At 38.2% G+C, this 144179-nt stretch overlaps 1 protein-coding gene and 1 long non-coding RNA gene across 4 annotated transcripts in view; one reads left to right on the top strand and one right to left on the bottom strand.

The window, feature by feature from the left end:
* Positions 1-9878, top strand: part of LOC134532920 (uncharacterized) — a 12506-nt gene extending 2628 nt beyond the window's left edge. Inside the window, exons 1-3 of one of the 3 annotated variants that reach the window (XR_010075210.1) lie at positions 471-485; positions 5419-5803; positions 9702-9878. This is a non-coding gene — a long non-coding RNA (uncharacterized LOC134532920). Of the gene's footprint in view, positions 1-470; positions 486-3940; positions 5804-9701 lie in introns of those variants that run through there. The other 2 variants (XR_010075211.1, XR_010075209.1) reach the window with 2 other exon arrangements.
* A 27190-nt stretch (positions 9879-37068) lies between these two features.
* On the bottom strand, positions 37069-122762 carry LOC134533409 (uncharacterized). The gene is made up of 8 exons (XM_063370930.1): positions 122528-122762; positions 82591-82727; positions 66870-67070; positions 64380-64723; positions 58042-58261; positions 46433-46732; positions 38376-39685; positions 37069-37429 (listed from the first exon to the last, which is right to left on the bottom strand). The coding sequence occupies exons 1-8, from the start codon at positions 122760-122762 to the stop codon at positions 37069-37071; spliced, it is 3108 nt and encodes a 1035-aa protein (XP_063227000.1).
* Positions 122763-144179: the final 21417 nt, after the last annotated feature.

The raw sequence follows: 144179 nt of genomic DNA, 5'->3' as shown, positions 1-144179 counted from the left end.
CCTCTGGGTGGCCGGCCATCTTGCCGTTGATGCCGCGAGAGGTCACCGCGCGCTACGCCCAGCTGTCCCGGCGAACTGCATTGATGCCGTGTCCCACGTCGCTGTCTCCTGCCAAGGAGATACCTCCCTTCTCGGCTGGCTCCTGCTGCACGATTGTGCTCTGTGGTAAACCAAGCGGTCACTACTTTGAGGAAAAAAAAAATCATTGCAAAGGCATGGGCTGTTACGACAGTACTACACATTTTATCATCACCAATAAACCCTGACTTCCTATAGCAATCTCGACTAAGGTTGACCTTCACCCATCTGTTTACCAATTTTTTTCTGTAATCATAATATAAGAACAAACATATCGTGACAAGGTTGCCTGATTAAATTATGTCAAGGATTTTCTTAACCTATTCACTTATTTGTCAACGAAACATAAGGAACAACAAAATGTTGGGTTGTACATCTTTATCTGGTACCTAATACAGAGTTGTCAGGTTAGTTGATGCTATGTATTTACATTCATTTGTTTTATTATTGAAGTATATATCGAAATAAATATTTTTTTTTTACTCCGAACACGATGTAATAGGTTGTTTAGTTAAAATGGATCAAGACTCGCGGTTGTCGCAATTTAAAACAGTGTGCGACAGAGAAACATTGCACGTTCTATTCAGTGCGATAGACAAGGACATGCCAGCTGCGTAAAATATTAAAATATTTCAATCTTGTCTCAATAATTAAGAATAATAATCACTGTCCGATTGATAAATTATCTTAAAATTTTTGATGCAAAAATAAAAGATACTATCACTCGCAATTTTGTGGCAAGATATAAGTAGCAACACACTTTGGTGACTTTCGTAAGCCAATGCAGTAGTTACAATCTCATAGAGTATTAGAATTATATTACGAATCATACAAGTCTGGAGTTAAATTTAACAGTTTCAAACTTACCGTAACTGACATGTGGCAATGAAGGTGGTTCATCAGTACGAATCTAAAAAAAAAAAAAAAAACTGCAGTTTCTAAAAATAATTATGCATCTTAAAACTATTTTTACTTTGGCTTCTGTAGCCTACAAATATCATGCAATAATTAAACTGTTTAATCTTTTCCATTATTTTCTGTTTCCTGTTGAAAGTCTATTATTGGCTTTGGTTTTCAAAAGTATAGTAATTGCCACTGTTGACTTCACTTTTTATTTTGTATTTTTTAAATATTCGTATTGTTTACTAACGACCCATTCTCCCGACAGCTTTGATTAATGGCGCACCCGCGGGGGGTAAGTGATAAAGCGAAATTTTCCGCGCGCGCACGTTTGTTCGGTCTGATGGGAAGGTTGTGTGTGTGTGTCGGAAAGGGCTTGACGAGAAGAGGGGTGGGGGTGACTCAATGCTGGGAACAGGCCGGGGCGACCAATTTCCGCGTCGTGAATAAACAGCATGAAAGGCGAGGGGGGTGGGAGGGTTGTAGCGCGCGAAATCCGCTGATTGAGGAAGTCAGCGGTGGTTCGCCCGCTCGCCGCGGTGGTGCGCTGCGGGCGCATCGAATATTCGGAACGCGACATCGACGGTCGAAGCTCGTAACCGCAGTGGTAAATCGAAACGTTGTGCCTCACGTACGCACCTGGCGAAAACACACTAATCTGCAGTTATTTGTTTTTTAGTCGGGGTGACGTTAAAATTTTAGTGAACAACGTAAAATGCGTTGAACTGCGCACGCACCGTTTGTGATGGGGAACTTTACCATGATGAATTCTAATGCGTATGCGCTGAAACATCGGGAAGACTGGTTTGATCAGGTTTCAGATTCTCCGTCTGTAAACTATAAACATCGCCGTGTGGATGCGCGGTAGCCATCTTGTTTCGTGCAAAGAACGCCTGGATTTTTTAAATTTTTTTTTCTTTAAGTAATATTTCTTAAGGCGCATTATGGAAAAATGATGAGAAATATTTTTTACGATACGCGCGTACCATGCAACAACATTTTTACAGGAAGATTGCGGAACTACGCGTATGAACATAAACCCATATATAGCCACTTTCATTCAAATTTGGGGACAGATCAAACACATTGGTGTGCCAAATGAAACTTTAGGATAGTGAAACTACCGTGGAATATGTTTGGTAAACTAAAATAGTCATAGTAAAAAGAAATTTTAGGTTAAAAAAAAACTTAAAATACTGGTATTACAACCACTAGAATACATATTCTTTTTACAGAATACTGTCAGGTTTCGTAGCGCAGTGGAGGTGGTCTCCGTAACCTAGTCGGCAACGCTCTGGGTTCAAATCCCCGGTAAGATATGATTTAATTTTTGTTGTCCTAAAGTCTCCTTGGCGCTTTTCCATACACCAACAACAACAACCACCACCACAATTACACAACGATTCGAGATCACAAGAACAAAATAATAAACAAAAATAAAGCAGGGGAGGGGGTAGACTCATGACTTGTCAGTGTGCCACTAATGTTTAAAAACATATATATTAAATTATAAAAAATAAATAAACAATATTTAAAAAGTAGCTAAGGGAACGTGGTTTAAAGTGAAAAAAAAATAATATAGATCTCTTCTTATGATCTAAAACAACTGGACGCAACATTGTCGTGACAAAAGACCACCGCGGCGTCCCAGAGCAGTTAGCATTCACGTCACGCGCTGACGTCACGCCAAGACGCAGATCGGCGCGACCTTCACCCCTTGGTCAGGCGCGCATGAGTTATTGAGTCACGAGGCCGCGGCGGAGGTCATGTAATCATTTGAAACATTTACATGCGATATAATTCCCACTAACCACTTGCAATAAGAAATTAATTTTTAAAAGGGAAACAATACTGCTAGCCAAAAAAATGGGGTTGTCTGTAAAGTTGGTTTACGGACGATAGTTTAACGTGACAACGTCATAACAAAACGTTGATGAAATGATTGCATACTTTTATGAATAAAATTGATTCATTTTTATTTTAATAATAAAAGAATAAATACTTGAAATTATACTAGTAATCAGATTTTTTTGAATGCAAGAATAATTAACCTTTATTGCCGAAATTGTTGTTGTAATAAGAAATGAAAACCACATTAACTTTTCACTTCACTTTATAAACAGTCGAGTGGAAGAGATAGAGATGCGGCGCAAGCGTACAATGAGCGTAACGGGACGCAGCGTAACGTAACAATGTGCGTAACGGGACACAGCGTAACGGAACAATGTGCGTAACGGGACACTTTTTCGGGCATGCAGCCGGCGTTCATCGTTTTGTTAGACGTTATAACGTCAAAAATATTGTTCAGTATAAATAAATTTTATTCATACTATTTGACAGTGAATTTTAAATACAATGACTTTACGACCATTTCAACTAGCTTCCATTACTAAAGTAAAACCTATGTTTCCAGGAATGGTTTATCATGCAAGAACTCGCTGGACATCATTAATGATTTCATTTCTTTTCAACTGAAGAATGAGAAATGACTGTAAGCGTTAAATGGTTTATGGTTCGAGGAAGCACGACGTTTCTCCGGTCAGAGTTCGCGACCTTCAGTTCAAGTATTTACAGACGCGTAGTTTCTGAGTAAACAGTTGCAGCTAACTGCGTCTGAAGAACATTTCTTTAGTTAACTGCAAACGAGTTCCCGAGTAAAAATAAATAAAGTTTCTCATGGGTGAAGTATGCTGAACTACTATCCGCGGATGTTCTGCTCTAACAAATTACCGGCTTGATGCCCTCTTAGCTGTATGTTATAAGTATAGTCCAAATTTTACGTTCGAATAAACGTTATTTGGTATTTATAAATTTATAAATTTTGTTAACAGGTAATTAAAAATATATTTAATGCATTTTGAATAGTTTTCCAATTAAGACGTGTTTAAATTGTTGCATAACGTACACATTTTTAGCTATTGCTCATTTATAAATGTATACACAAAGGATATTTGTTATTGTTTAATCCTTTCTATATAATTACATTTTTTAATCACTGTGTAATTTATGTTACTCCTCATTTTACTCTTATCTTGGATATCTCATTTAAAAAAGTTACCCTTTCATTAAAATTATTGCTGCAATTGTTTTAAGTCACTTGTTGCTTATTAATTACGTGGCTTTTGAAATTTCACCTTAAATGCCCAAAATAGTCATTAATACACTGATGATTGCCTAAAGATACAAAATTACTATCAAAAAAATCAGAGGACGTTAACAATGCCACGTTAGTTTACAAATTTTATTTAAATGGTACGCGTTCTTTTGTCGTAATTATTAGTTCAAAAACGTCAGTCGTGGCAGAAGATGTCGAATTCACTTGCTGCATTTTAAATTCGGGTCTGTAAAGTGCTGTGAGATTTCGTTGCACGAACAATTGATCGACTGCGTTTGCCGTGAATTTTCCGCTGGCGGTTTCGACGGCATGGCGCGGAACTCGTCTCCGCAGTGCAGTGTTGCCAGGTTTCGACACTCCGGGTCCCGCGTCGGAAGGCGACGTCGTATGCCAGCCTCCCGGGTGAGAATGGTCACTGAGCCACGGGGGAGGAACTCTTGGCCGGGGAGACTGAAACCTAGTTTCTGAGGTAGTTCCGGGCCCACCCGCTAGATGGTAGCTTTCGCGATACATTACTAACACAGCTGTATTGATCGCGAGAAGTAATGCATCAGCCATTACCGGCCAAACAAAACCAGTAAGATTTAATTCACTTTGTTTTGGTAGCCGCAAGTTTTGTGGTATGGCATACCAGGAATGCTGCATCTCCTTTCATTTACATCGAAAATGACATTTTTTTACAAAACAGTATTACGTGTTTTTTTTTGACGTGACAACGTCTAATAAATCGATGAACTCCAGCTGCACGCACGAAAAAGGATGACTCATTGTCCCGTTACGTTTTGTCCCGTTACGCTCATTGTACGCTTGCGCCGCATCTATCTCTCTTACACTCGATTGGAACAACCATCGATTTGACTTTGTCGAGGCACATTAAACTTGAAACACTCCCATTCGTTTCCTACTTTTCCTATCATCGTCCTATCCTTAACAGAATAACACAGATTGGAAGAAGTTAAATAGCAAACAAGTATAAAAGTTATAGTTAAAATAATCTCTTCGTTAAAGTAATAAACATATTTGAATCAATGAGTGCAACATAAAAGTAAATTTATCAATTAAATTGTAGATTTCATTTCACTCCTTCTTTGTATCCATACAAAATAGTGATAATTCAATAAAAAATGATTCGATTTTAATTCATAAAAGTATGCAATCATTTCATCAATGTTTTTTTTTATGACGTCACGTTAAAGTATCGTCCGTAAACCGACTTTACAGACAACCAATTTTTTTTTCCTTGACAGTTTTGATCTCTTTTATTAAGCAGTTAGTCGCCTAGAAGTTCAGGTTTGAACCTTCCACCCGTGTGTTTTTCTCAGTAGTGGTCATGGGCCCAGACGACAGATAGCGTGACATGTGGAGACTTGCGCACGCGGCGAGGGCAGAGGCTATCGGCAGGTCGCGCCGACGAGCTGGGAAGAGGCGGATAAAGGGGCGAGGGCCCGCCGTCCAGGCGACAGACAGACGACGGACGGACGGAAGATGAACCGTAAGGCGCTGCTGGCGTGCTGCTGCGCGCTGCTGCTGGTGCTGGCGCTGGCGGACGCCTCGTCGGACAGCACGCACTCGTCGGACGGCACCGGCTCCACCGAGTCGCGCGACAGCTCGGACACGGATTCGCACTCGCGCCGCGGCCGCGGCAGGCGGTACAGGGACCTGCGGGCGGAGCTCAGCGGCAGCTGAGGACATCCCCTCACGCACACCCAGGTCGGTACCACCCGGCCCTCCACACAACCCTTATATCACTTCACAGAGCTAAAAAAAAAAAAAAAAAATACCTATTTGAAGTTATTCTTCTAATGCGACTTCAAACAAGGTTGCGTCAAACCTTTGAATATATATATACTGTATAGAAGTCGCCAGCCCAGGTTAAAATTTCTAATACGGTTTTGAGGTAGTTGGTTAATTCACCGCCGCAATCGCCACCATCTCTAGGGCATCGACTTGTGGTGGTCCCTAGCGGACAAGTGTCGAACTCTTCAAACACCCCTTCCCTCTCCTGTTGAACGACCTTGAGCTGCAGTGAATGATGGGTGGGGGGTGCGGGGAATGACAGCGGGCGACAGTGCTGCGCTCTAACGTGTAAATATTAACTAAGACGATGCAGGGCGTTACGGCAGCGCCCTGCAGTGGTGAAGTTCCCAAGCTGCTCATCATACGCTTCTGAAAAACGTAGAGTAAATCCTATCCACTCGCGACTTCTATACAGTATATATATTCAAAGGTCAAACGTTAACGCTCCTGGGGAGGGGGAATACAAAGAGAGAGAGAGCGAGAGTGAATGCTATTGTAAGGAACTAAGTAGAGAGTAAGAAAAAAAATAAAGATCCTGACAGTTTGTAGTGTCGCCATATTTGTTTCAATTTTCAATGCCCCTTTTTGTAAATTACAATTTTAAATTGCAGAAAAAAAATCATGTTTCATAAGACACATAAATAGTGAGTGTGTGACATTTCTCTATGTCCACGAGGTCTCGCTGCGTCAATTTTCTCCTTGGGGCGAACCCGTCCGCTTAGTTAAATAAACAGCTTTTATCGTTGAATGATTTCATGATTTATTTCATGAAAATCTGCTCTCATAAAAAAATTAGTTTTATAGACATTCAATAGGTCTCTCTCTCTCTCTCTCTCTCTCTCTCTCTCTCTCTCTCTCTGAAAATCAATCTATTAATCGTTACAAATTCATTTCCTTTATTTTTTTTTAGTTTGATTTGATACAATATGATTTCACTAAAAATCAATTTCTACCCCTTCCTATTTTCATTTCCACATTACGAAGTTTCACTTCTTCCGCGCGGAGAGACTCCACGCACTATTTTTGCATGCAATTAAAAACTATTTTTTAATGATGCCAAAGAAGTATGCCAAATAAGTATAACTTCTCACGCGCGTACCTAAGTACACGCACCCATTTTTTTTACTGGTCAACGCAAACCATCTGGTAGCTCACACTTTTTTAATTATTTTTTTTTAGCCTCAGTGGCTGGGATGCGAGATTATTAGAGTGCGACTAACAACTCGACCTAAATCATAGATATTGGGTAAATAAATTTTTGTCGATGGCCTTCACGCTTGAGTTATTGCAAGCATGGTATATTCGAGTCAGGCCTGCAAAAAAAAAAAACCTGTATATACAAACAGCACAGGGTATGTTGAGAAATGACTTCAACACAGTGTAGTGGTAGTAAGTGTAAGGAAACGGAGGTAACAGTTAATGCTCGATAGTACGAGGTGGTAAAAAAAAAAAAGTGAGATGGGAGTAATAACGAATAATTTTATTTTTATTTTTAGAATGAATATAAACATTTGATTCTTGTAGAAGTTTGGACTCGTTTTTTTTTTCTGGCCTTAAGTAAAACCGGCTTCTGAAATTCAGACAATGGCGGGGTGAAAATTGAAGCCACGAGTCAACGTAATAAATCAAGCTCAAGTTTTCTTGACAGCTGTATTCTACTTGAGGGTCCAGCCTGGTCAGGGCTGTATCTGTGTCAGTGAAGCGGGATGATGAGTGCGACGCTCGCTGGTGCTTCTAGCGCATTGTCACCCCTAAGCGCAAAGCTGTGAGCAGGCGCGCAGTCTTCTCGTCGTGCATGATGTTTGAGCGTAATCTCAGAAATTTTCACTCTTCTAAAAATACATCTCAAAAAGAACTACTTTCCCGCCCTCAGCGTAGCCTTAAGTGCTTTTCGTAAACAAGCACCACTCTAACATCTTGAACAGTTTTTTAATTCTCGTGGTTTTTTTTCCTGAATTTCTGCGCACCGATTATGTGCCCATTTAAGCTGGGTCAGTAACGTTTACTGCCCTCATTAAAAGGTACTTACCGTTGACCTATTTATAACGAGAAAATTATTTACTAACGAACTAACGCTTGCGTTAGAGGTTACATGCTCGAAGACCAGATTTTCCAGTATTAAAAGAAACGGAAGACTTTTTTTTTTATTCACCGCATTACCCATACCAAAATTCTATGCTCTCAAAGCTTCATTGTTCTAAAGTGTTCGACTGGCCTATTCTCGGCACAATGCCTTGTTCTTTTATCCACGATTACCCACAGGGAATCACTTCGGCAGCTCTCAAAAGATCTCGCAATCTGCACCCGCATGGTTCGTAATCGCGAGGAAAGTTCTCTTTCCACCGTCTTCGTGGTACCAGCATGCCCGCCAATTACAGTTCACCCATGGCTACCACGTTTTTAGGGATTCCTAAGTGCTAACTATTAGCGTCATTGTCATTGGAAAATTAAAACTGTATCTAGCCTATCAAATAAAATTAGTTGCAGAAGTTAGTTATGCTGCCGTGTGCGTGTATAAATCAAAATTAAAAAAAATCTTAACAAGTGAAATAAACTCTTGCTCTAAAGGTAGTATAAAAGTTAGTTTTTTTTTACTTTTGTCAATAAGAACTAGCGTCATTTAATTACCATGTGTATAAAAAAGTTATAGTTAGTTGTCAATCATAAACCATTACACTCTTATGTACACATTTATATCTTAAGGACAGGACACATTATTTGCTGTTCATTCTTAAGTGCTCAACCGTAAACAAGGCTGTAGTGCACACCAAATCCTATTTTTTTTTAAATAATCGATAAAAAATTCTATATACTTCTCAAGCATATAAAAAGTACTTTTTCCGCTACACCTTACAGATTGAATTAAAGAAGTTATTTTCTTAAAATTGAAACGCAGTAATTAAGGACAATATAAAGAAATGTGTACTATATAGATATTTAAGTTTTGAAACTAACACATCAATAGATACTAATGTAAACAATACTTTTTGTTGTTTTTGTTAAGTGCCACTACCACAAATCATTAACCAACTACAAACAGTTTTACATATATTTTTTTGTTTAAAATAATCTATAATTTATTCTTTTGCAGTTGCAATAAGTGTTTAATTTCATATAAATATATATTTTTTCAAATAGATATAAATATATATTTTATAAAAAGTTTTTTATAACAAAAAACAGTAAACAGAACAACGCCTTTGGAATAGCTTTACTCATTCGTCACGTCATGATGTACTTACTTGCATAGTAACTCTACTAGTTTTTTTTGTCTGCGAGTTAAAATATACTCCCGGAAGCCGTGATAAGCATCTAATATGTTATCTTAAAGTTCATTACGATTTTTTATATTTTCACTTTATATAAATGTCATAAAATACTTTATATTTGCTTGCGTTATCATTGGGCAACAATTTAAGTATAAGCTTAATAAATATTTTGTTCATATGTTACCTAATGATAAAAATGTGCCATGGTATTAACTAACATTAATTCTGTGCGATTTTGCTACGACTAAGTCCTAATCTGTTTTGCAAAAAACATATGTTTATAAAATAATAAGGTAACTTAAGTGTGGAATTAACGTCAAGTTTAAGATAATGATTTTGGAATACGATCATTATATATTACATAAACTAAGTATATGTTGTTAATCAATTAAGATCATAAATGTGTCGATTTTCTTGAAGGAAACAGACAAAGTACATACTACAGCCAGTGTTGCCTATTATTTAATACACATGTGTAAAATGCTTTATGAAGTTTCAGTTTGTTTGGAAAAGAGTCTAAAATTCTGTTTATTTCGTTACAGGATTGAAGCCTTGGCCTCTTGGATATAATGTCGTGTGGAGCTTGTGAGTGTGTACCCCATGAAGTTAATACTCTGGACTAAGACGTTTGTTCATGTGTACGATCAAGTCGTGGACGTATGTGATTTCTGATGTAAATGTCTCTGGTTGAAATACATTCCGTTCCCTAAACAATGAAATATATATATATTTTTTCCTGCACCAATCTCGTTCGAGAAGTGTATTAAGGCTCTGTAATTCTTCAAGGCCAGGAAGTTCTTGGAGTGCGTACGAGGCATTTTCCTTGCTCATCACTGGGTGAGTGATGGCCACAAGTCTGTGAGGTAGTTTTTGGTCGTGTGGCCACACTGAAAACAAACATAGGCTCGTACCATTATTCTGCTTCCGTGACAATCGGGCATTTTGTCTTCGCACGTAGCTGCTGCTGCTGAGTTTAAAGTTGACTCAGCTATTTATTTTCCTAGAAACTATTTCGGAATTACAACAATGAAGATTTAAAAAAAACTTTAACTCCAGTATGCTTTATTTCCAATAAATAAATCCTTACAAATTTACACTTGGGTATGACAGATTTTTTTAATATATGTTTTTAGACTACAAAATCAATATTACATTGAAATTAAACGAACATTTTTTTATTTAATAAATAAGTATTTATTGCCGTAGAAAAGAGATATTTCTCATACAATTTAAAACATATTGAATAGAGGAAACAAATTAAAAAAATTTACAGAAAAGAAGTAAAAAAAATGCATGCTTTGAAATATACGTTTATTTTCTGTAAAATTTGAGTACAAAAAAAAAAGGAAATTCTGATGTTACGTTTTACTGAAAAAATAAAATTCATTAAGGCTTCGTCTCACACTTCACGTGGCTTATTTTTTTTTCATTTTTATTATTTGATAGCTTTTCTTGTAAATGTATCACAATAATATCTATCTTGCATTTAATGTTTTCAATAAAAAAAAATTCTCAACATAGTTTTGAAAGTCACGCTTCGGTTCATGATTATGATCATTCACAGCTCGAAAATAACGAGTAGTAAATTTATGGTTAGGTACTATATTTATCACCCATCATTAATTGCAATATAGTCGGAGTAAAGTCCCTCAGTTGAAAGTAATTTCAAGAGATTGAAACTACCAACTCGGCGCGTGATAATGAGCCTTAAGATCATGGTGTTCCTAAATTATTTTGCTTCAAGTATTTAGTGTGTTTGCACATGAATTTAAATAAATTAATAATTTTACTATATTTAATAGTTATATAACAATTTTATCTACTAAAGTCAAATTTTAAAGATTTTTATGGACTAATAGGTAAATTTCAGTTATTTTGTAGCTTTCATTTTGAAACAATTTATTTTAAGTATTTCATCCATTATGCAATAATTTTTTTTATAAAAACCTTGAAAAACTATTAGGTTTATTATTGAATTAATGAATAAAATAATTCAAGTCGAAGACTACATTCGAACGGTCAATCAAAAAATGTAAACCACACGATTTTATGGATTCAGTACATGATAGGGCTCACATGAATATTTGCCTTTAAGTTCGTAAAAAAAAAAAAAAAAACTAGAATTTTTTTAGTAAAAAAAAATAACCTTTTTTGGTTACAGGTTTTTGTGAGTTTATTTAAAATCATGTGCAAAAAACAGGAGATATTGGAAGCAAAAATTCCAGGATGATAGCCCGTTGACGGAGCCGTGACGCAGCCTGCCAAGGTGGTCACGCCCGGCCGTGTGGTGTTCCTGGGCACGCACGGGCCCTCGGGTGGTGACTCCGCGGGTCGCGGGAAGAGCCCCGTGGGAGCAGGAAGGACGACCCCGTGCCCGCGTATCGGCGCTAAACCGCCCGTGGTTTCGATATTCCAGCCCCGGGACTCAGGGGAGATGCCGCAAGGGGCTCCCTCGACGCGGGTGTCTTCTGCCGCCTCATTCCTTGCAGGGCTACACCCCCTCTCCCTTCCCCTAGCACGGCGCGACGTGGGTCGCCCCCCCCGCGGGGGCTGGGTGTACTCCTCCGGCAGGTCGTGACCTGCATCGCTCCCTAGTCCCCGACACCCGGAGCGGCGCGCGACAAACACGACACATGCCGTCGCCTTTACAATCCGCGTTCCTGCTCCTCGTTCGGGTTTGTTCTGACGTGACTACGTCTTTAAAATCGCTTCCATATTGGGAGGCAATTAAAAAAAAAAAAAAAAAAAAAAACGGGGGATACATTTTAGTGTTACAGCTACATATCTATCAACTCCATCCAAAATTTAATCACACCACTGGTTAGCTAAAGGATCAAAGAATTCGTTACGCTAAGTGAGGACTTTGACGCATCGCGCGCGGTGGAGGGGGAAGCACCGTAATTTTGAGGTCATTTTGCTGCGTTTCGAGATTTCCATTTAGTATAACTTTTGACTTGGAGAAGCTACGACGTTCGTTTGAGTTTCAATCGTCAGGTCTCGTCAAAATATATCGATTGCATGCATAAAACATTAGTGTAAAATCGTTACAGTGAATATACATGCTGTTAAAAAAAAAAATAATAATCAAAAAAATATATAATGTCGGCCTATACGCGTCGAAAAGCGTATTCACGTACAACACACGGCCGTGTCCATGACACAGTCACACCCCATTTTTATTTAAGATAAACTTATATACAAGCAGGTAAGGCGTGGGATTTAGGAACCGTCAGGAGACGGCATGCAGTGACGTAGTTGAAGGCACCCTTGTTTTATTTTCTTTGCCTCGCCATCATCGCCATGTTGTCACGCGCACGTCATTGCGGAAACGGTTCCCGACCACGTCTGATGATGGCTAGCAATCATAAACTAAGATCTCCGTGGTTATTGGGGATTAGGCCTCGCCACGCCGTTTCTCACTTTCACACATTTCAATACCGCTTGCAATTTTTTTTTTTGCTTGACACGGCATAGGACTTAGTTTTGGCTGCTTTTTAGAAGTCAACAATTGTGAAAAGGTGTAATTATCTGACAGTTGTAGGAGCCCGCGTGGAATAATAAGTTATTACATCGCGTCGCTTCATGTTAGTAAATATTGTGGTTGCAACAAGATGTAGAAGGTTTGGGAGATATATTACAGATATACTTGTAGACTTTTTGAATTGTTTAACTTTCACTTAATAAAAAATATATATATACAGCGCATACTTTTTGCATAATTAGCTGCCAAACTTACATTTTTAACGTTTAATGTTAAAAATGTAACTTTGACAGCTAATTATGCAAAACGTATGCTCTGTATTTTTTTCATTTCGTGACAGTTAAACAATTAAAAAAGTCTAAAAGTTGATCAGTGATTAATATAAATATACAATTATGACCTGAAATGGGAGGCACCCCCTTACGGTCAGTACTATCATTACCTAAAATTCCGGTGATGTCAGTATGAAATATCTTTTAGTTTGAAATCTCCAACACTATCATTGATTTAGTACTTAATTTAAGATTTTTAAAATGCCTTTTTGCAAACAATTGTTTGAATATCTTTCCAGTACCTATTAGCTGCGCATATTAAGTACGGTAAAAAAAGCCAAACATGATATAACAAGGTTAACTTTTCTGTGGCATGCTTGTAAGCACACACATTTTTTTTAACCAAACACACTCTTTTAATATCTAACATTTATTTAAAAATAACTTTACCATCATTCTACTAGTCTATAGTTCTATATAATTATTGTATAGCGGGACTGTAAGTTTGTTTGCAGAAAATCAAATAAAAAATTGCCAGACTAGTTATACAAACTATATTTCACTGTTATGAAATTACATAATTCATGCTGAACGAAGAACATAAAAACACATAAATTTGTTCGTTACCGAGGTTAGATGTTACTGCACTTACTGCACGTGTTAATGACACACGAAACTACAATAAACTCGTGGAATAACATCATGTCAGTGTTAAGAAGAATGCAAGTATCCGCTCTACCACTTGCAAAAAGTATATAAGCACCATTTTTTATTAATATTTACGAATAGTAAATAATATTAATCAAAATATTCAATTTAAATCAGTACTGAATATAATTTACAAGCACATGTGTAGAAACTAGAAACATATGGATAAATATTATAAATATGAAAACAGTGATCAGAGGTGACGAGCGTGCCAACATGCGCGACTAATAGAGGTTCTATTTCTATTTTATTGGTAGCTTTATTTCGAGAATTAATGAGCAGTTTAGCGGGCAGCTTGAACCTGTTAATTTTGTGTTACAGTGATGCGCGCGCATCTTAAAATTTCACTCTCATCTTTTTTTCATAACGGGCCTAAAAAAGTATAACTTAAAAAAAAAGTAATAAAAAAAATACCTACTACCGAGTTTTGAACCACGGCTCTTCAGCATATTGACCGCGCAGTATAACCACTGCTATGACAGAAGGTTTCGAGTAACATCTGTATTATATTTGATGTAATACCAAAATAATGTTTTTTTTAAACCTTAGAATTTACTCTTTACTATGACTATTTTAGTTTACCAAAATAAATTCCATGGTAATTTCACTATCATAAAGTTTCATTTGGCACACCAATACGTTTGGTATGTCCCCTAATGTAGGTTTATGTTCATACACGTGGGTCCGCCATCTTCCTTTGAAAATGTCTTAAAATTTCACTCTCATCATTCTTTCATAACGCGCCTAAAGAAGTATAACTTCAAAAAGTTAATTTTCTGTGGCTTTAAAACCAAATAAATAAAATGTTTATACAATAAATTCATGCTTGTAAGCACATGCATATTTTAACTAAACACACTCTTTTAATATCTAAAATTTATTTCAAAATAACTTTACCATCGACAGTGCAAGCTCTTTACATATCTTTTTTTACTAGTCTATAGTTGTATATAATTGTACTGCGGGACTGTAAGTTTGTTTGCAGAAAATCAACTAAAAAATTGCCAGACTAGTTATACAAATTATATTTCACTGTTAGGAACTTACACAATTCATGCTGAACGAAGAACATAAGAATCTATAAATTTGTTCGTTACCGAGGTTAGATATTACTGCACGTGTTAATGACACACGAAACTACAGTAAACTCGTAGAATAACATCATGTCAGTGTTAAGAAGACCGCAAGTATCCGCTCTACCACTCTGGTTCTGGGGTAGAGCGCCTGCCTTGTGACTTGTAGGACCCGGGTTCGCGCCCCGGCTCCTCCAAGGCGGATTGCCCAGACAAAATGGTGGCATTTTCTCTGGTAGGAATACAATCCCTTGTAACAAGTCAGGCTACTAAAGAAACGGTGGGTGGAACAGAAAAAAACCTTCCAGGTGGCTTCCAAATGGGGAGCCCGTTTCTTTTCTTGGGCTCCCCATGCGGTGGCCATTCCGGGGGTTTCTCCGGGGGAACGGAGTTTTGCAAAAAAATTTTTTTAGTTTTGTATCGTTTTAGTTTTAAGTAACTGTAGCATTATCATTCCAACATGTCAACCATTTAAAGCAATTTGCTTTTGTACATTCAACCATTTATCGGTATATATTTTCTTGAAGTATTATTGACATTTAAATTTTAGTCACAAACCATTGTTATGTAGTATTTTAAACGTTTTATAGGCACATGAATTTTATTCCTAAAAATATTATTTCTGAAAAACCACTTAGTTTTCAATCAGGAAGACACACAGTATAACATCCGGATATAAATTAAATATTCTATTTATTTAAACATGAGCAAAGCCTTAGATACTTTCCAACCCAATCTTATTATTAATAAATTATCATTTTTAGGCCTCGTCAAGCAATGCGTGGTATATATTTGTTTTTATTATCTTACAAATAGACGCTTTGCAGTCTAATTTGCAAATGTAATTTTATGGTATTAGGTGTTCCGCAAATTAGTATTTTATCTCAACTACTCTTTAATATTTAATAAATTATATTTCAACCGTAATCAGAATTGATCAAGAAAAGATGGTGATGAAAAAATAAAGGTAATAGTTTGTGAAACTATTCAGCAAGATATTTCAGCTGTCCAGATCTGGTTTTCAAGTTAACAAATGTCTCTGAATTACGATAACATTTACTAAAAAAACTAATTCATTTAATTAGAATTATCACATAAGACATGACATTAAACGTGGAGTCCACTTTTAATACCTTCGAGTAATATTGGATGCCAAGTTTTTATTTTTCACCAACATGTAGATAATACCTTTAGTTGCACTTGAAGATCTTAGGTTTTATTAAATTTATAACTTTCTCTGCCTCAATACCTGATTGTATATACTTTGTTCTTCAAATTTATTAGCTATGAAGTAAAATATTGTGTCGTAATTTGGAATTAAATAACTAAATTTGATTGTAATAGAATTGAAAGTATGTATAAAAAGATTTTTAAATAATATTTGAAAATTTTAGTTTTTAATTTCCTTTTAAATATGCTACATTCCTATAGAAATTTAATTTGCATTTTCTATTTACTAGACGTTCAATAAGTGATACACGTTTTATTACCATTTTTGATGCTTCAGACATAATATCTCGGTTTTGATTAAGAATTTCAACTTGCAATTATAGAATTTTTTTAATTACGTCAATGAATGACGTAGATAACAGAGTTAGAGAAAATGGTTCTGTTGAAAAACTCTATTCTCAGATACTTAACGGTTTGCCCAAGTTTTCCTTTTTAGCTATTGGCTCTAGTGTTATTTTCAGCTGAAACACCATCTCTTGTAGTAACGTTTAATTCCCTAGCTTATTAAGCACTGCATTGTAAAACTTACAGGTATTTAAGGTGGAATTGAAAGCATCCAGTTGGTAGTAATCTCATTCAGTAGATTAAAATCTGAAGAGAGCCAGTGCAATTTATATAACCATTGCGTAGTATTCCTTAAATCGCAAAATTACTGATTTCACAAGTGTAATATCACTTCATTCGTCCAACTAGTGAATACATGTGTATACGCTCAATTATATGTTTTTCAAACAAAGATTAAATAGTGACACTTTTAAAACCATTAGTAACTATAAAATTTGTAAAAAATTAAAACTCTCTTTAAATAATCTAGAAACATTCATTGGTAAAAAAACTTCAGCAAAAATTTATTTAAAAATTTTATAATCTACATATTTATTTTGTAAATAGCATTTTAGTTTCTGTTTAAGAGTTTTGTGAAACCAATTAGTCATTGTCATAAAGTTATTTATATGCATCATTGTATGTCTTATGTTAATGTTGTTATTCTGTGTGCTTATATGGTACTTTTTTAATGTATGAGTCATATTTCGTTTATAAGTGTCGTAAGGCACAAAAAACCGAATTTCAATTTGATCTGACAGTTTTAAAGAAACAGAATAATATGCTACGCATAGTAATATTTTTTATTTCGTAACAGAAAAAAATACTTTTTATTTTATTTTGAAAGACTGCAAACCTGTGTAAAGCCCATCAACATTCGATGTACGAGCTTATGTCTCCCCTAGAGCGCCTGTGCTGCTTGACCTGTGCCAACAAACTACACTACAGAAAAATATTTCCCTCGAATTTCAGCATCTAAAATATACATTTTGTAGACTTTAATTTAATATGGACATTAAAAACCTTAATATCTGAGATTTTTGTGTTCTATCACCCTAATAATGAAAACATTACATAAGAAAACCTTTGAATATTTGCGTTGGATTTGCACTCATTAAAAGATTATCTACAATACTGAAATTATTCCAGTATGCAAAAATGTAAATTCTATGAAGCTAGTTACATTATGATTTTATGAGTAAGGCCGTTTTACTCATTGCGTGGAATGTATAAGAAATGTTGGCAGAATTCCCCTTCGTCAATATTTATTATGGCAGTCTTCCATTATGGTACTTTTCCATCGCCTTCGTCAAAACAGAAGGAAAAGTACCATAATCGTCAAAACAGAAGGAAAAGTACCATAATGGAAAACTACCATTTGTATTTTTTTTTAAATTGTCGTAATAAGAATACATTTCTTTCTTCTCGTCCGCGATCAGGAAATTATTTGTTATTGCAACTATCACCGTCAGAAGCGCTATCTGTAAGCTTTAAAGTTAACCTGAGAAACAGCTACAGGGTTTTTTTTTGACGAAGGTGATGGAAAAGTACCATAATGGAAAACTACCATTTGTATTTTTTTAAATTGTCGTAATAAGAATACATTTCTTTCTTCTCGTCCGCGATCAGGAAATGATTTGTTATTGCAACTATCACCGTCTGAAGCGCTATCTGTAAGCTTTAAGGTTAACCTGAGAAACAGCTACAGGGTTGACAGCGCTATCTACCGAGTATTCTATACACTATTTTTCCGTGGAGTGTATAAGAAAGTATGGCAGAATTCCGCCTCATCCTTTTAAATTATGGCAGTTTTTCGTTGTGGTACTTTTCCGCCATTTTCGAAGAGGCCAGGTGGAATACTGTCATTATGGTATTCTTCCAGTATTTAAAGTGGCGTAGCCTAATCTCCATTAAACATTCGCTTCTATAAAAAAAGTGATGTAAAATTTTTACACAATGCAAACACCACATTCAAGCCAATGTGTTTGGAATCCAACAAACATGGCGTAGACATGCCTCACCCGATAACCATGTAAACATGTAGACGTGGCCACTCCCTGTGGTAAACTAGGTTGTGATAAATGGCTTTTGTATCATTTTGAGAAAGTAATGTTTATAGTTACTGTTACAAGAATTCTTTGTAAGACGTCGATGTGTCTTGTCATGTATATCCTTGCCACAAATTGTAAGTAAAGTAGGTAATTGCCAAATTATAAATTCAGCAAGAAGTTAAGACTAATATACGGTGGTATTCGCAATCACAAGAAAAAAGTCAATTAAATACACACTCAATCGAAACTAAGAAATACAAAGTGCTGAAATATTTTGTAGCCTTGACAAAATACTATCTGCATCATGGCTATGTTAATAGCTGAATGACAACGAACCCCTCCCTACCTATCCCCTTTCACAATCTGTCTTAACAACATTTCTTTGTTGTTGTAATAAAGTTTATTGCGAATTACTTGCTGAGGGTCATGGGCGTCGCAAGGATATATTTGGGGGGGGGGGGGAACTGCAATTGATTTAGTTGTTGAGGAATATCCATCTCCTGGGAAAAAAGCGGGGGGTCCGGGAAAATTTGGGGTTTGAAGGTGCAAAAAGGTGGTTTTTAGGCATTTTTCTTTCCTTAATATTCTAATTATAGTTGGTTACAATATATAATTTATTGTTTATAAAAAATATTTTCAGAGAACAAATTTGTAAAAACACAGTGCTCACATTACCACGATTGGACTAAATGCACCATGCGCAACATATGGGTTATATCACAGAAATCATATTAATAATATAACTACGAAATTATATATATTATTGGAGGGGACGAAATTGAAGACTTTTATTATTGGGGGGGGGGGGGGGGGACGCTTCCCCCGCCCCCCCCCCCCCCGGTTGCGACGCCCATGCTGAGGGTTTAAAAATTTTTCTTTGACAATACTCGCTTCACGATATGATTATTGCTATTCAACAAGCTTTTACACAGATATAAAGGTTTGTTTGAATCAAACAAAATATTTTGTTGGCCTAGGACGAATTTGGTCAGTAACAAAATATACAGTTGATTTTACAAAAACACAAAATCTTTCCTACCACAATTTTTTTTAATCAACAAAAAATATTTGCCTCGCCATATACAAATACACATTTTGTTGAGCCGAACAAACCTTTTCGTTCAGTGTAGCAATATAAATTGTGCAGCTACGCTTTCTTTTGCTAGCCAGAGTTACTTAGTGAGTTAGGCTACCTCCACGGGCTCTTCATCCGCCATGACGCAAGTATTCCGACAGTTCTATTGGCTGACAGGGGAGTTCGACTTGCGGGAAGACGAATCTCCTGCTGCGCGGGCTTGCGTTCCACGAGCAGTTATAGTTAGTTCCACGTCCATGCCGTGTATTTCCACGGGCGAACGCTGCTTCAGATGACTTTCCCTCCCTCCCCTTGCGTTGTCGCCGTAGCCGAGGGATATTCTCACCCCCCCTTCCCCCTTCCCAACATCCAAGAGGAGGCAGCTTGTGAGGTTGTTGAATTTTTGCCCGTTGTGGCTTGTGACGGGGCGTAGCCGTCAGGCGGGGGTGGTGGTGGTGGGGGGGGGGAAGGGGGGGGGGTTGGGCGGGGCGAGAGTCGGGTAACGGTGTCACCGACAGAAGCTCGCGAAAACACAAAGGCACAAGAAAAGCTGCGAAGAGGGTGAAGCAGGGGAGACAGGGCTGTCCACCGCAATTGTACCGAGAAACAATGAGCGTTCCCCTGAAGGAAAAGGGATGGGGATGGTGGGGGGAAACGGCGAGTGCGAGAGGAAAATAATATCTCTCGCTTGTCGCCAGCGACGGCGAACGTCCACAAGTTTGCTGCCGGGAAAAAACCAAACGGCACAATAATTATTATTCCTTTCCCTGTCTGGCCCTCGCTGTCAGTGCGAATTTGTCCCCGTGTCAATTCGCCAACTACTTAGTGGCCAAAAGTCTGAAACATTTACTCGCTGAATAAAAAAAAAATCAGCAGAGTTTAACTGCAACTCATAACACTTAACATCGAAAAAAAAAATACTTTTAAGCACCTTAAGCCTATAAACGTCCGTGAAAAGTACACTTTAAACGTCATGCTGTATGTCTTATGTAATTTTAGTGTCGCACCCTAACCGTTTTAAAAAATATATATATTTTCTAAAGTTTTTTCTAAGCATTGAAATAATTAGTAAAATCAACATACGCTAAATTTTAAACGTAACATCGTTTCATTTGACGTTTATTGGAATTTACTTTTAACGATATCAGCAATATGATGTAACATACCAGAAGTCATTTCATAAACACTCAAGAGCATTACGTGTACTAAAATAAATATTTTAAATCTATATCAATAGCATTTGCAGTATTTAAAAATACTAGAACCCTTGTAAAGCATTATGGTTTGATTAAAGCAATTAATCACAAAAATTGAAGAGCTAATACTTTTTGAAGTTATACTTCTGAAGGGGCGTTATGAAAAAAAAGGTGAGAGTTAATATTTACGATGCTCGCGCATCATTCAAAAATTTTTGCACAGGGTGAAAAAAAAGTTACACACAAATTAAAATTATATATATGTGATTTTAAGTCAGGTACGTAATGATTGCTAATGAATACTGGTCCATTTTATTATACACCTTTATTTATTTATTGTGAATATTAGTGATAGAAATTGTGTTCATAAACTATTTTAAGTGTATACATATCAGTAAGGATGTGTTCCCATATAATTTATTTGCATTATAAATTATACATTATTATTTAATAAGTAAATAAAAGTGATAAATTAGAATACAATATAATCATATTTATTGATTTTCATTATTAATTAAAAGTTATTTTGTTTATTTTACTTAATTAATAATATACACGTTGTTATATTAATATTTATTGCATTTGATTTAATTTATACACTACCAACCGTATTTAAAATATCACTGCAGTCCTATTTATTATTTTATTTTTATTAATCATTTGCATGCAAATTTCCAGTCAGTTTTTTTATTGCGCCAAGTAAGTATAACTTCCAGCGTGCGTTCATAAGTACATGCGCATATTCTTTTAAATGTCATTGTCAGTGTATATTTTCCCTTGTTGATGGCGAAGTGTTGAATACTTCCACACCGAACTCTCTCTCGCCCAGAAGGCGCTCGGCGTGTTTCGGAACGCGGACACGGTGTCGCTGCTGTGCTATCTTCCCAGTTTCAAGAGGCCGTAATGGAAATGCTGAATAATTCCCGGCTAGAGGAAGTACCAAACACGCCCCTCCCCCTTTCTCACTCTCTTCTGCCGAACCTCTTTCTCCAACAGCTGATGATCTAATTCTCTCCCTTTGCTCCTACACTGTGTGCGTCTCTGCTTTTTTCCTCCCCCGTTAGAACGAAGCTGAAGGCGTTACGTTTCAAACCGTTTGAATTGCAGACACTAGTACTTTTTTTTTTCCTCTTCCTTCTTTCCCAAACCAAGCCTTTCTTGTTGCAGCACATTCTTCCGCGATGTTCTCTGTGCCTCCCCGCGTTGCTTTCCGGGGAAATTGCGGCGGAGGCACGGAAGGAGCGGAGACGTAATGGAAGACAAAAATAAAGAGGAAGGGGGCGAAGGGAAGGAAAGACTCTGAGAGAAGTGCAGGAAAGATAATTGCGGCAGACTTTATTTCTTCTACGGCGAGAACACTTCCCTTCCTCCCTTTACGCTGCAGCTCTCGGAGCCTGCCCACTCCGGGTTTTATGCGAGCTGGCCGCACTTCGCGCTTGCATCCGGCGACGTCACCCCTCCCACCAACCCCCTCCTCCTTCCATCCGCCTCGAGAGTGCAATCCGCTACTGCTGCGGCGCGCTTCGAGAAGCTTCCGTCAGCGGCGAGGACATCTAGGGACGGCAAAACTTCTAAACACATCGATACTTCTGTCTTTCGATATATCGCTTGAATTATATCAATAACAAAGGGCCTGAATTAACCGAGCTAGTCGATACATCTGTCTATTATAATATACACTCTTTTACTCATGCTTTGCTTACTATAAAATATATTTTTTTAAATATATGCTGTATTGAGTTCTTGATACATATAAGCTATTATAAAGGAATTACCTCGTAAAAGTTTAGCTCTATAGCAAGAGCGAATACAACTAATTATTAATTTTTTTACTATTAAATATTTTACGTGTTTCGATAGTGTTTAAAGTGAAACTTCTTTGGGCGCGATGGGAGTAAAATTTCAAGACAGTATTTTAATGAAACGATTTTTCGTGAAACGTTGTAAGTATGGCCTCGTGGCTGTGCGGTTAGCACGCTAACTTTCAATTGAAACGTTTCTGATGTAAAAAGGACAGAAAATAGGTTGCGGACGGTGCAGAGAACTCGTTCCCTTGAGCGGGCTTCACGTGGTGGCGCGTGGCTCAGATTTAACCCCGCCATGCTGCAGGGATAGGCGGGTCACGGTTGTAGGGTCCCGCCTGCGCCTGACACCACCCCGACTTGCTGGCATCTAGTAAGGCAGTATTTGGACAGAGGGCAACACAACGGGGTTTGAACTTATTGTTGTACACCGCGCCACAGGCCATTTTGCTGGTATAATGCTTTTCATGCTTTAGTTTGACATGGTAATTATTTCTTACGAATTATTTTTTTATTAACTAAATCACATATCGCATTATAGTTATAAGCCCACGAGCGTGCAAATATTTTAAGTCCGACTAAGAACATTCTCGTTAAAAAAAAGTTTTAAACAAATCCCGTGCGTGGAACATAAATTGTTTTATTTTCACATTAAGGCAAATTGGTTGTAATGTAAATGTGAGGTAAGTCAGTGCCGTTTAGTTTTCCCGTCGCGGAGTGGCGGATATGTTGTCATTGTTCATTATTTCTACAGCAGAATTATCAATGCCTATGAATACATAGCAGTATGTCTATGTAGCCTATTGGCAAAATCTGTTTTAATGTAACTCAATGATGTGATATTTGACGAAGTTCAAAATCAGTCTATTAGAAATCTCGATCACATCTAACCTATACATAATATAAAATTAAATTAAAAACTTGTTTATTTTACGCAATCCTAGTTTTGATATTTACTTTACCTATTTTTATTTATGGTGTGAGTATTTTAAGAATGAGTAATATTTATTTTTAATTAATCATTATTGATTAATCAATAATTATTGATATCCTGAACAGTTATTTTGAAGTAAGTAACTTGATGTAAGCTTTTGAACATGCGCCATTGCTAAACACATGTATGTCTGTAGAAAAAAACTACAAAAAACAAAAAGACAAAAAACACAAATTAAGCAAAAAATTGCTGTTGTCAACAGGATATATACACAACATAATATTCCATAACAGGAATATGGTCAACAAATAAAGAAAAACAAAGAAAATTGGACTGAGAGAACGAAAAAAACGAAAAAAAAAAAACAAACACAAATGATGAATTGAACCCAAAAAAATTCAGCACAACAGTTGAAACGAGACAAAACACAACAAAACGTAAAGACGAAACAAACACAATAGTTTTCCAAAACAGAAACAAGCTGTTGACAACAGCAATTTTTTGCTTAATTTGTGTTTTTGTCTTTTTGTTTTTTGTAGTTTTCTTCTACAGACATAGGCCTACATGTGTTTAGCAATGGCGTATGTTCAAAAGCTTACATCAAGTCATGCACTCCCATTGCACAAATCTTTCAAAGATAATATTGAAGTACGTAATAATTTTTTTTCATTCATGTTTATTGAGAAAATTGTATACTTTCTCGCTTTCTCTCTCTATCTGCCATTTTACCCTTACGATGTAGCCTACTTACGAGTCGGGGTTTGAATTGCCAAAGAAGTTTCACTTCTGTCACATGTAATGAGCTATACGCTTTTTTTTAACTTTTAAATTATTTTTATGGATTTTTATTGTATAGACTTCTGAAGATGTTAAGGGTAAAAGAAGCCAATAAAAACGTAGTAAATAGAATAATGAATAATACAAATCTGAATAATTTCTTAGTTGTATAGGGTTTTGATGGTAAGAGCACAACCTGCTATACATAATTTAATTATAATTGTCGACCTGTCGATATCATCGAAACAAAATATCGATTTAAAAATATCGGCATCAAATATCAATACACCAAATGTTCGATATTTTGAAGCTTCTATGTCGGTGTTTCCGTTTTATCGATGCCATCCCACCAACATTACATTAGAACTTGTTTTCTTTACAACGTGGATAATATTAGTTTGGAAAAATAAAAATTAAAACACAAGATAGGTTCTGATCATAAAGCACAATTACATATACCAGAGATAAGGAACACTACGTCACAACATTGCAAATTTTTTATTACGAAAAGATTTCCATTAGTTTCGGTTTAATACTAAGAAATATTCGCTTGAGTAATATAATTCACTTTATGAAACTCAAGATAATTTTTCTTGATCATGCTATTTAGTAGAGGAAAGTTTGATGTTTTAATTCTAACAATTTTATTTAAAAAAAAAATGGTATCTTCGGTTCAGTCGATAGGGTAAGCCAAAGCGTAATGAAATTGTAAAAGTGAATGTATGATATTTTAGCAGTCATGTTAGCTGCCGGAAACACATAGTAGCGCTCGCGCACTCACACACTCGCTCACTCGTGTACTTGCGCGCACTCTTGTGCACCTGTAGCAAGTATCACGTGTTGCTCCCAACGCGCGTGTTGGCAGAGCAACCGCCCCTTGTCGCAAGTCGCAGGTGCGCGCGGGTTGGTCGCCCCACACTCGCACCCGAAGGCAATCGCCTGATGCGTGCAGGTCTTTGATGGATGGAGACACGACAACTCACTCCAACCTTCCCCCCCGCCCCCACGAACAACGACAACGCCACGAGTCCCTCCCCCTTCTTTATCACGCAAACCCCCACTACCTTCTCCGAGCGAGGCCCTGAAGGTGTGTGTACTGTGTGTGTACTGTGTGCCAGTTGTGCGGTCCAGTGTTTTTATGGTTTGTTCATTGTGTGTCCAGTGTGTGTACTGTGTGTTCATTGTATGTCCAGTGTGTGTGTGTACTGTGTGTCCACTGTGTGTGTACTGTGTGTCCAGTGTGTTCTTTTCTTTTGTTGAATGTGTGTCGTTCCGGTGAATGCGCGTAGTCAAATCTGTAGTAGCTCTGAATCTTTACTAGTTCAGAACCTCTTGGTCTTTATAAAACATTTTTAAGGGATTCTTGGTCCTTTTTGTAAGCGTAAAACATGTACTGTTGGTATAAATGCCTTAGGTCTGACAGTTCGAAGACTTTGTTTTGATTGCTTGAAATATGTTACATTAGCTATCGACGATGAATGTTTTGTGGTTCGGAGACACCTGCTCTATACGTCTGGCATTGTTCATGACCTGGTCTCGTGGTCCGAAGACACTTGTCCTACACGCGTAGCATTGTACATGAACTGGTTGAAGTGTGTTTTATGGATCGGGGAAAAATAAAATTGGACATGAATCTGCGCAGGATCGAGCGCCAAACATCGGAACTATTCGGAACGGTTCGGGCGTGTGACTCCGTTTCAGTGAATTTTAGGCTTCCCACACACGCAACAACCTTGTGGCCTGATTCGTCTTCTAGTCGTCTTACAGCCTTCCTCCAGATGCCTTTGTTTAATAATGACTTTCGGGAAAGCGTTGCTAATTTTTAAACAAATGAGTTGTTTTTTCTTAACGCCAACGTGAAGTGCAACAGAGATAAGACCCTGATTCAATTCCCAAGTTGGGCCACACCAAAATTTTTCACAAGTTTGCAAACGTGGCGAACGTTGTAGTTCTATGGTTACGCCGTATCCCGCACCCGTTCATTCCGTTAATGCTCATGATATTCTCATGACCCCTGGCCCATCTTCGTCTGTGATGACCTCCATGTAAACGAGACGTAGTGCGCTAACCATCCGTTCACACGTTTTAACATTATTTTTAATATAGCTCACATAACCAAACCAAAAGTTGAAACGATTTTACACGATTTTAAATGTAGCTAACCCTACCAACCTAAACAACTTATTAAAACTGTAAAATACCAAAAAAAAACTGTTTGAAATATCACAATGCCGTTTAACAAAATCATCATATGGAATAAGAGCAAAGGCACAGTGAAGCAGTGCGGGCACTGCTGAGCGTTCCTTCCCCTCCTTTCCCTTCCCCTCTCCTCCTTTCCCCTTCCTCTCCAACCACCCCCCCCCCCTCTACCTCCCCTCTCCCCCGCGCCACCAGCGCACTCTGACGTGTATTGTTCCCGGCCTATATAACCTCGGCACCCAGAGCCATGGCTGGCCAGTAAACCCCAATAGCACACGATGCACGCGCCCTTGTCCTGCATGGTTAAAAACCCGCATGGTAGAGTGTATAGGCTTCGGCCTGAGACACACTTAGGTCCTCCCCTAACCTGGATCCTCCCCTACACACTTAGAATTAACTTAGGCTAGGAAAATACAATAAAAAAAAATTACTATTTGCCGCAGTCTTCCGGTCGTTTGACACGAAGGCTGTCACTTGGGGCTGGCTTCGCGTTGGTATGTACTCGGCTGTGAAACTTAACTTATGTAATTTTCTGTAATTAGTATGATTTCTTGTTCTTGCTTGCGCGTTGTGGCCGCGCTTTCACTTTTGGATTTTTGCCATGTTTAGTAATGTTCGTAATCTCTCTTGGACCCTTCAGGTCAGTGCTTAATTGGATTCTTTGCCTTAGTTTCTTTTGCTCACGCCGAGTACTATCGGTAGCTTATGTAACAGTGTTTTTGTGCGGATGTATATGGGCATGCCATGACGGCTTTGGACACGTCTATAATTGTAATTGTAATTGTATGTAATTGTAAGTGTAATTTCTTTCTTTCTTTCTTTCTTTCTTGTTGTTGCCTAGCGGCCCATATGATTGTGCTACGTTAAACGCGTCGTCAGCTGGCCCCATTTCTCGCAACATTGTTTTAACCTGTATCTGTGTATTCCCGCGGGTATCGACATATTATGCATTGTATGCTATATTTGTTATTTGTTACTAATGAATTGCCTTGCTTGTTATTTTGACTTCATTTCTTGCAGCACGAGCGCACCACTGTCGTGGGTCGTACTGGAACGACCCCTTGTTGTTTATGTTGATTTTCAGTTGTATCCCAGTAGGTGCGGCTACAAAAGTAAGGTAGGGGCCAAAGCTCCCCTTAATAGCTATTAGTTAACTAGATCAGTAACAAGCAAAGGTGTAAGTATCCACTTTACCTAAGTTGAACTTTATAATTAATTATTTAAGGTTTTGAAAATTCACTCAAGGCTCATCAGATAGTCTTAAAATGTGTTTATGGCATCTCTTCAAAAATATGCTTTAGAGTAGAATCCCAGGAACTCCGCCATGTCTAGGGGGGGTATACTCTCTGAAACAGCCCTATCAAAAATGTATTCTTATAGCTTCTTTCTGCCCCCATCTTCCACGGCCATGAATACTAGTAACACAAAAATGCCGTAATCGAAATTCAGTGTTTAATATTTCAGAAGAGCACAGTCCGTTTAAAATTACCTTTTATTTTTTTGGCGCAAATGTTTCCTGTGCTATCCACGATTTGTTATTACGTTGTGCAATACATGGAAGTAAATAGTAAGGGAGTTGGTGTATGCAGTCTTTTGTATGATAATACTTGAAGTTAAAATCAGAACAATCCCCCATTCCCCTTTTTTATACCTGGATAACAAACAATTTTAAATTATTATTATAATTCCTTGCAGGTATGTTGCTATCATGCTTGTTTAACATTATTCACTTCATGATGGTATTCTTCAGATTCTTTCTAGCGGGTTAATTTCAATCTTTTAAACAAACTTCTAGCATATTAGCATTTATACAGCTACGATTTGTTTTGCTATCCAATTGCTAACCAGTTAACTTCAACTTCAGTACAGACACTCACTCCTTGGACTGAAGTAGGACTCACAATGATACGTCTCATTCGTCCGTTACCTGTCTGTCCGTCAATCACGTGAAATACAGCCAACCAGATGGCCCAAAAAATTCCATCCTTTCGTCCGTCAAAAACTTGCCAGGCTTTAACTTTCGACGGACGAACGGATGAAATCATAACATAAAAAAAGTTTGAAAGGCATTGTCTTTATCCCAAAAAAAATATTTTAATTTGATTATTTGTTTAACTGCTTCCATATAGTGTTTTTAACTTTCATATGATCAATTTTTAACCTTCATATTCAAACAAAAATTGTCTGAGATACAAAAGTAAATAATAATACATGGTACTTGAAATTATATTTAAATATAAATTTTAGAGTTTTGTTTAATCATTCGTAAATGCTAAGCGTGCTTAATCTGCAAACTAATAAACCTTCAAAAGAGAAAATTTTCTCAAACATTTAAGCCTTAATACTAAGTTGGCAGTATCCAAGTAAAAAAAAAAAAAGCAAATATATGTTGTGATGGACGTACGGATAGTTGTGAATCGTTCGGGTTGTTGACGGGCGGATGCCGGACGGACGGGTTACGGACGGATGCAACGAATAAACGTGAGTCCAGCTTACCTCCGCGGTGCAAATCTTGCAGCAACGGCTGTACGTTGGACTGGCTATTAGCGATGACTCGGGTATGAACCCCGGCCCCTGCCGTCTTGACTCACGTTTCCTCGTGGTTCATCGGAACACGTCCCAGTCAAATGGCAGTGGCCCGTTCCGTCTGCGATTCTTCCCCCCCCCCTCCAAATTGAGTGGAATTTTTCCGTTCCTAGGAACCTCGTCCTCCACACATAAAAAGATGACAGTGTAATCACATTTTTAAAATGTGTTTTAGTTTTGGAAAACCCTGCTACTCAAAGAAGTTTTAACATTTTGCAATATTTTGAACGAAACTAAAATTTATCAACTACATAAAAATGCTGATCGGAGGAAGGACATTTTGTGTTTACAGACTCGTCGACATCTATGCAATTTGAGATTGATGAGGGGTGAAACGGGAATATTCCAGCGGCGGAATGCATTGGTGGAGGAAATGAACTAGTGCACCGGGAAAATCTATCGGCTGACCACCACTTTCGCCTCGTGGAAAACCTTGGTATCCACTCCGCCGGGAATATTTTTAACTTGGACAGCATTCGTGACAGGAGAGTGATCTTACCGCTCAGACACCACGGGCCCTCAAATGTTTGATGACATAATAATTACGAAGCATGTTTCTGATCAGACCAATGTGATTTTTTACGACAGTTTATTACTTAGTGATAGTTGCTTCTGTTTACTAAGTGTGAAAATAATTTGCTTTACGAATCATAGATGTGTAATGAAGTTACGAGAGAAAAACCACGTGTTCTGAACTGATAAAATAAGTAGAGTGGTAACCTTTCAGTGATATCACAACCATTATTGGATGATTCAGATATCGGCCTCACAACATAGCTATTTCGTGTGTAAGTTCTTCTTCAGCTAGCAGAAGACTGAGGTGTTAAATACGTAGTGATGTTATTAGATCCACTACGTTATAAACTGCAAAAGAAACAAGATATGTATTTTAATTGTTTATATTTTGTGAAATATGTCCACGCTACTTTAAATGTTTTAGAAACCTCAGAGGAGGTTAGTACTACGAGTGGGAGCCTCTTTCATCGTCCAGACAAATGTACCTTGATATCAACAGTGAGCTCAGCTCAAAAATGCTTGATGATCTACACGTCAAGATATTCGCCTTCTGGAAAAAGATATAGATAACTAAGATGTAGTTAACTAAGGTTTGTGTATAGTCATGATTTATAAGCTATATTGAATTCAATCATTAAAAATGGTGAAATTTCTTGTAATTAGCAAGGAATGTTATGATAAAACTTGGTCATGCATCATGCAAGCTTTGTCTTTAGAGCCATGCCTCTTGATTTACAGTACGCCCTATGTTACCGATACGAAGATACGTTTTCCAGAACAACTTTACCTTGAACCCAGTAACTAAGTTAACATGCACCCATGCCTAATAATGGTGATGATGGTTTGAGTATCCTGGAGGCTGGTTTTGGATCCCGAGAAATCGCACCGGTGAAAATGTCCATGGTGTGTGTGGCTAGGGGAGACTAGATGAGAAGATTCTACGGGATGGTTCTCTGTTGCCTTCCGCATAATGTAGTTGAAGAGAGAACACCACACAACAAAAAGTTCTGCGGGAAAATCTCCTTACCCTGTCGGGAATAAAAACCCAGCCGGGATCCATCAGCCAGAAGCCTTATAGGCGAACCAAGACTGCATGTAAGCACCTTCACGAGATATAGCACATCGAAGCACAGTGATTTTTTTTATTTCGGTTGTAAACTGTGTTCATTTTTCGTGCAAATGCTGTATTTTCTCGTCAGTCATTCTAAAAATAAGTTTTTGTAGTCTTCAGGACTGTCATAAATGACGAAGTTCCTTGAATTGAAATGAATGAATCATGTTCTTTGTTGGAAACACTTCTTAGACAATAATTTCCTATTCTCTCGTTTACACACCACACATTCGTCCAGGACGGCCGCTGCAGATGCAAACTTGCTTTGACGAACTCATGTCGAATACTGAAATATAGGTACGAGCAAAAAGGTTCGGAGTGTGTTCGTATCCGTGTGTGGTCGAAGATACCCCGAGTGTGGCTCGCGAGTCCAGCTCGGGCGAACTTTGCTCGCGAGCAAGACTCGTACGTGTATGGACCGTTTAAGGCTCTCAAACATCTCGAGAGCTCTCCACGGCAGCTTCTGCGAGTGTCAGAGTTTGGCGCGGCATCCGTGCTGTTGCACGTCGCCCAGAACTGAGGAACTGACGTAACCTTCTCCACAGCTGGGCGACGAAAAAAACAACGTCGCATGGAGACGGCAGAAGGGAATGTTTGGAAATAGTTTTCCGTAAACACCTGTCAGCCCACGACGGAAACAGAAATTATGTTCAGCCATCGCCTTCAAAAATACCTGGGTAGCTGTCAAGAAGCGTTGAGGTATGAGGAAGATTAATGCATCCTCAAAGTGGTTGTTAAAACATGCAAGGTTTTTTTGGGAGTGAAAGTAAAACTAATGCCAGTCCACTCCTGGTAGTATAGTGAGCTTAAGAGACAGAGAAATAGGAACCTAAAAACGCCATATTCGTTTTACAGTATTTAACACCCAAAATATCTGTTTCGTTTAGCATTAATAATCTAGCTTTGTTTAAACATGGTTTAGAGTTTTATTGAATTTCTGAAGTTGATAATGATTGGCTATGGTGTATTAAATGAGTTACGATTGAAATAATAATTTCAATTGATCTTTGTCATGACCTTTCAAATATCTTAATGTGTGTGATTTATGCCGTAGCGAACACGAATTTTCAATATTAAAACTTTAAATTTTTTTTAGGGAATTACGACTATTGAAACCAATATGACGTCATTTGTTCTTATCTCTTCCCCTTAGGATTCATAGGAAAGAACTAAAAGGTATCAATACATTAAAGATTACAAATTATATACTGGGCCATTGAAGTATTTAGGAGGCTAAAATGAGCCATTAAATTTTTTTAAGTGCAGCAAATTCCAATATTAAGTAATGAAAACAATTTTTTTTAACATCACTCAGTCACATCACTTAATTTTAATTCAAACAGTCCGTACAAAATGTGACAGGTTACATCATTCAATAACAGCCACTTCTCCAACATTACAGACATGTATTGTTACATACAATAATAACAGAATTCTCATATTCAACACATTTCATCTTCATATCTTACTTTGAATACTATCGAGGTTTTCGTCGTTATCTCTACGAGTTGAGCAAATACGAACAGTTTCACGAATTGAAATTCTTGTCAATTTCATGCCAATTTCATGCCAACAACGTTGAATTCATAAGACAATAACTTCGGTTACATGGTTTTATTTTAACGTACGTGTCATAACCATAACTTTTCTACAAAATTTGTTTCGGCTGGCTTTTTTTTTTTAACTGACGTTAAATGCAGACACATGAATGTATTCTGTTGGACGACACGCTAAACCATAAAGGACCAAATAAAATTGATTGATAGAAATGTAATTCTATATTCAAAGCAAGTTAATAATTGTTATATTAAATTACTTGCAATTGTATTTTATATACGAGAAGGAAATACCTGGTGGTGGACGGCTCTACCAATTTTCCATAGGTAGCTTTAAATTTTGGCTCTAAATTAGAATAATGTATATTTATCAATTTATCACAAAATTTTGCAAGTCCCCAAATTAAATAAAATTGCTAAAATAAACATGACAGATTTAATAATTTTAAAACTTTTATAATTCTTAATTTCATCATTTAGCAAGTAACTTTATTTTATTTCAACAAATTTAGAAATATTTATTTGGATGTAAACTTTATGTTAATTTTAATTATTTAAAACATTTAATTATGTGAAACCAATTTTATGTACATTGCCCTATGTGATTAGAGTGCCGGAAATATCTTGTTTCCCCAAACTGACGACGTTTTGGCGCAGGGAAACTTAAAACTTTTTGGTTCCGTTCTTCTTTTACTTCATACGATTGGCGAGATATTAGGCCATTAAAAATATATATGGAGGTTAACAAAGCGACCACAAATCTTTAAACTAAAATATCATATTCACAACACCCAGCTTCGATTTGTGTTATTTTACAGTATTTCAACTTAACGACTTATTGGCAAACAATTACGGCGATAAACACTGAAACACTTCTAAGTATTGTCATTTCATGTCAAGCACTTGTTGTTAGTAAGTCTTCATAATAAGACGTCAATAACGACCATCAAATACCTAGAGTTTTAATAGAGCTTTTTTTTTAAATTTTATGTGCGTTAAGACCTCTTATATACTCTTTTAACTTTTTCATTTTATCAATTCTTCTTTATTGCATACCAACTTGCGTAAAATTTTTAAAAATAGCTCACCAACGTAATTTTTAATTTGTTTTAACAAACTTTTTTTCTGCTGGTGTGCCATGACACATAAATTACACTTAAGACAATTTCAAATGGTAGTTAAGTTCTTGTTATTTTTCAAAGCATGTACAGCTTGTTGTTGACAACACTGAATAAGCAAAGCAGCTATACGTCTTTATCTCAATACACAGCAACTAAAACAAACGTCCATAGCCATTCGAAACTTTACCACGTTACTGTGAAACTTCTTCGTTAACATTGCAAATAAAAAATATGTGACTTCATCACCTTCGAATTTCCTTTACTAGCAATTGGAAACATTGAAAGAATCCGAAAAAAGGAGATAAAAACTTTTTATGCTTATCGGTATATGAATTTCCCCCCCCCCCCCCCGTTTTTAAAAACCACCCTCAAATATACTTTTTAAAAAACGAAAAAAGAACCAAACCCAATTAATTTTAATTCTGTTAATTTATTTTATAGATCAGCACATAATATTTCCAGGATATAATTGAAAGATTTATGGGAAGTGCCTGATTTCAAATGTGAATTTTTTATTTTTTCTTTTAACCTACAACTCTGCGTTTTCCGATGTTGTCAATAAATGAAAATGAAAAAAATGTCATGTAAATCAGTTATACTACGAGTATAACAGAATTAATATATTTGCAGTCTAAATTATTATCCTGCCATAATTCGATGTTTTTTTTTGCTATATATATTAAAGGTAGTGATGTAATAAACGTGGATACAACAGAGGCCGTTATCAGCAGTACACTAAATAGTTAACACAGGCTTCAACAGTTTCTGAAATAGTGATTATAAAAATCGAAGCCACTATTTTATAGTCCAAGCTGTTGCTTTTCAAAAGGATTTTTTTTGTGAATATTAAACAAGTAACATATAAAAATATAAGATTAAGAGCTTTACCCTTAAAGAAAGGTTTACACGATATCGTGGTTATTTCCAGCAGTGATATGAGTTGTGGTGTAAATATAAAAATAATGAAATAAAAATAATATATTTAAAAACCAACGTTTCTAAAACGGACTAAAAAGTAGGTATAATATAATTTCTCTTAGCCCCAAAACGATTTGTTACCCCATTAAGATCCTTAACCCCAAACATATTGTCCTAAAATTTTGTGATTTTGAATTTTTATCTCTTATGAATTAACTTGTAAGTTTTAAACCGAAAAATCCTGGGTCGTATGCGATCGAAAACAGTAACTATATCACTATTCATGCATCATTTTAAAAACTACAAGTTAATTCATAGGTGTTAAAAATCAGAAATCACAATTTTTAGGAAAATCTGTAAGCGGTTAGGAATCTGTATGGGTTTATACATCTTTACGGGGCTAGATGAAATTATTTTATAATTTTTAGTCCATTTTAAAAACATATTTTATTTAAATATTGATTTCATTTAATTAGCTATTATTTTCCGCTTTTTAGTCGTGTGTATGCAAATTGAAAATTTATTTTATTTTTAGTACAGATTAACTCTTTAATTTTATTCCTAACCCTATACAGATTGAAATAAAAATTTGTGGTTTTGAATTTTAATTTTCTATAAAAATACTTGTATGGCTTAAAAATAAAAAAGGGGGTCTTAGAACACATAATAGTAAGGAGACAAGCCGTGATGGATGCACCAAATGACAGTGTCTGTCAAATTCAATGCAACGCCATCTATTGACGAATTCATAATCTAAACTATCATCAGCGCCGTTAGTTCGCTAGTCGTCGTGAGCATCGCTAAGCGAAAACGTGTCTCGTCAAAGTGAAGGATATGAATTTGTCAGACACTACTACATGACCGTATGGCGGACATTTTTCCTAGTCCTGTATGCGTGATATAGGCACCACCTGCGAGTGCTGCATTATGCGTCCCGCAACACAGTGCTGTTCTGTTCATAGCCTAATACACTAATCCGGGAGCTTTGCTAAAGAAAAACAAACAAATTTGTAACGAACAGACGAAAAAGCAAACTGAAAATAAAGCGAGTTAAAATTTTATTATCATCCAGTTCTGAGCTATGTTCAATGTTTCAGGTCTCTAGCTCATCGTGAATTTAGTTTAAAATCGATTGCAAAGTTTGTACTGAACAGACTAACAGGCAGACAAGAAAGCGAATTAGTAAAAATGTTTTAAAATTGAATAAAATACAAGCAAATACTGTATCAATTTAGATGTTACAAAAATTCTAATTTTTTGGTAATAATACTTCCCACTTGCACATTTATAGAGTTGAAATGTAGCGATGTTCGCTTATTTGTTATATTTATGTAGCAAGGTCACATTATAAATGTTAATCTTATCCAAATGTATTATAATATACTATTATCGATTTCTTGTCATTTAGGGCCAACTAAATTTGGTGGTCCTATCGGTTGTACCCTTTATTTCTGCAAATAAGCGTGTAACAATCTATCTTCTACCTATCACATTATTTGCAAATGATTAGCAGCTATAGTTACTTAAATAGAATAAAAACAGGTTTTGTTTAGGTTGTGCTGTCTTTCATTTATATGTAAACCCATTAATTTGTAGCACTTAAAAAGAACTGCATCGAATAAAAACACATTCAGATATAAAATGTGTTTTAAAGGAAATAGTAAATGGCTGTGGTATTTTGTAGTATGAGGAATGACAAATCAGTAAATATTATTAGAAAGATAATACTTATGTAAAAATAGATATATTTGACCAGTCTAGATGACTGAATTTGAAACAAACCTGGAAATTTTATGTTTGGCTGATAATTCGGGTTAAAATTTCGAGATGGTGTACCTTTCAAGTACAGGTGAATCCTCTTATATTGCTATTTTTTTTAGCTTTCTGTCCATAAAAAGCAATAAGAAAACACATTTATTAGGAAGATGATGAGATCACTACTTTAAAAACTAAATATTTCGATATATTTGCAGTTTTGGCACAAACGAAAAAAGAATCAGGGCCTTATCAAATGAATGATTACGGAGAGTAATCAGAATTCACTTATGACATCATTCATTCACATTCTGTGTTCAGTACGCTCCCAACTATCGAAAGATCGGACGAGGAATTCCTGAAAATCCTCCGATCTGACATATGTGGGAACCAGTCATTCACAGCACCATGATAAAAGAACCAGATAGTTTACACAGCTCGCCACTCGGAAGATTTAAAGTGCACCCTCTCACAAAGTGGTCTCTATGGCGAACACATCCTGTTTACCATCGAAGAACAACTCCTCTGATACATGATACCACTTTCCCATGCTGTCGCCTTGATCCTCTTGGTCACTGCTTGGACGACGTTCAGGTTAGACTCCTCCTACACAGTGGTGTCAATGACGACCATGACATGCCAACACTAGCTGTCCTTGCCATCGAGAAACTACTCTGCATGTACGCAGTACCACTTTTCCACACCGCCACCATGTTCTTCTCGGTCCCCACTTGGATAACATTCCAACGTGACTCCTCCTACATGATAGTCTTGATGGCGATCACGTCCTGTTGACATAAACTGTCCTTGCCATCGAGAAACTTCTCTGCAGTAACACTTTCCTAAACTGTCACCATGATCTCCTCGGTCCCCACTTGGATAACATTCCGACCGCGACTCCTCCTACACAATAGTCTCAATGGCACCACGTTCTGTCGACATAAACTGTCCTTGCCATCGAGAAACTTCTCTGCAGTAACACTTTCCCAAACTGTCACCATGATCTTCTCGGTCCCCACTTGGATAACATTCCAACGTGACTCCTCCTACACGGTAGTCTCGATGGCGATCACGTCCTGTCGACATAAACTGTCCTTGCCATCGAGAAACTTCTCTGCAGTAACACTTTCCCAAACTGTCACCACGATCTTCTCGTTCACCACTTGGATAACATTCCAACCGCGACTCCTCCTACACGGTAGTCTCGATGGCGACCACGTCCTGTCAACACAAGCTGTCCTTGCCGTCGAGGAACATCTCCTCCGCGGACGTGCGGTACCGCTGTCCCGCGCTGTCGCCGTTGTTGTGCAGGTGGTTGACGTGCAAGTGGTTGGAGCCGCCGGCACTGGCACAGCTCTTCTTCTTCTTGCGCTCGCTGCGGCGGTGCCGGCGGTACTTGACGCACGCCGTGACGGCGATGAGGAGCGCCAGCACCGCCAGCGCGCCGCCGCCGATGGCCACGTACAGCAAGGGCACGGCGAGCTGGTAGGCGCAGTTGGACTCCTCCTCGTCGAAGCCGGAGGGGCAGTGCCGCGAGCCGTCGCACCACAGCGCCGCGCTGATGCACGCGTTCAGCTCCGGGCATCTGCAAGTTCAACGAAAAAAAGTTGTTAATTTCAAACGAATTATTTTAATACATTGACTAAATTTTTTTTCTGATAGAGTGAAGTCAATTTCCTTTTTATCTTCAATAAGGAGCAATCACAAAGTTACAATATTTCAGCAAAGACCGAAATTTCCAAAAAATATATTAATCGGATTTATATACAATATTATTATATTTATAATTTATATCATATCGTATTATTTCACCCTTTTCCAAATTTTATTTTCCAAAAAATAAAAAATAAAAAACAAATTGCAGCATTTTCATAGAATATATTTCTACTTCAGTGGTCCACAATTTACACTGTGGAAATATATTTAGCAAAATAAATCTGAAAATGGGTTTCAATTTAGGATATTAGCTCATTAATTATTAGTGAGATTTAAAATGTGTCCATTCACAGGCTCTGGTGTTGAATACGTTAAGGTGCTATTCCTCTTCTCTCCTGATTTACACACCACCAAAGTCACAGCCCGCGTACAATATGTACTGTACGAGGATTCGCATTACACAACGATGCGTTTAATGTTTACATGGTATTGGGACACTGTAAGTAAATAAAAATTCTAAATGGAAGAGAAATAAATCCCTTTACTTCATCAGTGCGCAGGCATCTGAATGATAATTTGAGGTATTTTCTCAGTGAAAAATAATTTCGCTAACTTATATTCATAAAAATATTTCAGTCAGCTTGAAATTACGGATAGCCAGATGCACGGAAGATAAAATCATGATCTCCAGGCAGTTCCTTGATGGAAAAAAGTTTGAATTCTAGTAAACAATTTTTGTTTTGCATGCTTCTTAAAAACGATATTTGTGATGAAGGAGCATTAAAAGCCATATTTCACATTAATACTGTGCAAGATATCCATAGGAAAGCATATAAATAAACCAGTGAAAAACGAAAAGTAAAGAAACAGCTCACCTGTATGGACAGTCCGGAGGAGAAGTGGAAGAATACATGATGAACGAGCTCGAGGAAGTGAGCAGTGGCCGCTTGGAAACCTCTATCCACGTGACGGAGTAACTGCCAGGCTCCCTCTCCAGGAACTCCACCACGAAGCTCCTAGCATGCGGCGAGAGGAGCAGAAAACTATTACTTATCGAACTGCCATTGTCTGTTCGGTTCCAGCCGTCCGAGAATATTTCCACCACCTGCACCCTGTTGGAAGAGTCGTCCGCCGGGCAGATGACTTTGGGATTCCGCGTGTCGACCCCAGAATACACAACTATGCGGTTCTGTGTGTGACACTGAAGTCCTTGTCTCCCTGTCAGTTCGAACCCGCGTATCTTCAAGTACAAGAAGTTGTTGGATGGGTCTTCGGGCTCTATCAGCCAAGGGAAGTTCACGCAACGGAAAAGACCCACATGCTCTTTATCCCCGGAAGTCTCCAGATGACCATCCATCGCAGACTGCGGATCAGGGATTCTGGACACGGGACTCCTGATCGCAATCTCGCCGCTGGTCCCCCTGAGTCTCCGATCGTCGCCGGAGGCGGAGCACAGGCCGATGTCCAGGTCCAAGGCGTTGAGGAACTGGTACTCCCCTTCGAAGTAGAAGTCGGAGAAGTCCTGCGTGATGTTCATGAGCGTGACGGTGAAGTTGACCTCCACCACGGACGACGCGAGGGTGGTGACGACCAGGGGGTCGGCGAGGCGCGAGCAGAGGCAGTCCCTCGCCAGGCGCACGCCGGGCCACGGCAGCTCCGACACCCACAGCTCGGCGACGACGCCGCTGGAGTTGGCGCGTCTCGGCGAGACGCAGGCCCAGCGGCCCGTGCGGCCGTCCAGGCGGGACTCGCAGGCCCGCTCGCCGAAGCGGGCCCGGTGGAGGGCGAGCCTCACCTTCTCGCCCGGGCCCGCCTCGAAGCGCAGCGTGCAGCTGAGGTTCTGCGCCCCGCCGCGGCCGTACAAGAACACGCTCCTGGGAGACTGGAAGCGACCCGCGGACGCCGCGGAGGAGCTGAAGAGCCGGTCGCAGGGGCCGGCGGGGCCCGGGGCGGGCGCGCCCTCTAGGCTGGTGTCCACGAACTCGTAGCGCAGGGCGAAGCTGACCGGGTAGAGCGCGCTGCCCTGCCGCAGGAACTGCTCCACGGTGAGCTCGGAGCCGGAGGACACGTAGCTCTCGGCCAGCGAGCAGGGTCTGGTGAAGCGCGAGCTGTTGCTCAGCAGGTTGTGGTCGCAGAGTCGCGGTACCTCCTCCTTGCAGAACTCCCCCAGCAGGGTCACGTTGGACTGCAGACACACATGCGCCCCCCGCGAACCATCAGCTAGAGACCTGCAAAATTCGCGGATTCATTGACCTCTAGGATAGACTCCGCAGTCCTTCAAATACTCGCGGAAATGACACCTGTTCATTGGCTACTGACGCGTGAGACGTCTCAACTAGGCTGTCCGTAATTCGGCACTTTCTTGGTTTAGGGTTTTTCCCATTGGCTCACAGTTCCCCGGATAAAATGTGGGCCAATCGCAGGAGCGGTACGAAGGTATAGTTGTTTTGATGCTAGACTATCGCGAAATGAATCCGCGAATTTTGCATGTCTCTAACCATCACCCTTTACTCACTAGCTTAACGTCTAGTCACCACCAATGGGATCTTAGTATAACATTTTTGAGTCATTGGCAAGCCTTGTGAATATAAATCTGACCTACTATTTGCTGGTATGATTTCGAGAAGTCTTGTGAAACTGAAACCAGCAATTGATGGTTTTTCAAAACTATGACCTGCCGATTTCAAATCCAGTTATTTACCTTTACACCAACTCGCTCAGCATTAAAGTACTAATCAGGTTTTACCTGTTAAAAAAATCTCATATAGAAGAGTCGATTAATTTATTTTAGGCTTGCGTATGAAATTTAAAAATCTACCTTTAATTTTTTATGTAAAGAATAATTATCAGCACCTCTATCCTCCTCAATTATTTATTGTAGAAAATTGTAAACCACTAATTATACCTATTTATAAATGGCACAATAAAGGCTAATAAAGGAAGCTATCCCGTTATTACAGCGACTTCATGATACAAAAATAGTACAGAAATAATAAATAATTAATAAATATTATAAAAACAATAGGTAAGTTTGGGTTAGTATGTATCAAAGTGTTTGGTTTGCTGTGGTAGTGAACAGTCCACTAAAGAAACGGACAAATATACCGAAAATTGTAATAATTTTTTAAGAAAAAGGAGAATAAAAATGATTGGTGATACGTTCAATGGAGCCTACACTGAACCCAAGGCGTTTAATAACAAGAGTGGTTCCACATGAGTTTCCCGTTGCTTTCCATAAGTTATACGGTCATAAAGGGACCAACATAACTAATCTGGATCGAGGAAGGAAAATTTTGAAAAGATGCCCTAATTTACCATCCAACATGACACACGTGACTGATAGTGTTATTGGCGAGAAGCCGTTCATATCGAAGCCCAGAATTTTCTTCTAAGCAGCTTGCATAAAACTTAATAATCAAAGAAATAATTTTAATTTTTCTTTTTTATGTTGAAATTTTATTTAAAGAACAACTAGCAGAATGGATACGGGTAAATATGATTGTAACATTACATTTTTAAACATAAAAAAGCAGAAAATAATTTTACATTGTTTTAATGTTCTAACAATCGTTCTAATACATAGTTCTATGTATAATTATTTTCTGTTGTATTATGTTTCAAAATGTATTGCTACAAAACTTTGCTCAGATTCACCCTTTGATCCTATCTCTCCAGTGATTAAAATATATATACATTTTAAAATCACAGTGAAATTAAAAGTATGCTACCAGAGAAAGAAAATCCATTCCTAAATATTAGAGACATTACATAATTTTAACCATCCAGGCAAAGATAGATATATCTTTAATTTTAAAATGACAGGGAGAACAGCTACGGTTTTGGGAAGCAAGGAGGCATAGACGCGCGAGGGATGGCTGTGCGAAACAGAGAGGTACTTGCGATGTGGAGCAGAGTGGTACCTGCGATGTGTAGCAGAGGGGTACCTGCGATGTGGAACAGAGGAGGTACCTGCTGATGTGGAGCAGAGGAGGTACCTGCGATGTGGAGCAGAGGGGTACCTGCGATGTGGAGCAGAGGGGTAACTGTGATGGGGAGCAGAGGGGTACCTGTGATGTGGAGCAGAGGGGTACCTGCGATGTGTAGCAGAGGGGTACCTGAAATGTGTAGCAGAGGGGTACCTGTGATGTGGAGCAGAGGGGTACCTGTGATAGGGAGCAGAGGGGTACCTGTGATGTGTAGCAGAGGGGTACCTGCGATGTGGAGCAGAGGGGTACCTGTGATGGGGAGCAGAGGGATACCTGCGATGTGTAGCAGAGGAGGTACCTGCGATGTGTAGCAGAAGGGTACCTGTGATGGGGAGCAGAGGGGTACCTGTGATGGGGAGCAGAGGGGTACCTGTGATGTGGAGCAGAGGGGTACCTGTGATGGGGAGCAGAGGGGTACCTGTGATGGGGTGCAGAGGGGTACCTGTGATGTGTAGCAGAGGAGTACCTGCGATGTGGAGCAGAGGGGTACCTGTGATGGGGAGCAGATGGGTACCTGCGATGTGTAGCAGAGGAGGTACCTGCGATGTGTAGCAGAAGGGTACCTGTGATGGGGAGCAGAGGGGTACCTGTGATGGGGAGCAGAGGGGTACCTGTGATGTGGAGCAGAGGGGTACCTGTGATGGGGAGCAGAGGGGTACCTGTGATGTGGAGCAGAGGGGTACCTGTGATGGGGAGCAGAGGGGTACCTGTGATGTGTAGCAGAGGGGTACCTGTGATGTGGAGCAGAGGGGTACCTGTGATGGGGAGTAGATGGGTACCTGCGATTTGGATCAGAGGGGTACCTGCGATGGAGAGCAGAGGAGGTACCTGCTATGTGGAGCAGAGGGGTACCTGCTATGGGGAGCAGAGGGGGTACCTGCGATGGGGAGCAGAGGAGGTACCTGCTTGGGGAGCAGAGGGTACCTGTGATGGGGAGTAGAGGGGTACCTGCGATGGGGAGAAGAGGGGTACCTGTGATGGGGAGTAGAGGAGTACCTACGATGTGGACCAGAGGGGTACCTGCGATGGAGAGCAGAGGAGGTACCTGCTATGTGGAGCAGAGGGGTACCTGCTATGGGGAGCATAGGGGGTACCTGCGATGGGGAGCAGAGGAGGTACCTGCGATGGGGAGCAGAGGGGTACCTGTGATGGGGAGTAGAGGGGTACCTGCGATGGGGAGTAGAGGGGTACCTGTGATGGGGAGTAGAGGGGTACCTGCGATGTGGAGCAGAGGGGTACCTGCGATGGGCAGCAGAGGGGGTACCTGCGATGGGGAGTAGAGGGGTACCTGCGATGGAGAGCAGAGGAGGTACCTGCTATGTGGAGCAGAGGGGTACCTGCTATGGGGAGCAGAGGGGGTACCTGCTATGTGGAGCAGAGGGGTACCTGCGATGGGGAGTAGAGGGGTACCTGCGATGGGGAGCAGAGGGGGTACCTGCGATAGGGAGCAGAGGAGGTACCTGCGATGGGGAGTAGAGGGGTACCTGCGATTGGGAGCAGAGGGGGTACCTGCGATGGGGAGCAGAGGAGGTACCTGCTATGGGGAGCAGAGGGGGTACCTGCGATGGGGAGCAGAGGAAGTACCTGCGATGGGGAGTAGAGGGGTACCTGCGATGGGGAGCAGAGGGGGTACCTGCGATGGGGAGCAGAGGAGGTACCTGCTATGGAGAGCAGAGGGGGTACCTGCGATGGGGAGCAGAGGAGGTACCTGCGATGGGGAGCAGAGGGGTACCTGTGATGGGGAGTAGAGGGGTACCTGCGATGGGGAGTAGAGGGGTACCTGCGATGGGAAGTAGAGGGGTACCTGCGATGGGGAGCAGAGGGGGTACCTGCGATGGGGAGCAGAGGAGGTACCTGCTATGGGGAGCAGAGGGAGTACCTGCGATTGGGAGTAGAGGGGTACCTGCTATGTGGAGCAGAGGGGTACCTGCGATGGGGAGTAGAGTGGTACCTGCGATGGGGAGCAGAGGGGGTACCTGCTATGTGGAGCAGAGGGGTACCTGTGATGGGGAGCAGAGGGGTACCTGTGATGTGGAGCAGAGGGGTACCTGCGATGTGGAGCAGAGGGGTACCTGCGATGGGCAGCAGAGTGGGTACCTGCGATGGGGAGTAGAGGGGTACCTGCGATGGAGAGCAGAGGAGGTACCTGCTATGTGGAGCAGAGGGGTACCTGCTATGGGGAGCAGAGGAGGTACCTGCGATGGGGAGTAGAGGGGTACCTGCGATGGGGAGCAGAGGGGGTACCTGCGATTGGGAGCAGAGGAGGTACCTGCTATGGAGAGCAGAGGGGGTACCTGCGATGGGGAGCAGAGGAGGTACCTGCGATGGGGAGCAGAGGGGTACCTGTGATGGGGAGTAGAGGGGTACCTGCGATGGGGAGTAGAGGGGTACCTGCGATGGGGAGTAGAGGGGTACCTGCGATGGGGAGCAGAGGGGGTATCTGCGATGGGGAGCAGAGGAGGTACCTGCTATGGGGAGCAGAGGGGGTACCTTCTATGTGGAGCAGAGGGGTACCTGCGATGGGGAGTAGAGGGGTACCTGCGATGGGGAGCAGAGGGGGTACCTGCGATGGGGAGTAGAGGGGTACCTGCTATGTGGAGCAGAGGGGTACCTGCGATGGGGAGTAGAGGGGTACCTGCGATGGGGAGCAGAGGGGGTACCTGCGATGGGGAGCAGAGGAGGTACCTGCTATCTGGAGCAGAGGGGGTACCTGCGATGGGGAGTAGAGGGGTACCTGCTATGTGGAGCAGAGGGGTACCTGCGATGGGGAGCAGAGGAGGTACCTGCTATGGGGAGCAGAGGGGGTACCTGCGATGGGGAGTAGAGGGGTACCTGCTATGTGGAGCAGAGGGGTACCTGCGATGGGGAGTAGAGGGGTACCTGCGATGGGGAGCAGAGGGGGTACCAAATATGTGGAGCAGAGGGGTACCTGCGATGGGGAGTACAGGGGTACCTGCGATGGGGAGTAGAGGGGTACCTGCTATGTGGAGCAGAGGATGTACCTGCGATGGGGAGTAGAGGGGTACCTGCGACGGGGAGCAGAAGGGGTACCTGCTATGTGGAGCATAGGGGTACCTGCGATGGGGAGTAGAGGGGCACCTGCCTTGGGGAGCAGAAGGGGTACCTGCGATGGGGAGCAGAGGAGGTACCTGCTATGGGGAGCAGAGGGGGTACCTGCGATGGGGTGTAGAGGGGTACCTGCTATGTGCAGCAGAGGGGTACCTGCGATGGGGAGTAGAGGGGCACCTGCGATGGGGAGCAGAGGGGGTACCTGCGATGGGGAGCAGAGGAGGTACCTGCTATGGGGAGCAGAGGGGGTACCTGCGATGGGCAGTAGAGGGGTACCTGCTATGTGGAGCAGAGGGGTACCTGCGATGGGGAGTAGAGGGGTACCTGCGATGGGGAGTAGAGGGGTACCTGCGATGGGGAGCAGAGGGGGTACCTGCGATGGGGAGCAGAGGAGGTACCTGCGATGGGGAGTAGAGGGGTACCTGCGATGGGGAGCAGAGGGGGGTACCTGCGATGGGGAGCAGAGGAGGTACCTGCTATGGGGAGCAGAGGGGGTAACTGCGATGGGGAGCAGAGGAGGTACCTGCGATGGGGAGCAGAGGGGTACCTGCGATGGGGAGCAGAGGAGGTACCTGCGATGGGGAGCAGAGGGGGTACCTGCGATGGGGAGCAGAGGGGGTACCTGCGATGGGGAGCAGAGGAGGTTCCTGCGATGGGGAGTAGAGGAGGTACCTGCGATGGGGAGCAGAGGGGGTACCTGCGATGGGGAGCAGAGGGGTACCTGCGATGGGGAGCAGAGGAGGTACCTGCGATGGGGAGCAGAGGGGGTACCTGCGATGGGGAGCAGAGGGGTACCTGCGATGGGGAGAAGAGGAGGTACCTGCGATGGGGAGCAGAGGAGGTACCTGCGCTGGGGAGCAGAGGGGTACCTGCGATGGGGAGAAGAGGAGGTACCTGCGATGGGGAGCAGAGGAGGTACCTGCGCTGGGGAGCAGAGGGGTACCTGCGATGGGGAGTAGAGGGGTACCTGCGATGGGGAGCAGAGGGGGTACCTGCGATGGGGAGCAGAAGGGTACCTGCGATGGGGAGCAGAGGAGGTACCTGCGATGGGGAGCAGAGGAGGTACCTGCGCTGGGGAGCAGAAGAGTACCTGCGATGGGGAGTAGAGGGGTACCTGCGATGGGGAGCAGAGGGGGTACCTGCGATGGGGAGCAGAGAGGTACCTGCGATGGGGAGCAGAGGATGTACCTGCGATGGGGAGCAGAGGAGGTACCTGCGATGGGGAGTAGAGGGGTACCTGCGATGGGGAGCAGAGGGGGTACCTGCGATGGGGAGCAGAGGAGGTACCTGCGATGGGGAGCAGAGGAGGTACCTGCGATGGGGAGCAGAGGGGTACCTGTGATGGGGAGTAGAGGGGTACCTGCGATGTGGAGCAGAGGGGTACCTGCGATGGGGAGTAGAGGGGGTACCTGCGATGGGGAGTAGAGGAGGTATCTGCGATGGGGAGCAGAGGGGTACCTGCGATGGGGAGCAGAGGAGGTACCTGCGATGGGGAGCAGAGGAGGTACCTGCGATGGGGAGCAGAGGAGGTACCTGAGATGGGGAGCAGAGGAGGTACCTGCGATGGGGAGCAGAGGAGGTACCTGCGATGGGGAGTAGAGGGGTACCTGCGATGGGGAGCAGAGGGGGTACCTGCGATGGGGAGCAGAGGAGGTACCTGCGATGGGGAGCAGAGGGGTACCTGTGATGGGGAGTAGAGGGGTACCTGCGATGTGGATCAGAGGGGTACCTGCGATGGGGAGCAGAGGAGGTACCTGCTATGGGGAGCAGAGGGGGTACCTGCGATGGGGAGCAGAGGGGTACCTGCGCTGGGGAGCAGAGGGGTACCTGCGATGGGGAGCAGAGGAGGTACCTGCGATGTGGAGCAGAGGAGGTACCTGCGAGGGCGCGGCCCACCCGGCGGCGGCGCGGCCGTCCCAGACGCGCAGGCGCGCGTTGCAGTCGGACGTGAGGTCGTACACGGCCGGGTCGGCGCTCGCCGCGTGGTACTTGACGAACGACAGCCACACGGTCTCGTGGCGGCGGCCCTGGAAGTGGTAGCGGCACGTGGTGTTGGGCGGCAGCGAGTGGCGCGGGTTCTGCAGCGTGCCCCACGACGAGTCGAAGCTGGTCAGCAGGAACTCGCAGCGGCCGCCGTCGCGCACGTACGACTGCGAGCGCGCGTCCACGTACACCACCTTCAAGCCGTCAGCAGTGCGTGAGCGCCTCGTCCGAAGCAGCGGGAAGGTATAGTAATGTGTATAGGAAGGTATATTCCATGGGTACAGTAAGAACACAATTAATTTTGGTAGACACTTTATTATATATTTATACAACCCGGTGATTAACTATTAAATTTGACTGAAAATAACCCGTTAAATTATTTGCATTGCACGACATAATCTGTTATTACTTTTAATTATTTTTGTACAGCCTATAGTAATCAAAACTTTTACACTCATACTTAGTATGTTCAAAACACATATAGAACTTGCTTTGGTTTCTAAGAATAGTTTTTTTTTAACCAACTGCTATTTTGTCTGTAAAAAAAAAGCGACGTTCTTGCTGCGTGGCTATCTTCGTAGCTTAAGTTTTTTGTGAGCTCGCGACTTGCGTTTGCGAGTCATGATAAAAATAAATTAATGTCACTAAAAAAAAATCTATCCATAACATAAAATCAAATTGATAAATAACAAGATCAGCTTAAACCAGAACACATGTAAAGTCAAATGTTAGAGAAATAGATAACTGTTATTAGCGCCGTTAAATTGCTAACCGCCGCGAACTCCACTAAGCGGACGTGTCTCAACTAGGAGAAGGAGAATAAGTTACAAGACCTTAAAATATGATCGTGTGGCAGGCACAGAGAAATTACACACACTCACTGTGAATTTACCTCTTTTAAACTCCAATAGGGATGGAATTTCACAGTAATATGTGGCCTATGTGTTGATCCAGATTGTGAATTAGCTGTATGCCAAACCCTTATCAGAAATCGTTCAGCAGTTTGGGTGTGATTGATTAAAAAACATTCATACTAACTCACAAATTTTCGCATTTGTATTTTACTTGCCAGTATTTATCCATTTTTTTTTTCAACTGAAAACTTCTTAAGCCGCTTTGAGCGATTTTTGGTATGGGCAAAAGGTATGGGTTCGCGTCGCCGACATGCTAGGGACGTGTTGAGCCAGACTGGCGACGCGCAGCGGCCTGTGTTCATACATACGCATATATACACTAATACATTGTATATACTTGACTGTATCATGTGCGTGTTGGACTCTTTTTTGGATGGGTAAATCCTTGTGAGTTCGCGTCACCGACATGCTATAGTAGCAGTAAATGTAGTTAAATTGACCGAGTTGAGCGATTTTCTTTTATTTATTTACGTAAGGAATGTTGATTATTTGTAGATTTAGGTAAGTTCATAGTTTTTCTGATTTTTCAGGGATGAAACTTCATTTATTCTAATTTTAAAGTTATAAATTTTTCATATAATTTTTTTTCTCAAGTAAATTTTAACTTTATTGTGTGGTAGGTACTACATATTGCGAGTATTGGCTATTTTTTAGTAGGTAGTTAAGTTGAGGTTATGTGTTTAGATTATTTATTTATAAAAGGTAATGTTGATTATTTGTGGATTTAAGTTCATAATTGTTTTGTTTTTTTTCAATGATGAAACTTCATTTTTTTATAATTTTCAAAGTTATTATTGGTAAGGGGAAAAATTTTGGGTTCGCGTCACCGATATGCTAGTGATATAATACCAAAATCATTTTCTTACGTACATCTGACGTAGAAATGATGTCATATTACACCTTTAAAAAGAAATTTTAAGTTTTCACTTCAGTCGACAGTTCCCATGACTGTCTTTTCGTATTTATTTTTATATTTTAAAATGGCATTATTTGTACAGTCCTGGTATATTTTGGGAAAGCTAGTTGGCGGAACATTCAGTTTGTTCGGGGCGGTGCATGGTCCTGTGACGTCAGGAGGCGACGCTAGCGCTGGAGAGAGAGAGTGCGGCGGCGCGAGGGAACTCGGGGGCCCGCGAGTGAGGAGCGCGACGAGGTCAAATACACTAGAGACTAATACCGGACAGCTCCAAGAAATTTGTGTGAAAACCTTGCGCTGCTGTCACGTCAGTCCGATAGATGGCAAACGGTATGCTGCCCAGTATGAACAATGTAGCCTATCTGTTAAATACATATGGTACCAACATTATGGCAACAAAAATAACTTTCTTTTCTCTTGGAAAAACTTTTTTTTTTTTTTAAATCATAGTACAGATCTATGAGAGATATGAAACTCCAGTTCTTAAATTTTTTAAAATTAAATTAATAATGTTTGACACCAGATAATATAATATATATAATTTGACACTATATATAAAAAAATATGTTTGTAGTTACACCTCTTTCCGCTAGGTTATTTTTCACACTCTCGCCTGCGTTGTTAGTATAGAGCTGTCCGGTATTAGTCTCTAGTGTATTTGACGATGTGGCAGCGCGCGTGGCGACGGCAGTGAAGCGAGTCACTGCCGCGGTCGGTCACTGTCGCATGGTCCCGTGGTCAACTAGCGCACTGACGGGCAGTGGTGTGCGGCCCGCGAAACCAGTGCAACTTCGCTGACGAATACCGAAAAGGGGCGGATGGTTTCCGTGGCTGGCCTTAGCGGCCTTCCCGGACAGGTGAGCTGCAACAAGTGGTTCGCAAGAGGCCTACACTGAGAAAAAGGTTTTGTTTGAATCAAACAAATATTTGTTTATATATGGCGAAACAAATATTTACTTGGTGGAACAAAATATTTTGTTAGCTTAACCAAACTCGGTAAGAAACAAAAATTATTTGTTACACCTAACCAAATATACATTTGAGTTTACAGCATCATTTTGTTGGGTCGACAGAATCTTTCCTACTACAGTATATTTGTTTGAATTAACAAAATATATTTATTTCGCCACATACAAACACATATTTTGTTGAGGCAAACAAACCTTTCTCTCAGTGTACGCCCCAGACCTGCCTCGCGATCCTCAACACTGTTTATTTTCTGGGTGACCGGAGCGCATTTATAATAAAATAACACAGCTCCAGTTTTTGACCCAACCCGTATATGACGTCATCAACATATTGCGCGCGGTTAAACACCACTATTGAAGGAACTATTAGGTATTAATAATTTTAAGGTCCGATAGTTAGGTTTTTTTTAAAACAAAGTTTTAGTTTGGCAAAAATGTGTAGTAAAATTATCATTTTCCTGTACCACATAGTTTACTCATTAACCAACCTCCTTCCTCCTTACTGTCATTTGGCGAGTCTTAAAAATAACTTCATCCGTAGGACGGAAGTTCACACAAAGATGCAATTAAACGGTTGGGGGAACTGTAACAACCCCACAGGCTTACAGAAACATCCACCTAGTTTCCCATTTGGTGGGTGGCTAGTCATCTGACTACTTAACTTGTGTAGCTCCTGCTAACTACAGAATAAGGTTTCATTTGTAAGTAAATATATCCAAATATATATAGGTATTATGACAACAGAAGAAGTGGCTTTAGGACTTCTTTAAAATTGAGTTTTTTTTATAGCTATTCGGTCATTACTGTCTCTTCGTGAGACCATTAAACATTCCTTTCTAGTTTTTACCGTCTGTTGAAGTTCTTCCGGACTCTTGTTTATTTTTTCTTACTCACCACCGATCCAAGATATTTTACTGCCATTCCGTTCTTATTTTGCCTTCCATTATTCCCAGCATCAGAATTTACTTCAGCGAGTCTTTCGTGCTAATTTCATGGCTAAAGTATTTGAGTTCTGCTGTCGGTAATTTTTTTTCTGCCAGAGAGCAGTAATGGTGGTCTTCCATTCACACTTAGGTATTTGTTTGACCTCTTCACAGAGTCCATGAATTTCTCGGCACTTTCCTTCGTCAATACAATTCAAAGAGTTTAATTCATCGGTGATCGGCCTTTCAAATTGATAAACTTTCACAGCCATTTTAGTTAGTACTGGGAATACCACATCCTTAATTACACAGATATTAGTTGGTAAGGTAATATCCTTACTTTTGAGGACTTAGTGCAGTTTTGAAACATTTCTTCTTTGAAGAAGTAAGTATTTATTTATATTCTGACTAAAAGGTTGTATAAATTTCTAGCTTAGAAAATATTAATAGAAAAACCGCTTATTGTTTGCCTTCATCTATTTGCCATAAAGCGAAAGAACCAGTCACAATAACTTTTTTTGTTAATGCTGATGTTCAGGCTTACTTCCTTGACCTTCAACATTACACTTATCAACCTTTTTTTACTTTCTTTTATGATTGTGATTCTTGCAGAACTGAGGTTGTCAATGTTCCTTAAAGCAATTTTTATATTTTATATAGCAAGAATTTCCTAAGGTGTTTTTTCCATACATGCAAAATGAAAAAAGGTGATAACATAAGCAGTTTTTCTTAATTATAACCTACATGCCTTTAAACCAGTTCTTTAGTATATGAATGAGATCATTCGGTATTCCCATATATTTAAGAGTCGGTCAAAATTTATTGTGATCTACACAGTCAAACTTATTGGCATAATTTACGAAACATTACTTATGTCCTTCTGCTACTCCTTATATTATTTCCGTGATATCTGGTTTCTATAGTTCTGCGAAAGCCAGCTTGTTAGTATAGAATCCTCGATTGGACGATTGGTTAAGTCTAATTTGTGGGATATTAAGTATTACTTTTCTAGCAAGTTATTTGAATGCGATAGTTCGATTGTTTAAATACTCGTTGGTACTGTCAGTTTTTTCGAAAGGGTATGTAGCCTCTACTGGTTTATTCCGGTAGAACTACCAATGTTTTAATTTTTTTTGCATATGATATTGCTGGTTAACTGTATATCTTAGATAACCTTTAATAACGGATTGACGTTTATCTTCATTATACAGGATACCTAGAAATGACGCATGTCCAAAAAAAACATAAAAAATGTTAAACCAATCTTCCTTTTGCAAGAAAAATTAAAAGAACTTAACTACAACGATTGCGGAGGGGTCTAAATCTGATATCATACTAGAAGCAGCACGTTTTAATAACATCGTCTTCGAGAATTTCGAACATCGTTTTCACTATTTTTATGTTTGCTGAACTTTCTATTTGACTTCACTTTCTAGAATTACTGGCACGGACTCGAATATATAATAACAACCATTATCACCGAATATATTTTCCTTCTTAAATATATATTTTGCGTATTATTTTCAACATTTGTTAATTTATTTTGCGTCTATTATGTATGTGCATTATTTTTATTTATTTTCACCCCGTTTATTGCACGGAATTTTCCATATGGGCGTGAAAATGTAAGATAGTGGAAATTAATTTTTACTGTGCTCTGATATTGGCCTAAAGGTAGACCCAAAGTATAAGTTATTAAAAAAATAATTAAGCCATTTATATTTACTTTCCCACATGAATGAAAGAATATGGTTTTATTTAGACAAATCTTCTGGTTACCGAATACCGCTGAAAAACAGAATATTAAAAAATTTTCTATAAAAACGGTTTACTAAACACCTAATATTTTCTATTGGTAATTCTGCAACGGCAATCTGTAGGAATGTCAGTAGAAAAACAATTCCTAAGAAATGTATTAATTGGTCGCTGAATTAATATAAATAAATCCTTAATAGGTATCCATGATGTTTTTAGTACCTATGCTTAAAAACAGGCATTTAATAAATGCTTTTATAAAAAAATTTTAAACAGTTTACAATGCATATAACAGTCCTGGAGCATATAATAATTGAGCTTATAATGCCGCAATGGTAGCGACGGAATTTAAACCTTACCCGTTTCTGTAGTATTATTTATACCGTAAAATAAATTGTAATTATTAGGAGCCAGCTGAAGATAAGTATTAAGTTTGCATGATTATCACAGCATGATAAACGTTCATTAATTGTACTTCATATATTTAGCCTTTAGGCAATGGATTTTGTAGGCATCTATAAGGAAATAAACTCGCGAAGTAAGTCCGTTAAAAAAGTCTCCGAAAGTTAATTAACCGTTTGCTTTGAAATTTCTACACGATTTCGCATTCGAATATATACGCGCGCGTCACACATATGACAGGTAAAAAAAAAAAATATAAAAATATATAGGTAGGTAAAAAAAAACATAGAATTTTTATTATGTTCGACGCTATAGAGTTCCATACATAGAGATACAGAGAGATATAAAGATGTAGAAAATAGAGAAGAGAGATATAGATATTTACAGATAGAGAGATATATAATTAGAGAGAGATGCTTTGTATATGTGTTCCTACTTCAAATAAATTACTATATACAGGGGTGCCCACTAGGGGGATTAACGACGCAGACTGCGTCATTAAAATTTCAGGGGGGGGGGGGTTAAAAGACGAGAGAAATGTATATATTATTTACATAATTATAGCTTCTAATGTGAAAATACGTTTCTGGTGCTTTTATAATTGAAAGGGATCTTGTAAATCAATTTGGCAACCCCGCACTTTCCTCAACAAAAGCAGTTTGGCATCTGTCGGTTCAGGATGGAAATATTACCTGATATGACCAACATTATTATTAGAAAATCAGTTGTAATTAATGCAAAATGTGATAAAATATAATACTAAAAAAGTATATTATAAAATAATTGAGTAAATCATTGAGAAAATGGCATTAAAAAATTTCGGGGGGGGGGGGGGGCTGCATCATTAGGTTAGGGGGGGTGAGTCATAGTGTTTGGGGGGGCACCTCTGCTCTATATATATATATATATATATATATATATATAGGCATTGTAACGCAGGCTAGGCAATAGCTAGTTGAAAATAATATGACGGACAATGTTTGTGATGGAATGAGTGTTGTTGGTAGTGCATGATAACCGTGTGAATGGCGAGGAAAGTGCCCTTGCTCCTCCACGCGGGAGCAGGTCGGGCCGAGCGCAGGTCACGAGGCAGTTGAAGCCGCACAATGGGAGGAGACAGGCGCCGCGGGAGGACCACGCGTCGCCATGGAAGACCGCGGCGAGAGCACAGCCGGAGGACGGGCCATGGGACCGGAGGCTATTCGTGTTCTCTGGAGCGTTAGTCCAAGCAAAGGCGCAGGGTTACTCCGCTGGGCTCTCCTCGCGTGCATTTTAAAAGCCCACCCCAAACCCCCAACCCCTTTTTTCTTTCCTTTTTTCCCCCCTCTCCTTTTAGGATAAATAGGCCATTCAGCCGGCATATTTTATGCGAAAGACCAGGCTTATTCCGAAACATTAAATAATGTAGGGTTTCACAATACGTGTAACGTCCGTGCAACACGGAACTGAAGATAAATCCCCCTCGGAAAAAAAGGGGGTTTCTGCTCCCACAAAGACCGCGGAGAGAAAAAAAAACGAAAGAGGGAGTCTTTTTATATTGCCGGGATCTTTATACCCAAGAGAGAGGAACAATACAAGTCTGAAACAATTTACATTATTTTTCAGCTTTTGTTTACGTTCTGCGTGGATTTTAAAATACTCCGGGGCATTGGACGCATTGAAGTGCACGTTTCATTACAGCATGTGAAGAGATTCAATGTGTTATTTTGGACATGTGCCATTGCTGGGAACACTGTAAGTCGGGCACAAACAGAATATTTTTTTGCCTGAGGACGGGAGCAGATCTCAACTTCCGAAACGTTGTAATTGTTGTCTACTCCTTTCGTCGTTGTGCTGTCCAGAATATCTGTTTTGTCACATCGTTGGGTTTCGTCTGTTCGTCTCTGTGTTTTCATTTGGTTGTCCAATTTATCTGTTTATATCATCGTTGGGTTCGTCTGTGTGTTACTGTGTTTTCCAAGGTAGTTATTTTGTCTTAATTTACTGTTCTTGTTACTTACTACTGTCTCGTAGTTGGTTAGCTTACTGTGTCCATCTGTGCTGTTATAAGTTTTTGACTAATTTCTTCAACGGAATTTTCTGTGCTTTTTATGTTGTTTTTTTACATCATCTGATTTTAGCTTGTTTCCTGTGCGTTTACATGTTCATCTTTTTTGTCCGCTATTGAGGTTTCTTATGACATACAATGTGACCAGCGATGGCGTTGTCCAAAACTACATCTTGAATCATCTTCCCCATTGCAATAACCAAACATAGAACGTAGTGTATGTATAAGAGATCAGTTATAAATTAATTTGGCTTTTTAAGTACAATCATGTTTACTGCATTTCGTAAAGTGTGTGAAAAAATGTATTAATTAATACTTAAGAGATTTTACCAAAAATTTGTATCTTCCATTTACCCTTGTGTAAAATATAATTTACCAGTTTTAAAGTTCTGACAATATTTAAAAAAAAGACTCGAAAAAACTTTTAAATAAATGTAAGGGGTAGTAACATTTGAATCATGTGTATCCGTAGCTCTATCAGCATTAAGAATATTTAGTTATTTAAGTAATTACTAATAGTTATCTTAGTACAGAGATGAATTTACGACTCCACAAACAAAGAAAAAAATTTAAATATTTCGTTTATTGTATTGAAAGCACTTTAAAAACAATGCATGTTTAGTTATGTACTCAGAAATATATAAAGTTGATAATTAAACTTTGGGTGCGTGAAAAATAATGCGCATCTAATTTACACTTATTTTAAAACCGAAAAGCTTTTACTAACTAAAAATGTGCGTCATAACACTAACACACACATACGAAAGCTACACGATGTTGAAATTAAATTGAAATCTTTTTGATGACGAGTTTTCCTTCCAAACAACGCATGGACTTTGTTCATAATACATTGTATACGTCATTTACAATACAAAAACCTTAACTAATTCTACTAAAACACATGAGATTTGTTTTTAAAATTAGGCTCGTGCAAGGGCCACCTTCACGGCTATATTTTTGTCACACATTTTCTTCTTATTACTAATGATAGGTTAAAAAGCAATACAGTATATTTTCATTTTAAAAACAAATATTTTTAGTTGTCTTTGTTTTTTAATACTTCGTCATTTAATTTGTAAAATGTACATTTATTTGTACATTTGTACCTCACCGATTTTTTTTCACAATTTTAAATCTATTGTTTTTTTTAGCACCCTCGATTTTGAATTACCAATTTTCTCTTACGAAAAAATCACCTTTGAGAATATTTGAAAAATGCTTAGTTGTAATTTTTGCCTGCCATTCCGAAAAAAAAAATACAGAACTGTTTTCGTTTAATTTACTGCGTTCGCATCTGTCAGTGCAGGGCAAATTGTTAATGCATGGAACAAACTCCGAAGGTGACACAAATATGTTTTAGTAATCTCGCAACGAGAAACTCATGAATGTGATTTTTTTTTTTATCGATGCTGATGAAGTATACGCAAGTCCCCAGTGCGAAAACATTTGCACTACATCACTCGAAATGTATTCAGTTCGGCTCGCTAGGGATAGAGCGCTGGTACTGTTTGACACGCAAATACGTGGCAGTAGAGCCCCCCCTTGAAAAGTAAATTGCGTTTAGGAACACGTTACTGGAAATGGTAGGCGTAAAAAGTATTTTGAAAATACTTATGCAGACAACTACGAAACATTTAAACCTTGTTAACATATTTTTAAAAAAGGCTTTTGGGAGAAAATTTAGATATAAAATATTTAAATATTATGTTTTACATTAAACTTATTTTCTTGTATAAGGTCGTTATTTTCTTTAAAACATATTTGACAATTGATTCATAAAAAATAAAAAATCTTCAATATTATACTAATAAATTAGAAACAAATCGATTGCATTATTTTTCAAGCATACAAAATATGTAATTTTACAACAAAAAAAACTGAATGAAAATTTTTAATATAATAAAAATAACTAAAATTTGTTTATAAATAATCAAACTTTTTATCATTTTATTCAATTGTACTAAATCATGAACCTTCATGGATACACCATGTCTTTCCCTTCCTTTTTTAAAAAAAAAACCCAAATCACTAAGCGAGTTCCGATATTTACATAGCACACAACACCCCTTTATGACAATTCACGCTTGATTGCTTAAGAATTGACTGTAGGAATACTCCTGTTGCTTATTGTTCCTTATTGCGAATCCAGTGGTATTATACCTAATAAGCAAAGGTGTATTATAATAAAAAAAAATAGAATTTGAAAATACGTATAACACTCTGAGGAACATTTTCCCTTTCAGCAGTTGTATATGAGCAACATATACAATTTATTTTAAAAAAATAAATGAAATCGTTGAACGTGTTTGTAAATTGAAACCGTACGATTTCCAGAATATTTTTTTTTGGTTTGTAAGATACGCATCATGTAAACGAGAAGCCTAAGATGTACATCAGGTTCTGTCCCTGCCCGAACACGCCCGAATATTCACCTTCAGCCAACCTCGGGATTTGTTTTATTTTTTGCGCAGGAAAAAAATGAATTCAAACATTGAAAGTGGTCTGTTAGGTTTAGCTACATTAAAACACTTTAAAACACTATGGACGGTTAGTTAGGTTAGTATAGACTACATTAAAATAAACAGAGAAATATAAATATATGTATATAAATGAACCCGAGGTTGGCCGAAGGTTAATATTTGGGCGTGTTCGGGCAGGGACAGAACTTGATGTAGGTACATCTTAGGCTTCCCCATGTGAACTGGGGACAAGAAAAGTCGCACTCGACCCGGATCTTCTGGAAGGTCGCCGGAGTGGAAGATGACGGACTTACGGCCGGAGTGGAAGATGACGGACCTTACGGCCGGAGTGGAAGATGACAGACTTACGGCCGGAGTGGAGGATGACGGACTTACGGCCGGAGTGGAAGATGGCGGACTTACGGCCGGAGTAGGAAGATGACGGAATTACGGCCGGAGTGGAAATGACGGACTTACGGCTGGAGTGGAAGAAGACGGACTTACGGCCGGAGTGGAATATGACGGACTTACGGCCGGAGTGGAAGATGACGGACTTACGGACGGAGTGGAAGCGGACGGATGGAGTGGAAGCGGACGGACGGAGGGGAAGCGGACGGACGGAGGGGAAGTGGACGGAGTGGAAGTGGACGGACGGAGTGGAAGCGGACGGACGGAGGGGAAGCGGACGGACGGAGGGGAAGCGGACGGATGGAGTGGAAGCGGACGGACGGAGGTGAAGCGGACGGACGGAGGGGAAGCGGACGGAGTGGAAGTGGACGGACGGAGTGGAAGTGGACGGACGGAGGGGAAGCGGACGGATGGAGTGGAAGCGGACGGACGGAGGGGAAGCGGACGGATGGAGTGGAAGCGGACGGACGGAGTGGAAGCGGACGGACGGAGGGGAAGCGGACGGACGGAGGGGAAGCGGACGGATGGAGTGGAAGCGGACGGACGGAGGTGAAGCGGACGGACGGAGGGGAAGCGGACGGAGTGGAAGCGGACGGATGGAGTGGAAGCGGACGGACGGAGGGAAGCGGACGGACGGAGGGGAAGCGGACGGAGTGGAAGTGGACGGACGGAGTGGAAGCGGACGGCCGGAGGGGAAGCGGACGCACGTACCTGCACCTCCAGCTCGAAGCCGGGCAGGTAGCTGAGCGGCACCGGGTGGAAGGGGTTGTCGTAGGGCGACGTGTGGAACTCGAGCAGCATGTTCGGCCCGGAGCTGACGATGTCCGGCACGGCGTCTCCGCCGCACAGCCGCACGAGCACGGGCGCCGAGGGCGAGGCGCCGTCGTACACCGTCAGGTAGTCCTGCACCACGTTGCACTGGTCCCACACCCTGCGGCAACACCCGCACGCCCGTCACGACGCGTCGCTCCGCTGCGAGCCACACTTCTCTTCCTTCAACCTCCTATGGGCTATTGAAAAAAAAGTCGGTTTACGGACGATAATTTAACGTGACAACGTCATGACAAAACATTGATGAAATGATTGCATACTTTTATGAATAAAATTGAATCAATTTTTTATTGAATTATCACTATTTTGTATGGATACAAAGAATGAGTGAAATGAAATCTACAATTTAAATGCTAAATTTACTTTTATTTTCACTCATTAATTCAAATATGTTTATTACCTTAACTAAGAGATTATTTTAACTATAACTTTTATACACGTTTGCTATTTAACTTCTTCCAATCTTTGTTATTCTGTTAAGGATAGGACGATGATAGGAAAAGTAGGAAACGAATGGGAGTGTTTCAAGTTTGATGTGCCTCGAAAAAAGTCAAATCGATAGTTGTTCCAATCGAGTGGAAGAGAGATAGATGCGGCGCAAGCGTACTATGAGCGTGACGGGACACAGCGTAACGGGACAATGTGCGTTACGGGACACTTTTTCGTGCGTGCAGCCGGCGTCATCGATTTATTAGACGTCACGTCAAAATGACCAATTAACATGACAATAATTTCATCACAAAATGTTCAGCAGGGTCTTGCTTTTTTTTTCCTACGCAATCGCCAAAACGGTTGAGGCATTTTTTTTTCCACAGGAACAATCAGATTTTTACCTCATCAATGTCATACAAAAATGCATTGTGTGACTAGTTACAATAAATGCAGTAAATTGTTCGATACGTTTTTATGAATTCTCATACATATATAAGTGTTTTCTGATTTAATACAGTAGCATTTAAAGAACATTGTAATTTACTTTTAGTAACACAAATCAATATTTCCTATGGATGATATTTTGTGAGAACATCTATTTAAATGTGAATTTCACATTTGATTTTATTTTAATTTTTTACTATGTTATATATTTATGTTGTTTGTATTTGTTTTATGTTTGTAAAGTACCAGTCTAATTTGGAATACGTCTGTTGGCCGGCGCTTGGTAAATATATGAATAAATACAAACATATGTTTATTAACTTACAACTATTGATTCCGTTTAATAATTTATGTGTTCTATTCCAAGATTTCATAAAAATATTTATTTTTTTAAATTATATGTTAGAAACTTCATTTAAGTCTAGTTTTGTTCTAACCACCTTATTTTCTTTTTTAAAATTACATTTATTTATTGATTAAATTATATAAAAAATTTATAGTTATTGATAAAATTTACAAATTTTTACTCATGTATTTGTTACACTGTTTACGACCAGCCAGCTTTTAAAAGGCCATTACTGGGTGTGACCCGCCACTTGATTACAATAACATCAAATACCGTACCACGGAACGTGCATCGTTGAAAACGTTTATGCGGTTTGTACTTGCGAGAGATGATGGACACTAACTAGTGTCACTTTACCTATTTAACAAGTACTGAATGGTAATATAAGCACTTGTTTCAACTGCACTTAATATGGGTTGTGACAGTGACAATAAGTGGCTTCTTTCTTCTATTCTGCACGAAAATTATATATATATATATATATTGTGATCAGAACGTTCACAAACTGTTGATCTACATTAACCCGCATAATTGACTTTCGGATATTTAGCTGAACAGAAAATATATGTATGAAAATTTGTACTGAATTTGGGAGTTGGATGTTATACTTCAATGACTAAGCCACACAAAACGATAAGCGTATCGTTATAAATATCTTTACCCTGACCAGTCAATGTTTTCAGAAATGTGTGTTGTTATTTAGAGACAAAACTTTACATTTGATATTATACACCAGTGTTAACATTTTCGGCTAAATTTTATAGTGGAATAAATGCTAAGGCTCGAAACTTACGACTAATAAATAAACACTGCTTATATGTGTCCACTGATTGCAATATCGCGACCTTTCTTATTATGAGCATATTTTCCCTGTGAACTACCTAATTGATCCGTTTTTTAGCTGTTGAAATTCTAAAATAATTATCAATATTGAAATTTACATTTTCAAATGAAATATTTGGACCTACCTTAATAAAATAAATCACAAACAATGTAAAATATTTTTTTGCGATTAATCTGATGAGTGGGAGATATCAATAACATATATTTTCTATACAGGTATTTATTAAAAAAAAACCGAATATTTAAATCATTTGCGTGATCAATGCTAGTTTTCGTTTAAGCATAATGTATAAAATATTGTGTTTTTTTTATATATTTTTAGTTCAGTAGCGCATAGTCTTCCAGTTTTAAAACACTCTTTGTCGTTTCTTTTAAATTTTATTCACTGAAAGTATGAACAATCCCTTTGTCAGAAATAAATATCGTCCTCCGTATAACGTTATGTGTGGGTGCGTGTTAATTTTTTGGCTACGATAAAGAGGGCTTGTTTTAAAAATGCTGTAAATTATCATTCTATTTTTGGGCTTCAGACTCAGCTGTGCGACATTTGACATTTTGCCAATTAAGAGAAATTAATATCTGACCGTGATTTATTCAAAAGGAGGAATTTTCACCCGGCCTTTCGGTTTTTTATGCGTAACAGCGAGGTTTTTCTCTTCGGGTCCATACGGTACATGGATTTGCGAGGGTGAGTTATTACCTTGGTGCCAGATATGTTTATTCCAATAATATGAAACGGGAGGTGGTTTTGGAAGCGTTTTCGAATTACCCGAAAGTCAATATTGCTTTTTAATAACTGCGTGTTGTTCAGTTCGTTTCGTTACTAATCCGTAAGTCTGACAGATGACTACAATCGTATTCACGTTTGAGAACATGAGAAATCAGTGTTGTACCAATTTAACATTCATAAAGTATTAGTGGAATATACAGTACCTTGACTACATATGTATATTCGGAATTTTGCAAAGGGCAAAATATAACGCCAAAAAAATACTGTTTCTATTTTCTTTTCGTTGCCGAAGCATTAGAAGGATTACTAATTTCTTTAGTATGATTTTGTTATTTAAAAAACCATTGAAACGAGCTAAAAGGATGATATCTAACTACGACTTGTGATTCATTCCTAGTGACACTGGCCTAAACTTGAATTTTACAAACAACAAAATTATTGGAAAAAAAAATAATGAGTAGTAAAAATTAATGATATGACTACACTATTCAAATAACCTGCTTACACAATAATAAATTAAGAAACATTATAGAAAAATGTGAACGAGTCTTTCAGTACTCGCCATAGAAGTGTAAATATATAATCTTCGTAACGAGCAAACTCACGTGTTCTCATGTTGCAAATAAACTTATAATACGAAACTCGGGCACGAAATTTAACATAGAATATTTTAAAATAATGCCAAGCCTGACAAACAAAATGATATATATATATATCTCTTTTCAAATGCCAAAATTTCTTGATGCAAATCACACACATATTTTCTACGTCCGTCGCTAGAAGTCGCTGCTTGAATAGTAAACGTTCCTCGCCACCATCAAACAATAGGAAATTCTAAACTATTAGAAACGGCTGCAATAAAACCCCGGGCAGTGGACCATATTTCTCACAAGGAATTTTATTACAATAGTGAACATCCTATTAAATTACACTAAAGAGTTAATATTATAAATTTTTCCACAAGTTATATGTTATACTTCTATGGCATTATTAAAATATTAACCTGAAACATTTTATAACACATATAATATTAAAGATAAGTTTGTATATTTGTTTTTGCTTAAACGACTGAAATCAATATGTTAATAATACTTTCTAAAAACACTCCTCAACCTTACTGAGCTGATTCAACAATATAATAATAATTTTATGCTATAAATAAAGTAAAAAACTAATTTCCCGGAGACGAGATTTGAACCATGCTTCTTGAGGATACCAAGCGCGCAATCTACCGCTCTGCTAGTAAACTTCTTGGGAGTATTGAAGGAGGATATGTATTATAATTAGTGTAATGCCAGTTTTCTTAGGCATTATAAAACTTACGGTTATTTTTTACTCTAACTATTTTAGTTTACATACATATTCCAGGGCAGTTTTACTAACATAACATATTATTTAACATACCAATATATTTGGTGTACCAATATATTTGGTATGTACAATAATATTTACGATAGTGACTAAATACGGGTTTATATTGCTACATGTGGTTCCACCATCTTTGAGACACATGTCCGTTCACCAACTTCAGTTCCATTTTAACGAAATTACTCCTACCAAATGCCTATACCAAGCCATAAGGTATTAACACTACAAAATGAACAACCAAAAATATTATTATTAATCCGAAATAAATAAAAAAATAGAATAAAATTGATTTGGCAAGTTTCTTTAAATGTTTTTTCGTTAGACTTGGCTATCCATCATCTGTTTACAGAAAAAAATTATAACATGGTTCTGGTAATTCTTGAACATAACCAAAATTAAAATCAAAATTACAAAACATACTCTGCCTGCGGTTGTTCTAGGCACACTGGTGTTCAATACAATACAGTATTCTGTTAAATATGCACTCGAGAAAGATAATTTTCCACTACACACTCACTGCATGTGTTGGCTACGGTCATACTTGAAGATCTGGTCACAGAAAAGTATCAGTTGTCTGCTGCAAGCTATAGGTGAGGACGATATCACAATTTGATCTGGCACCCACCCGCAAGATCATCTGACTGTAGTACTTGGGACGAAAAATTTTCCGATTGCAACAACAGTTGAAAAAGTCTTAGCCAGTCACTCACTGTAGGAATATTTAGCTGTGGTGTTCTACCTGACGATCTGATTCTTAAAGGGAAGAAATAATATCTGAAAGATTCCATCTGGGTTTTAACAATTTCTATGCCATAACAATTTTCTGTCGTTTAGCTATCAAAATTTGGCCTATTTTAACCAGAGTAAATAATTTAATGGAATCCCTGAAGATAAAAGTGACCTCTGAAGTAATTGGTTTTTAATATTGACTTTTTTGGAAATAACTACAACATCTATTGTACAGACATGGTTGTAATAAAAGAAAAATCTCATAATTTATTATCTCTACTTAAAAGAGTGTAAATTTTCAGTATGAAACAATAAAACATTGTTTTCCATGAAAAATGTTGAAACCAATATGGCATCTTACATTTCTATCTTCCCCCTTAAAATTTAACAGTTGTTAGTTGCAAATTTGTTGTAAGGAAGAAACCAAAGCTAAAGTTAGACACATACTGCAGGACTCTTTAGCTGATGTCGTACTTGATGATAAAGCCCATTAATCATAACAGTTTTCGGTGACATACTGCAATTAAGGAAGGTATCACAGATTGAGCTTGAGACTCACATTTGGACCATCTGGCTGCGGTCGTACTTGTCAATATGGGCTTTGGCAACTTTGGGTGAGGAGTACATGAGTTGGATACTAGAGTTTGAGCTGGAAACTCCCCGCAAGACCATCAGGCTCTGGTAGTACTTGTCAATATGGGCTTTGGCAACTGTGGGTGAGGAGTACATGAGTTGGATACTAGAGTTTGACCTGGAAACTCCCCGCAAGAGCATCTGGCTCTGGTAGTACTTGACAATATGGGATTTGGCAACAGTGGGTAAGGAGTTCATGATTCTGATACTAGAGTTTGAGCCAGTCACTCACCGCAGGACCCTCTGGCTGCGGTCGTACTTGTCAATATGGGCTTTGGCAACAGTGGGTGAGGAGTTAATGATTCTGATACTAGAGTTTGAGCTGGACACTCATCGCAAGACCCTCTGGCTGCGGTCGTACTTGTCAATATGGGCTTTGGCAACTGTGGGTGAGGAGTACATGAGTTGGATACTAGAGTTTGAGATGGAAACTCCCCGCAAGACCATCTGGCTCTGGTAGTACGGAGTAAATGAGTTGGATACTAGAGTTTGAGCAGGAAAATCCCCGCAAGACCATCTGGCTCTGGTAGTACTTGTCAATATGGGCTTTGGCAACTGTGGGTGATGAGTACATGAGTTGGATACTAGAGTTTGACCTGGAAACTCCTCGCAGGACCTTTTGGCTGTGGTAGTACTTGACGATATGGACTGTTGCAACTGAGGATTATACCAGAGTTTGAGCCGGTCACTCACCGCAGGACCCTCTGGCTGCGGTCGTACTTGACGATCTGGTCCTTGATGTGTATCTTGTGGCTGTTGCGCTGGCGCACGGCCAGCATGGCGTGCTTGCCGCGCGGCACGGTGCGGTGCTCCAGGCGGTAGCGGCAGGTGACGTTGCGCGGGTACACCCCCGGGTAGTTGGGCGACTGCACCCGGCACGGCCGCACGTCGCAGCGGTCCAGCAGGCGGTCGCAGTAGGTGCCGGGTGCCAGCTGGCCGCGCCACGTGCCCGCCGAGCTGTTGCCGTAGCGCAGCCGCGCCTCGCTGCGCCGCAGGAACTTGTAGGCCAGCTTGAAGTCGAAGTTGTAGCCGATCCCCTGCGCCACACCCACTCCCCGAGTGCCTCACTCCATACAGGCAGTGGCGCAACAACTAAATTTTCAAAGGGGGGGGGGGGTAATATACCTTTTTATAAAGAATCATCGATCCCCCTATTGAAGCCCGGGAAAATTTGTATTTCAAGGTGGGAAATGGTGCTATTTAAGCAGTTTTATTATCTAAAAATTGATTACACAGCACTTTCTTTGCCCCATTTGTCCCCACTTCAAGGTTTCAGAGGGGGGGGGGGGCAAAATACCCTTACCCCCCCTGTTGTTGCGCCCCTGCATACAGGGATAGTCATTTGGGGGTGACAAAAAAAAAGGGGGGTAACCGAAAAGTTTAAAGCGAATTGATGTATCGTATTTTCATTATAAAATAACTTGCCGAAACCACAGATCGGCAGTAGTGGCGTATGATGGTATGTTTGCTTTAAAACACACTTGTATACTTGCGCACTTGCACACTTGAGTAGTTTACTTTAATAAGTGTGTTTGTGCTCTTGCCAATACTACAGACTATACTGGATTACTTTATATTACATGGTATATTACTATATACTACAGATAATCTGCATTTCAGTATATATTGGACGCTGCAACTGAAACGTTTAAGTACAATATACAAGAAAAAAGCCTATGTTTATTAGGTTTTTGTAACGAAGAATTTCGTTTATATAAAGGCTATATGCTTCATTTATTTTTTATTTGTATAACCTTCAGTATTGATATGTGTCGATGCCATTAAAAAACTAAGTCAGACAAACTGCACTAAAAAAAAAAAATAATATTTCCGAATCGGAAAATATTTGATACAATAAAAATGACCACATTTGTCACATTTCAGTGACGTCATGTGAAAGGGGCAGTTAAATTTCGCTGTACACTCATTAGGCTGCAGTATGGTTTGCCAGCGCCAGGAGTGTCTTTCTTGTAATTGGTAGCCATCCAAGGGGGAAGCCATTGCATCGTCCGGGGCCGGGCCGTTCCAGACGTATTTGTTTCCACATTATGATTACTGTGGATCGCGAGCCAGCAAGCGAACCCGCGTGTGATCGAAACTACTGAAGCATTCACAAAAAAAATAATAAGTGAGTGAGTCTTTCAGCGCTCGCCAGGGATGTGTACCTATCATCTAACCTCGGCAACGAGCGAATTTACGTGTTCTAAATTTGCAAATAAAAATTATAATAAGAAACTAGGACATCAAACTTAACCGTAAAACTCTTTAAAAATAATTCCGAGCGTGATAAATATACGCGAATTGTGTTTTGAACTACAATTCTGGACGCGAATCACGCGTAGTTTCCACACCATCCACTAGAATTTGCTGCCGGAGCAGCTACGTCGATTATCGAACCATCTCATTATCAGACCGAAATTTTAAACCACATAATGAAACGGATCCGATAGAAACGAAAATAACTTGAATAATACACCAACATTACTGTAAAACACCAAGGATGCTTTAACATTCTAAACGTGTAAAGTCGAGCTCCTTACTTGAGCTCAGGCTAACGGTCTTTAATATGGGGTGTTTAATTCTTAAGTTGATAAGTATACATACCATCACATATAATTAACCTATATAAAACCAATAATATATATATATTCCAGTACATCTGTACTTATATATATATATAGTGTATATATCGAAAATATTCCAAACACCATCAAAACCTTTAAGCTCTCTTTTCTTCTAAAATATTCGTTTTAGGGAAAAACTGGGAATTTTTTTAATAACACACCTATATTTATATTTAACTGGATGGCACTATTAATTGTTAAAAGTAAATACTTACATCACTTTTGCACGGAAGTGATTCATTGGTTCGTTGATGTTCTTGATTATACTTGCACCATTTTTGCTTTTGGGTACACTTTAGAGAAGGAGTTATTTTAAAATCTTATAATGGCTGGAGCCTTGTAATGTATAAATCTAAGGGGGAAAAAAACGGTGAAAAATGTTTCATCTTAAAAAAAAAATCTCACTATAATTTTTTTTTAATAAAGTGGTATTATTGATTCCTCAAAATAAAATGACTGGCGCGAACTTCTTCCTGCTTCCTGCTACACGTTTCCCGTGAGAGCTGGGACGTTCCACATGGAAAAGCGTGCCCGGTACGCCCTGGGGGCGCAGCCTCACCTGCTCGGAGAGGCGGTACAGCCTCAGCGTGAGGTTGAGCGACGCCGTCTCGCTGTAGTAGACGGTGTAGCCCCAGGCGCTGCCGCACCACTGGCCGCCCGTCGACGGGCGCCCCAGCTCGCGGACGCTCATGTGGCCGTCGGGGCAGCCGTCCGCCGTGAACGACACGAACTTGCCCACGGTGAACGTGTCGAACGTCAGCTGCGGGCACCGGACCGAACACACGTCCACATTTACACCTCGAATCTCTGGCACAGCGCTACGCTGCAGACTGCCCACGAAGACTCCGTGAGATACAGGCCCGGTTTCACAATGAGGAGAGGGATCTAAAGGAACGAAGTATCTACTATAGCACGGCAATGCTGAGCTTTCACGTTTACGTTGCTACGTTCAACCAAAAGTTGGTTGTGGAAATGGATGAGAGAATTGAGGCGATGGAGATAGAAGTGGTGATTGCAGGAGAGTTTGAGGTCCACTTTATTTTGTATCTGCACGGAGCAGTTCAGAGTTTCATTTAAACTCCACTGATTTTCAGTAGTTAATAGCAGTTTCATATTTTGAGTGTGGCGAAATTGAGGTCTAACATGACTGTTGCCAAGAAATGAGCGGGAAATTTTTATTTTTAATGTGGCAGTCGCCATATCCCCTCGATTATTCCTGAGGATAAAAACGGATATGTTCAACATGTTATACCTATTCGACCACGGTGGTAGCCATGTTTATTTATATTATAAGCACATAAAAAATATAACTTCAAGCACAATTATATCAAGTGTTCTATTATTACTTTGTGGTCTATTTTTATTATACTTATATGTAAAACCTGATCGTTTTATGATCTCGAAAACTATTTATTTTTAAAACTTAAATAAACCACCTTGAAATTCAATATTTTTGGTTGCTCTGTGTTACGTTCACGTGAATTGTGGAAGCAGCAAACGCGACAGTGAAATGTTCTCGGAGATCCGTCTCCGTTTCCGTGTCATTGTAGAACGGTCCATCTACACGTATCGTCGCTGGGTTACGGAAACTGGTTTTGCTTTCTTTCGCGAAACCCCAAACAGCAGGCACGCTCTTCTTCCCAGCATTTTATTTTTCACCAAGTTCACTACGGAACACAGGATCATGTAAGTTGGTTTCCGGAGAATTTCCTACAAAGACTTGCGAAGGCCACTACGTTCATTGGAGGTGAATGATTCTTTGAAACGTCCATACGTTTTTCTGTAGTTCCTATACAGTGTTGATGGAGTATGAGCTACAATCTAAATATGAAACTGTTAAAAAATAAACTGCGAAACAGTGAAATTTCACTGGGGAACTATTGAGACCACTTTATTTTGTATCTGCATGGAGCAGTTCAGAGTTTCAGTTAAACTCCATTGATTTTCAATAGTTAATAACAGTTTCATATTTTGAGTGTGGCGATATTGGAGTCAAACAAGACTGTTTCCAGGAAATGAGCGGGAAATTTTTATTTTTAATATGGCAGTCGCCATATCCCCTCGATTATTCCTGAGGATAAAAACGGATATGTTCAACATGCCGTAGCCATCTGTGTCTCCCAGACTTAAGGTAGGTCGAGATATGCAAAAACGAATCGTAACGTAACACCGACGCGCAACCCAACATCGAGACACAACATCGCAACAGGACATGGTTCTGTTGACATACATCATACGTGCAAAAGTACATCGACGTTTAACAGATGTTTAAAACACCGCGCCGTTCCTTAATTAAGTTCTAGTGCAAACATGTATGTGTGCAGGTGTGCTCTAAGTAGGTATAGTGATCGTGACCTAAATAATTTTTTTATTTTGCTGCAGCTGCTTACATACTCATGTGCACTATAGTAAAAAAGATGAAACGGCAAAGATGATATGGCTTACACAGTTGTATGATAGATCAAATTACAGTGGTAACCTATTAATTTTAAATTGAAAATTTCAAACAGTTACAAAAATTTCACAAAGATTGTCACCGACAGACTTTGAACTTTGATTAATTTACCTGGGCCGAAAGTTGTAAAACAGAACACTAAGTGGAAAAAAAAGCTATTTCCGTCCAAAAGAGACTAGCAGTAACAAGCCGGGTTTTATCTACTGGTGATTTCTTCGAAAGTTTACAATACTTTTTTTAAATTTCCCAAACAATCAATAACTGTAATAGTCCCAGAAGTTTGTGAAGCTATTGTTGAAGGATTGAAAGACAGAATTAAGTAAGAAAATTTTATATTTAAAAAAAATTGTAAAAATATACATGGTAAACATATTGTAATAAGAAAGGGAAAATTTTACAAGTAAATACGTATAAATACAAATAAAGAAAAATCACACCTTTAAACTTCGTAATTAAGCTTTGGCAGATTCACACTTTGAAATTTTAATGAGTGGCAGGAATCGGAAGAACACATACTGGATTCGTGAGTGTGGAATTGTAGTGGAGATTGCTGGTAGTATGGAGAAGATTTGGTTGGTTGTGGAAATGGATGAGAGAATTGAGGCGATGGAGATAGAAGTGGTGATTGCAGGAGAGTTTGAGGTCCAGTTGAATTATGTTGTAAATTGGAATTGCTGCGTGGTTGTGGAGAGAGACAGGGAATGGATTGGTTATTTAAATGGGTTCTGTCCGCTTGAAATAAAAAAAAATACTCATGATATCTTGCTGGATTGCACTTATTATGCAAGTTTTTATATCCACAAGGTTTCCGAAAATTTGACTCTCGTTTTCCTCGCGCTGAGTCAATTGTGATGCTTTCGTTAATATTTCAAAAGCTCTGTCTTGTTCAGCTTCATCAGCAGGTATCTTGTGTTTCACAGGAGGTCCCCCGTAAGAGGTTGATTCTTCTCTTGCTGATTTTTGTCAACTGCAGTCATTTCAAGTTCCGAGGTATCACACTCTTGAATAGCGATTGTGTCATCAGATTACTCGATGTAGTTCATAGTTATATTCAATCTGCATGCAGAAATAAAAAATTATTTTTTTTTTTTAAATTATTTAACTCTTATTATTTATAATGCAATATAAAATTTGTATTTACGACCAATCACCCGTGTATTATTCATATAAAATTATATCGTAGCTTAGCCAACAATACTGTCTGAGTGACATTTTTAAAGAAATTAACTTTTTGGTTCAAACGTAATCTTTTGCATACCGATATAAATTGTACGCCAATCCTAGAGATAGAAACACCATCGTAAAAAAATGGAACCAACTAAACACACAAAGAATAAACTGCAGTAGCCTTAAAGTTGAGGTAAGAGGAAAAGTGTAGTTGGTTACCCTTGCTTAATAGTAAAAATAAGTATTAAAAATTTGTTTCGCATCAACAATAAACATTAAATATACACTATACGTACTTGAAAATAAACAATTTATTTGGACCTTACTGTAAAGTTGATGTAAAGTTGTTATATATATATATATATATATATATATGCAGATACCAAAAAACAACGAATGAATGGTTGGAAGTAGCAAAACAATACAGGAAGTGAGTTTTAGGTAGATTACGAAGAAAGACTACCTATTGTAGCCTTTACTATAATGCGATGTCCGGAAAATTTTATATAGTTTTTCGTTGATTTTAAAGTTTATACGTATCACATTGTTATGGACATGATAACTGCCGTAAATTTGCATGAATCACTTCCAAACTGCTCCACGAAGTCTAGTAGTTTAAAATCTCGTTCAAGTTCGTTAACGAGAAAAATAGAACTAAAGCTGTAGAAATGGGGAAGGATTGTTTTGAAAAAATAAATAAATAAAAATCGCTATAACTTCCATAACATGACGAATATCGCTTCCGTTCGAACGTATTATCACTCGTTGAAATAAAACCAAAAACATTTGTTTAAATACATTTTTGATACAACAAGAGGTGAAAAAAACAAGGGTTGGAGGACAAAAATAAAAATTCATTACTCCCTTAATATTCTCATTATAGAATCTGTTCAAGTTTTTTGTAAATCTTATAATTTTTATCTAAAACTTTTGTTTTAAAAATATTTTGATAAGACGAACCATTAGTGCAAAGGGTTGGAAAAAACAGAGGTACATTTTTAAAAAGTTCATAAATTCCGTACATGTAAACTATTTAATCCGTTCTTATTTACTGTAAACCATTAAAATTTTATTTACAACTTTCCCTTGAAATAATTTTTATGCGATCAATTATTACTGTAAATGGCGGAAAACAACAGGCGTTGAAAGACAAAATAATTCATAAATCTCTTAATATTCACAATATTAAATCTGATCAAATTGTTTGTGAACCGTATAAATATTATCTAAAACTTTTGTTTAAAACTATTTTTATAAGACAAATTATTCCTTCAAGGGTTTAAAAAAGTAATTGAAATAAAAAATAATTATTTTTGTACCATATACGGTATTAAATCTATTCTTATAAATTGTAATATCTTAAAAAATTATTTTCAACTTTCGTACAAATAATTTTTCACACGATCAAGGGGTGAAAAATAAAAGGGGTTGAAAGACGAAAAAATTAATAAATCCTTTAGTAAGTACACTATTAAAACCTTTCAAACTGTTTGTAAACCTTATGAATATTGTATAATAACATTTGTCTGAAACAATTTTCGATACAACCAACCATTGTTACTAAGGGTAAAATAAACAGGGGTTAAAGTTTAAAAAAAATTCTAACTCCCTTATTACGTAACCGCTTAAATATATAATAATTAATTTTAATTTTCTAATAATTTTTTTAAACTTTGATCTAAAACAAGTTTTGATAAGACGAACCATTACTACAAAGGGTTAAAAAAAATAGGGATTTGAATAACATAAATAAATATAACTGCTGTACCATGTGAGTAAATTGTTATGTAACCAATCATTACTGTAAGGGGTAGAAATGGAAAAATTGATATACAAAAGAATAACTTTTTTTTAGTAGGTATACTATCAAATCTGTTATAATTTATTGTAAAAATTCCGAGTATTATCTAAAACCTTTAGCTGAAAAAATTTTTGATGAAACAATTATTACCGTAAAAACTTGGGTTGAAATTTTAAAAAAACTATTACTTTCTTACTATCCGATTCTTTCGATTATTGTAATATAATCCTAATATTTTTTTTAACTTTGGTTCAAAGTACTGTTGATAATCCCTTTGACTTTGCCTCAGCAATTCTCAGAGTACTTCGTAAACTAATGTTGCTAGAACCTGAGAAGGCTCAACTAATGTAATAACAGTAATGTAATCTAAGGACAGTAGTACATTTGCATATTTTTTTTACGAAACTGTTGTCCTTTCCATTCTTTATAAATATGTAGGTATGTAAACCTATTTATAGCTACAGGCTGAATATGAAGAATAGTATATAGTCTTTATTTGACGTCTCATGAAATTTTCTGTTTTCGATATTGGTGGCTTTCTTAGATTTGTATTCGTTTGTTTGTTTACTTAAGAATTTCACTCGGCGTTATAGCAACGTATTTGTATTCCTAACGATGTGACGATCGAAATATGCATATAGGCCACTGGACTAGTTAGCAATGTAATATACTTAGCCGAGTGACGGAAGGTGCGAAACCAACTATGAATAAACGGGCACCAATTGTGTTAAGTTAGTAAAGATACGTATTCAATACATGCAGCATTTAGTGGTTCTGTGGTGTGTACAGTAGACCAGGGTCAAAAATCTGTAGTATTTCCGAGGAAGGGGGGGGGGTTAATGTTACGGCCGTGGAATTACGTTTCTCATTCCTGTTTTGCAGTTACGAATTTTCAAGACCCAGCAAACCCCATCTACGAGGGGTGGGGTCGTTAATTCCAGGGGGGGGGGGGCAGGCCCCCTTTGCCCTACCCCATAAAGTCCACCCATGCAGTGGACTACAGCAATTTCTACTTCAGCGAAATTCATTACTTGCTGAACAATCCTAATTACAACAGGGAAGAAATAACGACAAGCGAGGTCTCTGAGGACGCAAGTTTTCCGATAGTCTGGTAAGTTCCTAGCGTCGTAAGGAGGCGCGACGCCTCTGATCTAGTGCATAAACTATCAGAAGACGTAAAGGGAATAAGAATTCTTTCGTCGGCCAACAAGAGGGGATTTGCGAATTACGACGAGCGCACGGACTGGAAGGTTGATTTGGATACGTTATAAAACCGCGCTAACTAAGTAAACTATATTAATATGACATGACGATTATGTGGGAGTAAATAAACTAGGGCTAAACGTCTTGTCATTAGAAACGATGAGAGGTAATGGAAATTATATGGATCAGTGATGAAATTAATGTTTGGAGAGGAACGCTAAGAAATTAATATATATTTATTTACTATCGTATTTATTTGTGTTATTAAATCAAACATTGATATTTACAAAAAAAAACATAACATTAAAATATAAGATAATAAAATAGTTAATAAGATAGAAATCAGTATAAAAATTTAACTGAACGTTCAAAAATCAGGGGTTGAAAAAACAGGAGTTGAAATTTAAAATAATACATTTCTTTATCGTGTGCACTATCAAATCCGTTTTTATTTATTGTAATATTTTAAAATATTATCTGAAACTTTTGTCTGAAATAATTGTTTATACAAACCTCCATTACTGCAAGAGGTGGGATAGGGTCGAAGAACAAAAAAAAAAAAAAATTACATAACATCCTTAGCATTTTTGTCGTGATACTCCTTCAAAAATTGATTATATAAAACATTTGTTTCTGAACTAGACATACTAATCCATCTTCAATTAGCGTCACACTGAAAAAAAAAATTAATTAAAATACTTTACAAGTGAATATTTACTCAAATTTAGGTTACGTTGAAAAAAAAAACCGCATTTAACTAGTCTTCTATAAAAACACTACCAGAGGGTAAATAAGGGGTTGCACACTGTGTCATGAATTTGTTTGGGAAAAAAAATTTTTATACTTGCGCAAGCACGGAACTGTCTGTTCGGGACGAAGTGTTCGATATCGTGGCCTCGTGTCTGATCGCGACAGTTTCGCGGCGACTCGCCGCGTCTGATCCTTGCGTGCAATTGGCCTTTCACGTGAACGCACGAAAGGTCGGCCTCCGTCAGACGAAGTGTCGCGTGGTTTCGCCCGTGCGCGCCCGGCCTCGGATGACCTGTCCGTGGTCAGGCGAGAAGACGCGGCGGGGCCATTGCTGTCCGCCGGACGCGTGGACACACATGCACGGACGCGGACAGGTGACGGATCGACGGGGGGGGGGGGATGGTTTATCTGGACGCGCCCCCTGGGGCTCATCGGCGGCAGCGCGCGCGAAGACGAGGCCTCGCTCGGCAATCTTGGAGAGTAGCTCCGCTTCCCGCTGGTGTCCTGGCACATGGAGGAGGGGGTTCGGAGGGGTGTGGAGGGAGCCGGCGCAGGAAGCGAGGGCTGCTGTGAATATTTCAGTCTTTGTGAAAGGATCGCAGCGCGAGAGAAACCTTTGAGAACGACGCATCATGGGAAGTGCCAGAAGGGGTGGGGGTCTCTCCCGCGCCAAGATTTCCGCCAGACCTCTCTCTCTCTCTCTCTCTCTCTCTCTCTCTCTCTCTCTCTCTCTCTCTCTCTCTCTGTGTGGACCGACTGCGTCCAAACGGCAAGACTGATAAATCAACGCGCTACAGATACGGCCGGTCGGGGACAGGTCGAAGCCTGATGACTCGTTGCAGCTTAAGGAAAGGTTGCAAAGCCTTGGAGTGAGACCATCGATGGCGGAGAGGCGGTGAAAGGGTAATCTCGAGCACCCTCACTCATCACTCTCGGTCAAGCGCTAGTGAAGCGACGCTGGAGTCTTGCATTCCTCGTGACGCTGGAAACTGTAATGAGCATCTTTTTGAAATTCCAAATAACTTCAACTTTAATGTGAATTTTGCAAATGGTGTTAGTATTTTTTGTAGTAGGTTGTTGTGTATTTTAGTGTTTGGTTTTATCGTTCAAATGATTTTTTTTTTTTAAGTGTGGGCGTTAAGTGAAGGGCGTAGCCGCTTGAACTCAATTTAAATTTTGTAATACTTTGAGGTGGTCTACATATGTATTTTTTTTAGAACCAACTTGGTGCTTCGTAAACTTGACAGTGACCGTAAATGCTTAGTTTATGCATACGTCGTTCACACAGTCATACAACGAAGAAGTTATCCATCTCTTGAATCTCTTAAAAGAAAGGTGTAGAAAGAAACTTGAAAAACCGTTCAGCTTTTTAGTTGGGGCACCAGTATGTTAGCTTGCTCCGTAAGTTCCACATTACTATAAATTGTGGTTATATTGGTTAGTAAAATAATAACAGCTTTGCAGCTTATTTAAATAAATGCAAAACTGATCGATTTGGAAATCACTGATACTAACTTGGTGTGAGGTACAAGATCTTCCTTCAGCGTAGCCAAATTCTCGCGGGCGATAAAAGTTTCAGCAAACTACCGCAAGAATTTTTCTTCAGGTTTAAGAGTAAAAGAAAAAAAAATGAAGCTGAATCTCGCCTTTGGCGTTTTTGCAGCTAGAAGTTTTTTTTCTTCCGTTCTAAAAATCCTCTTTGAATTCTCAATTCTGTGTGAATCACCTCTAAAGTCTGTTCAACAGAAGGATTTCCTCAAAGCTATTGTTGATTTTTGTATTATGCTTTCGGCATGCAAGATAGCTCATTAATAGTTTGTTCTGGTGGTCATATATCTGCTATTAGAAGCTTTTTGGCCAATAATTTATTGGTTGGTAAACCTAAAATGCTGTGACATTGAAAGACGCATTTTCCAGTCAAAACTGATTAGTAAGTGTTACGAAGGAGTGTAAAGACTTTGCAATTTAAACCTCTTCGTATGTTATACTCTGCTTCATCACATAGAGTATCTTTTAGACAATATTAAGAAAGTTCAACCAAAATAAAATTGATAAGATAGTGTACATGCTAGTGAAGTTATATTTATTTTCTTATTCCAACACTTGATTTATCATTCCTTACAATAATGGATTGTATTATCAAAAATTGTTTCAGACTTGTAGGCTTTACAAACAATTTAAACGGATATCATTATGTTGTTTCTAAAAGAGTTATCACTTTTTTGTCAATTAAACCCTGTTTATTCCACCCCTTGCAGTAATGGTAGGTTGAATAAAAAAATTATTTCAGGTGAAAGTTGTAGATAATAAAGTATGGTTTTACAATAAATTAGAACGTATTTAATAGTGTAAATGGTACAGTAAGTTTTTTTTTTAAATTCCACTTCTGTGTTTTTCAACCCCTTGCAGCAATGGTTTGACTTATCAAAGATTGTTTCAGGCAAAAGTTTTAGATAAAAATTATAATAATTACAAATATTTGAATGGATTTGTTGGTGTGATTACTAAGGAAGTTATGCATTTACTTTAGTATTTTTAACCCTTTTATCCACATATCGCAGCAATGGTTTATATAACAAATTATTTCAAACAAAAGGTTTAAATAAAAATTATTTAAATGACAAACAATTTTAACGGATTCAATAGTGAGCTTACGAAAGGAGTTATGATTTTTTTTGTCTGACAACCCTTGTTTTTTTCCACCCCGTCAGTTACGGTTCGTCGTATAAAAAAATTATTTGTAGAACAGTATTTGATTTTACTCATGCGAGTTATAATACGTTCAAACGGATGTGATATTTGTCATAGCTATAGCGATATTTTCTGTTTAAAAAAAACCTTCCCCCTTTCTACCCCTTTGGCGGATATTGCCTATTAACGAACTCGACCGAGATTTTACTTTACTATATTTTATGTGTCTGTTAGGAAGTGATTTGTGCAAAATTGCGGCAGTTATCATGTCCATAAATATGTGATATTTATATATACTTTTGAGTTAACGATGATTTTTTGAATCTGTGGTCCATGAAACGATAACATATAAAAAAAAATTTGAGGTTGCACCATGGTAACGGCTACAAGAGGTAGTATTTCTTTGAAATCTATCTAAAATTACTTTTTCAGCATACAGATCAAACTTGTCCATAAAATTAAGAATCTTTGAATGAACCCTAAAGTTCTCTGACTATATGCGCCCAATCATTTAAAAATTTTATAATTGAATTAAAGTTGCTAGATATTTCTGAAAACTTTACGTTAAGTATCTTAGAATTTCAATATCAAAATTTAGAAACAACTGCAAACCAGTGCGATGTGACCGTTAAATTTTTTAAAACTTTTTCATTGAAAAAAGAAGTGATATTATAATATTCGCCTTCGAATGTAACAGTTTTATTTTAAATTTTAATATTTACGGCGAAGGTGTAGCCAACAGTCTCGAATGACTTGTTTTATCAGAAACTCAAAACATTCTCTTGGTGCTATAGATTTAATGAATGGACCTCTCGCAGCGCAATCGCTAGGGCCTAACCTTTTTGGACAATAGTCAGCAGCTTTTGTCGTGGGTCCTTCCCGGAGCTAGGTATTACTGGCCTTGGTCGTCTGCGAGGGATTTAAACCCCTCGCTGTTGTATCAAACACTTCGCCCACACCCTCGCAGAGATACACGTTTAAAGTCCACCCTTCCCCCCTCCCCCCCAAAAAAACACAATAGAGTCTTGCACCAACCGAAACATGTTCAGTATTCCCTGAGTTTTTTTCAGGACTAAAACCTCGCACTTTTGAAATTCCCACTGCTGTTTCAGATCCATTCATGCCACGAGTTTTGCAAAAGATTAGTCAATATTCTCACACTGAGTTTCCGACGTCATTTTCGTGGTGAATTTTAAGACTTTTGTATTGTCTCTAAATACTATAAAACAAAGACGCTGTCCACGTCTGTCTGTTTGTTCACTTACTTTTTATAAACTACATAATGAATTTTTATGAGGTTTTCACCATCGTTTACAGAATTTCTTCCGGAAAGTTCGTGTGTACAAAACACTTAAATTAAATTTAAAATGTAGTAGAAACATCTAAATTTTTCAAAACAAGTAAAAGTAATAAAATAGGAAGACGCTTTCAAGGTGCTTATATGGCTTACGCTGTCTTATACATGACCGACACATAAAATTATTGTACTGCAGAGTTGTTGGTCTAACTTTTAAGGATGACCCACAGAAAATATTGGTATGTGCGAAATGTACGTTATAAAAATGGTTAATATCCACTCGTCTGCAGCGGAAAGAAAAATATAGGTAGCCACCTCACGCAAACACGAAAATTACTGTAATGTAAGTTAAATTTCTCGCACATGTCATTGAAACATCTGGAAATTTCTAAGTAAATAATACTTCGTATAAAATAATTCGTATAACATCAGACGCAAAAATTATCAAAAAATAGTGCTTTCTTAGTGCTTCACGCTTAGTTGTGACGACAAAGTTCACGCTACGAAGATAAGTGTCGATCTACGTTCTGTTAATGGTATCCACAATTATAAACTGTCATTTCAGACCAATTACAAAACAATTTGAATAAGGCATTGCATTCAGACCATAGTAAAAATGAATCGTCATGTATATTTATTTATTAGTATCCGATACGTCTTGCGCGCCACCTATTTTAGGTTACCTATCTCACCTAGACAGTAACCTTCCTCGTGTGCAAAATTTCAGAGATCGAAAAACGATGCACTAACAATGAAATTGCGAAATATCATCGAGAATAAATAAATTCTGCTTTAAGGGTTAACTTTATCGAAATCTTATCTAGACGGTGATTTTCCTCGTTTTTCAAAGCTCAAGTGTGCAAAATTTCATCGCAATGGGTAGAATGGTTTTGGAACGCGTAAGGGACAAACAAACATTCATTTTTATATAATTATATAGATTTGTGTACGGGGCATAGATAAATGGTGAATAAATGGTTTGCTGTAAGTTAAACATAACAATTTAAAATACTTTCTTTACTACAACATCGTTCCAGTTTTACGGTAAACCATGACTAGACGTATAACTTTTTTTGCATGTTTGTGAGTTGTGGAAAGAAAAACATCAACTTAAATGATGTTGAAGTAAAGCGTGTTTTTGTGCTTTGGTGTGTTATGGAACCGGATACACTAATTCAAAACAATGTGAGGAAAGTAATAAAATGTGTCAGATAGAAGAACTCTGCAGAGCTCCGGTTTTGTTCAAGGTGATTCGCTCAGCCATTGGAATGAGTTACGCGCCTGTTTGCAGCAAAGCGGCGTGACCGGAGTCGACGTGACGGACGAACAGTCAACCACAGAAGAAAGCTTCAAAGATTCCGTTGCTCTTCCCTAGGGAAGTTCCCGCGGGAATCGATCAGGCTAACTTCTCGCCTCTTCCTCGCGAGCGAGCGACTGTTGCGGAACAAGGAACCCGAAGGCAAAGGAACCTCCGGGGGGTAATGCAGTTAGCTTGAATGGCGGCGGCACAAATACCCCTCCCTGCCGTCTGCTGGGCGCGAGATAACAGCGTGCTGTTCGCGGAGCGGGATTACCTTCTAATCAGCACAAACGCAACGCGTGCAGGTAAATCACGTATTCTTGTGTTTACCAAGTCTTTTAAATAAAATTAATCGCGAGTCTTAAGTAATAGGCTGCAAGATTTACTCCATTAGGGTAACTGACTTATACAATTAAGATATTATACGTTAGTTGGTGATTATCTATACACGTATTCAATTGAATTTGCTTGAAGTTATTAAATATAAATTATTTTAAAATTTGTATATATGAATTAAGTCAGTGACATAGATCATGTTTGTATTTTCTTTATTACTGTTACAAGAGTGGGTAATGCAAAATCAATACACTACATAGCTTTTGATTTTATTGAAAAAAAATATATATATGCTTCCAAAATACATTTACGGAATTATTTAATTATTTCGAATGATTGTACTGTTATTAGATACTCGTAAAAGACCAAATGTAGTTTTTTTTGTCAAAATAAGAAAATAAATTATATAAAAACTGTAAGCAAAGTTTTTTTGCCTTTATAAAACTATGTTTTACAGTGTTTATAAGAAGTGGCATGTTCCCGAAATGAACACATTTCATTTACGTACGATTAAAGTGATGCGAACATGGCTGCTGTTTAAGATAGCCATCGCGGTCTATTAAGCGTGTGCTTAATTATTGGCAGTAACATGTCACGTATGGGTAAATTTTGAAAGAAAATATGTCGAGAAGACAAAATGCCATGCAGTTTTTTTTTCAATAAACTTTAAAGGAATATTTTTTATATTGAAGAATATATACATTTCTTGAATTTATTTTGTCGGTGATAATATTAAAAAAATTACTATCAAAGATTTAATAATATAAATAGAATTATGTGACACATCAAATTTGTAATCATATAAACTTATATATGATCAATTCGAAGAATAGTGGTCTATTTATAAAGGATATCTGCTCAAATTCAGTAGGTTTTTATCAGGAAAAGAAGGGAGATTATCATTACCACTGCACGAAAAAAAAAAAAAAATTGTCAAAAGATTGGTAAGGATTACTAAAAATTTGATGCTGGTAGAAATTTGAATTCCTGAAAACCAAACGGAGATTGAAGGAAAGCGTTCAATGAAGCTAAAGTTTGAATAATATGTGTCTTTTAACAATTTTCAACGCACGGTTCGAAACAGAAGTAAACCAACTTTTCAACGAAGGATGCTTATCAAATGAACGAAATGTTCTCTGCAGTTCCGGATAACTGTGTCTTTGTTGAAACATTCGCTGGATGCAGATTTTAAAATATCTCTGTGTCCCGCTGTAAACATAATTGTGGAAGAAAGAAGAGTGTTTTTGCTATGGTCCTGATTAGATTTGTCAGGTTTCGTTAGTTTTAGAAGATGACTGTTGTAAGTTCGTGTTCAAAACAATCAGCCTCGTGACCCTTTAAGTTAAGAAAAGATCTAATTTACAGTTTCACTTGTGCAAGTGGAAAATATTTTAACGGCGCAAAGTGTTTAGGTGTACTGACCGAAGAAAAACTGATGATACGATTTGCCACGCAAGCATAGGTTTGAAAGTTTTCCGACAGAGCATAATTTATTCCGCGTGAATCTCTCCCATCCTACAGTCTCGTCTGTTTTCATTCTTCACACCCACTGGCTTGCAATAAAATTTAAAAAAATATTCGCGGACGAATGCGATTTTTTTATTTACATTTCTCACCATTGACAGTTGTGTTGTGAAACTTTCTGGGTTGCGAATGAAAATAAGGCCGAGGGGGAAAAATGGCGTGGTGAGAAAAAGGCGACAAATTCGCACGCCCAAGCGATAAATAATGAGATCTTCAATTTTTTAACGGGCGGATGTCACACACGCCGCACGGTTTTGATGGTCACTTCCTCGTCCCTTTCCGGACCACGGCGCGAGATGTCATAAACAGGGAAGTAAACATTACGCCCCTGTGAACCCCTGAGGTCGTGTTGCCATCCGAGGATTTATTCATGCCTCCGGCCGGCGAAAGGAAAACCGACGAGAGAACATTACCCCACCCCCCTCCAAAACCCTTAAAACACCCTCCTTCCTTAAAAAAAAAAAAAAAAACTTAACGCGTGACGTGACAAAACGCTGCAGCTTAACTGCCTGTGCATTTTTCATCGTGCGTTTTGAAGCCGGGGTGGTTTCGGAATGTCGAAAATCAGCTTCCTCCTCTCCCCACCCACCCCCTCCTTCCACACTAACCAAACAGGCAAGCAGTTTGACCTTCGCGTGTATGCATAATGCAGCGAACTGCCAGGCTGCCTGCCCCCCCTCCCCCCCCCTGTTTGTCCTGGATTATTAACTGCTGCATTTCCCGTCATGCCGTTCGCGACCGTCAGCTGGCTACTGGCCACATGAATGCCGATGAAGATGTTCCAGATCGAACTACGACCAACGGCTAAACAGGAGATGTGACGTTTACTGCTGTATACGTGGACGCTTTCTGGAAATCATAGCATGGCCCGTGTTTATTTCATTAAGGGTTTTTGTTCCGAAACAAAAAACCATTTGGCCACGATAACTGCAGTAATTTTTCATAAATCACTTCCAAAAAATATGAGGCCTATATTGTTACTATTTATAATGGGGAGAACTACTGGGTCGTGAAGGATAGCCTAATTAAGTTTTATTACAGTTTTATTAATTACTAATATTTAAATTACTAATAAACAATTGTACTTAAAAATTATTCAATATATTTTTTATGATTTTTAAGATTATAAACCTTTTTTATGATTCTAAAACATTTCTTTTAGTTTACAAAATTGAGGAGTAATACACTTTTATCGAAATTTTGTACTTAGTTATACGTGAAGACGAAGGCTACATATGAACGATTAATCCATAAATGTACACCACATGATGTCATGCTTTCAGTAAATGCTAGGACTGACACGAAAATTTACTTGTAGGTCCATTAAAAACCCATTTATAACGAGTACTTGTTTGGTAGGAAAAATCCTTAAATAAATATTAAACATGGTGTTATTATGAATTTATTTAAGATCACTGAATTTAAGAAGCAAAGTATTCTGGGATAGTACACTCTTAACAATGTAATTTGTAGACCAAATATCGCATGAGAAAGAGCGACGAGGAAATAACAGCAGAAACAAAAATGGCAAACTTTAGGTCATCCAAGATGGCGACCTCCAGCAGACAAAAACCATATGGTGGAATTATGTAATCCAATATGGCGGCCTCCAGAAGACTATAACAAGATGGCGGTCTAAAAGAGGCTCGATGAGTCACGGAAGGGAGCCGGGGCACTGTCGCAAGATGGCGGCCGCGACGCGGGGATACAAGATGGCGGGACGGTCCCGGAGGGAGAGGGGAGCAGGGGCTCTCACCTGCACCAGGTCCCCCAGCTCCTTGCCGCCGGCCGTGAAGTTGAGGTGGCAGAGGAAGGGCAGCCGGTCCTCGCGCGGCCGCCTGATCTCCAGCTCGTACGTGCGCCCCACGTCGCCGTAGTACGTCCTGTTGCAGGCTGCGACACAGGGAACACCACATAACTTAGATAGTCACAACTTAGAACAGTCATAACTTAGAAAACTTGGAAAAATCCACATAACTTAGACACACGCAACTTAGAAAGATCATAACTTAGAAACACACAACTTAGAAACGTCATGACGTAGAAAGTCACAACTTAGAACTATCACAACTTAGAAACACACAACTTAGAACTGTCATAACTTAGATACACGCAACACAGAATCACACAACTTAGAAACGTCATAACATAGAAAGTCATAACTTAGAACTGTCATAACTTAGAAAATTCTAAGTGTTGTGTTTCTAAGTTGTGTGTTTCTAAGTTATGACAGCACCCCTGCGACACACACCCCACACGCGTGCGCTCAACGTCCATGCTCGTGTACAGGGGTAGAACACACACACACACACACACATTTCTATTTGTCATTGACGTGCAACAGCTTAGTTCTCGGTATATAAGGCACTTGATCAGGAGTCACATGGAACGGAATTGAATAATCACGCTGCTGCCGTCTATGACGCGTGGCGCGAACCAAAGTTCGCAAAGCCAAAAGGGAAACTTTATACTACCAACTGCTTAACATGATAGTATTACCTCAAGCCTTTTTTTTTCCGCATTTACCGGAACCGTGTCATTTTATAGTTTAACCTTTCGCTCTGCAAATCGAATGATTTGATAGTCAACGTGTCTGCTTCGGCATGGCAGCGAATTCTAGCGGCAGGTGCGGTAACTTACGTGTGATTCGCGTCAATTAAAACTTAAAACACAATTGGCTTATATTTAATGGCGATCGGCATTATTTTTACTATTCTACATTAAACTTCTACACAATTTAATGTCTGAAACATCCACAAGAAATATGCTTTGCACGTCCACCATTATTCGCCTTGTCATTGTAAAACACCATATTTCAGAAACTGGACTTAACATATCATACATATATTTTTTTCCAATATCCCACGCTATGAAATGGGTGCAATATATGTATGTAAATAAAACCATATTTGAAGAAAAACTAACAAATAAAATACCTAAAGTGTTATTGTATAATTATTGAAGATATATTTTATGAGTAACTCACCATCAAAACTGGGTAAAGGGGGAGGGGCAACTGCGTTTAAGAAAGTATTTTTAAAATTTAAGCGAATGAGCATTGTTCAGAAGGTTTTTTTTCCGCTGCTTTTCAAACTATGATTTCAAGTAAGTGATTTTAACAGGTGAAAAAGAGATGCTACATAAAAATTCCATAAATTATTATTTAATGGTCATAGAATTAGCAATAACTTATGTTGGCTGGTAGATGCGTGGACTTCACTAAGTTTCAGTATGAGTGGTAGTGAGAGTCGCTTCGAAATTATTGACAACCACTGGAAAATCCGTTAAATTCCCCGAAGAAGCATTAACATTTAGTCAATTGAATAATCTGTAGGACTGCATTGATTCTTATTACATACAACTTTGGACTAAAGAAGAATTAAAAATTTATATTTATAGCAGTTGACAAGGTAAAAGAGAAAAAAATATACATATATATATATTTGTCTGTTTCATTTACGAATATAAGTAGGTGGGGGTACACCATTTAATCCTTCAAACATTTATTTTCTTGGATAACTGGACATAATTAAGGCTTATAGTACAAATTTCCATTAATTAATTAATTAGTAGTGCTTACCGATTTAAAAATTTTATATTAAATTTTGTTGTTGTTTAGTTTATGCCATGCATTGTATGTTTATTGTGTGTGCAGTTATGCAGAAAGACATTGGAAATTTCTTTTTAAAATAATAACGTTAATATAGAAATCAAATCAATAAACAAAGTGGTTTGCGCTGAAGTAAAAATTTCCAAAAATCTATTAATAAAAGTTTATGGACTATGATTTCACGATATTTGCAATGAACATTTCACAGTCATGTTATCTGCGAATAAAACGTAATTACAGTATTGTACAAAAACTAAAGAGATAGTTTTGTTCACATTTGTTATATTTCCTTGTGTTATTTTACTCGAGTCAAGAAAATATATGTTTAATATGTAGACATAAAAATAAATTTGCATAACGTTTACAGCCTGCCAATCACAGATATTGGCCTACAAGGATAAATTATATTTATTGAGTACTGTGAAAATAGATTTTAAATTTGTAATACCACTCAAAATAAAAAACTCCTTAAAACATTTCACGAGAGAATGCTTTATATTTAATTTATACTTATAGCTGGCGCCTGTAATAAACTCTTTACATGTTCACGTAATAAAAGTTTTCCCGTAAACTGGACCTTAGTTGTTCACGAATGAGTCAAGTAAATGTATATATTTAATCTATTTAGCATTTGACATTTTGTGAACGAGTCATGCGATAAGAGCAGAAACGACATACTTTATGTGTTTTTGTGAAGATAAATTTTATCCCGTTCTCATCTCGTTTTCATCTGGACGGCATGGCGTGATCAGTTTGGATCGCTAATTTCTAGCTCGTGATCTCGTTAGCTTTGGACGTCCCGCTCTGAAAAATGGCGCAGGGCGTAAAGTTGATTAAACTTCGTTTTTACTCTTCCGTGGGAGGAAAAAAACCCTTGCTCTATTTATCACAGGGTCGACATCCAGTTTTTGAACCTTATTTGCGAAACATGTTCCGATGAGTTTCAACCAGTCATAAAGAAACTGATATTTTTGTTTCCGCTTTGCATAAACGATCATATAGCCTATATACGTTTTACATTTTAATAAAAATATTATAAGTTATTCAAATAATAGTATTCTTTTTTTAACTATTTCTTTTTTCAATACGTACCAAAAATTATTTCAGGCGTTCCCAAAAAAATCAAATCAAATTTAAAAAATGTTTTTTCAAAATGTTTCAAATATCAGATTTTTAATTTAACAACGTTACGAATAACACATATTGATAACTCACTGATTGTGATAGCTGAGACGACATGTTAATGCGATAAGTAAAATTTTTAATCCCAACCATAATTAAAAATAGTTTATGAGAAAAAAGTTGCGATCTCTGCATAACTTTGTGAGGTAAAATCTTGCTTTTTTTTTTAACCCTACTGCTTTTGTAAATCATTTGAAATTATTTAGCTAAGAAAATTATTTATACTCTTATAGGTACAAGGAAGAAATTAAAATCTATTTCACACATTTATTTAAGGTACCATTTGCAATAACTCACTTACCAATTTTTTTAAAAGCAGTAAAAATAATACAAACTATTGGATGTCTGGCACAATTTTCTTTATTTTGACGCCTATTATATAGATTTGTATTGTCCACTTATGATAGTTCACTTTTAATTTGGTTTAATAATGAGTAAACTAACTCATACAATACACAGGGTTTCAGAATCATTCTAGAAACTTAAACGTTTATTACTTGGACTTTTACTGTTTCTGCAAAATTAGAGAAACCTTTCTGAAAAATGTTAAGTATACGTGTAAGTAAGTTTCTCTTTACTTAAAGGTGTTTAAAAAGTTATTGACATTGTCAATCATATATTTTTACTTATAACTATATTTTTTCAAATATTTCTCAATACTTAAATTTAATTCGATTCACCAAACTGAAGACAATCACAACCTGTTTTAATTTTTAATTTTAATAGATGATGCTGGTTGCTAGAGTGGTGTTTGAAAAAAAAAAAAACAATGTTTTGGTTGAAATTTATTCAGGTTGTATGTTTGCAGAGATTTTTTCTATGCAGCCTGCATGCAACCAAATCCACAGCTGCTATTTTCATTTCACAATAATCAACCCCCACCATTGCCGCAAAACATGTCCTTAACTTATTTAAGCGTTTGACTCTCTCCTCTCAACAACCACTACTCTCATCTTCAAACTAAACTAATAATGATCCACAGAAGAGAAACCACTAATGAATGTCTTCATTTCATCAATCGTATTCATAAATTTCTGCCTTTGTCAATTTTATTTTGAATATTTTTACTTATATTAAGAATATTCAGAAATCATATTAAACATTTTAAATAGACGTGGTTGTAGTAAATATTATATCTCCGTTATTTTTGTCTCGCGTACTGATTAGTAAACTGCTTGCCTTCAGAATCCTCATAAAACATAACAAAATTCTATATGTAAATTATGAAACTTACTGTCATTTATAGTACTAAGAATAAAAACCAGTTTCCCTAAAAAAAAATTACATTAATATCAGGTTTAATAGTCAGTTGGTAATTCGGATGCATGAATTTCATCCATCAGTTTTTACTTCTTTAACATTACTATTCAAGACCTTCGGTATTGCGTATTTATGCGAGGTACGTTTTGTGACTGTAAAGTTTAGTAGCTTCATTAATAAAATTCTCGTAAAAAACCACGAGATTAAGAGCGCGGGGTTTCTAGAGGTTGTGAAATTTTATATACAGGTTGTGTGGAAAGATATAATAATTTAAGCACAGAATATGTAAGAACTTACAACCTAGCTTAATTCCTAGAGGGAGATAAGCTTTTTAATGTAGTTTTTATGTTTTTTTTATTTTTTTATTTTTTTTTAAATATTGAACTACCATTTTGAAATCAAACTACAATTATAGCGGTAGTGTTTAATTATATGTAATTATTCACCATTTTAACTAACTTTTAATGATACCCTTCTCCTTAACCAAAATAAAAGTGTTTGTCACTATCTTCCTTTGTACGGAACTAAGTCTTACAATTTTGTGGATATTAAGAGCCGTTGAATGAAAAATTATGATATAATAAACATAATCACCTTCCTTGTTGCAACTACCAACAACGCTCTTTTTCTTAATGTTGGCGTACAAAACATGTAAGATACATCGGCTATTATACTACACCTGTAAGTTTTCAGTACTTTGTCCACACTGAGGTAATTGCATGGTGAACAACAAATGTCCGGCTGACCACCTGAGCGCCTCAACACAATCGCCACACGGCAGTTGGCGTTTGCTTGCCTCGTGTGTTTGTTCGCGATTTGCAAGAGGCTGAACTCGTCAGGTAGCTTGCAACATTCAAACACCAAAGGTGCATATACTGGGTGTCTCCCGATCCGCATCAAATAAACGAGCTACGCTGATAACGTAATTATTAACTGTGCTCTCGGTTCTCGGGAACAATCAAGTTTACATCTGCGTGGAATAAGTGTTGTCTACGACCCGGGGGGCAATCCCATTACAGCTTTAAACCTTTATTGCTTGGGTTTTTGTGCGAAATACGTTTCATCCTACGCTGGTAGAAATTACAGTAAATTTACGAAAATTTAACGAAGAATTTAATTGAAAGTGTTCTTAATGTAAAATAAATGAATCGTCGAAGACTTCCGAGTTGTATGTTGTGATTGCAAAACAGTTAAAAACAATTTCTTCCCTGAGCTTTTTTTTTTGTTCGTTTACATATATCATGAAAACATTTGAAATTTTTTTAATGTTTTGTTTCGAAAGTGTCCATTTCTTTCACTCTGCTGAAGTTTAACAAGCGAACGAAAACAACATCGTCGCCTTCTACGCAAAAATTAAGTCAGCGTATTTAAAAGTTTTCGGAACGCAACATGGCCGTCGAAAACACGCAAGCCGAAACGCAAAAAAAAAAAAAAAAAAAAAAAATAGGGAGGTGGCCGATTCTTCAGTCGCGTTGTTGTTTCTCGAGTATTTTTTTCAAACCGCAGTCTGAAACGTGGTTGCTTGAACTTTTAGCGTCTTGCGTTACTTGGCGTGGTTTATAAACCCGGCCTTAACCATTATTTTCCCCTCTCCAAACTCACGCAACCTCCATTCCTCCCATGCCTCCAGCCGTACGCAAGGCATTCGAGGCGTTATGCATCGATGCCGCAGGTAGGGGCGAGAAAAAAAATGCATACCCCCGCCGGGATATGCAGTCGTTCCGCGACGTGGACGTTGATTTAATAGCGTGGTTCTTCCGCGCGGCGCCGGAATTTATGTGTGCGGCGCTCTCTCCAAGGACGGTAAAAATACATATTTCAGCTCGAAGCTTATATGTATACATCCCTGTATATATAATCTCCCCACGTGTGTAACTCCCTAAACTCTTCACAGAGGTGGTTGAGTGAAGCATCATCCACTACTTCGAACCAAAGGAAAATAAACGACATAAAAAAAACAGTCATGCAACGTGAATGAACAAACCAGTTTGTTTTTTTTGCTCCGTAACCAGCTAGCGTCAGTTATTGCATCGTCGAAATTCACAAATAAAACTGATTACAAAACCACGCAGGGATATTTCGTAAATGTACGGATATCTTCGTAATTGTACTGGTACCGAGTTTACTTGCTTGGAACAAGAATTCTCAATTATCATTTTGGGGGCGTTAAAAATAGACCTTCAAAATTTGTGACGTTTACAAGACCAACTCTTTTCTTCTTCTCTCGCATGCGTTATTGCCCAGTTTAAAAGAGAACCCAGAACTCGAAAGTCGGAATTTGACTTAGTTTCTACAATTAATTAACTATTTTAACTTCGAAGAACTGTTCATTTATTTGAGTAGAGGTTTTCGTTGAAAAGTGTACAAATTTACTGTAATTGATAACAGTGTACAAATGATTGTGCCCGAGATGTAGGATATGCTGAAATAAAAAACTACCAAACTCCAAAAATAAAGTGGATACGTATATCTTTAATGTACGATATTGAGGTTAAAAAATATTTTTAACGTTCGTCAAAGTTGTCCTTAAAATATAGTTTTAGAGAACAATTTGAATACAAGCAGAACATCGCAGATTTATAAAGATACTAGCTGCCCGACACGGCTTCGCACGGCTATACTAATGGAAAAAAAAATTAAGCCACATCTCCCATTTACAGTAATGGTAAATAATAAAAAATTCAGTGAAAATTTATTACAATGCTGTATAATGTACCGGAGAGAACATTAATAGCACCGATGGTTTCCCGACTCGTGCACGCAACGTACAACTGATGTACCCGTACTTCGCTACGGCAGTCTACAGGCAGATCACTCTTGCGCCGCTCATTATACATGCCCCTCCTTGTGGGTACGCCACTGCCGCGCGTTGCCCATTGCCATGGAGACGCAGAAGGCATGAACAATGCAAAATCCTGTTCTCATGCAGACAAAGTACCCACTGTTGCCTGGTTTTAACCACCCATGGGATCTAATATTCGGAAAATGTCACCTGCGTAACTTAAGGAATACTACTGTGAAGTTTCAAGTCTGTAAAATATATATACTTGAAAAAAGGGCAATAAAAAACAAATTAAACACAGAGAGAGGAAAAAGAACAATAGTTTAGGTTTGCGATTTAAAGTGATAAAAAGTATTTAAATACTAATTGAACTCTTATGAGGGTACTGATTGCTTCCTTGTTAATATCACACGGGTGTTTTTTTACTTGTATGGGAAAATTAAGAATGATAAGGCATCTAGTGCGTGGCAACAATGTTAATAGGCAATAGGAAATAAACTTCTAGCGCCTGCGGCATTCTCAACACACACTTCGTACGTGTACTGCATGTTGTATCTAACCCCCTCCAACGCATTTGATTCTAAATTGTACTTTTAGTAAGGATCCCTTATGTAATTGATAATATAATATAGCCTATAGCCTTCCTCGATAAATGTACTATCCAACATTGAAATAATTTTTCAAATCGGACCAGTGGTTCCTGAGATTAGCGCGTTCAAACAAACAAACAAACAAACTCTTCAGCTTTATAATATTAGTATAAATTAAATATTTATGAAGAAAGTTTTTTTATTAAAGAATGTAGTTGGATTGAAATTAACGTCGTGGTATGTTAGCTGTGTTCTGGGTCTGTAAAAAATATTGCTAAAATTTATTATGTTCGTTTAGTTTCTTAGCCAACATGGGTGCTTTGTCAGTGAATGAGTCAAAAAAGTGACCTCAAATATTCTCTCAATCGGATTTATCTATGTTATATCAATTCCTTCAAAAATATAAATGCTAAGTTATTATTTGTAAATGAATAAGTAGGTACTTGATGGCGCACTAACATGACATTTTCGTCTAGTTTCTTACATTTAGAGAGTTTTTCTCTTAAACTTTTAACTTATTTTGTATTCGGTCCAACAATAAAGATGGAGTTCAGATTACTTCAAGGAAAAGGAGACTAGGGAGACTTGAATTGATATCTGAAAATTCCTTAATTAACTTCCAACAGCAATTACTGCCAAAAACTGTAGAAAATTCAACTTCTGACAGGTTTTGTTCCAACTTAGTATGTAGTTCGATATTTTAACACCTTGTTGAATGAATGAAATTAAAGAATGAAAGATGATTCAAAACTATCGGAATTACTGTGAATACGCCGTGTTTGTAAAAAATTTACTTATTTTTTAACAACAAAATTTTATAAGCAGCAGATAGGTGCTTGCTTATAACTGACTCATATTTAAACCAGTTCCGGCTATGGCCACAAATCCAATCTTAACCGAACTGCTAAGAGGAGTTTATCATTCTTGTAACATGTTTCACTATACAATTCTACTTGTAGTTACGTATATCAACAAACATCGTGATCTATTAAACAATTATTTAAAATTTTGATAAGATGTATATAAGGGGAATAATACTAACCGCGATATATAAAAAGAGACTTAAAAACATATATTAAAATTATATGAATCTAAATAAAATTAATTCTCAAAATAATTACAGAAAATTTATATTATAGCAAACGAGTGCCAGTGCACTAAATACCATTGATTCTTCATTTGTATAAGCTACTACCAATCGTATCGAGTCGTAACCTGCCAATTGTATGTATACTATCATTCGTATCCAATCGTATCCTGTCAATCTAATATCTTGCTGGCCCAATTTGAATCGAACTAGAACACCATTTATTTGCTAGATACACGTGAACGCTACTTACTACAGCTTGCCCATAACTAATTTTGTTTTGAGATTAGCAAAAAATGTTTTTGGCCCGCCACTTTCCCCCCCCCCCCCCCCATCGTCCCTCCAACAAACACGACCGTTTTTTGGGTGTTGCCTGAGAATATTCTGCCCACGTGTGCGCGTAGCCGTGGCTTTTCAGGGGTAAACTTCTCCTTTGGCCTCCCCCAATCCTCATCTCAAGCACATCACGTATGCGCTTCGGTGTTCCGCTGTCGCCGAGGACTAAGCTCCCTGCCCCCCGCCCCCCCTCCCAGCTCCTTATCTTTACATCACAGGAAAAACGAATTTACTTTCGTCTTATCCAAGCTTCCAGGTTCACCCCAACCCCCTTTCCACTTCAACCAAACTCTCTCTCTTCCCCCCCCCCCTCGCCCCGGGGCCCTTTCCACGAGAAAAATAAATATCTGCAGTTGAAGGTTTACTGACGCGAAAGCGCTTCCGTAATCATCATCCCTGGCGTAAACAGAATATAAATTTACCTGTTACTCTATTTCACAACAAAATTTCACACAGATTTTTTTTTTTATTTTTTGCTTCAAAAAATTGTAGCTCTATTTATTATTTTTTTAAAAACATGAGTTTAAAATAAATAATTTATCAATTGTTTCCTGTATAGAATGATGATGAAATTTATTTAATATTCAAGAAGCTATTTTTTCACTGGAAGCTTACGGAAATTGATTTTCTTTTAATATTTAGAATAAACAACTAATTATACAGTACATATATATTTTTCTATTTTTTATGCTTTTAGATTTGAAACATAAATTAATACAGTCTTTCTTAATATATATGATGTATATTAAAAATACAAAACTCACACAAAAAAATACTATACCCCGGCTTTTGATCTGATTATCAAGGAATTTTATTTTTATAATAATTTTTTTATACTACCATCCTGTTTGTGACGTCATGGGAAAATAGAAGTTTGCCATCGCAGCGCGCCAGTTTTGTCCCGCTGACGTCACAGAGCCGGCGAAAGTGATTGGTCGCGTCGCGTCCATCGCAGCAGTTGCGGTTCCAGAGCCGGGCGCTCGCCGTCTCGCCGACGTCCTGGTGGTTCGTGATGAACGGAGGAGTGGGAAGGTTAAGGCTCCTGCCTATCCGGCCACACACACGGTGTGCAGAACTTCAGAAGAACCCACACGATTTGAAAACATCTTAAGGGGCCCGCCTCGTCAGGGGTGTATGTGTGTTAGTGAGGCGGGATGATAAGCGCGACGCTCGCCGGTGCTTCTAGCGCAGTATCGCCTCTAAGCGCAAGGCTCTGAACTGGACCGCAGTCTTCTCGTCGTCACAGGAAAACTGTGAAATTTGAGCGGTGACCGTAACATTATATGGCCGAGAAATGAAGGTAAAGATGTAATGCAAGTCCCTCAAGTCCTTTCAAGAATCTGTACTGGTTGTTTTACGCCTAAAAATTACTCCGAAAACATGCGTTTTAGCCATTTTAAGAATTCTAAAAATACAGTTTAAAAACTTAATCCTAAATCAAAAATACTTTTTGGCCCTCAGTGAACTCTTAAATGCTTTTCGTAAACAGACCCTACCACGATATCTGGAGTAGTTTTGAAATCGCGTTGTTTTTCCTGAAGCTCTGCGCACCGTGTGTGTGCCCGGGTAGGCGGAGCCCTTAAGATATCCGAGCGGCGTCTGTTAACATAAAGTTTCAAAGGACACTTCGAGAGTGAACGGGTTCTTCTGTTTCTGTATTTTTTTAAAAACTGTATTTTTTTTATGAAAGCTAAAAAATTGCCAGAAAACATGCTTTCATAGTAATTTCTAGGTATGAAACAAACAGTATAGATCATTGAGAGCACCCAACTAACTTGCATTACACTTTCATCACCATTTCTACGCTAAATGGTGTTATGACAACCACTCACTTAGGCGTGGCGAGAATATTGCGCGCCAAGTCTACAGCCTTGCGCTTAGAGGCGATGTTGCAGTAGGTGCACCAGCGAGTGTCGCACTAACACAGATACACACCTGACTGGGCGGGCCCCTAAAGCACAGCAGCGACTAGATGCAGGGCCGCGAATTCCGCCACGTTTCCCACGCAAAAAAATATCATGTTTTAAAATATTTCCGGGAATTGAACCACGGATATACTTTGCGGGAGACTTTTTACAGTAACACTACACAGAGCTTTACCTTTAGCCATGACTATCGTTTAAACTATTTGGACGAATAAAAAAAAACTTCAGAAGAACATTTACACATTTAGGAGCAACAGAAAGCCCTACTGTGTAATTTATATTCACAGGCTGTACTGAACCAATCATAAGGTTACACAAAAAGAAATGTTCTTACTTTGGGAACGATTCGCCAAGAAATAGTGTGTAATAATAAAGTAAAGACAACACATGACTGTGGTTATTTTAGCATATACGAAATATATTTTTCAAGATAATAATGTGTATTTCTTACGAAATTAAGCATATATTTATATTTTAATTGACGTTTCATAAAAGCAAAATTTTTTTAAACATGTCAATGATAACGAATATTCAACAGATATACTTTATTTAATTTTATTATGTTTATTAATGTGCGCAATTATTACCGGAAAATCTAATCAGGGAACAGTTTACATGTAACTTTTAACTATCTGTGTTAATGGGACAACACAAAGCATAAATATCTTACTCGGGTAAGAATCCAAACCCAGTATTATTGCGAACAAATGTACATAACATCTATAATTGAAGAGGGGATATTTCAGTTCCATTTACAAAATAAAAATCGACAGCGTAATCCGACAGGAGTGTCCTCTTCGCCCGACTCACCGGCTGTATTACGTGATGACGGAGCTCGGAAGCCCGAGAAACCGGGTGCCCGCACACGTGTGTGAAAGAGAGAGAGAGAGAGGGTTGGAGAGAAAAGAGAGAAAAGGTTAGCCGGGAGAAAGTAATCCCCCCTGTGGACACCGAACACGGATTTATGCGGCCATTTCGCAAAAGGGAACTTCAGGAACAGGATGGTCCGCCTTCGCACGAGAACGTCTTTTTTTTTCCTTCCCTTCGCCCACCGCCGCAGGGTCTGGTGATGGGCCGGGTAGCACACGTGGAGGAGGCGGGGGGTAGTCTCCTTGGAGCCTCCGGAGGTAAACGTAGTGGAACCGACGACAGCGTGGGCAGTAGGACAAAAGAAGGAGAAGAAGAATAGGTTTGGAGCATTTATTCCTGTCCTATCTCTCTCTATCTCTGTCTCCCTTCTCTGGCGTTCCCGAGGAAAGGAAGCGCGAACATACGTAAGGAGGAGGAGATGGAAATATAAGGTTCTGGCTGGGGCTGGCTCGCGAAACGAACGGGGAGTGACAAATAAAAAAAAAGGCCCAAACAGGGAAGAAGAAGAAGGGAAAAAAATGGTTCTTGCGGATTCCTCCCGACAGGCGACAGCGTCTCATCCGCTTCAAAGCTGCGACGGTGGCGAATAACGAGACCGTGTCCCCCCGCCCACCACGCCCCTCACCCACAACTCACTCCTGCAGTCAGGGAAATAAAGAGGTGACAGACACTTTTTTCTTCTATTTCGTTCGTCCCAGCCGGAGAGTGAATGCGTGCAGAGGTAGAGTGCGAACGTAGGGCTTCGTAGTATACAGAAGGTTTTTTTTTTTTTTTTTTTTTTTTCGTTGTCGACACCCCATGGCGCCTTAAAACACGTAACACATTTTATCATGATCAATCAGAATCAATGAATGATACGTACCGGAGAGGGGAAAAAAAAGCACTTCTTTCTTTTGAATCATTTTAACCACAGCGACACAACTTCAAAAATTGCCTTAAAACTATTTATTATATTCCATTTCGTATTCAACTGTCCAAATGTCTGAAGACATTCAACATCGAAAAATAACTGTCAAGAAACCTGGAAGAATACTTCAGTTATAATTTCGTGCACAACAGTATAGTGAAGAAAAAAAAAATGGTACGGTTTTCCTACCTTGGCACGATGCACAGTCCTAAGATAGCAAATAACGTATAAAAATTGACGGATCAAATCTAGAACTAGACTCTTTAATGAGTGTCTCGTCAGGAATAAAAGAATAGCAAACTCACACGATCTTAAGATTTTTTTAAAGTATTGTTTTTGACATAAAAAACATATTGATATTTTCACGATACAAACAGTTCATTATTGATGTGTAACATCTTAACTCTCGGTATACGGCATTTTGTGAGAATAATTTCGTGAATGTGACGAAAATGTGTAACAGGAAGTGTAACGGTGCTGCTATATATGGCGGATGGCACGAATCAGATTTAACAATGACAAAGGGAAACGTTATTGTGTTAACTGTTCAATGAATTTCAACAAGATGGGCAGGATTTTAATAAAATTTATCGTCGAGATTCAGGTCCAAAAAGCCAGGTTTTAGTATTTTTTAAATTCTTTTTCACCATTATCGGAGCCGCTTCATAATGTTTATAATGTATACCTTCTAATCGAATGGTTCGACAGTCGACACAGCGTAGGCCTATGTGTTGCTCTCTGCGCGTGATAGTGGCAAGCCAATTTTACGATTCCGGCAGCGAATTCTAGCGGTGGGTGCGGAAAGTACCAGTGGTTCGCGTCCATAATGTACTTAAAAACATATTCTGAGTATATCTATCACGCTCGGCATAGTTTTTTAACGCATTTATGGTTAATTTTCGTGTCCGAGGCACGAGTTTGGAATTAAAGGTGTATTTGCAACATTTTTCGTTACCGAGGTTAGATGTTACACATTGACGAGTACTGGCGAGTACTAAAATCTCTTTTTTTTTTTTTTTTTTTTTTGCGTTTGCTCCGATGACGTCATTGACTCGGCTTACCCAACCGGCTGCAAACAGGTTTCACTTTAAAAAGAGATTTTTTTTTCCCCTCCGTGAAGTTAGTTTAGGTTGGCAACATATAAAACACAAGCAGTAGCCGAATATTTAGGGTTGCGTCCATAGCACGCATATCTCTACATCCCTTAGAAAATGCAGCTACAATGTAGAGAACGCATTTCTAATGGATGGATAGAATCAGAACACTTCTACTGCTAGCACCACCTGTTTACAGTTGGTCGTGCTTATGTGCACGCAGCCATTTTGCGTCGTGATATCTACGAATATTCAGCAAAATTAAAAAAAAAAAAAACATTAATGTAGCGTGACTGTTATAAATGTAAGCGATCAAAATAAAAATGTAATGTATTTAAAAAAAAATTGTTTTTTGTCGCAATTTATTCTTCCTCTTTACATTCCCCAGGTCTTCGTGTCATTACTGACACGGAGATAATCTGTTAATCCCACGTCCAGGATATAGTTTATCAACTATGATCTACTTTTTCACACTATCCAGTCAGCTGAAAGCATCCAGTTTGAGAAGTGATCTTGTCTCTTCCATTACTAGAGATTAGCGATTATTAGATAAATTCGATCATCTACTTACTTTCAAGCATCAAATAATTTTCCAGAAAATTTGGTCTCTTGGAATGTATGGCCCCGAGAAAATGTCACCTGGGTGTCACCTAAGTGTTACACTTCAAGGCTTGAACTATCACCCTAAATTGTTTTTTTTTTTCCTTCATAATCTTCATAACGAAGAGATTTTCTTGTTTATTAATTCGATAGCTTTCTTGCATTTGTTGTTTCGAAAATTTGGTCTTAACGGGATTTTCTAACTGCAGAAGACCACGCAAGTGGTCATAAAACATTAGAAATCTTGCGAGACCTTTTACCTCTGTTAGGTTATCTTTAATAATGGATTGACGGGATGATTCGAGAGGAATATCATAAGCGAGAGCCCCTAAATAATAGAGGCGAAAAGGGAAAAATAATCAACATGGCTTGAGACTGAGCCTTAACTTCTCTCTTGAGCTCCGTCGCAATTTCTCTCGCCATCTCTTTCGTTCCGCATCCCTTCTCCTTCCAGGAGATAGTCGAGCCAATACCCCACCTCCCCCCACCCCCCGAAAAAAAAATAAAACTCTTCCCGTTATACCCGGCCCGAAAAAAATTTTTTTGCGCCATTTTATTTTTTTTTGTCGAGTGAAGGCAGCCGTTTTATCGCCATCTAAATTCACCGACCAGATAATTGCTCTAGCTTGCCATCTTGGCACAAACATTCCTCATACTTTCTCTCTCTCTGGCACGCGGTCATATTGCCAGCGGAGGAAGAAGGGGAAGGAGGTTTCAGGGCGGAGAGCAATTAAGGAGCCCCTTGAGGGGAAAGGGGGTGGGGCTAACAGGGATTCTAACGCGCCCCCTGCACGCGGCCGCTATCTGCACGCTTCTTCGTCGCGTTAAGGCCCCGCGCCACCCCACAAGTCGGATATTTCATTTTCTTGTCATTGCTGTTAATTAAGGGCTTTTCCTGTAAATTCACCATCAGATAGCTCTCGTGAATTTCCTTTTTTTTTGTGTGTCCTCTAAACATGTCTCAACAAACATTTTATTAAATTTAATTTAATATCTCTAGTTGCGATGCAACTGTTCATAATTATTGTGATTAAATACTTGACATATTAATTTCGAGAAAAAAATGTTTAGTAAATTTTTGGTGACCCAACGAATTTGAGACCCAAAGAAATGTAAAATGTTTTCGGGTTATATTCACATTTAAAAAAAAAACCTTGTTATCAGTAATGGCAAGAAAATGAGTCGTAAGGCACCCGAAACGTACCTATTTTTTTCTTCTGTGCAAATTACAAATTTTCATGTACAAGTGATTCTAAAAAGAACTGTTTGAATGCAAACAAAACAAAACGATTTCTAGTGAGATACTCTTCGAACAAAAATTTGGGTTATTATTTTTTTAATTTACTTTTTACAAGTAGCGAATAACACTAAGCGTAAATCTTGATATAAATTTTTTTATAAAACACGCAAAATGCAATGCTAGTGTTGTAGAAAATCGGTAGAAATTTCCCTAGATAAAAATGGTACTGACATGAAAATGCAGTAAATCGATATGGCAAGTAGAGCAGAATCTGAAGAGGAGGCAGGCATCCAACCTAACGACAGCTCGAAAAATTTTCTTCCTACTTCTTGTATAGGCCTACACGTAGTAGTATGATTCCTGTGGAATGTCTTAGGCTAAATTTAAATATGTACTTCACTCATGAGGCAGAAATCATAACAGTGTTTAAGTAAGTGCATGCAATTTCTTGTCACAGTAAAAACATACCAAACGATATGTTTTGAACAAAGTGTTATTATTTAATTTATAAGAAAATTATAACTTAAACTTCAGTTCTAGGTAAGAAAACCAATGCGCACACCGTAGTAAATTACGAACAGCAGTCTTATTTGATCAAACCACCAAAATATTTTTAACAGATGACCAGGTAACAATAAAGAAAATAAAGTTAACACGTGTATTTTTTAAAGAAATGCTTAGCCAGTTTCATCATATTGTGTAACGACGTTTCCTAGAAAGAAACCACCATAAAAGTGTTATTAATATCTTTATTAGTTGGGAATTCCAAAAGCCAATCGCCACCTACCGTTTCTCTAGTGCTTTAAAGTTGCATTTTTTTTCCCTCAAAAATTTAAAGGATAGATTTCTGCTCATCCATTGCGGTAGACAACAAAAAATTGTCAGTTAGTAATAAAATTACTGCCCAAAGTCGTCAAAACGCAAACATCTGGTTCCAACTAGATATCTTATATATAAAATTCTCGTGTCACAGTGTTAGTTATCATACTCCTCCGAAACGGCTTGACCGATTTTTATCAAATTTTGTATGCATATTCAGTAGGTCTGAGAATCGGCTACTATCTATTTTTCATACCCCTAAGTGATAAGGGTTGTCCACCCCAAACATTTTTTTTTAAATTTTTGGACAAAATATTTATGTTATTTTTTTATAATGTGGCATTAAAAAATACATACAACCCTAAATTTTCACTTTTCTATCACCAACCCCTAATTTTTAATAGAATTTTTATATTTTTCAACCCCGGTCGATAGCTGAACAATAACCACTTGATCAACCTTCCCCTCCTACAGCGAGCTCATTACCTGTATTAACACATAGACCACATATTAATATGAAATTCCATCCCTAAGAGAGTGAAAAAGTGATAATTTCATTTTATAACAGAACAAATCATAGGTAATAGATATACAAATAGTGAGTGAGTGTCATTTCTTTATGTCTGCCACACGATCATACACATAGTAAGGTCTGGAATATTCATATTTTTCTCCTTGGTGAAACCAGCCCGCTTAGTGGAGCTCGCAGCGGCTAGCAAAAAAAGGTGCTAATAACAGTTTGGTTCTTAACTTCGTCAATAGATAGAGTTATTTGCCTTGAATTTTAAACGCACCATCGTTTGATGCGTTTGTCATGTGTTTAATTTTCGTTTGTTTGTGCCGTATGCGTTCCTATACCATTCATCCGATTGCGATGAAATTTTGGTGAGTTGTTATGCGCATGCCCGTGAAGGTTTCTGAGACGGTATAACTATTTTGCAATAGTTGGAGCACAAATCGTTTCAAAAAATGTGTTTATTTCATATTATATAGCGGCACTTCGTCTGTTTTTGTTGTATAAGTGCACACGCATGACACAATTTATTTAAATATAAAAGAGAGTCAGAGATAGAGTGATATATATAGAGTGAGATAGAGAGAGACAGAGAGATAAGTTGAGATAGAGCGAGGTATAGAGAATGAAATGGGTTAGATAAAGAGATATATAGATGTATAGAGCTATATAGAGATTTATATATAGAATAGATAGAGATAGTGTGAAGTATATATGTAAATATGTAGATATAAAGAGATAAATAGCGATAGAGAGATACATAGATATAAAAAGATGTAGATAGAGATAAATATATGTTTAGAGAGATGGATATATGATTTGTATATGTGTAACTACTTCAAAAATATTACAAAACAAAACTGAATGAGGCATTGAAATGCATGCCGAGCATTAGCTAGATAATGGAATCTTTTCAATATTAGTAATCTCTTATTTTTAAGCTTTTTTCTATAGTGCTTTATAGAGTCTAGACTACAAACAGACCACCAATTTTTAGATGTATACAGGTAAATAACTATACACTGGCAGAACGTCTGTCGGGATTTGAAAGTGATATAAATTATTTTGCACACTTGACATTCAAATTAAGAAGACAATTACTAACTACATCTGATTTCGAAAAAGGTACACTTCACCCTGTGTTCAGCCCAGGCAACGCCGGGTACTGCAGCTAGAAATTCCCTAGAAATAATTTATATGGCAAAACAACGTTTGCTGGGTCAGCTAGTAAAATATAAAATTTACTAAAACCATTAATTGATTTTTAAATAAGGCAGTATGTTACATAAACATTATTGTACAATCTGAGACTTATTTAATAATATGCAGTATAGTAAACGTAGTTTAGTGATCTCTCTCTTTTATAAATGGTATAGTTTCATAGCAACGAATTGCTTTAATCTATACTTTGGTTAGATGCTTTGTCGTATATTGACCACGAACAAGAAAATAAATATTTTTTTAATATGTCGTTTTGTTTTGTGTAAGGGCGTTCAGGGAAGTTTCATGTTATAAGAAAATATTTAAATCAACGCCATTAAGTTTTAATTAATTTTTATTATTTGATTCTATCCAAATACAAAATAATGGTTTAAACAAATCAACACATATTTATTGTACTTAAATTAGTTTTTCTTTGGGTTTCAAACGATTGCACAACATACGACCAAACAATTGTCTGAAGTTGGAAGCAAAGCTGTTAAAAATGTATAAACAATGTAAATTGTGTTTTATAAGTTAAAAAGTTTCAACTATTATTGTTTATTTTCTTTGTCCCTTTAGTTTTACGTGCAAAATTTTTTTTGTCATTAAACATTTAAAATTCTGAAAAATGACTGTATGTAACAACAAATATCTTAATATTTATTGTTACGCTTTAAAGTTGAGAGAATTGTTTTATGGGAGAATGGGCGAGAATTTACGTCCTGTTATCTGTCGTGGAAAGATTCTCAGAATAAGTAGAATTCACGACAATATTCAAGGTTTGGCTGGATTCATCTCCTCTGTGAGCAACGGTTCAATCACCCAGCAGTTTGGAGTCCAGTTAGGCCCGCCCCAGAAAACGCATTATATTTACACAGAATACGGTTACTAAAGGATTTCATGAATATAATGTACTTTATGTACTCAGCTACTAATATAACTTTTCCAGTTATCAGATCTTGGAGTGTCTATAGACATCATAACACTCAATAGCAGGGGCGCAAATATGTAGTATCTACAAGGGTTGGTCCGTGGACATTTACGGGGAGTGGGGGTGGGGGAGTGTTGTGTATGGGTTTTAATCGAAACAAGTAATTTCTTGATACGGTGCTTTTATATGTTGTAAACTGCCCACATTTTAGCCTATATGCATGCAATAACCAGGAAACTTTAAATATACAGAAATTATCCACATAAGTTTTGACGTTTATGTATTTTATCAAGTTTTTGCAAGCACATCTGGGCCCACTCAGTGAGGGGTTGCTTATTTACTGAGGGGGAGCGACCCTCCCCCCCCGCCACCAGTACCACGGGGACCTACGCCCATGCTTAATTGCATATAGTGAAATACTACAAATGATTCAACAGTTTTAAGTCCCATCGCTTTAGGACTCGGTCTTGTAATCCAAGATGGTTATCTCATTTCCTAGACATTACTGCTATTAATGGAATATTTCTGTAAATTTATTAAGATAGTGGTTACCACGCATCATTTTCGAGCCGTAAAAGGTATCGCAATTAATCATTTTTATCAACCACTTTTAGATAACATCAGCATGAAACTTTCAAGAAAATTGGAGTCTAAGCATAAAATGCAGGCGATCTTTTGCGATAAATTTCAAGCAATATACCGTAATTGAAAGAAATGACAAGAACATAAAACACGAAACTCCAACATGACGTGTGATACCAAGCCTTCAAGCCTCTGAACTGTTCTGACTGCTTCTTTAAAGATCCACTGTGGGGCTGTATATGGTATTGCAAGCATACAAATCATTTTGATCTGTTCGCATGAATAAATGTTTCTTCAATGTTATATGTATGATTACTTAATAATACCTGCGTGGGCTTTTATGTACGCATGTTAGCCTACATTTATTTTTTGGTGAATGTATTTATTTTTTATGTAGCTACTCATTAACTGTGTGTAGGTATTGTACATATTAGTTTTAATGCATATATGTATGTTTAATGTAAATGCTGGCCAGTAATTGGCACTAAGCTAAATATTTGGCCAGCACTAATAATAAAAAAATAACATAATTTACTGTACGACGTAAAAACATTATGAATAAAAAAAGGGAGATGAAAATCAAGTGACGTGTACTGCAGTCTAGTGTTGTGACTGTATGCTCAATTGAGTGTTTAATTAAGAGGGGAGGGGGAAATCACTGGTTATCTACGCTTTATCGAAACACGTAACGCAAACGTTGATTACGCACCAAAATACGGAATGCGCTTCGTTGCGATCCACGACACTTGTGAACCACGGTATGAATCAGCGACGTCAAAGAGGCAGCAGCAACCACTGAATGGTTTACAAGTGTGTTGAATTAATTATTTGGTCATTAAAACATGGCTGTTGTGTTTCTTTGATATGTCATAAGTATTTATTTTTAGAACTTTTACATTTTCTAGTATCAAGTATTTAAAAGTTTTATTGCTGTTTTGTTTCATAATTATTTTTAGTTAAATAAAAATTGTGTCGTACGTCTCACAGGTTAGTGTAAGGTTAGTCTCAGATTTGACATTTATCTGTAGAAGGTTTGATCATTGGCCCACATTACTCTGTATGAATTGTGAGCCAATAGCAGACCTAGCACAATGTTGTCAATTTTTTTTTCTTTCCGATTTTAACCTGTCACGAATTGAAACCGCGAATTTTTCCTGTCCCGACCACAATGAAATCAATTGTTGGAGTTAAGCAAACAAAAAAAACTTCTGAGTGAATCTTTCGGTACTTGTCAGAGATGAGTAGCATCTAACCTCGGTAACGAGATAATTCATGTGATCTAGTGTTGAAAATACACCTATAATAGGAAACTCGGACACGAAATTTAAAGTAGAATAACACTAATTTAATAAATATACGCAAAATTGTGTTTCCAACTAAATTTATTACATGTATTTTCTGCACCCGCCGCTAGAATTCGCTGCCGGTGCATTTACGTTGACTATCCGATCAATCCATCTGCAGACCAAAAGTATAAACGATATAATTAAATAGCTCCAATTAATACAAAAAAAGGCCTTTAAAAAATACTAAAACCTGGATTTATATATGATTTTTGACAAGGAATGTTATTAAAGTACTGTCCAACTTGTAAAAAAAAAAATTCATTAAACAGTTAGTAGTATAAAGTTTTCCCTTTGGCTTTTGTGAACTTTGGTTCGCGCCAAAAAGCCATAGATAAGAGACTAGAAAAATCAAAACATGTTTAATTTCATACTGCTTCATTGATTGGGCCACAGTTAAGCTAGATGACTCTGAGCCAAAGGAAAAACAATCAAAAAAATAAGTATTGAATCCCTACCATTCTTGGAGGCAGGTATCACAAATGAGTAGCCGATGAGCAGGTGGCATTTTTCCGAGTTTGTAGACGATTGTGTAGTTCATCCTGAAGGTAATCGCGAAATCGCGATTTTTTTTTTCAGTCCTTAGCCATCGGTAGCAACACCGTTGCACTTCCTATTACACATTTCCTTCTCATTCAGGAAATTACTCCCACAAAATGACGTATACAGAGAGCTCAAATGTTACAAAAAAAAAAGCGTTTTTTCGTAATCAGCTTTGCTGGCCGAGGTTCGTTTGAAACGGGCGAACTGCCGAGTTTCGAACGCCCGCCGCGGTGGTGATGGCATCACCCGCGGTGCTGTGTGGAGTGTGAAGTGTGTGTGTGTGCGCGCGCCCGCGTACAGGCAAAGCCCATCGCTAGTAATTGCCACGTGGTTGTCGACACGGTCACTTTGATAGGGAAGGGATTGTAGGGGGAAGGGGGAAAGAGCGGTTTGAGTGTCTGTACATCCGAGAGTGACGCCTCCGTTGATTATGCATGGGACCAGCGAGCCGCACCACTGTAACTGAGCCACATCTGGCGTCCCGCCTGAGCTTACTTTTTATGTGTAACACCTTAGCTCTCGGTGTGAGGCATTTTGTAGGAGTGATTTCGTGAATGAAACGTAAGTCGTTTGGAATGTAAATGTGTAAACACGGCGCTTTCGTCTGTGGAAGTCTCAGAAAGCTTGAAAAATATGGCGTACCAGCGTGGTTAATCCGTATGTATTGCTTTCGTGAACATCGCATACGTATTAAAAAAATATATAACTTTATACTCGGACAACAACCCTTTAATACTTTGTGTGATGATTTATATTCATAATAACGATGAAAACTTAGCAAATACGTTAGAATCCTGGCATTAAAATTTTGACAACCCTTAGTTTTACATTTCAATGTACAGATAGCGCAGCTTTCGTCATATAGCAGATACACAACAAATTGTTAGCCTACATATATTCGACGCAATTAAAAATTAAATAATTTCATGATGAAATTTGTATTATCAAATGTTAAATGTTGAATCAGCTCAATATGTTTAAGGTTTGTTTGTAAGAGGTATTTACATTATTATTTCAGTCGTTTCAGCAAAACAAAATTCCAGACATATACTTAGTACTGCCATATAAGTATAATTTATAACGTGTGTACCTGTGCTCACACTTCCTTCAATTTCCAAAGAAATAAACGTTAAATTTCGTGTCTGAGTTCAGTATAGTAAGTGTAGGCTGCAATATGAGAACACGTGAATTTTCTCATTACCAGGGTTAGATGTTACACATCTCTGGAAAGTACTGAAAAACTTGCTCGCTATTGTTTTTTTTTACCAGTGCATTATTTATCGGGTTAACTAGAAACATTTTAACTCAAGAGAAACTTCCAGCATTCCCCAAGGTGTTTCGGGAAAAGTCGGAAAACTGAAGTATTGTTGGTTGAAACGGTATTTCATAGCCCAAGTTCTCCAAAACACATGTCCAATATTACTATACCATGCCACATACTTCCTCTAGAAGATAAACATGTAAGGACCTACGGTGCTTTACAGATTTTTCAGTGTAGTTTCCATTGAAAAAAAAATCTATCGAGAACACATTGGCTATTCAAGCAAAACTGGTTTCCAAATAAATAATTTCAATTTAGATCATTGTTGTTAAATGCTTTACAAAGAAACGCTTTACAGATACCTATCGCATCAGGCTTAAAAACGCCAAATGACTTAAGTCTACTAACCGGGTAGATAGATATTTTAATTATTTAACACAATTTTTTTTTGTGATACATAAAATCTTTCCATGGATAAAATGTTTCCACTTTATCACCTAATTCAATTATACATTTCTGCATCTCAAAACCAAACAAGCACTGTTAATAAATGGGTGAATTTACAGGATGAGTTAAAAATGCTCTTTCAATTATACTGGTTTTTTTTCATGAATCTCCATACATATGCTTGTGGCCTACAAGAAGAAACTTATTATTAATTCCTTCCGGAATGGGTAAATTAAAAAAAAACATTAGTTGTATAACATTATAACTGGATTTTTTTAATGGATCAACTGAAGGTTTGTTCTTATGATCCTAATTACTCTAGCTAAAAGCTTTAGAAACATTAAAAAAATGTGACATGGAATGTTATGATTTACCTGAGAACGAGCATCTAAGACCTAATCTCCAATAAAACAAAAATCCCGAATTTTGGACTCTTTTGGCTGTTATTTACATATTTTTTAAACGTTTCTTATAAAAGTTTGACGATTATTAGAATAAAAAACGTATGAAATAAAATCGATATTGTATGCCGAAAACAGTTTTAAACTGTGCGTTACACGTGTGAAATAATTTAAAATTATTTCAGATGTAATTTATTTGTGGAATGCTGAAACTAATATTTTAAAAAATTTGTGATTATAGGAGATGTCATAATTTTTTGGCCGCAAAATACATTCGGATGAAATTAACAGCGAAGTCGTTTCCAAATAAAGATTACGTTGATTCATTACTTCAGTATAATTGTTTTTAAGTACAATTAGTTTGTCCTTTAGGATCATCTTTCCAATTTCGCCACCTATAGTAATGAACCATAATAGTTTTAACTGAAATTAAGAAGCTCAATTGGTAGAATTATGTTGAATCATCGCGCAATAAAAAAAAATCCAAAGCATGGAGGTTTCTATCTATGGAATGGATGCAGGTGCGCAAATTTGCAGTATTTGGTGGGTTTGGGAAGGGGGGATCTGTAGCCTGAAAGTTTTGCGCATGGGCTTAGCAGAACACAAGGCATTTCCGAATAGGGTGCACGTATTTTGTATTAAAAAAAACTCAATTTTCATTAACCTTATTTTTATTAGGTAAAGAGAGCAGATCAGCTTATGGTTTTGCCATAATTACTAGTGACTATAACAGGGAAGCATAAAATATTTCCATATGAAAATAATTTCTGTAAGTGGAATATGAACTACTAGCTACAATTTTAGTTTTTATTCAATAGAAAATATGTATGTTCCAACAAAAAATATGTGTGTGACCAACTGATAACACTCCAACCAGTGAAGAGATTTTTAATTCTATGTGTGAGTGTGTGATACTATCATGCTGATTAGATATTCATTCCGGTGAACCGTAAATTTGCCATCAAAAAATAATTATTAGTAAAAAAACACATGATCACAAAAAATCTGCCAGATATTAATTATTTAAATTATTATAACTTCAAAGGTTTTGTTATCCAAAAGTGTTACGGGAGTGATGGCTCGTTGTTACTTTGACTCCAATTACCAAAACCTTTAAGATTCACACGAATAACAGTAGCTTACCTCCATGATCCAAAGAATTTATAAAACAAGACAAGGCTTTCCGGTTACCCGAAATCCATTCCTTTTCTGAGAAATGTTTCTGACACAGACGAGGAAACTTCATTTATATCACCATGACACTCGCCTCTGAATGCATGCAAATGTATCTGGGAGCAGGATAGCATGAAAGAAACACACACCGTGATTTAGATAAAAACTTCGTCCATAAATTGTAACCTGAACAAATAGCAACTTCACATTTTAAACAAAAAACCTCTTTCCTTATCACATTTTGCTAACACTTTCTTTAGCCGAGAAAACGCAAGAAAGTTTCACCTTATTCTTGGCTCTTACAAGATTTTTTCTTTCTTTTTCGCATGGTACTGGTAGTTTTAAACTCCATCGTTTTTTTTTTATAATTCAGAGGTTCCACAGTAAAGTTTATAATTTACTTTAATGTAATAACATGATATTGCATGGCTCATCACTAAATATTTAAAGTACATTTATGTGCGACAAAACTGACAGCCATTTCAAATAATAGAATTTTTAAAATTCAGATAATATGGTTGTATATAAAAATTTATTTTTACAGTAAAACTACAAAACTTAACACTAGCCTAGTATTGCTTTACACGACTCAAGTGATTCTTGGTGTATTACAAAATAAAATAATAGTTAAACCTTCGACAACTTTTAGAATATTGTCAGTTTCGCTTTGGAAATATTGTTTAGGCTCTGCCAAATTTTAGCTTACTGAATGTATATTTTAAAAACCCTTAGGTCAATGGAACTTTTGGCAGTTCAACGCTGCATCTCTGTGTTTTTTTCCTAAAACCTCAGAAAAATAAGAAAAATAATTAGTATTTAACCGATCCTTTCGCGATGTAAATAATTTTTTTCTGCAACCAGAAAGCAGACTATTGCCTTGTTTATGTAACTGCCTCGAAACGACCTTGTTATTTTTCACTACTATCGAAAAATCTCATGTTTCTTAAAACACTTTTGTACCTTATTTAATTTTCGATTGTTTATTAAATTTTAGTAATGTTTCCGAATCTTGGGACTTAATAACCATTTTGTAGCCAAATACGTTCTCCAACATCACCTTTTATTCAATTACTATCTAAAAATCCACGGATTCGCCTGAGTAGAGTAGTTCTAAAATATTACTATTTAAAGAAATGTATGTGATAAATTCCGAACATTTTTAATAAATAAACAGACTAAATAGATCTATCGAATGAATAAAAGATTTATTTCATAACAAAACTGTTTTTAAAATGATATTTTTAAAGTGGGTATACGTAGGTCTTTTAAATTTTTAGTATAGATCAAGTATGTGATTTTAACACATCGGTTTTAGAATGTTCGAGTATATATTTTACCTTGATGAATTCACACTTACATACTGTTCATTTCATGAGGTAAACAATTTAAAAAAAAAATTGTTAAAAATGCACCTATTTTATTTTAACTATACTTGTTCCATAGTTTATACTAACACTTTAAATTAATTTGGTTAAAGCTATGCTTACAATAATTAAATAATTTATCCTTATTACAAATACCTCCTATTATTTAAGTAAATTTATTTGAGACAGTCGCATCTTTATTTGAAATAAATAATACATCATCAAATTTATTATTAAACGTATTAGTTGATTCTTAGTTTGCTTAGTATTATTTAATTAAAATCCTAATTTTTTTTACCCCTCTCTACTTTTACCACACACATGCCAATTTTAAAATTCAGAACTAGTTAAATATGTCTATATCCGTTAACCAAACAAAAATCAAACTCACCCCGTTGTTTTATTTAATCGCGGATTGAATTTAAAAATAGTTATAATAAATTATATTTATATTAGGTTTAAATTTATCCTGCCATTACTGATATAATGGATTTTATATATTTTTATTTATAAAAAAATATTAATCCCTGTTAAAAATAAAAGGTGGTATTTCTGAGAACGTTGAATAAGAGAAGGTAGCTGAAGGTATGTCTATTTATCATTTCCAATACCTATCTTAAATTAACTTTGATTTGATGAGAATGTATGATTTTTATAATGTTAAAAATTCATTTGCAGTATTTCACCTCTTTAAAAGTAGAACTTCACCGAATTGTAAAAAAGAGTTGGTCTATTTTGTTTGTTTATAAATCATACCGCACATCTTACAGCCTTCTTGATTAGCTTCGGAGATACGACTTTTATAGTAAAAAAAAGACCGCTTTTTTACCCTTTTGTGGTCGGATATGGAAAAATGGTAAACGTTCATTAAACTAGACATAAAATCATAATTTCGTACGTTATTCTTGCTGATTTTCTTATCACCATCTTAATTTGCTTTGATATTTGATTTATTACTACAAAAGCTAAAGTGCCCTCGCTTCACGGGTTTTGGGGTCGAATACCGAAGATGGCAAGAAGTTATCGTAACGATAAAATGTAAATAAGCAACATGTGCTCAGGTGAAAGTCAATCAAAACTATAAGATTTAATATACAAGTCTGAGTCACGTAAATTGTCTCAAATTTGAGATTTCTCTAAAGTAAAACTAGTTGTACTTATTTCCCAACTGTCACTTGCAAAGCAACACATGATATATTTTTATATACGCTAACAACCACATGAATTTGTTTACGAAAAATGTTGACAGAACAACGTGGATACGTAAACAATTGATACTATTGTTTTGGAAACAAATTTGAAACAAGTTACGTAAGTTACGGGAATATAAAAATGCATTAATAGTTCTTAAAAATATTTCCGAGAGATTTATGTTCGTCAGTTAGTATTTTTTCTTAATTTATGAAAGACAAAATTTTCCATACGACAAACCTAAATGGAATTATTTTAATGTTGCATACACCATAAAAAAACATGAAATAATGAGAATTTATTTTGTATCATCACGCGGTTAAATAACTTCTGGTCAAGTGATTATTACAAATTGTTAAAAAAAATTAGCATTAGTAATTTTTTTTTGCCTGTGCCTCCTTCTGAAACTTGCTTATTTAAATGACTTCTTCTAAAGCAAAATTTAAATTATTAGATAGTTAAAACTTTTAAAAAAAAATAACTTTTTGCGACGTTTTGAGAAATTACATGAAAATAATTTACTATAATAAAGACTCATTGGATTTGACAAAAGTCTTCAATATTGTTATCGTTTTGAATGATTAAACTTGTAGACATTTTAAGAAATGTTATTATATAGTGTAAATAAAATTGTTGAACGTTTGTTCTGTTAAAAAAAAAAATACTAACCCGTGAAAGTAAAATTTGTTAGCATAGTAATCAGCGTTTGGAAATTTGGAGGTGGGTACTTTAATAAAAATAAAAACATTCGCTGATCGCTTCGTTTGCGCGCGCGGTCAGTGGGGCCGACTTCCTTCGATATTCAGCATAAAAGACGCCTGCTCGTGCGTCGCTGGGGTTCGTGTGGGCCCTACGGACCGCAGTGTAATAACGGGGTTCTGTGATGTGGCTCTCCCTGCGGGCTGAACGGTCGTAAAGCTGTCCTTCCCTCCCTCTCCCGCCCCTCCGCCCGCAGCAGTTCTCCTCACCGCCGCCAGGGGTGCGCGCGGCAGGTTATGGAAGATCTCCCCTCCCCTCCCCACCACCTTGCCCGCTCCCAGCGGGCGCGCTCCAAAATGGGGGCACACCCTAACTGTGCCAGAACTGTCTCGGCGAGCCATCTTGAAGCGGAAAGGCACCCCTAGCGAAGAAGATTTACGAGGAAGGTGGTGGGGGGGGGGGGGATAGTGGGGGGAGATTTTGGCAACTGCAAAACTTTTTCGACACGAGGTAAACAAGTTGCGAGTTTTATTTATTCAAATGTCTTACTTAAAATTTGTTCTTCAAACTGGGAACGGATTTTTGTACTGCATATCGCACTCGCCTGTTCAGATTATCTTGCTCAGTTATTTTGTACGTCACTATACATTAAGCATAAATTCCCCCGAAAAACTTCTGCTACAGGTTCGTCACAAAAAAAAAGGTTAAAAAAATTAATTTGGATTTATATTGTAAAGAGGCGGCTATATACGAGGCTAACCTGCAAGCACGTTCCCAGACCCCCTGTCTGCGCAAAGTGGCGTAACTAGGACGCCATTTTTCTCGAATCTTCGGGTGTAAAGTCGGGATTATGATGACGCGACACTTCGAAGGGTTACGAGACCTTTCCATTTAAAAAAAAATTATTTAATTTAAATAACTATTAAACTAATTTCAAATCTCTGATTTAAAACAAAATACAGTTTCAAAAGAAAACAAATAGTGTTTGTACATTTAAAAAACTTAATTAAACTGTTTATAGACAACAACAAAACGGGGGAAACTAGAGCAAATAAAAAATCCCGTTGAATTTCAGTTAAAAAAATGGTTATCCTGTTATTTATAACTGTCTCTCAGTTCAGTGACCTTTAATCTCTAAAAACTTAGAAATTATGCAATCAATTTCTGTTGAATTTCCGGTTTAATTTATAACCTATTAAAAATACTTACTTAAATTCGAGAATACAGTACAACAGTTCCATTATCACTTTTATTATCTTTCATAAGGCAAATAAATCATTAAATAATATTAAACCGAATGAACGATAGGTCAGTGACATACTGTTTTGTTTTGATGATGAAAAATAGTACCATATTATGTCAGTTGTAAATCTTATGGATCAACCTTACTAAGGGGACTTTTACGTAAATATATTTTATTGTATTTATAGATATAAAATATATAGAAAAAACATTAAAAAAAACAATTTTCTGACAAATATTCACAGTATCGACCTAACAAGATTAATACTCTCACGCATTTGTAAAATCAACTTTAAGACCATTAGACATAACAGTTTGGCTATTAATTTATGATGTGTAGTGCGGAGACAAAATTCTAAAACTTTATAGTTGAAGAAACAATATTTGTTTAAAATACTCGATGAACTACCATTATAAACGGAAAAATATATTTTTGAATTCTCAGTACAATATTGTTACTTACATAAATAAAGTTACAGTAATTAAAACTCAAGTGACAGAAAAGTGATCCGGTTTTTGAAGTTAAACTTCAAATTTTCATAATGTGGTTTAGAAAGAAGTGCTAAATTTAATAAGTATTTTTAAACAGAAAATTGCTAACTTCAAATGAGAATATCAATCAGGTTATAATGTTTATATATAAAAAATCAAAAACAAAATACAACAGTAGATAGTGAGCATTTTATGATCTTCGTAATAAATTGACCAAAATATATCACACAGGTCTAGCATCGTAATAATAAATTTTATGGGCCGTAGGTACATAATATGGAGAATTTATGAGCTATTTTTATTTTATGTGTCATTGCGGAGTTTTATAGGCGTTTCCGTTTAACATCATGCTATGTTCATTGAAGTGAAACTTCTTTACGAGTCAAGGGTATGACGTCATCGGAGCGTAATGAGAGTGCAGCGCTCAGAGGGCAACGAGAAGTGCAAGGATTAAGAGTGGGACGTTCGATGCCGGAGGGGTGGGGAAGGGGCTGATGAGTGAAGCGATTAATGGTACGTTGCTTTGTAGCACACTTTCGTATTTTCGTACTTGCATACGTGCTCACTCGCATACTTGTACACATTATTATCTATACCTGTAAAGGCCCGTCTACAATAGCAATGTCCTAAACTGTGTCCGAAGGACACTCGTCGCTGATTGGTCCACGTGACCCTCTGACGTCATGCGTCAAGTGGGCGAAGGTCCGAACCTACTTGGTCCCAACCTGTGTACTTCGGACACAGAAAAAGAACAGAACACTCACGAAATTTGAATTTCCGGTTCCCGTTTGAAAACGTGGTGTTTGTTTTTGTTATTGAAGGAAATGGAAGGTGTTGTAAGTCAAGAAGAGCCAATTTTCCTTACTGAATAAATATATAATATTGAATTCCCACAACTTTCATAAGTTCAATCTCAAACTACAAAGCATCAAAACAGTAAACAAAAACATTTGGTTTGGCACATTTACTGCGCTCTGGTGACAACTTTATAAATCAATACATTCGGACATCGGAATTGTGGACAGGGCAGTTTTCGGTGAGACAATGTGACGTCACTCACATTCCGATAAGGACACGGACCACGCACAGTTTCGAACTATTGTAGACGGGCTCTAAAACAGCACCTTGGCTGACTGACACACAACGCACGCCTAAACCCGTGGACCTAGAGATTTTAAATTTGGAGGAAATATTCCTTGAATATTCTAGGGGTGCTCTAAGAAGGTATTTTTGGAAATTCTTACTTAAAGAGGTGTCAAGGGGTGGTAAAGTTTGTATGCAGCAACGTTTTTTTTAAGTTGCAATGATTAAATTTTGTAAATATACTCCTCAAAAGAAAAAGAAAAAGCACGTGTTTAATTGTTTTCGAAAATCCATCTCCCAAGGGGGTTTTCTGGGACGTTAAAAATTCAAATTCCCATTTTTGGTAGAAAATTCCCATGGCATCACATATTTCATTGTTGATGCATGCTTTCTTCTTCTCCGTGTCAGTGGCTATTGCATTGTTGATGCATCATTCTCCTCCGTTAAAATTTTGCGGAGGCGTTAAAGACGAAAGTTTTCCCCTTTAATAAAAAAAAATATGTCCTACAGACTTGAAACTCGACAGTGATATTCCTTACATTGCATGGCCATCAACTGAGGACTAGGTTTTCAGATAAGCTCCGAAGGGTGGTATATCCCAGGCAACACCGGATTTTTCAGTTAGTACATCACTTTGTTTATCTCCAACTACTAAATTTAACTTATAACGCGCGTGGCGGTCACGAACCTTTATATATATATATATATATATATATATATATATATATATAACTTGAGTTTTAAACTGCTGTTAGGAGCTGATGGTCCAGAGTTTCTTCGAACTGTAACAACTAGAATAAGCTCTTGCACGATTAACGCGCTCCGGACATAGACGAGCGTGCCATTTTCTCAGTTCTTCACATGTTATGCCACCCGAACCATGGGTACCGTAAACCTTGCACGAATGCCCACAGGCCGAGAGGAGAAGAAGAAGGGGAAAAAAAAGGATACTTTATTTTCCGTCCGACGAGGTTATAAATTTCCTTCTTCTCGCGAGCCGTTTATTGCCCTCTCTTATTTTTACAGCGTTTTAACGGCTTGTTTGTCCGCGGGGAATACAGCAGCATTGGCCACGGTACACTCATTCGCCATTTCGATCAGAGCGCCATCATGGTGGGAGAATTCCAGTGGAAACAACGCTCTTTGATGATAATAATCCAAACAGCTTCAAGATCTTCACTCACGACTGAAATATATGTACTGTTCGGTTTCAAATAAAAAAATCACACATAATTCAGCGTTTTCAATGCTCACGCATATCAATTTCAAAATAAATCGGCGCGAGAAAACAAATACGTACGTGTTGGAAAATTTTGTTTTCCAATAAATACCGGAGATTTTCATTAAGTCGTTGATAGTAAATTTGTATCACCTGATTTGTTAGTTGCCCATTGAAACTAGTTACTTTCGGTGTCTTACATCTACTTTGGAAGATACTGTGTCAAAAAGGTTTGGTAAATTTGCCAGTTAATCAATCCTATTTAGGAAAACGCACATTTCAGACACTCGAAAAAAATCAGAGTATTTGTTTCAAACAACTTGATCACAAAATCATACTCACACGTTCAGCAACACTCGGGAAATATAATTTTGTTAGGAATTTCCAACTGGTTAAAATTCCACATCCATTACGCACTAAAATTTCTGTGGATACATAAACTATAATTTAAAATACATAACTAGCCACTTTCAAGTGAATATTCGGCAGCACACGAAATAACTTATCGCACCTGTACAATTCATTAAAAAGAAAAGGTGCTCATACCTATATAAAATTGATAGACCCATTTTGTACTTTTTGAAAAGAAAAACATTTAACACAGCCACCAATCAGAAAATAAAAATTCATCGTATAGCAAAACATTTTAAGAAAGTCTATCTAATTATGTAGGGTACACCAGTAAAAAAAATTGCTGATGGATAGAACTACGCATTTGGGTTTTTACAGTCTTGTGTACTTATACGAGTATTTCCAGAGGGGTTAGAGGAGAAATAGGGGAGAAAAACGGATTGACCGCGCGAACCATTCTATCCTTAGTACCGTTATAAAAACATTTCGCTTTGTTTTGCCGGTAAAGTCCTCGACAATGTAGAGTGAAGAACGTCTAAAGATCTTGCGATGCAGAGGCCAAAAATAAGTTTAAGATGGTATTTACAAGGCGAATGTTTGCAGGACGGTTGATATCGCCAGCGGAGTGCTTCGTCACGTCGCGTCGTGAGGGTTTGGCAAAAAAAAAAGGGGGGGGAGGCGACCCTTCAAGACGTTTGGAGGAAACAGTGGCTACTTAACACTCATGGATGCGCCCCTACATATGTAGACCCTTTAAGTAAAATAAAAATAAAATAGAGATAAATATACACAAAAAAGCGTTCAGCGAGCGTGCTGAAAACGAAAGTATGTTCAATCCTTAACACAAGCAGCATGGTTTCATGTATCTTTCCTTCATGTATTTGCTGCACAAATGACGACATGTTTGCCAAAGTGAATACCGGGAAGAGGGATAGTTTTTTTGCTTCCACTCCTAATTAACTCTCCCCTACCTGATCACAAAGAGAGCGAGTTGAGTCTCCCCTATAACGTTCGTTAGACGACAAAGAACAAAAACAGTGGGGGAAATTGCTGTTTTCAAGGGGGGTACATGTAGGCGCTACCGCCTAGCAGTATACTGATATATTATGTCTCCTTTCCTTTGCAAAACCTAAAACTCACTAATCTGCAGTCAGACGCCCTATAATGCGCGTTTATGCACATGGTGATTATATATATATATATATATATATATATACACATATATATATATATATATTTATATATTTATATATATACACTAGCTGAAGTACTTGGCGTTGCCCGGGCTAAACACATAATATAAGGAACGTCACTACCAAGTTTCAAATTTATATGACATACACTTTAAAAACTGGAAATTTTGATTTTAAAGTCCCATTGATTGCACAATCTCGGTGCATCAAAACTACGCATCAGCAAAACCTGGACACCAATTTTCAGCTTCGTTTTATGTGAAGGCAGGTAACCCCTAGGCAAGACGTAACGGACGCATAAAAACGCGTTACAAATTCAAGGAAACGCCATCTATGACGAAGTTTTAAACTAAACTGTTATTAGCACCTTTAGTTCGCTAGCAGCCGCGAGATTCACTCGGATGGGTTTAGCCAAGGAGGATAGGACGTATATGACCGTGTGGCGGACATAGAGAAATGGCACAAACCCTATGACTTACCTTCTATGATGTGTTATTATAAAACAGATTTTGCCCCTTTTAAACTCCATAAGCAATGGAGCTTGTCAGAATTGTAACGGGAGAGGAAAATTATTGATGGTCCGAAAAATGAAAATTAATTAAAAATAATTAAAATAATTCTAGTAAAAGAGAAACAAACAAATTAAACACAGAGAGAGGCAAAAAACAATAGTTTAGGTTTGCGATTTAAAGTGATAAAAAGTATTAAAATACTAATTGAACTCTTATGAGGGTACTGATTGCTTCGTTGTTAATATCACACGGGTGTGTTTTACTTGTATGGGAAAATTAAGAATGATAAGGCATCTCGTGCGTGGCAACAATGTTAATAGACAATAGGAAATAAACTTCTAGCGCCTGCGGCATTGTCAACACACACTTCGTACGTGTACTGCATGTTGTATCTAACCCTCTCCAACGCATTTGATTCTAAATTGGACTTTTAGTAAGGATCCTTAATGTTATTGATCATATAATATAGCCTATAGCCTTCCTCGATAAATGTACTATCCAACACTGAAAGAATTTTTCAAATCGGACCAGTGGTTCCTGAGATTAGCGCGTTCAAACAACCAAACAAACAAACTCTTCAGCTTTATAATATTAGTATAGATATATTGCTGCTTAAAAATAATGAGTAGGTTATGGTAGGTATGTAACATTAATATTTTTCTCAAAAAAATTTTGTTCTTAATATTTTTTTCTAGAGAAGGCTTGCTTTCGTGACTCTAAGTGATCAAAACTACAATGGAATGTTGATTTTATTATGTCATGTACATAAATAATGTATAAAAACGTTGTATAGGTATTAAATTCTTGCACAACTACGTTATTTACATTTTATTTTCGGGAAGGGTATAGGTTCTCGCTCGTCTAGGTGATATTAATTAAAATTATAGATTAGTTCGATTATATAAGCGACATTTTAAATACTTTTAAATCACGAAAGTTTATGAAATATTACAAAACTGCGTACTTTTTTTTTATTCCGATCACGAAGTTAAACGCGCGTGCGGTGAGCTTCGGCTATGTTCGGAACTGTTCGGGCGTCTGGCTGCATTTTAATTAATCTAGCTTTACCAAGTTGAAGCTGAAGGCAGGGGGGGGGGGGTGGAAGGTGTTGCCACCCAAAAACCAGGAACGTGTGCGTCCAGATGTGAATAAAAGTTTGAAAGCGGACCTAACGTTCGAGTGCCTACGACTCCCCGTGTGGTAGACTATTTACTGTCCCAACCAACTGTTCATCCAGCCCGTCCTCTGTCTCCTGTATTCCCATACACCATCAATGCATGTCCGTGATACCACGCATTTTTACGTGCCCAGGGTTTTACCCGTGTGTATGCAGGTTTCACCTGGGTCCAACTTAACACAGTTTTAATTCGCTTCCATGGCTGGCCAACCCACGCACAAAGCACACATTGCTTGCTACTCTCTCCTTGCATTGCTAGTCCCCAGTATGACTAGGCCTATAGGCTTCGGCCTGAGGCGCACCTAGGTCCCTCCCTAACCCGGACCCCTCCTACAACAAACACTTAGTTTTTTAGTTAGGTAAGGAAAAAATTCAATTAATCTTAGAATTCCCGATCTCCTTACGTTTAGTTACAGAACTGTATAAAATATTTGTATTGCTGTCATCTGGGACTTCAGTTCGCCTGCGGCTGCTACTAGATGTAGACATATTATTTTATTTTGTTTGCCTTAGTATGTATTTATTTTATTTTTTTGGTGTGTTCGGTCACCTTGTTGAATATCAAAAAAGTTCCGAGACGTCTGGCACAAAATATTTTTTTCGTGTTTCACTTCACCAACCCTGTTTATTTTTGCAACGGAACAACGTACCAGAAATAAATATACAATATTTTAAAAATTGAATTCTTTGATTTTTGTAGAACTTCATTAATATACTTGCTGAATTACCCGGGCTGAATCTTCAATGGGAGCCGATTTTTGGAAAATCTCCTTCTCAGTTGATAGCTGTGCAATACAAGGAAAATCACTTTCTTGGGCAAATGTTTTGATTTTTATTTCTTGATTTGCATTCATGCATCTTTTCCATGACAAACAGGGCAAAACTGCATTGGCGTATGTACAAAAAATGTATTAATTCGAAATTCCCTATTGAATGAATCTTTTAAAGAACTTAGTTTTCTTTTTTTACTATCACAAGGTTCTGATCAAAAATATTACAGAAATTCGGCCATATGTTGGGATGTGGGGCAAAAAGGCAGATTTGTCTAAAACTAATTATGAAGCTGTCCTGCATTGGTTTATCGTGTATTTGTTTATGAATTCTTCGTTTACTGAACAATCAATATCATCAGTTCGTAACAAAAATGTTTCACGAGTTTTCTGTAGTTTCCGCCCTTATCATTGGCTCGCCAAAGATCTCTCCCCCTTCAGGTGCAAGAGGAAGAGTGGTATTACTGGCTTGATGTTCGCCCGCTGCTATATTCATGAAGGACTCTTAAGTATTCATGTATGGTAATGGGGGTAACCCAAGCAGTTCCTTGCTACTTAACGATCGCTTAGGTCTGTTCCTGTTGGAGTAAGTTAGGTAGGTACTTGAATTGCAGTGCGTTTGCAAAGTTCATACATGTGTAGTATAATACTATAATCCAGGACATGTTTTTACACACAGTTAACATCATGCTGTTCGCTTGAGAAATCGCTTGAAATGGAGAGTAAATATGAGTTTCGCATCGGAGCGTGTTTCCCCGTGTTTTAAGTAAGAAAAAGGAAACATTAAACCTGTTAAACGTTTTTTTTCGTAGAGAGGCATTCCAATTTATTTATTATTCTCTGTATGTTGAGAATTGCTAGCAAATATTAGTCCGATATTTTTTAGCGTTTCAATGAAAGGTTGATATTGCCCAATTTGTAATTTTTGTTTGACGGCCTGAACAGCTATCATCATGTGAGCCTGACTGAAAAGGATACTTACTTTACGACTTAGTTAAGGAACAACTTTAATGATTAGTCCTGTCCTTAAGACATGAATCTGTGCATACTAGTGAAGTGGTTTATGATTGTCGTTAGCCGACAATCGTAAACAAATACAATCGTTTATACTATCATTTTTAAGTCAGAACAAAATTCATAACTGTTAAATCTCAAGTACTGAATTGTTAACTAACCTAAAGATTTAGCTCTATGTCTAACTTTAGTAAAAATATATATTTTTTATCTTTTCCAATAATAGTCAGTTAACTTGGCTCGGTCCCATTTCTTTATTTCCATTTTTGCTTCGTCGAGACATTAACATTTCTACGTCTCCTCACGAGAGGACGCACAAACGATCGCGGTCGACGCAGTGTTCATTACGCGCTTTTCAGTTATTCATTGTCCTGCCTCTTCTATCATTCCGTCCACAAACGACTGCAATTTCTTCAGCAATTATGCAAAAATATTCTGAAGCGTTGAATTATCTTTTCATTAAAAATGCGCCCCCTTTCAAATTAGAGGAGCTTCTTTTCCTTTGGAAATGTTGACCTTACAAACAGTTGAAATGAGAATGGTATCGCGTAAAGTCAAGTAGAATGATTCTTTCTACGTTAGCATTTTTTTTTCTCATAAGTAAAAAATTTTCTGCGAAATGTTTTGACTCTTAGATTTTATGCAGAAATATGGTCTGAAACATTCTATAATATTTGAGTAAATTAAGTTTAAAAATATTACAATAAATGCAACAAAGAATCGAAAAATTCGATAACGTTTGAATTTTTTACAGCAATGTTTAACTAAAATTTTTCTAAATAAAAAATGAATTAATTATGCATTTTTATATTTTATTTGAAGGAAACTTATTTACCTGAAGAAGATTCTTTTATAGGCGTAAGTAAAATATTTACAGATCGGCAGTTGAAGATGAAAAAAAATTCCTTTTGGCACAGCCTACAGGCGTAGCTAGATTTTGAAGTAACTATTTATTTTGGAAATATTTTGGAAACTTCTATAAACTTCTGGAACTTTTTAATAATTTAATGTACATAACATATTTATGTTTTCAAATATTACAAAATGATCGATTAAACATTTGCTCATTTTCCATGCAGTGGAAATATTACAAATATTTTAAACTCTATGTATCCAGCATTGAATAGCTTAGAACGAATTTCATATTATATGCAAACAAAGGTAATTATTAATTTTTTTTACTTTCAAACATTATTTTTTATCTCTTGCACTAATTTACTGGTCGTATAAAATTATTCTTTGTACCAAGGTTTAAGATACTATTAAGATGGTTTAAATCAATTTGAACGAAATTGATACTAAGATAGATTTAAATTTTTTATATTTCAACCCCTGCTTTAACGGTATGAATACGTTTCATCAAAAATTGTTTCAAAAAAGTTATAGATAAAGTTTAAGATTCATACAATAAATTAGAACGGATTTGATAGTATATATATTAAAAATAATGATAATATTTTACTTTCAAACTTTGTTATTTCTATCCCTTGCAGTAATAACTGGTTATAAAAATTTATTTTAACAGTAGTTTTAGACATAATTTAGAAAGTTTAATAAAAATGTATTCGACGGTGTATACGGTCGGGAAGTTTTATTAATTTTCTTATTCCAACCCTAGGTTTTTGAACCCCATGCATTAATGGTTTTTACTATCACAAATTGTTTCAGATAAAATATTTAGGGAAAAATTATAAGATTTACAAACAATCCGAAATGCACAACACGTTTTGCAACTTAGAAGTCTGAATAAAAATAAATTCCAAAAAATAATCATTGCTTTGTTGACTAACCTACTAACAAAATTTTTATTTAATTTTGGATCTCCTTGAAAAGAGAAAATCTATGTTTTGGAAAGATAATTTAAGGATTACATTTTTGTGACAATTTAAGTGACACATCTAACTTAACTAAAGTTTTACTTTTAAAACAGTTGAAAAAATCAGTAGATGCTTGAACGTGAATTATTGGGACGTCTTATTCGAGGATAGTGAATATAAGGTTTCTCGAAGAACTGTACGTGAGTAAATTATGTGAGGTAAAAAAAAACTGCGAGAGACATTGGTACTGTCCAGGCAAATGTTTGCGCCATGTTTGTGGGACAAAATTGTTTTTTAAAGAGTTTGTATGTTGTGTGAAATGTCGGTTTAGCGACGCAAATTCGCACACTCAAAAGTATTACAACTTAAAATTTTTAATATTTTATAGTTACACCCATTTTTAATGCCACTTCGTATTCTGTTACCTTGTAAAAAAAATTTCAGCTGAATTTCGGATAAAGTCCAATGTTATTTGAGGGTGCCACATTTGAATCATTTTAATGTTTCTGCAGAACACACTTTAGCAATGTGCACTATATTGACTATCGAGCCACTCATTTTTATTTGTGGCCGAGTGACGTTGTGGAATAATTACCGTATAAACCGAAAAAAATTATTAACGTGCCAGTTTTACTCTTAAAAACTTATAAAATCAAACATAATTCACAAAATGTTGCAATTTTTTTCTATTTAAAAAATTATTTAGAACTTGAACATTTTAATTTGCCATAATCTAATTTTTTTTGTTGTGAGAGTATTGTTTTAAGATAGCGATTTATAACACATGCAATATCTTAAGCCCTCATCGTGCGTGGTCAAGCACCATCTCGGGCGATGCAACAGGGAAACAGCAGCACGCCTCGACTCACGGGAGCAGTAGCGCGGCTCGTCCGACTTGTCGCCGCAGTCGTCCTCGCCGTCGCAGAAACGGTCCAGCGCCACGCAGCGGCCCGTGCCGCACGGCAGCTCGGAGGCGCGGCAGGCGGGGGCGGCGGGCTGCGGGGGCGGCGGGGGCTGCGCCAGGCCCAGCGCCGCCGCCAGCAGCACCAGCAGCAGCAGCAGCAGCGGCGGCGGCACGGCCTCCCGTCGCAGCGGCCGCGCCATCCTCCGTCACCCTGCAACCGCGCCGCCGATACTCACTCGTGTTCCTCCATTTCCCCCTCCACCTCATCCTCCTCCACCTCATGCTCCTTGTAATCCTCCACCACATCCTCCTCCATCTCATCCACCTCCTCAACCTCATCCTCCACCACCTCCTTTGCCTCCTCCTCTCCTTCCTCCTCCACCTCATGCTCTTTGTCATCCTCCACCTCATCCTACTTCACCTCATCCAACTCCACCTCCCTATTCTCCATCTCCTACACCTCCTCAACCTCATCATCTACCAACTCCTCCACCTCCTCTCTCTCTCTCTCTCTCCTCCATCTCATCCTCCACGTGATATTCCACCACTCATCAACCCCATCCACAACCTCCTCCACCACCTCCTCCTTCACCACATCCTTGTCCGCCTTATCCAACTACTCCCTCTCCGCCTCCACCTCATCCAACTCCTCCTTCACATCCTTCTCATCTACGTCCTCCTTATCCACATCCCTATCCTCCTCCTCATACTACACCACGAATTTCTATTATTTTCTCTATGTTATGTAACTCGTCTCAAATTTTACCGTCTCAAAAGTAATTTCGGTGGTACTCATTCCCCAAATGTCACTTGCAAGGCAACACGTGATGTGTGCTTATGAACTCTGACATCCACACCTGAAGTTGTTTACAAACACTGTTGCCAGTCTCTGTATGAGGAAAATATTTTTGCTGACTCCAAATAATTTGATAAACTGAGCTTCTACTCAGCAGAGTCCTGGTTGGCCAGTCCATCATCCAATCATGGCTGCTCAGAGACACCAATTTCTACCCGTTTGTGAAATACTCTGTACAAATACTTTGTCAGGACACCGGGCGTTCAGATGTTCATCACACTTGAAAATGGATCATGGCAAGTAGAAATGTCGGACGTTGTTTTAATAAAAAAGCCAAGAAGTAGTTGAAAACTCTGACAGCGAAAGCCTACGATAAAGACATTTGAGAGAAAAACAGTGTCAGTAGGATATTTAGACCACCGGTACCTTCTTATCTTGGGAACTGTCAAATTTGAGACACGTTATATGACGTAGACACTACCAGTTGTCCATTGAGACAACACTAAAGCTAATACCGCATTTGCATCATTGCTGTAGCTGGTGTCGTTAGTTTTTCTCGACAGGGGCTTATGTTGCACCTTTAAGAATAAGGGAAAAAAGAACGGTACCTCCAGTACAACAGTTGAGGCGGATGACACACCTCATGACTTGTGTTTTGTCAAAATATTTTTGATCTAATATTTTCACTTCACGTAGTACTAGTTTAGGCACTTTTTTTTAGTAATTTTTTTCTTTACCTGTAATTATTGGACTGTGCTTATTTGCTTCTCAAAAATATTTGACTTATAACTGAAATATTTTTTTTTATAATTTTTTATTAAGCAAAGTAGGGGTGCCACAAACGCAGGAACGGCGTACCGAAAGTGTACGAGAAATGTGCGCGTGGGTGTGCCACCCTGTGCTGGGATTCATACCATAATTCCAGAGTTTTTTTTTTATACGCGAGTGGCGTGCTCTGCGCATGCGCGACTCCCGAGTGTGGAGCTGATCGTCGGAGCCGCAGCAGAGTCTGCTTCATGACGGTTAGTGGTGTGCACACGTCGGAGAGTGGGCCGTCCAACGCCTTCGTGCGCCGGAACATCTAGTGCCGAGGGACCGCAAGACCGCCAGAGCGACGAGCACCGCCTGGACTCTGGCCGCAACACCCCAGAAGCCAAAGTAAGATCCGCTCACTTATTTTGGGGCCTCAATTGTGACGGAACAGTTAGCACGGAAGAAGTGCCTTTCCAGTTTGCTAGTGCCGAGGCGTAGAACTAACTTTGTTTGATGCGGCACTTTTTTTTTTTCGGGAAACAATCTTGGAACTACATCAGTATTTTATCAGTTTTTCACAGCCCCGCAACTACTTCATTTCAGTTTTGGAACAAGTGTGAAAAGCGTGACTTCTGTTACGTTCCCGCGCGCCTCCAACTCGAGGTAATTTTCGGGCAAGCAGTGCGCTGGAGTACGCGTCCAAGGTAATCTAGCCACGCGCGTTGGACTACGAGCGCGGTGCACGCGTGCAGTGTAATCCATCCCTGCGGTAGCCACCTGCGTGTCTGGCGTGGGAGGTAGGTGGGCGTGGGGGAGTAACAGCTAGGCCTGCGCTACCAGAACAGTTGCGAAAATCAGTTTTTACATCTTAATATTTATGCTTAATATTTATTATTAATACTGCAGTTTTACTACCAAATATTGCTTCAGTTTTTATCCCGGACCTGTCCGCTCAAATCATTTAAGTTTTGGAGACATCTTCAATAATCTTTCACATCACATTCTTTTCGTTCACGATTCGTTCGGAGACCCGATCGCACCCAAAAAATAGATAGACTTAACAGAGACTGTAATTTTAGTCGCTAGTTTAGTTACTTTGTAGGTTTAAGATTTATTTACAATCACGTTTAAAAGTTTTGCTCTACGACTCAATTCGTGAATAAATTCAATAATAAGTCAAAACAGTTTATTTTTTCATCGTGTCAATTTATGATTTTTGTTGCATGCTGCACACGTAATTCTTTCTCGTCAATTTTAACGTACTGCGCCAAAAAAATATAACCTAACCTCACATATATAAATACATATAGAACAGTTTAAAAATACTATTTATGTCACTATATATTCACTATGATTTTTTTTTAATTATATGGACCAGTAATCTAAAGCATTCACTAAAGTATAAGATTTAAAAGCAAATATATAATTTTTATTGTATGAAGTCTTTTTTTTTTATCCTGTGATAAATTTATTTTCATGGTGCGCGCGCATTGTAAAGATTCACTCATCATTTCTTCATAACGCACCGAAATTCGTTTAATTCAAAAATTACTACAAAAGATTTTTGACCTCTAATTTGTTCGTCGCGTTCACACCCCACATGGTTGGGTGGCATGTTTATACATCGTTATCGATTTCGCACTCGCTTGTAAGGTGGAAAACATATACGGTGATACGTCGCACAGTCATCGTTGTGTTTTTAGCTACGCTCTGATGAGTCGTAGCTTCAGTCTCCTGTAAGGAATTTTCACTTAAAAAAATTGGTTGTCTGTAAAGTCGGCTTACGGACTATAGTTTAACGTGACAACGTCATAACAAAACATTGATGAAATAATTGCATACTTTTATGAATAAAATTTAATCATTTTTATTGAATTATCACTATTTTGTATGGATACAAAGAAGGAGTGAAATGAAATCTACAATTTAATTGATAAATTTACTTTTACTTGCACTCATTAATTCAAATATGTTTATTACTTGAACGAAGAGATTATTTTAACTATAACTTTTATACATGTTTCCTATTTAACTTCTTCCAATCTGTGTTACTCTGTTAAGGATAGGACGATGATAGGAAAAGTAGGAAACGAATGGGAGTGTTTCAAGTTTAATGTGCCTCGAAAAAGTCAAATCGATGGTTGTTCCAATCGAGTGGAAGAGAGATAGATGCGGCGCAAGCGTACAATGAGCGTAACGGGACAATGTGCGTAAAGGGACACTTTTTCGTGCGTGCAGCGGGCGTTCATCGATTTATTAGACGTTGTCAGGTCAAAAAAAAACGTTTTGAGATCTAAATTGGGGAAATGAAGGTGGGTTGACTTCGACGGTTATCAAGGTGACGATTGTGCACGCTCACTCTCCCTTACTTCTTGCCTGCATGGCTGGGCGGTTGTTTCACCTCGTGACCGGACGGAGTTCGAGCCCGGCGGTACAAGGTTTGCTTGGGTGGGGAGGGGGGGGGGGTGTTCGTAAGCACCTTTCGGCGAGCAGACGGCGCTCCGGGGGTAAACGAGGGCATCGCGTGATGCATTGTGGGCGCGCCGGAGCCGTGTGCAAACTGCACGGAGGGGTTCACGTCGTTAGCTCGGTCGCGGAGCTCACAAAAAAAAAAGTTTCCCTCAGTTTTAAACACACAGCTCTGTGACAAAAATAAATTGCCACGACCCTACACGGTATATATATATATATATATATATGTGTGTGTGTGTGTGTGTGTGTGTGTGTGTGTGTACTGTTCCCTTCACTCGTAGCCCTAGTTTAACATACAAAATAATATTTTATATGGAATATTTACCATATTAATGTTTTACATTTCCTGCTACTATAACGTTTTCCAAAACCACATAAAGGAGAAATAGGCTACCACATATTCATGAGCACTATATTTACCGCTTGTACTTTTTTATTGCACCTATACAATTTTTATGAAAAATTCACCAAAAAAAAATTCAGCGTAAACTCTTGAATTGCAAACACTGAAAACTGCTCCAGTAGGTATCATTCGTATCTGCTCCATTTTAATCATTGAAGTCTCACTTATTTATGTGAAGAAAATGCACTGTTACATCAGTTGTTAACTATGATCTTTTAATTAATTTCTAGTAACTTGCAGTGTCATTGACTTATAGTTAAGTCCCTACATGCCAGTCAACAGTAAAACCTAGAATTTATTTTCTTGTGAAGAGTTTTTCACTGATTGAATTTTTTTGTATGTAATAGTGTACACCCCGACACACAAAATATATAAGTAAAATTCTTGAAAAAACAATTAATTTCAGGAATATGTATAAAGTTTCCAATAGGCAAAAAGAAATGCTAACAATAATATAGAATATACTAATCATTTCAAAAATAACAACTAGATGTTACGCCGCATTACACTGAAATGTATGACAAGATAATGTCGTTAGGTACTACAGCGGACTTAAAATCACGTGGGGTACTGATTTGGTGGCCGTTAACCTAAGCTATAACATACTGTGGAATTAAACCATTCTTAAATTATGAATGACTGCGCAAACTAGCAATCTATTAACAATAATATAGAATGCGTATGGATAGTTTAATTTAATATAAGGTCATTGTGACAGTTATATATGTACACTTAAATACCAGACACACACCAGAGCGTAACTTAAGTGCGTAGTTTCAATTTTAAAAGCACAATGTTTAAATATAAATAAGGCCTTTATTAATGGTAGTATTTGAAAGTGTATAGAAACTCCCCACTTAGAGCATTTTTTTCCCAGCCAGTTAAAATATTTAAAACTTTCTGGATAATGCACCTAAGTTTTCATATATGATGATAAATAATTACAACACAATATACGTGTATTTATATTAGTTTAAAATAAAATGATATCAATATAATCATATTAATTTATATTAAAATATTACGTATTCACACCAGTCCTGAAACTTTCCAGTCTTTATATCACAGTATCGCCAAAAAGCGTAAAAACTGAGAACTGAGAATCTGCTCAGGCTGAATTAATAATTTTACGTAGACAACTTTTTTATGTCTTTGGGGAAGAAAACAAATAAAGTTTTTTTTTTTTTTTTAAACTAAGAGGAGTTACAAACTTTTGTTAGAATTACTCAATTTGTACTTTTTTGTTCGAAGTTTTAAAACTTTTTATTTCTAGCAGGTAGTTTGTAACTTCTATAAATTGTATTGGCGCTAATATTTGTGACATGAGTTTAAAGTGTTCACACATGGGGGTTTTGGCAGCGAAAAAAAAGGATATTCCTGTTGCAAAATGTCCACCAACCCATTACAAAAGAGAGGTGAAACAGGAATGTTAAGCTTAACCCCGCCGCGGCCTTAGAGGAAACCACGTGTGTTTTTTAAGGCACGATGCCGCCGGATAAGCGCAAAACCAAGAGAGAGACGGAGACAAAGAAAAGAGAGAACGAGAGATAGAATGTCCGCTTGTGACCGGCCGTAGTAATGAGGCTTTGTCAGCCCTTCGAATAACTTTCTCCTACACGCAGTTTCGCTGCATGCACGCCTATTTCTCTCTCTATCTTTATCTCTCTCTCCTCCACCCCTTCCTTTCCTACCCGACATCACCGTAAAGGCAACGAAAGCACGAAGTTATAGCGTGCGATTAACTCTGCAGAAATTGAATCTGCTAGAGAAACATTCACACGGAATACAATAAGGCGAGCGAGGTCCCTCCGCCTTGCGATCAGACTGCGGTGTTAGTAGAGGGAGAAGGTCGATTCTGGAACAGAATAGGGATTTGGCAGCGGCGAGAGTCGTGTTTGCAGAGAAGGTTCAGCGCGATCACGACCTACTCAGCACTGTTAACTCGCCAATGCACACACGCAGAGCAGCTCACCTGCGCTGCTACGCAACGTGGCGATATGCATAGCCGTCCTCAAATTAAAATCCTCGACATACCCGCAACATTGTATGGAAGGAAGTATTAGGATAAGTTAAAAAAAACCTATAATTAATGATATATGTAAAGTGAACGTGAATAAAAACCATAATATAGCTTATTGTTTAAAATAAAGTATTTAACTATGAGCATTAGTGATATTTTATTTAAATGACTGAGGTTCTTGTGTAGGTAGGTATGAAACATAGTGATAATTACAAAATATTCATATACTACGAGTTTGTAAGACGCCAAGGCGCCCGTTGAAAAATAATAATATAACTAACTCTTTAAGTTAATATAACAACTTTTTTAAACTAAAAATTCAATTTATTTTAATATTGAGAAAATGAAATTAATTTATGATATATATATATAAACATATATTCATTTTTGATATACATATAATGTGATAAAAATATTTGAAAAAATATATACATACATAATTTGCATCTGTACTATCTACATATAATTTTAGAAGCAAGAAATTAAGTGACCACAAAAGAAGAATATAATATAAAAATTCGAAAGGGCATAACTACCAAAAAGTAAATACGAAAAAAATAATTTAGGGCATACAAACGTACAATGAACGCCGGCTGCACGCACGAAGAAGTGTCCCATTACGCACATTGTTCAGTTACGCACATTGTTCCGTTACGCTGTGTCCCATTACGCTCATTGTTACGTTACACTGTGTCCCGTTACGCTCATTGTTCCGTTACGCTGTGTTCCATTATGCTGTCGGCAAATGCAGTAATAATAGGTTATGTTACAATTGACTAAAAAATTATGTGATTCATATAATTGATGATATATATATTTGATTACAGTTTATTTATATGAAAATTTGTTCATAATTATATTTAAACTTTATAGCTAAACGAAAGTTTTTAATTTAATTACAAGTCATCTACACGTGAACTGTTTCGTTGACTGTTTATAAAGTGAAATTAAAAGTTAATGTGGTTTTCATTGCTTATTACAACAATAATTTCGGCACAAAGGTTTTAATTATTCTTGCATTTTAAAAATCTGATTACTAGTATAATTTCAAGTACTTATTCTTTTATTATTAAAATAAAAATTAATCATTTTTATTCATAAAAGTATGCAATAATTTCATCAATGTTTTAGTATGACGTTGTCACGTTAAACTATCGTCCGTAAACCGACTTTACGGACAACCAATTTTTTTTATAAATCAAAAATTAATCTTTCGTATCTTGAAAACGGCACCAACCATTTGGATGGAAATAAATATTTAGCTAAAGTTTTGCTTTTCAGGTTTATCTAAATAGGTAGGAGTCTTTCCTGAAAAAACAAAATTTTACAACAAAAAATTAGATGTCGAGCGAAGCTCGTTTGTCGAGTTACTGAATCCTTTAAATAAGTACACTCGTAATTGAACTATACTGACTAGCATAAATTTTTATTTTTAAGTTAACATCAATTCTAAAAAAAAATAATAAATTACCTTAAAAATACAATAATTTTATAAATACTTTAATAAAACACTTACCGGCATAATTTTAACGATTTCGTGTGGGTAAAATTAAACTGTAAAATGGGTGTTCAAACAACTTTCAGAACTTAAATTATTTCGTATACAGTTTTTTTTTATTAAAATGCTGATTGTTTTCTTTAAAACTTTAGACCGAGACATTTTCATTTAAAATAATTTTCTTTCGCTACGTTTTATTACTTGAGGCATTAATCATCGTTGAGATGGGTTTTCGCATTGCATTTCCCACCGTCGACTCGAACAAACGCCGCGGTAATTTTCAGACGGGCTGAATTTCCAAAACGAACCCAAAACTTCGCGCCGTTCCCTTTAAGCGGGGGAGGATATTATATATATATATATATATATATATATATATATATATATATATATATATATAAGTCCAGCTGTGGCTTTGAAGTGTCTTTATGCCTGGGCCGAGCGGGCATTATACGTCAGTCGCACGTACATCGACCTACGTCCGAGCTGCCTTGTAAGCTTGAGCCCGTAGGCGGTGATGGGGATGGGGGGGGGGGGGGTTATATTAACCCGCGCAAGTTTTAAGAGAGTTAAGAACGCTTAGAGGTACGTACTTAGTGGCCGAGGAAGAAACTGAAGTATTCCTCTTTCCCTGGATTACCCTCTGGAGGCCGGGCTCTTTCTCCCCTCCCCTTTCACCCGCTTCTCCTCCCACCGTGCACATACTTTCCGTTCTCTTCGGCCCATCATTTCTCCTTGCCTCACCTCACCCCCCCCCCCCTATTCTCCCGGACACACTTTTCACTCGATCCTCCCCCTGCAACGGCCAGCGGACTACGTAACCGTCCTGATGTTACATCACCTGTGGCCATTCCTTCCCCCTCGCTTTTACCGCTCACACACACACACACGTACGCTAAGCAGGACGAGAGTACTCTGCTCATTTCCCAGGGAACATTTTACATAACTCTCTTACCTTTTAATACGAAAACTTGGCGCATTAATATCGGTTGCTTTTCCCTTCCCCCCCCCCCCCTCCCTTCCCATCTGCGCCCTCCACACCAAAAATTCCATCCGTCTCATTCCACTCACCCCGCCGTCAAAGCCAAGAGGAAACTGCCCAATACGGACCAGGAGTTTAAGATTCATGGACCTGCGGTCGGTCCCGAACGCACCCGAAGTTCGCAGCTCGCTCGTGCAAATTTGCGGTCGAAAAAGAAAATAAATTAAGAAAAAAACACCGTTTTACGAGATTTCATGCACAATTTGAAATTTTCGAGTATTTTAATGCTGCATACCCATCCTAACCAACATTTCATGTAAATTACAATCGCCTAACCGTGCAAAAAAAACAAAACACGTCCAAAAATACTTGTTTCCGAGAATTCAAACATATTAACAACGGAGTTAGCGTTTTTTTTAATGTAACGGTTCTAGCATAAAAAAAATTATTTTATCAAGGAATACTTTTACTTGCGAAAACCTTTTACTCAGGAAAAAATAATAAATAACTAATGTTTACGTGAAATTTTGTTTAATGTTAACAGATACAACATAATCAAACTTTAATTTTTATGGCATTAAAAAAAACCTGAAGATGGCTCGAACGCGGATTATTTCGGCGTTTGACTCAGGGTCAATGAATAGTCGTTTCCTCATTCCCTTACAGCTTGCAGGTGGCAACAGTTCAACGCCAGTGTCTTTTGGTCGGTGGTGCCCCCTAAAAACTGCCTTACGGAAAATAAAACTCGTCGGAGAACATTGTATATGGTAAATACTAGCGTTTTATTCGACCAGAACCAGTAACTATACGAAATAAACAAAAACGTTAGCTTTTTAACATTTGGCGTTTTTAAAGTGCCAGTTCAATTTTTTTTTAAAGAAATACTTATTAATTTAATTGGTGAGAAAGAAAACGAACTAGCAATGAACAACAAAACAAACACACACAGTCAAATTTAAAAAAAAAACAATTAGCAAGAGCGTAAGTATAAACCAATTTTTTAAAAACAATGATGATCCCATTGATCATATGCGTTCATATAAATTAACTACTACGCAAATTATGACATGCTCTGTGAATCCAGAGTATAAAACTTTTAAGAGCCGCAGAACTAAGAAAATATAACAGAAAACTTAGCAAAGTCAATCTCCCCATTTATTATTACAAATAAATTTATAAAATTCTACACTAAGTCAAATCAATTTAAATCATACTTATTTTTAGATTTCAGATTGTTGATTGCCTACAGTTATACTATATTCGCCCATTAATTAGCACCGTATCAAAAATGTTTCGTTCTAGAACAAATAGCAAACATCCAATAAGTTCCAAATTGACCTACGTAAACTGCGCATGTTGTTAATACGGACATATACATATCCACTACGTTATGAAATTTTTCATAAGTGACGTTTGTATCATGTTCGCAGTCGTATTAAATCACTTCCGATGTACAAAATACTGAAGGAATACATCCTAGTCTTCTTGGGATGATCAAAAAGCGTCCGAAACTGAAGAGGTTGGGGAGGGGGGGGGGGGAATTTTCCGGCGAAGAAGAAACACAACCACTGTATTCACTGGCAACTCATTCATAAACATCCGAATTCATTTCACAAGAGGCAAAATAAACATACCAGGAAAGAAAAGTAGGGTTGGAGGGGGGGGGGGGGGGGTTGAAGTAGTGAGAAAAAAAAACATTTCATTTCAGCGAGTCTAGAACCAACTTTGAATGGCATCGAGAGCCTTTGAAACATTTTTCTTTCATCCCGACACTCGCTCTTCTCCCATATCTTTTACAGCTCCCCGTTGGTTTTATTGGCCCGTCGCAGATCTCGTCTCCGTGCGAGGATTCCGAATTCTAGACCCACTTCATTTCTGCGCATCTCCGGAGAACGGGGCGGGGGGATACGGTGCTCCGAATCTCCTGGAAATTTGTAATCGTACGTACGTACGTCCGCCCCGGTTTTTGTCTCGTCTCGCTCGTAGCATTTATTCCTCGCTTCTGTGCGTCTTTTTTTTTTAACATTTCCAGTCGGATACGCCTTTCGCACTGGTCTATGCAAAAAATTACTTTTACTCATCTCAAGTTCCGTAATATTTCCCGGGCATGGGCTGCTTCCTGCTTCTTTGCAAACGTTCGGGAAGTGTGCAATTAAAAAGAGTGCTTTCTCTCGGATTAACGCACTTCACGAGCTACTTCGTTCCGTTTGTCACTCGTCCGAATCGTCAAAATACACAAATCAAAATATATCGTGACGTTACATTTGTGAAGTAAGTGTATTAAAGCTTTGCTTTGAGATGAATAAACAATTAAAATTATTGTTTTCTGCACTTGCGTGATACAGCTACATTACAATTCAACTACCCTCGATGTTAGGGAGTATAAATATAGATACATATGTTTTAGTAAAGCTTACATAGACGAATAACAATGTTTCTTTTCTTTATTTCTAGATTTAAATATTTTTCTTCTTGAAATAAAAAAAAGTAATAATACAAACTACATTGATTACAAATAACACGAAAATACATTCTTTCCTCTTACAATACGAAATCTGTTCTTTGACATTTCAATTAAATGGAAGTGTTTTTTTTTTCACATAGTCGCTAATTCTGGCCGAATAAAATTCTATGATTTTCCAGCTCAAATATTCTCAGAGGTTCATTTTTACGCCAAAATGATATTCCTAAACATGGATTCGTTGAATTTGAAACATATAACCGATTGCACTACTTTCTTGATATCGGTTTTTTTTTTTGGTACTGAGTTTTTGAAACCACGCAAGAAACGAAAGGCGCAAAATGTTCAGAGATCACATTTTAGAGTACCGGTTTATAAGATACACAAGACTCAATATTGCAGCACAAGTAATGTCCATCATCCATTTTTCTCGCGTTTTGGCTTGCGTTTTCGACGACCACTTCGAAAACTTTTAAAAGTAGCAGACGTTATGTACGTATAAGCCCACGATGTTCTTTTTTTTTTTTACTTCAATTAATTTTACTCCTGTAAAACTTTCACACAGTGAGAGTAATCAACACTTTAAAATCAAATTAACAATTAATTTTGTTTTCATGATAAATAGGTATCGCCATCCGGGGTGGAATTTTTTTTTTTTTTACGGTCTTGCGACTTTTCCGTGCTTCATAAACGACTGTTATTTTCTTTCATCGATCACGTGTTGTACTGCTGCGTGGCTTAACGGTGTTTGGGGTTGCGTTGAATGTGTAATGGTTAGAGACCGGAAAAATTCGCGAGTTCATTTCGCGATAGGCTAAAATACAAATCGTTATACCTCAGTGCTGCCTCTGCTATTGGCTCACAACTCACCTGGATGACTCTGGGCCAATGAGAAACACCCAACCAAAGCTTTATCGAATCACAGGCCGCTACGCTGGAACGTCTCACAAGACAGCAGTCAATTAGTGGGTGGTATTTGACCGAGTGTACGTAGAACTATGGAGTTCATCCTACAGGTCATTGAACCCGCGAATTTTTCCGGTCCCTAGTAATTGTTCCAACTGTCTTTTCTTTTCGGAGAAGCGCCAATGCGTCTGGCGGGTGTTGGAGGAGGGGGGAGGCGGGTCGAACGCGAGCCTACGGTGACGGGAGAGGCTGACGGCGACCGTCCAGAGGCATGTTTTCGGAGGCCCGAAGGCCAATGCACCCGCCTTCCGCCCCTCCCAAATGTGCGCCCTTTAAGGGTAGATTGGGAGTCTGCTTGCAGATCTGTATAGTCCAGAACCCTGCCTTACTGAAGCTACCAGATCCAGAAAACATGTCCCCTCCACCACTACAGCACCCGCTGGACTAGAAGAGTGGCTTCACAGGAACCTGGAGACTGAAATCCCCAGGTGGAGCTACGTCCGGGTAAGGGTTCAAGTCAGGTGCTTCCACAGCCCAGCAACTAATTTCCATTTTTTTTAATCCACTATATGTCCATTATATGTCCATTATACTTATATTGCCAGACATGCTTCAGCACACTGCTACCCATCAGTCAATCCAGGTGTATCCATAATTGGGAACTGTCCACTGGGGCCAGGTCCCGTTAGGACCCTGATTTACCAGTAGTAAGTCAATTGCTCCTGGTGCGTGCCTTATATCCAGGAGAGCATATGCCAAGTATCTCAGCAGTGGATGAACACTGCTCTGCTAGCAGCTGCAAGGGGAGAACTGCTCACGGAGCTGGTGACCCGTTTTCATCAGCCACTTGCAGTCTCACTATGACTCGCCGAGCAAATTCACGGAAGAGAACCCAACTCTCCTTCCGCACCACCACATTTGCAAGGTCATAATCACACCCAATCAGACCCAAATGGAACTTCAGATGTTCTCGAAGATCCTCAATTCTTTCACTATTGTACAGAACATGGTTGACATCATCCTCTGTGTGGCAGTGCCCACACAGAGGACTCTCTGCTAGGCCAAATTGGTGGAGTTTGGCCTTAAAATTGCCATGCCCAGATAGAAGTTTAACCGTGGCCCGCGTAAGTTCTATATGCTTGCACTGGAGTCTTTCTTGTACCCTTGGGAAGATCTCAAAGATGTGTCTACCTTTGTCACTTGCTTCCCAGTTATGCTGCCACTGCCCCATGGTCACTTCCCTGAGCCTTTTGTAGTCCTCTAGCCTGAGGGTGCCCGCAGATTTCAGGGCAGCAAGCTGCCCCTTTTTAGCCGCGAGCATATCCAGGGGGATCACCCCAGCGAGGACATGCAGAGCATCATTGGATACAGTGCGGTAGGCCCCGGTAACCGCAAGTAGGGCAGCATGCTGCGCCGACTGCAGTTTCCTCCTCATATGTACTAATCCTGATCGATGCCACCATGCAACTGCACCATAGGTCATGATTGGGATGAACACCCCCCTGTACAGACATGCCAGTGTAGGCGACGATAGGCCCCAGTTGGTCGGGGACAATCCTCGGAGGCAATGAAACATCACCACAGCCTTCTGCGACACGTACTCCAAGTGCTTCGCAAATGTGAGCCGGTCGTCAAGTAAGACTCCCAGATACTTATGTGTGGTGGTAAACTTCAGGCGCTCACCCCCCAGGCTCACATGTGGGTAGTGAGCCCAGGCTCCGCTAAACTTGCCCTTTAGCATCATGCATCTGGACTTCCCCGACGAGAACCGAAGTTTTACCGAGTCAGCCCAAGATGAAATATGCCCCAAGATCTCATCACATCGCCGCTCAAGAGCAGCCCTGGAACCACCAGAAACGAGAATGAGTCCATCATCAGCGTAACCAAAGATCTCGCAACCCTCAGGCAGCCGAATCCGGAGAAACCCATCGAATAGTATGTTCCATAACAAGGGACCAAGCACGGAGCCCTGGGGGCAGCCCTGTAACAAATTATTTTCTACCTCCGCATTCTGCAATTCCACCACAGCTATGCGGTTGCGGAAGTAGTCACACAACAAGGAGTAGAGGTTCTGAGGACACTCCAGCTCTCTCAGCCGGCTGAGGATCCCCGGCCACCATGCAGTGTCAAAGGCACTGGCGATGTCCAGGAATATCCCCATCTGGTACTTTTCCGTACATCGCTCCACACCGCTGAGGAGGTCGTGTAGAGCGGTTTCCGTTCCAATACCAGATCGAAAGCCGTACTGACGGAAATGCAGTCCCCCCACTTGCTCAAGGTGGAGAGTGAGCCGCCTGTTGATAAGCTTTTCGAGGACTTTCCCCAGGACTGGCAGTAGTGTGAGAGGCTGGTATGACTTCGCATTAGCCGGGTCCTTCCCATCACCTTTATATAGGGCTCGTAGAATACCCTTTTTCCAGGTCTTCGGAAATTTACCTTCAGTGAGGGATTTGTTACATAACTGTAGCAGGTGGTGTGAAATCCTGGGGTAGACCCTCTTAAGTATCTCCGACGTTATTTTGTCATGGCCAGGGGCTTTCCTGTTTTTCATCTTGTAGACTGCATCCGTAAGCTCGTCCCTCTCAAAGGGAGGAGTGTCCTCCGCATGATATGGTTGTGAGATTGTCATTCTGGTGTGCATATGCGAGTTGCTCTCCCCAACAAGAGAGTCGTCAGGGAGAAGCATTCCCATCATCTCAGCCGAGCTCTCCACAATATCCATACTGAACTGATTCCCCATGTTCAGTCCATGCATCGCACTGGCCACTCGCCGTTTCTGAGCAGCTATTTTATATATAATTCCCCATGGATCCTTGTTACCTTCAGTTTCCACAAAACTTCGCCATGACTCCAATCTGACTTCCCTTACACGGTGGTTATACTCATGGCGGAGCTGCCGATACCGCAGTGACCCCTCCTCACGGTCAAGTCCTTGCAGAGAGGACAGCCGACACCGAGCTGCCCTCAACCGCTTCCGTGCACATTCAAGTTCGCTCGTCCACCAGGGATTCCCAATGTGGTTGTTTTTGCGTTTCCTCAGCACAGCTTCCGAAGTCTCCTGTATTATCTTCGTAATAGCTTGTGCTCTCTCATCAATGGAGTCAGATTCTAGCGGGTCTTGGTACTCCAGCACCTTCTGCAGAAGTACATCATCAAATTGTTTCCAATTTGTACCTTTGTGGATGTAACAGGTCCTGGGAACAGTCTCGGTTATGGCATTGACAGGGAAGAGGTCTACACAGAATTGGATCATTCTACGATCACTTGAGGTATGATCTGTTACCTCCCAATTTGGAATCACTCCCCAGGCACGTTCCGTACACGCTGTTACATCAATAAATGTTTCGCTTCCTTGGGCCGAAACATATGTGGCCAGCCGGGCTGGTTTACGATATGCAAAGTGTTTGCCAAGAGAAACCTGTCAACCTCCTCTCCATTCCAGTAAACTACGGGTGAATGCCGCAGCTGGGATTTGGCATTCACATCTGCACAGAGTATAACTCGCTTGTGCCCGATACTTCTTAGGATCTTATCCCAATGGTCCAGGTGAACTTGGACATCATCCGAAAACTTGAAGTAGGAGGAGACTAGGTATATCTCTTCTCGTGCAGCCCACGTTAACTGCACCACTATATGATATTTCCCAGAGAGGTGGCCACATACCAGCATATCTATAGTCTCATTCCAGACTATAATCGCCGCCTGGGGGTGTTCTCCTACAAATGCCTTTCTTCCCGTCAATCCTGGCAGATTTCCGCTTACAGAATACGGCTCCTGTACCCGTCCAGAGGCAGGCTGAAGGCACTTCTCGGGAAGTTGGAAGTCCGTCCCGGGGAAGTAGAGATCGCGCGTGGAAATCGGCACATCCCCCCCCCCCTTCCCGCGCGTGCGCCATTAATCACGATGGTTATCCGGCGGACGCGCGGCCGAGTGTAAAATAAAAGGCGTGTTTGTCTGCAGTGAGCGGTCGGGTCGATGTAATCGGGGTGTATTAAGTTGTCGCGAGGGGTCGTGCTTGGCGAAGATTGATTGAGGCGGCGAGAAGACGGCCGCCCTCGCCCTTCAGTGGAGGGGAGTGCGGCCCTAAGAATGTGGTGTTGGGGGGGGGGGGGGAGAGACTGGCCTCTTATAGCCGCGAGCAATCTTGGTTCCGGAATACTGCTCCAATCCACGCAAACTGAGCTCCAACACTTTGCCGAAAAGGGTGGCGAAGAAAATATTTTATCAATATAAACCATACCAAATATTTTCACCTGCAACTCTGGTTGCAAGTTATCCAGGGATCTTCGTTATTTTAATGATATCTTCGTAAATTTTTGGATATTAACAAAACATTAAAAAAAAAAACTAGTTAAGTCCACACGGGTCGAGATGCCACGTACATTCTACGAAGATAAAGTATTTTAAAACTAGCTGACCCGGCAGACTTCGTACTGTCTAATTAAATTGCAATGAAGTCCTGTCAAAATGATTTGTAATGTGACATTTCTTTGTTCCTAAATATTTTATAGTCGGGGCAAAAAATTCTCCTGAACAGAACCATCACCCTGGTGATAGGGTGTTGTGAATAAGAAATATAATTAAATAAATAATTAAATATAATAAATAAATATAATTAAATAAAAAAAGTAATCTCTTTATTGTTAATCATGTGAAACATAATAATTTTTATTTTCATTGTAGTGCATGATTATATCGGTAATTAGCTTGGTTTGTAGCATTTCGGGTTCTTCTACCTAAATTGATTCGTCTAATAGGAGGCATATCTATATTATAGATTATTTTGTCACATGCAATAATCTCACACGCCAAATTCCTTTTTTTTTTCTCGCTTTTTTTTTTGGCATTACTTCTTTTAAAAATGCTATTTATAACATTTTAACTCCACAACTCCCTATCATTTTTCGTTCTGCCACAAATATTTTCAACAAATATTAACTTAAAGTAATATCACGTGCATCAAATGGCGCGCAAGTCTTCGTAACTATCATCAACGGTACAACGTTTTACTCCCGTGATATTGCACTAAGCGAATATCTGTTGAAAATATTTGTTGGCAGAACAACAAATGAAAAGAACATATCTAGTGTTATACAACCCTCTTGACTTGACCGTTTCGCAGATGTCCTGCCGTGTAGGGGCAAAATCGTTAGGTAGGGGTAACCTACCATAACAAAAAGAAAATTATTTTTTAACTTAAAAAATTTACCGATCATTTATTTTACTATTATTACAGAGGTAATAAAGTGCAAATTGACTCTTTGACGTTAGGAACATACCTACATTGTTTAAACAACAATGAGTGCTCGTTTTAATTAGAAAACTTATGTATGGGAAAAAGAAAAGGGCTGGTTTTAGGGTTTTTCCGGCAATTATTCGAATTTTTCTCGCCGTAAAAACCATCTTTGAACTTCAACGAACATTTAAAAAAAAATTGGCCAAATTGATCCAGGCGTTGTTGAGTTATGCGCTTACCAACACATTTTGCGATTCATTTTTATATTATAGATTACTAAGAATTCTTTACTTGAAGTGAATTCTTTTGTTGGAAATTCCGTAAATTTACCGTAATTTCCAACAGCGTGTCAACAAAACTATTTATTACAGAGGAAAAATAAAGTTCTCTGTCATTCGTAAGTATTCGTGGATTCATGTCACTCCTGTCTGTACTCAACTCGCCCTGTGTTTAAACAAGTTTTTTTTTTTTTTTTCAGTGCTTATCGGTTCACGTCCTTTGTCGGGTTTGCGCGTGATTTGGGTTACCTACGTTTTCTCCTAGTTTATATGTGCCTAACTGACTGGGGGTGATGGCGTGTGACAAGAGCAATCTAGTCCAGTAGTCAACGAGAAGCAAAAGTTTATGTGATTCAAGCCTACTTTGATACGCAACTAATCCACGAAATACTCGTGGCTCTACTTATGCGATATTTCGCATAATTGCTAATTTGTTTTAAATTAAAATTATTTAGTAGCGTTATGAAAAAAAAATCATGAGAGTGAATTTTTACTATGCGCACGCATCATACAACGAAATTAGTATATTTTCACGAAACATGAAGTGCAATGTGGTTATTATAAAAAACTTACCTGAACGCATGGTGGTAATAATAATAGAGTTGTTGTGTGCAATCTTTCCTATGTTAATAATTGAAGTCAAAATGAGAACGACTTTTTTTTTTTTTACTTTTCTTCCTCGCAAGTTTCTATCAAATTCTGAACAAAAGTATATCATATCAGCCTTTATAAAGCTGCAATTTTTTTTTGCTATCCAATTGGCCAGGGACGTAACTAGACGGGGGCAGACGGGGCTTGTGCCACGGACACCACGTAGGGAGGAAGGGGGGTGTCTAGACCGGCAGAGTAACAACTTTTACTATAGATATATACTTGAAAATCGTAGTGTAAGCATACAAAACAAATTTGGAGGGCAGATGAACTGAATTATTCGTATTGAAAGACATAAATTAAAAAGGTAAAAGATTAAAAAAGACTGGTTATTTTTCACGTATTATTCAACTTGCGTTGTATTAAAAATGAAATGACTGCAAAATAAGCCTATTTATTTACCATCTAAGTTGAATAAAGAACATTTGGCATAGTGGCGAGATGAGGTGTTGTCGGGAAAGGTTTTTTTTGGTTTGGTCGGTTTGAAAAATAAAATAAAAAAAGCGTAGCAAAGATGAGTTCTTGCCCCGGGTGTAATATATTCTAGTTGCGTCCCTGCCGAAATTGCTAACCCGGTTGACTTCAACTTGAGAACCGACACTGGCTTTAAGCGTTGCTGAAGGCAAAGAGAAACAAGATGGCCGTGCGACACACGGGGCGAGAGAGACTCGGCGGACAATGGAGGCGCTGGCCGGTTGACGGGAAGAACCCCGGGGGTGGTTTCATTGTCGGGACCTGATGGCCCCGCGAGATAGCGGCGCCTGCCCTCTCTCTCCGGGGGGAGGGGGGGGGGTCGCTTCCTCCCGCCGACCTCTGGGGCTTTGAGGGCGGTTAATTGGCGTTCCGGCGTCCAAGCCCGGCACTTAGTCCTCCGACGGTAACGAACAAGCGAGACCGCAGGTTCGCGACTGAATCATTTCGGATCCCGGCCCCCCTTTATGATGCACGGCGGGGGGCTTAGCATGCAGCCAGGATTTAACTGGGAGAGACCTTTTTTTTTTAATCACTTCGTATGAGAATAAAAATTCGCTTTCCTAGAAACCCTGTGATAATACGTAAAAAAAAAACCTTACAAAATTCTCGTTTTTCTCCGGTGCAAGGAAAAAATCACCCAAACTTTCTTGTTCATGAATAAGTTATTATAAAGAGGCGATGGAATACTACCATATCGGAAAACTACCATGATGACAGTGTTCCGCCTGGCCTCTTCGGAAAAGGCGGAAAAGTACCATAATCTGTCATAAGTCCAAAGGACGAGACGGAATTCTGCCATATTTTCTTACACCCTCCATGGAATGAGTACAGCAGCATTGTCCTCGAAGTAGTGTGTAGAATACTCGGTAGGTAGCGCTGTCAATCCTCTAGCTGTTTCTCAAGTTAACTTTAAAGCTTACAGATAGCGCTTTAGACAGTGATAGTTGCAATAACAAATCATATCCAGATCGCGGACGAGAATAAATTAATGTTTCCAAAAATGTTATATAGGTAGCACTGTATTCTTATTACGATTAAAAAAAATACATGTGGTACCTAGTATTCCATTCTGCCTAACGTTCTTATACATTCTAAGGAATGAGGAAAACGTCCTTACTCGTAAAATTGTAATGTAACTAGCTTCATAGAATTTACATTTTTGCACACTGGAATAATTTAAGTAATTGTAGATCATTATTTAATGAGGGCAAATCCAACGCAAAAATTCAAGGATTTACTTATGTAATGTTTTCTGTGACTGAACACAAAAAACTCACATGTTAAGGTTTTAATGTCTGTAATAAATTATTTAAATTGTTTTTAAGATGCTGAAATACGAGGGAAATATGTTTGTGTAGTGTAGTTTGTTGGCACTGGGCAGCCGCTCTAGGGGAGACATAGGCTCGTACATTTCGAATGTTGATGGGCTTTGCACAGGCTTGCAGTCTTTCAAAAATAAACTCTGCTGAAATTTAAGTATATTTTATATTAGAAAATAAAAAATATTACTATGCGTAGCATATTATCCTGCTTCATTAAAACTGTCAGATCTAATTGAAATTCAGAATTTGTTCCTTACAGCACCTATAAACGAATTATGACATAAAATAACAACAAAAACACATTAACACAAGATATACACAATGCGACAAAACACGAAACCACTCAACACAGTGATAAAGATTGAATAAGTTCAGTTAACCAATTGGTTACTTTGGTTTTCACAAAAATCTTAAAACGAAACTAAAGTGGTGTATACAAAATAAAGATGTAGATTACAAAAGTTTTACCAATGAATATTTGTAGATTATTCAAATGGAGTTATAATTTTTTACACATTTTATAGTTACTAAAGTTTTTAAAAGTGTTACTAATTCTGTAATTGCAAGTTGGAATTCTTAATCCAAACCGAGTCATTGTGTCTGAACCAACAAAAATAGTAATAAAATGTTTATAGTAAAAAGTGCATCACTGATCGAACATCTAATAAATAGAAAATGCAAATAGGTTATATAGGAATGTAGCATATTCAAAATAATTTAAAGGCCTGAAATTTTTAAATAATAATTTAAGAACATTTTCTGCATACTTTCAAATATTTTATAATTAAAATCTTTTGATGCAGAGAAGGTTTTAAATTAAATAAGACCTAAAGTTCTTCATGTGTTGCTAATAGTATTTTCCACATGTTGGTGAAAAAGCTTGGTATCCAATATAACACCACGTTACTAATATGTGATAATTCTGATTAATTAAATTAGTTATACAATAAATGCTATCGTAATTCAGAGACGTTTGTTAACTTGAAAATTAGGTCCGGACAGCTGAAATATCTTACTGAATAGTTTCACAAACATACATATTTCCCAATTATATATTACAGTTGGAATATCATTTATTAAATATTAGTAAAGATAAACTACTACTTTGAAATTGCATTTGCAAATTTGACTGCAAGCGTCTATTTGTATGATAATTAAAACATGTATACCACGAATTGCTTGACGAGGCCTAAAATTGGCAATCTTTTAATCATATCAAAGACTTTGCTCATGTTGAAATAAATACAATATTTTATTTACATCTGGATTTATACTGGTACACACAAGTGTGTGAAAGAAGTTATTCCTGATTTAAACTATGTGGTTTTACAGAAATAATATTTTTAGGAATAACATTCATGTGCC

The sequence above is a fragment of the Bacillus rossius genome, chromosome 6, assembly GCF_032445375.1.
Source record: "Bacillus rossius redtenbacheri isolate Brsri chromosome 6, Brsri_v3, whole genome shotgun sequence".
NCBI lineage: Eukaryota > Metazoa > Arthropoda > Insecta > Phasmatodea > Bacillidae > Bacillus > Bacillus rossius.
This window is presented reverse-complemented; position numbering and strand designations above follow the sequence as displayed.

Bases quoted from the DNA above. Each gene is read 5' to 3' on its own strand.
- LOC134533409 (XM_063370930.1), bottom strand. From the start codon at position 122,762: ATGGCGCGGCCGCTGCGACGGGAGGCCGTGCCGCCGCCGCTGCTGCTG. The intron at 64,724-66,869 runs GTGAGGCTGCGC...GGTGTGGCGCAG, and splicing joins TGTACCGCCTCTCCGAGCAG to GGGATCGGCTACAACTTCGA. The intron at 39,686-46,432 runs GTACCTCCTCTG...GTGTGTCTGCAG, and splicing joins GGTGGGCCGCGCCCTCGCAG to TCCAACGTGACCCTGCTGGG.